The following is a 144179-nucleotide window of genomic DNA, read 5'->3' on the forward strand; positions in this document are numbered from 1 at the left end:
CTCACCCCCACCCCCACCCAACATAATGAAAAAAGGAGCACTGACACATAAATGAATGTGGATTACACTCTAAACCAGCTTTTGGAAGAAAAGGCTCCTAAGGGGCACTCCTCATCCCATCTAATGCAATTTCTTAGATGTTCAAGAGATAAATAAATAAGTAAACTCCTCTCTGTATGTGGCGTAATTAATTTAGAACAGTGGAAATGAAATTAAGGAGGGATCGCAGGCGTCACCGAGGAGGTGCACTTTACATTGAGATGATGAAAAAAGACGGGAGGTGTTCAGAGGAGTGTCATGTTCACAAGCATGTGATGATGTCGCTGTCAGGCCACATGTGAGAGGTCCGGGTCTAATTGCTGGCTCTGGGGACTAACTAAAGGACTCGCCTATGATTGGCTGACTCAATCCAAGCAATCATCACTGGTGCTACCAGTGGAACACACGTCAGAATGACCCCACTGAGGGGAATTTATTATAGTTTCATACTTTTAGGGCTCTATTTAAATAATCTACAGGCCGCGGTCTAAGACCCAAGGTGCAAGTGCCTTTGCGGCAAGAACAATCCTTTCAAATTAGTTAAACAGTGAATATTCTGGCTGTCCGGTGCAAGGTCTTGTCATTAATCTCTAAATTAGTCATAAATGTGTTCTGGGCGTAGCACGAATGTAACCAATCAAGGTGTCAGCTCCTATTCTCCAAGCCAGGTGCACCTGCGCCTCGGCGTGTTCACACTGAGGTGGTGTATTAGGCCAGTTTGAGAAACAAATGACTTTCTGCTGAGGAAGCAACTTGTTTCTTTCTTGCTCATCTGTTTAAAAATAACCCAGAAGCTCGGAGTTTAACCCTTTCTCTTCCAGAGTCCCCCCCCCCCCCCCCCCCCCGTCCTGTCCGGGTTTATAAATGCGTAAGCATTTTTTGCAGATTTGCTTTTTAAATGTCCCATGATATTTAGTGCGTGTGGGAATGTAACTGCACACATGAAAAAGGTACAACCGCGCCACTTCAAACTACAATGCTTCAATACAAAAACACAACAAAGGAGTCACCTGACAACTGTCAAATGAAATCATGCTGCTGTGTGCGGCGCATAAATGCTCACGGCATCTCCCGAGATTCCACCAAAGCTCTCTGGGGTGACATAGACGTGATGTTAAAAATAATCATCTTCATATCCTTGTTGTTGTTGTGATCTTCTGCCAGTTAGTTTGTTTGTTTGTGTTGCTGCCCATCCTATTTAGTGTGTTACTGTCTGAACGTCCTTTAACAGCAGGAAAAAAATCCTGTCACAAGTACTTTTTTATTTCAATGCTAGATTTTATTCTGACGCAAAAACACTGCTTAGTTTAAAGGTCACGCGTGGGGTCGCACAACCGATGCAGTCGCTGCGAGCATCTTGTAGCGTCGTGAGATGAGACGAGACGACGCGAGAGCCGTAGAAAGCGTGGGATGAGAGATGACTCATTACACTTTGGCAGCCATGACGGATTTCCACATGTGCTCAGCACCAACTGTTTCATAATCTGTCTGTGCATTCATTGTTCAAATGTACATTTTCTTCCACTTTTTTGTCTTAATTCTTGTGTTTTCAACCTGAATCCACCAAAGTAGGGCTGTGTGGTTGTCAAGTTGCGGCAGCAGCTATTATTGGTGATTTGATTTTTCACTGTCACATTTTCATTTCCTGAGACATTCCCAGCTGGCAGTCACAGAGCTGGAACTAAGCTAATTTTCACTTGCTTATTAGAATGCTTCCTTACTGCTGTTTAATAAAAGCAATGAGCTTCAAGGCCATGTTTTACAGTGTTGTTGCTTAGCACTTAATTCTCCACATGATGTCTGCTTGCCTTTCATACAAGAGTGCGTATAAACGTCAGCATTATGCAGAGAGCCCCTCATCGATGATTTTCCATTTGATTTACCACAGCTGATTGATGGCGGCGCCACAAATGAGAAGAAAATGAAAAATGCGATTTTTCTTTTACCATCAGGAAAAGAGAGACAAGCTCATCCGCAGACACCGACAAACACGCCATCACCTCTGTATGTCATGAAGGCATTCACCCAAACACACACACACACACACACATAAAAATCTGTCTTCCTCTTTGTATCAAACACACACCCACATATGTTGCTGCTGTCTTAATGGATGGAGTGAAAGGAGGGTCTCATTTGCCAAAGTGTCTGTGCTGGACTGATTGCGGCGATGTGATGAATGGCTGATCGAGGCTCGGCTGGGGTGCAGAGGAAACAATTAGTGCCATGTTGATCTCTCCTCTTCTCCTCCGCCCTCCATCCATCCTTCATCCCCCTGTTCTCTCCCTCTGATTCTGTCTCATGTTCTCCAAGTCAATCATTTTCTATATGAGTCCCATCAGCTGGACCAGTTCACAGTTTGCCCCCTTCTCTCTCGCTCTCTCTCTCTCTCTCTCTCTCTCAGTGAATTTGCACCTTAGTGCCATTAGTATTAATATGCATCTTGAGGCGAGAGAGAGGAGCAGGCATAAATGAATAAAGATGGAAATAGGGAACAGGAGGGTGGGCGAGAGAAGACAATGAAGTGTCTTATTCCCGTGATGCCAGCATTGTTAATGTTGGCTGCTGGTGGAGTCACAGCAAGAGAAAAGCGTGAGGGGAAGAATAAATGAATTGTTAAAAAAGCATCGATGAACAGGTGAGATGCTTCTAGAGGAAGAGGCATGTTTCACAAGTTCTGATGCGTGTAGCTCTGTGATGCCGTCATTTCCTCTGGGTTGTGGGGGAATTATGACCCTTTTACTTCTAGCCCCCACGAGTTGAGTTGAGTCACCTTCAGGTAACACCTTGTACTTCAGCGGAGGAGGAGGAGGGACGCTTCCACCTTATTCACTGGATGACTTCATGAAATTGTATCTCTCTCTCTCATCATCATCATCAGCAGCAGCAGCCTTACTTCATTTACAAGACGTTTACACAATTACAAACCTATAAAACTGTAACTATCATCCTAGTTCACCTGTCATCGCTCTACCACATCAGAGTAGCACATTGATCAGAGTTGGGTCTGAGAGTCTAAATCGCATCCAGTGAGGAGCCGTGGCTCTAACGTCAACTAAATTAGGGTCCTTGACACAAAAAGGGCTCAGAACCACAAATCTGGAGGGAGTCCAGACCAGAGGAATGACATTGAAAACTGGTGTTATAAATCCTGACAGTACATCTGTGCTAATAGGTGAGATGTTTCATGTTTCTATTTCCGAGATTTGAGAAAATCTTCAGGAATGATATTGTAATTTCTTCAGCCCTATTTTCAGCCATCCTCTAAATCAATCAATCAATCAATCAATCAATCAATCGTAGCAGCTTTTATACAACTGTGTTGTAGCGCAAAGTGCTTCACAAGATTCAAGCAGAAAGGTAAAATGTCAAACCCAAGATAATAAAAGCCACATGTACACAAGTCACCACTGAGTCAGAGGAAGTTGGGACAGTGCAAGCGCAAGTGAGAAACTGCACGAGGCAACGCCAGAGGTAGGAACTAAAATAACTTGATCCAATAATAAAATAATGAATAAAAATAATAGATCACCTGATAAAACATCTGAAATAGTGCCGATGTAAAATTTATCAAATATATGTGTAGATAGATAGAGGTAGATAGATAGATACCTATATTAACATATATACATACATATATGTACATATGTATGTATATATGTAAAATCATGTATGTATGTGTATATATATATACACACACATATATATACTGTATATATACATACATACATTTATACACAAACACACACACACACAAATATATATAAATAAAATGAAATTAATAGAGAAATGTAGATAGAAAACTACATAACTTCAGTTAAATTACAAGCCAGATTAAAGAAACAGGTCTTAAGTTGAAATATGTGCACGCTGGCGGCTCCCCTCAGGTCTGCAGGCCGGCTGCTCCACAAACGTGGGCTTTAGTAGATGAAAGGTGCCTCATCGTTGGTTTTTGGTTCGGACTTTTGGGACGGTTCCAGGGGCACTGCTAGAAGATCTGAGGTTTTGAAAGGGTTCATGTGATAAAAGCAAATCCAATAAATAGGGGAGACCGAGACCATTAAGAGCTTTAAAAACCTGTAACAGAATCTTTAAATCAATTCAAAAACTAACAGGAAGCCAGTGAAGAGACTTTAAATTTGACGTTCTGTGAGCTCTCCTTCTGGTCCTCCCCAGCATGCGAGCAGCTGTGTTTTGAAGTATTTCTAATTTTTAACATTTTTAACATTTGTAATTTCATAATAATTACATCCAACCCCAAACCACCAGACCCCTAATTGGGGGCCTCTGGGGTTTAACAGTGAATGGATTCCTGACAGCTGGAAAAAAAAAAAACCCATACAAAACAACAACAACTTCACCCTTGCAAGTGAAATGTTGGTAAATGGTCCTTTTTAGAAATGCTTGCAGTATATGATGTCATTCACTGGAACAGTTTGCACCACTTCCCTCTGAAAAACCTGCATCCAGTGGGACACTGCAACACTCGCGCACTCAGCTACTCAGCAGTAAACCCGTTTCTAACGTCGGCCCTAAACAGTGCAGCCGAAACCACTCTGTTTTAATAAGAATTATTTGATCTATGATTTCATTGTGCTAAAAACGAGCATCAGTCAAAGAGATGAACATTTTCTGTCAAAGTATTCAGGTTCTATCAAGAAAAGGAGCCATCTTAGTCTACCTATTTATATCTTGTAGCATTTTTGTTTTCAGTTTTCTTCTCATAAAAAAAAACAGCCGTGAAAACTAATTTCTGTGTGTGAGCACTGTTGTGTGAGTGTGTGAGTGTGTGTGTGTGTGTGTGTACACAAACATACACACACTTTACTGACATCCACTGAGTGGTCGGGTGACATAAACGGATCGGTCCTGCCTCGCACTTAAGGGAAGAGTAGCCATTCATCAACTTGACCTCATTGTGTGACAGACATATTTTATACAGTGTGTCCTGTACAGGGGGTTGAGGAACACACACACACACACACACACACACACACACACACACACACACACATTGCGTGCGCACACTGTTAATGTGTGTAGTGTCGGGCTTACATGCACGTTCACCCATGTGCTTATTGCAAGTGTGAATGCATGTGAATGTTCTGTGCGTGTGTGTGTGTTCATGCGCGGACAACCGTCACAGCAGGTGTCAGTGTGATGTAGTTACAGAGGAGAACAGGCAGAAAAATCGCTCTGACTGAGTCACTGATCATCACTCCAAATAGGTCAGGACATAAACAGGGTAAAGAGGGAGGGTTGGAAGCAGCGGAGGCCGTCCCGTAACTGCAAAAATTAAAGTCTGATCCCAGCAGGAGAAATCAGTGGCTGCTTGAGTCGGTGTGCACTTTTAAAGTCCTTTTAGGCAAGACAGAGAAACCAATTCACGCTACATGATGCTAATTTGTGACTCCACTGGGGAACTCTTTGTGCTATTTTCACAACAGAGTACAAACAAATGCTCTTGTAACTGAATTTCCTGTATATTTATGCTGGTAATAAACAGCTCGCTCGTCCGTGACCATTTATGTCCCTCTAAAGTGTCCTTGAGGTTAAACACTGACTCACTGTAAATTGCCCTAAATAAGATCCTCTCAAGTCGAAAACAGTTTGGTGAAATGAGCATGAAACACAGATTATCTTGACCTCTACATCATTTCCAACACTAGACGTCTGCTCGTTCATTTTTTTTCAGACTACTTGTGCTGTAAAATGTGTCTGCAGCAGGCATCTAATGAGTCGATAAAAAGCTTGTAAACCTTCTGAGTGGAACAACACATTATACAGGACTATACATTTCTAGTACGTCTGAGAAAAAAAAAAGAAGAGCACAGAAAACAATTTGCATCCTTTATGACACTAATTGTTGCGTGATTCCTTAATCGTTGATTAAATAAATGACTGTTCAAGACGTTTTCTTCTTTTTAATGGAGATTTATTTCCTCTGCCACCTCCGTTGCCTGTTAACAGGATAACTTAAAAAGTTGAGGATGGATTTTTATGAAAGGATGACAAAACTAATGTCCAGTATGGAGGACCTCCATGTACAGCACAGTACCAGCCTAATGTGAGACATAGATTTATGCATGGCACCTGATCCACAGCTGGAATCACACAGGAACTGACAACAAAAGGTGTGCATCAGTAAACATTGTCCTTCCCGCAACAGCATCAGTACGGAACTAAACTGAGAGAAAGAGGAACAGAGAATCATCTTAACGAAGTATACGCCCCTATTCATTTCACTCAAATGTTCATACAGTTCTCATAAAATCTAATTCCACTTCCAAAATGAAAACTGAATAATGGAGACAAAAAGGACAGAGACGAGAGGTCTGAGCAGACCACAAAAAAGTTTTAAAAAAAATCAGAGATGTCGAGGCAGAGTATAATTTCAACCCTTTGAAAAGTAATTTGTGTAATAAGAAGACCATTTTCATTCCGTCTCACTTTTAGATTGTAGGCATCAGAGTCTTTCATAGAAATCAGAGCAGATGTGTGAATGTGACCGTACAGCCATTAGTCATCAGTGCGTCCAGCTGCACACAACAAAGACAAGCTGGTTTTAAGAAATCTGGACTAGGAATTACTCACTTTGCCATTTTAACAGCTACAAATCTCCCCAATTCTCTACCTTCAAATTGTTTCAAAACCTAACGAAACGGTTTCGATGTAGTACGTTGTTGTAGCAGCTACATGACCATTTCTAACCCGAATCACCATTTTCTTTGTTCAAACTGCTTTAATAATGAGAAAATGACATTTCATACTCCACTTTTTCTTCCTTCCTCAAGGTTGTTTTAAAAATGATCGGTTAATGTGTTTTTTCTAAACACCTTTATTCATCTGTAATTGTACTTCAGTTGTTTCATTTTATGCCAGCCACATGGTGCAAATGTTTTCCAGTGCCTCCGGCTAATCCCAGGCGGCTTCATTTCCCCTCACAGTGGAGAATACTTAAAGAATCTGTTTGTCTATAAAAATCTATAAAATCTTTCTTTTTTTTGTTTTTTTTGGAGTCTTGGGAAACAAATGTAAGCAGGTGAAAATGGTACTCCTTATCAATTGGTGTATACTATGCTCATTTTTAACTTTTAAACTGCTAGTTGCATTTCATCCCTGAGGCCCAGTGAGCTTCTGACCTTCTTGTTGTAACTCAGAGAAGCTGCACCAAACATTTCTGTACATGCTCTGCAGTTTGCAGGAAAAAAAAAGGGGGGGGGGGCATTTTTACATATATTTCAGTGCTTGTAGCTACCAAACAGAGTAGAGCCTAAAGTAGGGCTTGAATGTAAAAACTGTGAATTTTAGCTTTTAAAATGAAAGGGAGTTACGTGTTCATTAGTGAAAGAGCTGCAGAAGTGGCTTTGGAGAAGCTCTCCAGGCTTATGCAGCCATTACAGCGAGCCCTCCTGCAAATGTAGAGAGGGAGAGGGGCTTGAATGAGGTCTCGTCAAGGTAGTGTGTGTGGGTGTGTTGCATGTGTGCGTGTGTCTGTCTGTCTGTATTTGTGCAGCGAATGAGTGACTGAGCATCAGACAGCAGGGTGTAATCTGTGAGTAATCTTCATTACAGTGCTGACGGAGGTCCCGAATGCGCGTAAGCATGTGGGTCTGTTGTAGGATGACTTTATATATCTGACTCATCTTCGTCACTAGATTCTATTTTGCAAATGTGTAGCCAACATGCATATGTTTCCTACTGACCATGTTATCACTGTGTTTCTATCTAATCTGGTTCTACTGTGTGTGTGTGTGTGTGTGTGTGTGTGCGTGTGTGCGTGTGTGTGTGTGTGTGTGTGTGTGTGTGTGTGGTACACGTGCCCAGAGTGGGTGCTCGATATGGGTTGCTGACAGTGACAGAGAAGCAGGACAGTGGGTAATGGAGTTTGTACCAGTTGAGAGTGCATCACACTGACAGATGCTTGTCCCCTCGGACACTGTGGGGGACGAAGTGCTCATTCACTCTCATTGCCACCTCGTGGGAGGGCCTGGAGTACTGCCACGCATGCACACACACACACACACACACACATATAAAGAGAGACAGTGATATGTTACACACACAGGGTCAAGGGAGGAAAGAAAGAGGCGAGATGAACCATTGAGTTTATGAAAGAAGTGGACGGAGCCTCCGGGCGTAGAATGAAGTTGATGCTAAAGTGACTCATTCTTCTTCGCTGGTTGCGAAAAGGAAGTCCCATCCTATGAAAATATGACAGTAGCATGTTTCTATAAAATGGCAAGCAAATTTCTGAAATGGTGCATAAACAGGAAATGCAAATCAAAGCTGTTTCCATCAGGTGGCTGTGAAGCAAATGAACTGAGCTACATGGAGTTTATTCCTATCAGCAGCGTTACGATGGGTAACAGGCAGAAGAAGACCCGCACACACCCCTCAGCCAAATGTTTCAACAATCTGCAGCCATTTACCGGCACGGAAAAATGGAGCGAGATCTTGAGGATGTACCTTGATGTGGATGCGTTTTAACTGTTTTTTTGGTGCCGGCAACTGTCGGACATTTTATTGCTTCTCCAGAGAAAAAAGTTACAGGAACTATCCGGGAGGGTGAAAGTAGGAGAAACAGCTGCTCAGTCACGTGAGTGAAATTTTCACTTCACCTGAGTTTAAAAGAATCGGGTGCTTCCATTTCTCGTTTTGCACATTTACCCTTGTTTCTAGAAAAGGCAAACAAAAAAAAAAAAAAAAAGCAAAATGGCCAGACAAAAGTCAAAAATACTTTATGGAGGGTGTGTGTTGCATGGTTTCTCTTTTTTTGGTCATTTTGGTTTGAGTGGTGGTAAGTTTTTATTAACCGCCCCTCCCATATCTCTCTCTCTCTCTCTCTCTCTCTCTCTCAACACACCTGTTCCTCATCAATAATCAGCACACCTGTCTACTATCAAGCCAGCTCTACACTTCCAGAACCCTTCCTCCTGCTGCAACCGTTGTTCCGTACACGATGCGTCTCTTATCTTCCAGCTCCTGTTTCTTGCTTCACTTGTCTACTTGATTTACCCGTCTGTCAGTTTGCAAACTAGAAGATTTACTCCTTTTCTTCGTGTCTCCAGGAACACCTGGTGGAGTTTTTCCAAAGGCCAAAAGCTTTCCTCAACCTCCCATCTCCAGTTATTGTCCAGTAAAAGACCTGCATACCTGACAAATTACACTTTTTGATTTATGGCCTGGAAACTTTATGGTACAAGTATGATGCTCATTTTGTGAATTATAGGTAAATATCTACACATCATCAAAAACATGAACGCAAGGACATTTCCTGTAAAACAGAACCACAGGACGACACTGATGAAATGATCAAATCAAGACCTTGCCTAAGCTGAGTCTCAACCCCAGGTTCCTCTGAGCCTCAGGAACTGCTGCAGGACCCGCAATCATCCCTCTCCTCCTGGTCTTGTTTGTTGTTGTTTATGGAAGTCCATCTGTCTCTCTCTCTCTCTCTCTCTGTCCGTCTATCTGTTAATCTACCTCCCTTTCTGTCTTTGTCTTTCTCACTCTTTTCTATCCCTCTCTATCTTTGTCTCTTTTTCTTGCTCTCTTTCACCCTGTCTACAGATACACATAGAGCCTGGGTCTGCTCGACATTCGCCTGTTAAAGGTGCTCGTCAAAGGGAAGACACGGTTTCAAGTCAATTCCACCTATCAAAGTTCAATTTTTTTCAACTTGTGCAAAACTGCCGGGAGGTGAAAACATCTCATTCACCTTGCAAATGTAGCGTCTTCGCCCCGAGCTCCTCATGCTGCCTCAAACTGTATATCTGTTAGCATGTCAAACTATTCTGTTCAGAAACAAGATATTCAGTAAAATTCACTCACCTGTCAAAGCTCCTAAATACTCACTCACTCACACACACACACACACACACACACACACACACACACAGAAAGACTCATTATCACAAACAGTAACTCTGACAAGTACACTCTACAAGCGCTCTTCCTCTCTCAGCCTGCCAGTTGCCCTTTTTTTTTACTCAAACAGATGCTCATAGCACTCTCCAGACCATTTACACACACAAACACACACACACACACATTATGGCAGGTGCATTGCAGGAAACATTCACTGAAGTTGCCCTCAGGAGTATACGAGAGGACGTTGTAGAGACGGATGATGTTGAGGACGATGCAAACGACCTTGTATTTATCACACTGCATTTTAGGGAGTTTTAACACCTTTAGCTAGTGTGAGTAAGTAGATGAGTTTATAAAGGTGGAGTGGAGTTTATTTTCAAGATCCAAATAAACTACGTAAAAATGTTCACTTATATTATTGATTCGATGTGTCTGGGGGTGAGAAAGCAAACGCGGGAGGGTGCAGAAATGTTCCTGACTAGTTCCATTAATTTTCTACCACTTATCCTGTTAAGGGTCGCAGGGGGGCTGGAGCCAATACCAGCAGCCTTCAGGCGAGAGGCGGGGTTCACCCTGGACAGGTCTCCAGTCCATCATAGGACCAACACATAGAGACAGACAACCATTCACACTCACAGCCACACCTACGGTCAATTTAGAGTATCAATCAGCCTCGTCCCCTCTTGATGTCTTTGGACTGTGGGAGGAAGCTGGAGTACCAGAGAGAACCCACACAGGAACAGGGAGAACATGGAGACTCCACACAGAAAGATCCTGTGCTGGAGTCGGGACTCGAACCTGGAACCTTCCTGCTGTGAGGCGACAGCGCTGACCACTGCACCACCGTGCCGCCTGACTAGATCATTTTTCTTAATATTTATTCTCTTTTTTCTCAACTTGTTAGAGAATTTCACCCCTGAAACATCCCTGAAATGTCTACCAGAGCTCAAACTTGCTGAGGATACTCATTTGTCATTTAGAGGTCAAAACACATTCCCACCACAGAAGAAGTCTGTTCAGGACCAGAACAAGACCATCTCCTCTCAATGGTGTGTTTATTTTGCACCACAGATTAGTGTTAATACTATGTTCACACCTGCACAAATAAAAAACTATCAAAAAAAAGAAAAAAAAACAACCATAGGTGTGAAAACACCCTTAGAATACAGTGCTGGCTTGATGTTTGTCCTTTGTGTCAGTTTTTTCCCTCTTCTACATAGTCTCCTCTTTCTTTATGCTATCCATTGAGTCTATTATTATAAGTTCCCAAAGTCATTCAAGAGACTTTCTACAAAGGCTGTACAAGAGATGAGTAACCGTATTAGTGAGCATGTATTAAATATGGTCATCTCTGGGGCACTACTTAATTTTTTATTTTTTTTGTTTTCTTGTTTTTATTTTTTATCAACTCAATTTTATAGGAGAACTGTATCACAAAATTAATCTCACATATCTGCTGTCGGGGATTAAAGCTGTTTTTCCAATTACAAACGTATGCAGCCCACACCTCTGAAGATGCCCCCCCACCACCGCCACAAAAAAGGAGGTCATTCACTCTTTCTACCTCGTTCTCATTTTCTTCTTACATACAGATGCTATCTATGCTTTAAATAGACAGACAGAGAGAGAGAGAGAGAGAGAGAGAGAGAGCAACTGACATCTTCAATCACAACAAGGGCCATGTATTCTCTCCTCATACCTCCTTCATTTGGGACAAAAGGTCTGTTATTAAGAACAGCACGCATGCAGACGGAGGATAGCATTGACAGTCCCAGCACTCAAGTCGGGACGAATCACGGCAATCTCTCTGTCCTCATTTGACTTCTTTTCCGTCTCATTTTTAGAGAACAAAGATACAGTAACGCATACAAAGTGAATGAGCCGAGAAGATAAGCGTGACACCTTTGGAGCCCCCTCACAACTCTTACCTGGCAGGAGGACCCCTTGTTGTAGCCGTCATCTATCTTAATCTGTCCTTTTCAGCGCAGAGATGAATCTGTGTTTTACACCATGATAGGAGGCAGACGACATCTTCGGAGTTATCACAGCCAAACTATCCCCAACAGCAGGACATGATGCAAGTTATTTTTCCTGTCCCTCTTTCAAAACAAGGAGGTTAAACTATGAGCTACCGGCTTTATGCGAGACGAAAGATAAAGAGAAGGGGTGTTTTTGGGTTGTTATGGAGACAAATACATCTATAGAGTCAGTGTTTGTTGCTAGAAGGCAGTGTGTCAGTCCTTGAGGCCTGATAAACATGGTGGAGGCATTTGTGTCCTTGTAAAACATTCAAACTTCTCGTCACCTAAAGCTCTCGCCGAGACGGTTTTTTGAGACGCTATGCACCGATACTGGCTGCATCTATCTCTCCTGAGTGAGCGGCTCCACCTGGGGCGTGTACTATGAAGCAGGATTAGAGGGTTAGCAAGGTAAAATTCGGGGTCAACCTGAAGTTTTCTATAAGATGAAGCCGGTTGAGTTTTTCAGCAGAGTTTGGAGCAGGTTAAGAGGTGAAAACGTATAAAAGTACCGCCTACAGATCAATCAACGTCTCACGACAAATGTCTTCATCATTACCTGAGGATCACATTGACCCAGGGGCCCGGATCATGGAAGGGTCTCTCAGGGGTTTGACAGACTAAACCCTTGATCTTTCCTCATGAGCACCTCTACATTCCATGGAGGGATTACTGCTATTTTCCAACAGCCCCTAAGAAAGCTCATATTGACCTCCACCTTGTGTGTGTGAAGGATTACAGTTTGTTCCTCTTGAGTGAAATATGCAGCTCTCCATTTTGGATTTAGCTGTTAGCCTTGGCCCTCTGCTGCTCATTCCAGCATTTTGGCTCATTGAGTGGCAGTTTGGGAAACAGGAAAAAATACCGCCAGAAAAATACCTCGTATCGGAGTTGCATTTATCCCACGTACGTCATTTAACTGTTTCTTTTTGTTCTACTGCTAAAATGAAATAAAATCATATGTAAGTCAAGATTACTAACACTCATCTATGGCAGTCTGAGTTCAGGATGTCTGGGTGTGTCTTGTTGCAGCCAAGAACCGTGATTGTCTCGTCATGCATCTGTGGGCGGGGTTTAGTGACAGGTGAGCTGCTCATCACGTGATGTCCCTTATATTTAAATGCACTTACAGCCAAGTGAAGAAACGCTGGGTTGATTTCCTGTGTGATTTCAGCTTTCAGGATCCATCAACCCAGTAAACTTTAAGATATTAGAAAAGCTGAACTTTTAACTTTTCACGTTTGGTAATACGGATCCGAAGAGAATTTGAGATAATAAACACAGCATTCTTTATCGAACTCATCTTTATACAAACTACTGTTAGAGAAATGCACCCACATGTGGACAAATTCAAAAACAGAGGAGTAACAGAAAATCTAGAGATACTGCAGTGAGGGGGGTTACGTGATCAAGAAAAGAAAAGAAATGGGTTTCTTCTTCTGATCAACTTGGTGATATTGATGTCTCCTGGCTTACAAGCATAAGAGTGATTACTGGGACCTCTCATCTCTCTCTCCTTCAATCCTCCATTCTCTCTCGTTCCCTTTCCATCTGTCTCCAGACGGCCTTTCTGTTCACTCCCTGGGTTGTTATTGAATAGTGGAGGATGCTGGATCAGACGAGATAGGCAGCAGGCAGCACACATCTCTCTCTCTCTCTCTCTCTCTCTCTCTCTCTCTCTCTCTCTCTCTCTCTCTCTCTCTCTCTCTCTCTCTCTCTCTCTCTCTCTCTCTCTCTCTCTCTCTCTCTCTCTCTCTCTCTCTCTCTCTCTCTCTCTCTCTCTCTCTCTCTCTCTCTCTCTCTCTCTCTCTCTCTCTCTCTCACACACACACACACATACCAAAAAAATCACAAACAAAAATGTTTGTTCTGTAGAAGAACAGACAGACAGGGCATAAAATGAGTGACGTGCAAATTCATCTGTGTTGCCAAAACAGACACGGAAAGAAATAAAGCTTTGAATATCATAATAGACTGAATATTGTTCATCCATCTATTGCGCACAAACAAAAGAAGGCCATTTAGGTATAGAACAACCCAGGCCACCATTTGCTGGTAGACACAACCAAACACAAAAATAAAAAGTGTTAAAACACACACATGGACAAACACACACACACACACACACACACACACACACTAGCAGACCAGCAGGAACAGGAGCCCACACCGTAATGTGATTTTGTCTCGATTAAAATGGTGGGAATTGGATCTGAGGTAAAAGGCCATGTCAAGAGAGAACAAATGGGAGCGCTGGCTCACGGCGGAAGATGAACGACTGTCTGGGAGATGGAGAGATGAGATGGAGGGAGGGGAAGAGAAATGATAGGAGGTGAGAGAGAAGAGTGGGAGGGGGGGTGTTGGATTGGAGGGAGGGGGGTACTATGGCTCTATATTAATCCATTATGGAGAGCTGCAATCTTCCAGTCGTCCACATATGATGGCAGTGGCACTGACCTCCTTTGTGGAGAGCGGATGTCATGAGCGTCCAGAGTAGATGGCCATACATCATCTTCTCCTTCTGGGTGGAATTTTCACCAGGTATTATTTTATCTATTTTTTCCCCTATTTATCTCTTTATTTGTATGTCCTCTTCATTATCCTTTCAACTTTGAGTCTGTAATATTTGTCTTTCACGTATATGCTGTTTCAAATACTGTAAAACAGAATATACATATATATAATATAAAATAAATATATAAAATTCTTTTAGATAAAAAGGAGATGACAATGCCAGTCAGGTTCAAAAATTTATAGTTTTTCAGCGTTCTACTAATATAGATGCAACGTAAAAGCAGTTTTATTGGCCTTTTACTTTTAAAATATCAAACCGTGTGGACATTTAACCAAATGACCTGACATTTCACTGAGCCAAAGACCTAGAGCACGCAGGGAAGACCAACTCAGCCCTCATTATCTCTGATTTTTTTCATATCAAAGTGCTTTGAAATTTGTCTTGCCTCCCCAGAGGTGCTTCATAAACTTAAGGTATCATTATATCATTATATCATTATATCATATATATACATATATACATATATACATATATATATATATATATATATATATATATATATATATATATATATATATGTGTGTGTGTGTGTGTGTGTGTGTGTGTATATATGTATATGTATATATATATATATATATGTATATGTATATATGTATATGTGTATATATATATATGTGTGTATATATATATATATACACACACACATACATACATACATACACACACACACACACACACACACACACACACACACACACACACACACACCTCATCAATTGGGATACAACTGATGCTAGAGTAGCATCGACACGAACTAGGAGCCCGATGGCTTCAGCTGGCTCTCAAGGTCACTCAACTATGCGTCCAAAGGGCCATTTTAGCCTGATCACTTCCAACAATAAATACTCCTCCTTTTAGTTACTGCATGAAATGTTCAGCAGTTTAAATCAGTTCAGTCTCAGATTCTGGGTTCACTCTGACTGAGTTTAGAAGCTACGGTTAATTAGCTAAGTGTTTTTAATTTAGAGGAGCTTACATATCTTCTGCATTTATTCGGTGGCGGAGGCTCATGGGTATTTAAGTATTTAGAGCCATCTGGCACAACAAACTGACATAGAAAACATGATTTCTCAGCAACTAAGTTTAAATAATAAAACTGATAGCCAAACCCATAGCGCTGTTACATCATCTGGGAGATTCTATCCTCCACTTGAGAACACTGAATCCTCAGAAAAAAAGGCAACCTGCTAATTTCCCCATGTTCCCTCTAATAACCCAGCTTCCTCCTGTCAAACTTCCCCTCTGCTTCCTCCCTCAGGTGTTCCAAGATCTCCCTTTAATTTAAATTTCCTCTCATCTGCCTACATTTACTGCGAGATTAACAAGCCTGTATTTGTTCCTGAGTTATTTCCCCTCCTTACACAAATGGCTTTGACCTGGCTGTCATTGATCCGATTAGATCATGTACCAACAAAACAAGGAGATAAACACCATCCCAGCATGTAGAATTCATGTATTCTGCAATAAACCTCCTGACAGAGTGTATCTACAAGCTTCCAGGGATGAACATGGCGACACTGATAAGACCGCCTGGCGCGCAGAACGTTTACATACTGCGTGTTGACCCCGAGTCTATATGACAGTAGACACATGTAGTGTCATGACAAACATAGGCTCTGCATCTATGGGTGTATCATCTACTCAGCCTGTGTGGAGTCGCAACAATCCATCTGCAGCACTTAAGATACAGCCTCAGCTCCGACGTGTCAGTGTGTATTACTCTGATATGTCAAGTTTGCAACGGGATGATGATGATCTCATCATCTGAAGCACGGATGTGAAAGGAGGATTCTTGTTGGAACAGTTTGGATCAGCTGACAAGAGAGACAATTATGACAGCTGCGACACGTTTAAGAATCCTTCCTTGAGGGAATCTTGTAGTCCTACTGGTCTCCACACACCAATACCATCTAACATCTTATTTTTCACTTTTTTTTTTTTTTTCCCCACAGTCTGTCCCACCCTAAATCCACCAGATGTAGTTGTCTCGAGAGGCTCAAGTATGTTCTAAAAAAATGCCACCAGGATCCCGACGAGAGTGACATAACACTGCCACATCGCACGCCCATCCTACACTCGCGCTCCTCGTCTCTGACAGGATTGAATATAAGAGACTTCTCCTGCTTGACCAGCGCATGCTTTAGGGAACTGTCGAGTCCTCAAACTTCCATCCACTGTCCAAGGTCCAGCCTGCTCTGCACCTCCGTGTCTCTGAGATCAAACTCCACAATATCGAACCTCCTCGCTCAGAGTGACGTCCCGGAGGTCACAGCAGAACACTGAGGTTTTTCGTTTTTTTTTTCTTTAAAAGGCCAAAAAAACATTGGAACATTACATGGGCAGCCATGACAGTTGTTAGCCGTTGGCAGGAAACGCATGTTCAAAGCCCCTCACATCATTCCAACATGCACATTATTTTGCGGCGGGTGATCTATTGACTCCAGTCTGAGTTCCGTTTGAAGCACTGCATTACACAACTCATAATTTTCACACAAAAATCGGCTGTTGCTCATGTTGCTGAACCCGGAAAAAGGGCATGTGGGCAGGTTGTGGTCATTTCACATGTTTCTTTGCTATTTTTTTTCGTTCATATTGTTGGCTGGGTTCAATCGTGTATCTTTGAGCATCAAGTGCATCTACTGCATCTGTTTTGCATAGAAACTGACAAAACAAATCAAAACTGATATCAACTCTAGGCTTCAGAGAGGATGTCTCAAAGCCACTGTTTTCTGTTGGCGTGATATCTTATCAGGACGGTAAAATACATGTACCACCAGGTGTATTGTGATAAAAATATGATCTGCTAGATAAGTTGAGAGAGAGCTGGCTCACACTGCGATGGGCTCCAAGCCAGTGAGCCGGCTACAAATGCAATTTTACTGCAGCTCACTGTGCTTTGTATGTGTGAGGAGCTACCACCTATAGCACAGTAATCACTCACATGTTAAATTCCTTCACCTCGTCCGTGTAGCGAAAATGATAATGTAATAACATCCGCAGATGCTGTAAACAAGCCGGGGGCTAAACCCAGATGCAGGATTGCGACTATCGTGTCCTGTTAGGAGACAATCAAAGACTAAACGCGCTCAAACGGCAGGTGAGATTTACAGTGACAAAGCCGTGTTTTATTTGACGTCGGCCAGACGCGCCGTAATCACGGTGTGAGGCATGATCAGAGAGCTGCATTGCAGAGCGATCCCCTGGGTGACTCTGGGCAGAGGAAAAGTGATCTGTGATGAATCTCTTGTTAAAAGGTCAATAGAAAATATCAGCTGGCCAAATTGCCTGCATTGATTTGTACCAGAATGTTTTGGGGTGACTCATGTGGCGACGGCCAAAAGAACAGCATGGGTGATGAAATACTCGGGTGAAAGGCCACCTCGACAACAATAAAGATTTGAAACATTAGTAAATTAATCTTTCTAGCACAGAGTCTCCTCACGGCTCCTTGTTACAGGTTCTATTTTACTCTGATAACTATGTCACAATAAACTGATAAAATTATATTCAACCCCTTTTTTGTCCTTCTCCATGTAAGTACAAGAAATGATGTATTTTCTCACATAAACAGAAAAACCAAGCTTCAAAATAACCTCACAAAGGCAAGGGTTGGACGTGACATAAGCCTCTTCATAAGTCTTTTTTGAGTGTTATTGAGGAATATATTTCATTTTATTTCTTTTTTTTAATACCTCTGCGTCAACCGCGAGCCGAAGGTGTCATATTTTCGATGTTGTCCTGCGAGATCCAAACAGGGGCCACTCCATTCTCACATTTTAGTGACGCCTTCAAATCCCTCTTAAAGTTTATACCAAATATCCACTGGGATTCAAGGATGAACTTCAAAAACGTTGGCGGTCAAAGGTCAAGGTCAGCGTCACCTCACATGCTGAAGATATCTCAGTGATGTCTTGAGGGAAATTTGCCACAAACATCCACTGGGACTCATAAGATTTCTGTGGTCGAAGGTCATATTCACGGCAAACTGAGGTCTAAAGCTGTAGCGCCGCATTTCCGGTGTATACTTTTGTTATTTTCTCTTTTCACACAAATGAAATGCATAAAAATACAGTTATTGAAAAAGTAATAAATGTGGTTTAAGAAGCAGAATAAAACAAAAACAACTATAACTGAATGAGAAGAGCGGGAGCAAACTAAGTGAACATACTGAACCTTCACAAAGACGGAAGACGCAACTCTTTTATTTCTCTGAGCTTTGATAGATTTTAATATCTTAGACTTGAATAGAAGCGTGAGTATTCAGTATTCAAATAAAGGTTATAGAAAAGTCTAAAAAGTGAAGATAGTTTCCACTTTTTCCTCCGAGAACTTTTCCAAGATAATATACAGTATATTCTTTTAAAAGCTAGTAGACAAATTAAACCTCTCATCATTAGTCATGTTTTGCCTGAATGCTACTGCACGTCTAATGTTTTTTTTCTCTTATTTTTATTTTGAAATCTCTGTATGGTTTTACGTTGTTTTCATTTTACAGATTTTTGTTTAGGGTTCAGTATTTATACTGCTTGTCTGGCCATGCAGGAATACTCTGTAATCATTGAAAATACAGTAGGTGTTAAATGTTTAATTTGAAACTTAACCCAAAAAAATAATGATAACTCCATGTGTGAAAAGCTGCGATACATGGATCAGCTGGATGAGTTGAATACACACTTGAATTCCATTAACCTCCAAAATAAGCATCACATTCATACTCAGATTAATTAGTTATTGATTGAATGCTACACACTTTTTAATGTACTTTTTTTTCCATTTAAACATTTCTGTGCAAGTTGAAAATTACTGCTAATGTACTGCCTTTCAAAATATGATAATGTGAAGTACCTGGTGTGTAGAATAGTACAGACCATTAAAAACACACTGCCTTTATTGCTGATGACTAATGGCTTGAGCAGTTAATATATAACAGTAATGCACGGGCGGAACATTCATTTCAAGGTGTCTGCATGCATTAACGCCGGAGTGAAAATGAGAATGATGGAGTAAAACTAGCGACGGACCACAGAGCGGCTGATGAAATCACACCGCCGCCCAACATTGTTTAGAACAGAGCCAACTGTGAGATGGCTTCAAGACACACATGGCGGAGCTGCAGGCGCTCCCACGCAAACACACGCGCACACACCTTTCAGTGCCACTTACAGAGCATATTTGTGAAAGTAAATGCCCAATCTCACATGGGTGGAGAGTGTGGAGGATTGTTGGCTAGAAATGAGAAATTGAGGAAGAAGAGGGAAATGGAAGAGGTGGAAGGAGGGAAGGAGGGAGAAAGAGCACCTGAAGGGGTAAAGAGAGGAAAGAGATATGTATATGAAGAAGGAAAATGAAACAGACATCTAAAATGAAAAGAGGCAAGGACATGCGGTGAAGAGGGTGAAATGGAGTGCAGCCTATTTGAATGGCTCTCAGATTCACTCTTTGACTCTCGCTCTCCTTGTTCCGCTTTGACTGTGCCTGAGCCTACTAATGTAGCGACCTGGGACAGCGACTGACTGACTGAAGAGAGTCTGGAGTCATTTAAAGTTTAGTCTGACTTCCTGTCACTCTCAAAAAGACAAGTTAGACAGGATGGCTCCCAGTTAGCAGTTCTGTCCCCGTCTCCGGTTGTGTCCCCTCCTCCTTTATTTTCCTCTCTCCGTTTCATGTGGTTTGATTGTTGCTACCCGGTTATCTGACATTATGAGACCACGCATTTGAGGATCCTGTTTTGGCCTGAAAATGTCTGTTATTAATCACTTGAGGCTATGTTTGTTTTCAGTTTATAGCAGCTTCCTACATTTCCTCCCTCCGTCTTTCCGCGGCTCAGGTGTGGTTGTACGTTCATGGTCCCGTTCTGCTAATTAGCCCATCTGCTAGCCTCTAACAGCACCACAAAACGCACCTTCAGATGTTCCTATAGAATCACATGATTTCATGTTTTCCTCAGTGTAAACATGGAGCAACTGCTTATTATCTGAATGGTGAATCAACATAAAAAGAATTATTCTATTTTGATAATTATTAATCATAGTTAACCTACCAAAGTGAAGGAGTTCTGGAATTTGCACTGTTCAAAATTTGTCAATTTGAGAAATTAATCGCAAGTATCGATAAAAGAAATTACTGCTTTATGAAGTCACTGCTGTAATACACAGGGTCACTACATCGTTTGTCTTTTGGTTTCTGCATTCGATGCTAAACACCATCCCTGGCAAATGTCAGTTCTTATCGTTTTAAAGTGAAAAATTTGTTGCGGTTTCTTTGTTCAGTGTGGGCCCTCCTAACGTGGAGAGGGAAGTGAGTGATGGAAATAAACATTTTCAAAATTGCTGGCATGCAGAGCTGCCTGCAGCTCCAGAGCTGGCTATAATGTAATCCAATGGGGCAACTGGCAACTGTCAAATACATACGGCCACTAGAAATGTGTGTGTGTCGTGTTGCGCGCTGATATGCTCAGATTATAATTTTCTCACAACGTAATGGAAGTGTCTTTCTGTGTCTCAGGCAGATCCCACCATCTTTGTTTGTGTCCTGCTCTCACTTTAGCCCCCAGTTACTATTTAGATATTTCAAACACTCATCCCCAGTCCCCAGTCCGTTTCTTGTGTCCCCAGCCTGTTTCTTGTGTCCGACGAATTCTTTCGTCACATAAAATTCCTCCACACTTACGGAGCAATTACTTTAACCATCATCCTACCTTACATTGCTGTGCACTGATGATACCAGGTCAGCTGAAGAACGTAAGCTACTAACATTAACTCCACTCTGCCTCCAGCAGATCAAGCGCCTCTTGGAAGAGGAATTTCACTTCAGGAAAAGGAGTTTAGGATTTGTTCTCTTTGACTGGTGGTAGATGTCTCGATCAAAATGGTGACTGCAAACCTAATCAGCAAGGCCTTGTGTAGCCACAGGACTGCTTGGGGCCGCAGGCAGCATTGACCCTTTCTCCAAAATAGTTCTTAATGTCACTCACTTATACAAAAATAAAGAAACTCAGTGTTAGAGTACTTAAGAAGGGGCCGTTATTGCCGTCTGAAAGAAAATACATTCATCTTAATCATCTTGTCTTCTAACCTGATGTGTAAGATGGTTTGTGTCACTATCTGAAGATCCTTAGATGAGAGGATGACCCCCCTCCCAATCTATCTATTGGCGTCTATCACCGGCGAACTGCAACCAATCAGATCAAGGAACTGACGATCGAGAAAAAGCCTCAGTGTTGTTCTTTGTGCTTCTCTCCCGTTCTCTATACAGAGAGTGACGCTATAGTAGCATCTAAGCTAACCTCTTCAGGAACCTGGGCTGATATTTTGAACAGTTGGTTTCTGTTATTACACCTAAACCACTAGTATTTTAGTCACAACACTTGAAATGATGTTAACACAACACACACACACACACACACACACACACACACACACACACACACACAGGTAATATTCTCCATGCAACCCAGAGCTCTGCCTGCTCGCCTGCCAAGGGATGAGAAATGCTTTACTGCCTCTCCATGTTGTGGGAACATTAAGGGAACATGACAGAGACAATGGAAACCATGACAGGGAATCATCATCATGTGTTTGGATGCTATCATAGTGAACAATGAAGCCCTCCCCCCCATCCCTACCCCCCCTTCCCACCTCCCCCCTCCTGAGGCTGCGTGAAGAGATGCTGAGAGAAACTGCAGGACTCAAGCTAGGAACGTCCCCAGAGGAAGGGGAGGAACGCATCAGTCTGTTCATGGTGACAGAACACACACACACACACACACACACACACACACACACGTCAGACATTTGGAAAAGCTGAACCAAATCCTTCCAATTCCTTGACAAACGGTTGCACGACTACGCATAAAAACACACATTTGCATATTAATATTCAGCCTTCATTCAATCAAGGAATGCCATTATGAAATTGAGATGAATTATGATAAGAATGTCCTGTCATTCCTGGTATGATGTGTTCTTCATGTGCCTGCAGTAACAACATCCTTTCACTGTGAACGGTGCGTTTCTCTTCTTCCTCCCGTGTGTCTCTGGCTGGCAGGAGATAAAGTGGAAGTGACACTTGTGTGGGTTAGATGATATTTATGTAGCACGCCGAGGTCATTTATTAAAAGAGAAATGGCTTATTACTGGCCACGCATGAAAACCCGATTTATTCTCTCCTTCGCAGCTGTCCTCCTCCTGTAAAATAACCGGGATTATGCTTTGTTTTCGCTTCTTCCACTTTCCTCTTCCTTCTTCCTTGCTTTCCCCAACTCTCTCTCTCTCACTCCCTCCCGCTCAGGGCTGATTAACTCAGAGGACAAATTACAGCTTTGTATCTATTAGTGCCGTCCAGGTGCTCTGGCCTATTGAGCGATCAGAACTAAAAAGGTCTGCAAAATACGTACTGCTGCCAAGCCCCTCCGATTTAGATGAAGTCTCTTTGTGCACCCAAGGACAAAGGAACATGACGTTTAGGGAGATTACATCATGTCACACTGGCTATCTCTTCTACAGTCAGCTGGAGTGGCAGATTTACGATCTGGTCAGATTAATCTCACTCTCCGTCCTTCTGGATTGTAGCATCAACACGTGGGAGCTGATTTAGTTTGTGACATGAGGAGTCCCCAGTGAAATTAGAGAAATGAGTATCTGAAGGGTAAATGGACCCAACCCAAAAGGTCTGGTGTCAAATGAAGATCAAGAGGAAGAGTATTAAAATGATGGAAGCCGTGGCATAAACTCTGTGGTCACTTGTCTTCCTTAGCAGGATATCTCTGGTTTTTATCAAATTTAGCAATAACTTTTGGTAGTGATCTGGATTAAGTTGTAAATCCTGGATTCTGAAGACTGTTTAGGGCCTCTGGTAGGATATATGGAGCTATTAAGGGTATATTTTTGGATATGTCAGACAAATATTTGATCAAGCCCATGTCAATCTCTCAAAAAAGGAACTTCCAGAAATCAGCTTGGGCGATTTCTAGATCTGTGAAACAGATGACCAATTTTTAGTATGATGGTCGATATCTTAAGATCTTAACATATTCAGATGGATGTAGTGATGTGTTTTAATGAGAGAGATAAGCATTAAGGGAGGTATGGATCAAGTTCCGGAAACCTTTTTAATGCCTTGACCTCAGATGAATAATGGCCTTTTAGCCAATTCTGGCATTTCTTAAATTGTTTTATTAATCGTTGTTGGATGACAAAAAAAAAAACAACATTTAGCTTGATAATAATAGATTCTTGCTTTGTATCCATGCAGCTTCCTGCTGCACTGCTCCAGATACATCTGAGGAGACTTTTCTATCAGAATAAGAGTCATGGACTACCGTACATATATTCATATCAAGACCATGACATTTACACACAGGCCTCTCTACCCCTCTCTCTCTCTTTCCCTGCCCCCCCCCCACACACACACACACACGGGATTAGACATGGAGACACGTTCACACACCTGAATATCACATGAACACATCACAGAGACAGAGTATAAAATCCAATTAGATGGATGATAATCAGAGTAAATCACACACCTGAAGCTACACACTCACATACATTGAAGATAATATGCATAAGATAACATTAATCAAAACACACTGACATGCATGTATGCATCCGCTAAGCCTGCCCCGCTGGTCCTTCATTACTTATTAATGCTCTCAGACAACCTTTCTAACTGCGTAGCTATTTCGGGGGGCAGAATGATCTTCAAATCATCTGCCAGTGAGCCATTCTCTCCCTCTGCTCATCACTCTCCTGCCCAACTCTCATCACTTTTTCTCCCACTGCTCATCACTCCTTTCCATGCTGGCTACGGCCAGGGCATGGCAGGTTGGAGGGTGTGTGTGTATGTGTGTGTGTGCGTGAGTGTGTGTGTGCGTGAGTGTGAATGAAAGAGGGAGAGAGAGTGCAACTACAGTGCATCGTGTTGCGATAGTGCCAGGTCATGCTTGTCTGACACAGTGCAGTCAAAGGGCGCCCTCTATGGGTCGCTGACGACACTACAACATCTGCAAAGGGTCAGGAAGGTTACAGCGGAAACCTAATAGTATCCTGTTTGCTTTCAATCCAGCAAATCTGCAAAACATGAATTCAGCATGATTGGACGTCATGGCTAAATGATTCATACTCCTTCAACACAAGACCGATTTTGGAGAAATGAGCTAAAAAGTATATCACCATCTTTTAGCAAAGTTTTGTTTGGAGCAATAAAATTACACACCATGTGCAACACAGGAGAAGATCCCTTACATTAGCTTGGTTTAGTCACAGCTTCAGCTTTCAAACCTACAGAGGTGTTCTAAAGGAAGAAGAATGAGTTCAAAAGAGGCACCGAATGGTTTACAGGCAAAAATGTAGTACCTACTTAAAGCCAGTCATCAACAGAACATTCCAGTAGATTCTAAACTTTTTCTTGTCTCTGCATATGTCTGACTAATTCCATATTGTATCGTTCTCTCTTCTCTTTCTCTCTCTCTCTATACATATACATATATATGTACACATGTGCTCTAGAGAAGTGTTTGGATCAAAAACCCTAATGCTGACAAAATGCCACAAACAACTAACTGGAACATTTCAGTCTTATTCTACACCAACAAACTTTTGATTCTTTAAGTTTTAGAGAAGTATTGTGTTTATTTGTGTGTTTATGTGTGTGTGTTTGTGTGAAAGAGTGTGTCACCCACACGTGTGAGAGAACACGGTTCCCTTTAGTTCCTGTCAAGGCTCCCTGCAGGTATCGCTGCTCTCCGATTTCACTTCAGAAACACCCTGCATCATCACTCCCATCACCCTCTCTCTCACTCACACACACACACACACACACACACACACACACACACACACACACACACTTACTCATGACTGTTAAGCTGCCTACCTACTGAAGCCTCCACAATGAGAAACTTCAGTGCTGTGCAGCATAAAAACAATAACACCAAAGAGTGTGTGATCTCATCTCGTCCTGCGTTAACTCACTTTACCCTCCTTTGATTTGTGAAATAGAGTTTGCCCGGCTTTAAATGGCAGTAGAGCTCTCTCTTGCATGGCACTGGTTAATATTAACAGTGACAGCTCATGATGCTGTCCTCTCACTTGTATATAACATTTTGCTGAAGGAGACACATATTGATTTAAACCAAGAGGACAAATAATCAGTTTTCGGGCTGGTAAAGCTCTAAATTTCTTGCACAAGTATAATAGTGTACGTTATAAATAACAACTTAACAGGTGAAAGGCGAGTGGTTGGGTGCCCCACACTTTAACTGATACCTTGCATCAGTACTGTACTCCCAAAACATTGTAATCTAAAGTCTATCCGATTGAAATATATCAAGACTGCACCGCAGTGTCTTGTCTGTCTGTGATGTGTCATGTGAACTGGTCTAAATAAAGATTGTTTGAATGCCTCTGCACATGTGCAAAAATGTGTTGTTTTTTTTTTAAGTATGACAATAAAGCGGTTTCTTGTCAGAAAACCGCAGACGTTTGAGCTAAAATATGTTAGGGAAGGGCGTCTTTGTACCTCCTTTTTTTCTCCCTTGTAACTTGCAGTAAAATCAGTGTTATTCTGTTAGTACAAAAACAAGTACAGAGTTCAGTTCCCAGCCAAAGTAAAAAATTGGGAAGGAAGGCGGCGTTCTCCTCCAGCTGAAGCTCCCGCCTGGGCCCACCCGCTTTTGGGAGCAGCTTGTTATGTTCAAACCAGTGCAGAAAGAGCTGAAGTAAACTATTGCACTGAATTAGTCTCGAAGCTCATCATATGAAGTGGCAGCTGCACTCCTCGGTGAGGAAGAAAGCTCCACCATCTTCGAGATCGCCTCAATCCAGGCCAAACGTACGAGATAACTGCCAGCTAACATGAGGATGACCTGCCAGCGATTCTGAGATGAAAGCTCAAGCGACTCTGATGAAGACCCTCCTCACACACACCTGCTTTGGTTCTCAGCATTCAAAGAGCAGCCTTTCCTGGGGAAAAGGGCAGAGACCGTGAGAGTGAATGAAGAACTCACAATTATTTTTAACACCTTGGTGGTGGTGGCAGCTGTTCCTTGGGGCATTACATTTTCCGGTTTGTCCATCTGTCTACAGAAATTTGGAACACACGTCCACTTGAGGATGAACATACTAACATCTTGTTGTCAACATTCAAGGTCAGTGTGACCACAAAAAACATGTTTTTGGCCAAGAATGACATCATTTCACATCTCTTACATGTAATAAACACTCCTATCCATGGGGGTCAAAGGTCAACCTCATTGTAACATCTGTATGTTCTGCATAAGCACTTTTCTGTCCCTTGTTCAAAAACCTTAACCCAGGACCAGAAGAGAAGAGTGTGACAATATTTCACATTTAGTCAGATATTGACATTAATCTTCAGTGCCGACCTCGAACCCGCTGACTGAATAGATCTTTCCCGCTGCCTGGATGAAGATGTGCGTGAAATATGTACATTTTATGAGTAGCTTCTTGAAAGTAACATCCACATTTGAAGTGTCTACTGTACAGTCTCCCCCAGAAGAACAGTCAGCTCTGTCTTTTCAGTTTTTATTGATTTAGATGCCAAACTACATCCTCCATGTGCTTACCCCCCCCCCCCCCCCCCCAAAGTGACAACTAAGAAGCGGAGGGGTGGAGGGCACCACCACTGATACTGAGCTTCAAGTGACAGTTGCTACTCTATGTGAAGACATTTAGTGAAGACAGCATGTTTTCACTGGAAATTAATCACTGGAATCATGCACATCATAATAGTGACAACTTCCGTTTTACCTAAAAATCCTTTTATTAAATTCACAAAATACATATTTGGACTCATAGATGTAAACTGCAACTTGACTGGTTGGCAAAGGAGTGTAACCGCGAGGCAGTAATTCTACTGCATCTTATTTACATCACTTTTATTGGTTTTTATTATATTTTCATCATTTTTATTTCTCATGTGCATTAGCCTCATATTGCTAACATTTGTGCTGTCTTATTATTAACCTGACAGTGAAAAGCACATTGAGTTGCACTAACCGGTATGAAAGATGCTCTAAAATTTGAGCTGAGAGGGTGAAACTGATTTATCGACAGGCAAAATCACAGCGAGAAAAAAAAAGACACCGTTTGTAATTTGATGTAATTTGGTTCCTCAATTTAGTTCTGAAACACTTGTTCTCTCAATTTAAAGAATTTGTAATCACAAAGCATAATTTTTGAAATCACGTTAGTTATTTTGAGGCCAAAAGATAGAATATCCCTAAATGTAGTGATTTGGAGACTTTGAGGCCACAAGATATGGTTTGTTCCCTCAATTTAGTAATTTTGAGGACATCAGTTATAACTCGTCCTCTCACTTTAATGAATTCGTTGCCACAGACTGCAGCTTGTTCCTTCATGTTAGTAATTTTCGGACCATAAGATAGAGCAAGGGTCTTCACTGTAGTTATTTTGAGGTCATAATGTATAACCTGTTCCCACAAGCAGTGTTGGGCACATTACTTTGAAATAGTAATTAGTTACAGTTACTTGTTACTTCTCCCAAAAAGTAACTGAGTTAGTAACTGAGTTACTCCACTACGAAAGTAACTAGTTACCAGGGAAAGTAACTTTTGCGTTACTCTTTTTTCTTTTAAGTTTAAAATGTCAAAGAATTTAGAGGTTTTTTTGGGGGGGGGTGCCTATGAGGGCTCTGAAGGAGTCTGAATCACCTGCTGACAACGGCAGCCTGTTTTCAACATAAAGGCCTATCAGTTCGTTAAGTTCTGTCTGTGTCACAAGTTTTTGTGGAGGAGGGGCAGAAAAATCCTGCTGTGGCTGCTGGGACACGTGGCTCCTGTCCTTCTCTGTTAGCGGAGCTCACCTGAACAGCACCTGCTTGCTATCACCACTAGCGGTGTCAACGCAGTTTCTGGCCACTAGTTTAGTAGACGAAGAGTAGGGCCGTCAAGAGGCGCTTCATTGAATTGGAGTTGCTGACATTGGACGTTGACAGCCTCTTCACTCTCCCTCTGGGACGACGTAACGCCCCCTCAATATGTACGTTTTTACCTTTGACCGCCACGAAGTTAAAGTAGTGCCTCTATTTCCATCTAGAAAACGATGTCTTTCCCCCAGACTCGCCATCTCTGATAGTTTGCGTGAGTGCTGCTCTGTGCTGGGTTCCTGAGTAAACACCCGCCCACCTGATGTCTCTGGTTGGCTCAACGTGAAATCTTTACTCTATCTTAGCCAATCAGCATTAGGCGCTTATCTCGCCCCGCCCCTCCCCCGCACCAAAGGAGTAAAACAAAAAAACACGCATTTGCGGCTCCTGTGTCTGTGTGAGCCGAGCCGGATGGCAGCTTCAATGAGTCGCTTCAGTAACGCGGAGTAACGACGTGTTGGTAACGGTAACAGCGTTGTAACGATAGACAAAGTAATTAGTTAGAGTACACGTTACTGAAAAAAAGTAATGCCGTTTATTTTAACGCCGTTATTCCCATCATTGCCTACAAGTTAATCAAAATGTGGCAGTAAGCTTATCTCATTATCTTGTGGCCATAGGTTACTTGAATTTGAGGGGGTAATTTGTATTCCATGGCGTTGAAGTCTTTCTTTCTCTCTGTCCATACCCACAGAGTATTCATCTCTCCATGGCCACACCGGGGATCCGTAAATAAGTGGATTTTTGTCTTCTTTTTCCTTCAAACAGATATTATTGTACAGTTGAAAGTCCCACTGGAAAAATAGACCTACATATTGAATTAGAAGATGAGAAATCTGCATTAGGAATGTCTCTTACAATACACTGAATATATTAAGTTGACAGATCTTCCTCTATTTGCTGAGCAACACACAATACAGTATAATAAATGCCATTGCAAATAGTATCTGAAGGAGCCCATTTGAATTTTCCTCTCGTTTAACTGCGTTTTGTTGATTTATGTTTACCGCATTTTTTCTTCTTTTTTTTTTATTTCTTGAAACCAGTGTAAAAACACAGCAGAATTAAAATGGAATCGCTCGTGCTCTATTGAATCATATCACATCATTTCACATTATGTCGCACCACAAATTGAAAACCATGCAATATAAAATCCCTGCCGCTCAAAATGTATCAGTCTCAGAAGGAAAGGTACTCGTCTGTAATCTGTAACAAGAAGCAGGCATCGGCTGAGTGCTGCTGCTTGTACGAGGCCTGCAGCTCAAACACATACACACACACATACTGAAGTCACAACCACAGTCATGAATAATGTAAGGAGATGAGCATACTGTAGAGGCTGTCCATTGCAAGTCAACCATAAAAGTCATTTAAAAGTCTGCAGCAGGGTAGCAGAGCTAAAATACTTTTGTTTGCGTGAGGCGTATTAATAAGGGGTTAACTTATTGCGGTTTCATGAAAACTCCCTTTCGTGTAGAAGTTTGAAAGTCATCGAAGCAGGTGGAAACCATCGCCTGCCTCCTTCTAAATGCCACTCACAGGCGGTCACAATCAATTTTACAGCTTGCTGGCGGTGTGATACAAGAACAACCTGTCGCTTCCCTCCTTCTCCGTCCTCCTCCACCTCTGGACTTCCACCGTCATCAAACCTGACTCATAGGAAATTGCACATTCGGGGGTAACCCATTGAAGCCTGTGATTAGTGAGCCATTAGGCCTCCGGACAGAGTGTGAGAAGAAGACAAGGGCAAAGACAAAAATACTACAGAGACTGCAGCTGTATGCCCGCCCATAGCTCTTTTTTTTAGTCTCTATAGAATGACCCCCTCATAGCCTCACGAGGACATGTAGAGATGTAGCTTTGCTTGCCACGAGGTTACTTCACAGCCAGATCTAAAAAGGCACTGCAGGGCAACAATAAAACAAAGCAAAAGGAAGATGTGCTGGGGGGTGGGGGGGGGCAAGCAAAATGAAAAACAACAGCAAGGTCCTCAAAAGACAGGGACAAAAGAGCTTTCCCCATGCTGCCTGTTCCTCAGACATGACTAATAAATCACCTTTGCACCATCAATCAGGAAGCATCAAGTGAGAGACTCGCACCATCGATCCAGATGCCTTTGCACCTGAGGAAAAACACCCGAGTAGATACAGAGGCCAAGCTGTGTCATGTATGTACGGGAGCACAGGGAGGGAAATCCCACAGCAGCACCGACAAGATATCTACACCATTCCTACAGAAATCTCTGTAGCTCTCCTGCTACCCACCTCCCCCTATTATGAAGCCATTACAGTAGTCAATGAAAACACGCTGCACACATTCTATTCTTGTAATTTAGACATTAACTATTCAGTCAAGATCTCTCTAAAGGGAATATTCACCTACAGTCATACACTGACAGGACAAAAGAAAAAAAAAAAAAAGCATGACCAACAGCTAGAACGGACAAAAATATGGTAGGTTTACTTTTAAAACAACACTTCAATGTTTTGTGCCATATGAAAATAACCAATGGTTGCCAGAGCCAGATAAGAAGATATATGCCATTCTCTCCTCTGTGTGTGCTGTAAACAGCTGACACCCGAAGCAGACAGCTCGTTAGCTTAGCACAATGAATGGCAGTGGGTGGTAAATGTTGGCCTGCCTCATTCAAGTCATCAGTTCAGGATCTTGATTTGTCCAGAAGCAATCCTCCTTGCCCTCTCTGGTGAAGTGTCCCATGATAGCAGCACTTGCTCTCCCGGTCATCCACAAACGTTTTGGTTTGTTGACTCAAAGTTACGATGGGGCTTCTTTTCAGATGCAGCATCAAAATCACTACGCCCGGTAAGGAATGTAGTTCCAATTACCTAAAATAAAAAAAAGTCTCAGAATTCAAGATTTTTTCAAAATAAATGCCCAACCCTACTTATATCAATGCAGGCAGAGACAGTTTTGGAGAATAGTACGACTTTTCCCATCCATTACCATTCACTGCACTGAGCTAATTAGCCGCCTTTCAGTCTCTATGGGTCTCAGCTGGCTATTGCCCACACATGGGAGAGAAAGGTATCAGCTGTATTGTCTGAATTTGGAGAAGATGAAAATATTTTGTATTTCAAAAAGATTTGACTTGAAACCTGAACTGAATTTGTTACTTTAAGCCTTGAAAAAAGGACAGTTTGAAAAAGTAACCCTGTACAGTACAAATATTTAGCACTGGAAAACAGCAGATACATTCCACCAAGGGATTGAACATAAATAGAGAGGAAGGACACTGTATCAACAACATACCAGTCACAGGTTTTCTTTGGCATAAACAACTACAACAGGACTATTTATAATCCAACATCTACATTTGATTCAGATCCTCTCCAAAAGTCCAACATTTGTTCTTTGTAATATTCCCCCTTTCCAACCAAACTTCATCAGGCCGCATATTTTCAGAGATATCCTGCTAAAAACCAAACCAACAGCCACACGTCGGTGATCATATTACCTCCTTAATAAGGAGACATTAATCAGACTCGGTTTAGTAAATCGACTTAAACAGAGACCAGATACCCACTTATACACATCAGGGTGACAAGAAACAAAAAGGAAAATATGTCACGGACAGTGTTTCTCCCTTTGGAGGCTGGATGCTTTCTGAAACCTTTTCTGTCGACTGTACATCCTCACTTCACAACTTCCCAGAAAAGTGGGGACTTTTTGAACTCTGACCTGTGGTTTCCCTAAGGACGCCAACCAGAAGATTCTCTGTGAAATGAAGTTCCTCTTCAGTGCCATTCTCCCTGCAGCAAGGGGAGCAGCGAGAGGGGAGCAGGAGGAGAGGAGAGCGCAGAATCGATGGATGTGGCCTTCAAACGCCTCGTACCCATCAAGGAAAAAGGGCTGAGGAACATGAGAGACTGTTATTTTTAACACAGTCTTCCCTAATCTAATTACTGAAGCAATTAGAGTGTGGTGACATTAGAATGAACTCAGAGAAGTCCATCCTGGAGTTGTCACCAGCTCTGTTTGCCTTGGCTAGTGCAAAGACAAACCCCTGTGGCAAGAGTTTGGCAGAATCAGCTTGTGTGTTTACAAGAGATCCATAAATACATTCACGTGTGTCTGTACATGAATTCCACCTCCACTGATATTCAACTAAAACCAGCTGAAATGCGTCTTTCATGCGGTGTTATTGACAGCTCCAGCTCCAGATCACAGCTTGTCACTGTCTCCTTTTTCTGAGAGACACAATCACTTCATGTGATCTAATACAGGGCTTTCAGGATCACGTCCATTGCTCCTTAGTGCTGCAAGTCACGTGTTTGGACACGAGCCTGAACTTGTTGGCAAAAGGTAAAGACACACACACACACACACACACACACACACACACAGATAAAGAGACAGAGAGATGAGAGGCAGCTTGGTTTGACTACAAACAAGAATCAGGCTGAGCAGAGTGAGGAGACATGAGAACCAACCTGGACTCCCACCAAAGTCCATGTAATGTTTCCTGAGAAATCACTTACAGCATCCAGAGACGTGTTTATTTTTATGAAAATCAACACGATGTCACCCACTGTTTGACTGGCATATCTACACTCATCAGCCACAACAGTCTGTTCACCTGCCTAACACTGTGTAGCTCAAACCTCTTAAGACCTCTGAGGGTTTGCTGTCAGTTGGATGGTGGGTCCACTACCGATATATTCTAACTATTTGGTTCATTCTCTTCACATTTAGCTCATTTTCCACATGTTTAAGATATCAATTATTAGGGCCTGAGCCTGAAGGTACTTCCTATTATGTTTGCTCGTTGTAAGTATTTTCACATGTTGAAGTACATTGTTAAATGTAAAATCTTCATCAAAATGCTGGGTGTTAAATCTTAGCGTTGTATCTAAATCTAAAATTTCAAATATAGATAATGTTAAATCAAATTCTAAATATATCCAGGTTAAAAATATAAACTTAAATAAATAATAAAACTAACTGCTACGCTCAAAATTGTATGTCCTTTCACATATGAAATATTTTCAATACCTTATGCCTTAAATGTCATGAAAATAGCTAAAAGTGAAGAAAATGTCATAAATAATAACAAGATATCAGTTTGAAAAGTGTAATGAGGTTTTTACATTCAGCACCCCATACTCCAGGCATTCGCAATGACAGAATCTCCATGGAAACGGCTGTGCTCACGCTGCAGGCAGCCAGAACCACAGACATGTTTATATATCTTAGAGGATATATGTCTATGGCCGGAACAAACAGGCCCTTCTCTCCTTTCCGCTGACAGAACGCAATGGTGTGATTCAGACGTAACTGCTTAGTTTCTCCAGAGCAACACAAGGATGTTCAGCTGAGAGACATCTCTTGAATTTGAACTCAAGGATTTATGGGAAAGACAGTCAAGTTTTAAAAGTGTCCTATTTTCATTTCCCTCCTGAAAAATCCTGTTTAAGGGTGGAGACTATGAGGCATTTGGAGGTTACTCCTGTCACTTAGAGGCTCATGGAGCAAAATGCGAGAGTCTTCCAATTTAGATGGTGCCTTTGTGTGAAAGAAGACAAATATGCCTACATTCTGGCAAAAATAAATAAAAAATAACAAGGTGTGAAAAGTGAAACTCAGGCACTCGCCCACTCTAGCATCTGAACATCCCACTGATTAAATGGCCTGTCTTGCAATGCAAAGTTAACAAAAGCAACAAAATAAAATCCTCAGTGTTTCTGCCCTATGACTTGGGTTTGCCCCCAAATGTAATTAGGTCCCCTTTGAGCCAATACGCCACCCTCTCCCTGTGACACTTCCATAATCCAGACAGACAAACGGATGGACACATGACCTTCCCGACAGAGGGATAAAATACTTCAGTCATTTGTTGTTCTCTCAACCAGACCCCATGTGTGTACTTGTGTGTGTGACTTTACTTCTCAGTCTCCCAAACATTGTGTATTGCTACAAAGTCAAACCGAAGCCGATTTTATTATGCATTTCCCTTGACGGGATATTATAGCTGTTGATTAGCGTACTGGTGAGTCGTGTATATGGAACACACACACATTTACTGTCCGCAAACACACACACAAGTACAGTCAACTGGGATTACAAATCTAGTATCAGCTGAGCTACAACAGACAGATGCAATTATAATATGCAACGCATACAGCAGACACAAAAGGAAAAAGGCCTCATTATTGTTGTTTGTGTATGTATCAGCTCTTACATCTGTTCAGCGTTTCTGTTTCCCATGACACTCTTCAGAAATATTCACATCTGCAATATAATAAGCACACCAATATCAACCACACATATAAACAAACACACACTCTTCTGTGTTCTGTCTCTAGTCTTTGCTGTCAGTCGGAGCTGCAGTAACAGCGGCGGAAAGACGGAGTCAGGTGAGGTGAAGTCGGGCTGAGTGAGCTGGAGGTGAGGCAACAGTCTGACTGTCATCAAAAATGGATTAAAAAGAGAGAATATATGCTCTAGATCAGTTTTAATTTAGATGTTCTGAGCTGATGATTCTGCACTGAATATAAAAAAACAAAAAGAAAGAAAACCAAATCAAATAATGGGTTGTTGGAAGTCCCCCCCCCCCCCCCATGCCATTTAGTTAAACTGTAACCTAAAATGTTGTTTATTTCACAGATTCTTAAAATGTATTTATTCTATGGCGCTAGTGATTTTTGGGGGGGGGGCCCTGTAACGGTCCATCGTCAATTGATTTTACCCATGTCGAAGTTGCGGTGGGGGGTGGAGCCTCTCCCAGCAGTCATCAGGCGAAAGGCAGGGTGCATCCTGGACAGGTTACTGGTCCATTGCAGGACCACATACGAAAACAGACAACCAGTAACACCTGAGGGCAATTTAGAGTCTCCACTTAAGCTGACAAGCATGTTTTTGGCATGTGGGAGGAACCCGGAGCACCCGGAGAGAGAACCCATGAAGACACAAGGAGAACACGGTGTGAGCCCGGAGCCTAAGAACTGTCAAGTGTGAGCACCTTCTCTCTCTTACAAACTCTGTGTATGTGTGGCCTGTGACTGTGACTGTAGCCCCAGACCCAGCAGACCTCCCCGTCTAGAAGGAACCGCTTGTGTTCTGTGTACGTATAAAGGCGTTAAATCAACCTTGTGTTCATTGGGTGTGTTTTGCTTCATTTATGACTTCAACCACGACTTCATCACCTGTTGAGGTCCAGTTTCAGACTCTTATTAGCCAGCAGTTCACCATGAATGACATAATAAGTGGCCCCCAAGTGTTCATGGCGGGCTTTGAGGCCTGGCTCCAAACTACCCAATGTTGTCAATGTTCCTCTGATGATTCAGCATTGGGAACCCATCCCTCAACCCCTCATAATTAAGGAGATCCATCCCTATCATGACAAAAAAAGGAGAAGGAGCCTACAAGAGAGTGACTCCATCACCTGAAACAGATGTTTCTATGTTATAAACACACACACTCTTATATATTTTATGTATGCACCAAAAGGGCCCTTAAATGAACAACCATGCAAACCCTCCATATCAGCTGCACACTTGCAAATATATTCATCTGGAGTAAGAATTGTTAGTTATCAGAGCACATTTAACACAGCTTGAGCTCACTTAAGTGTTCCACTAACATAACGAAAGCAATCTAGTTGTATTTTTCTTTGATTAGAGCTGAGTTAGGTCTCTGCAACACTCCCCCCCCCCCCCCCCCCCCCCAATCATGGTGACAGATATCCAATTTTCTCCTCTGAACATTGGGCTGTTTGGTAGCATTAATGTTTCACCGGCGCCGGATCTTACTGGCCTGACTGTGCAGTGATAAAAGGATGTTAAATGTGGATTCCCCGTTGGTCTCTGCCATCAAACATGAGCGTACACAAAAAAAAAAACAGATTAGAGATCATAACTTATATCCCAGCAATAAATCAATAAGAAACTCCTGTACCCGAAGACAACAATGTCAGTGTTTCGCCACAACATACCCCCCCTTTTCATCGTGTTGGTGTAAGACGGCGCTCTGAAATGTATTCCTTCACCTCATTCCCTGCTTTCCATCTCTTAATTAAATCAATCTCCCTCCCTCTCTTTCATTCCATCTCTCTTCCTGTCTTGCTCTCAATCTCTTTCGTCGGCTGTCTGCCCTGTGTGACTCTCCGCTGCCGTTGATTGATGATGAGACAAATCTCTCAAGGACAGCCACCTTGTTAAAGACAGGCCAGCGTGTCCTGTCACTGGGTGCAAACACAGATATTTGGGGGGGGGGGGGGGGTTCAGTTATCCTCCTGAAACACCTCAGTTTGCTTTCCCTCTATGAACTTCCTGTTTCATATTTTCTTACGGTTGGTTTTTTCGACTCTCAACCTCAAACACTCCACTAGCTGGCCCTTTTTTTTTTTAGCATCCCTGCTGAAGGAAGTCTTGCCACCAGAGGGACTGCAGGATGGGGGGTGGTAACTGTCAGGAGTAGGAGGAGGAAAGAGGGGACTCTTTGGTCTCTGATGAGCATCCCCCCCCTCTCTTTCTCTCTCAGGCCCCTCTTGGGAGGGGGTGGCCGTACTGTTTTGGACAGGGGACCATCCCAGAGAGAGATTCGCCACGGTCTGATTAATGACACGGAAGCCATGGTATTCATCACTGCCTGGCATCAGCCCTGAGAGAAGAAGCACGGTGTGTTGCCAAGACTGGTGGCTCCTCTGGTCCCATATAGAGTTTTGAGTTTTAGGGAAATGACAGATGAGACAAGCAGAGGACTAAACTGAGGTAAATATTTGACCAACACAGACGAAGAGAAAGATAACAGTAGAATAACAGATTAAATGACTGAGCATGAAAAGCAAAGCAAAGTTAAATTTTAAACTGGCTTGCTGCCTTGTTACACATGTTCAAGTACACGCCAATAACTTGGCTACCAATTCCACTTTTCTTGTTTTTAATTGAAATAAACCCATTTAGTTCCTCAATTATCAGTAACTACTAATCATTTTATCTATATTTAGTGCAATGTAGCTGCAGCCGCAGGTTTGCAGCTCCGTGAGAGTTGGTTGGGTGTCAGATTTCACTTCTACAGCAGGAATAAAAAGCTGTTTATATGAGTCCCAGAGCCAGAATGGAGGAGCAGATTGCTCTGCCTTTGAGCCAGCAGCTGAGGTAGTAACAGTGTCAAATCGATGTCTGTGTAAAAAGGGCTTTGGTTGGTTCTGTGTAAACAAGCAAGGTATAATAATGGTGCGGCCATTTTTACGGCACTTCCTGCAGAATCTGTATAAAAGGTTCCGCTGAGTTTGACAGAGGATTTGGTGTCCAAGAGAGAAGCAGCAGTGCTGCTGTAGCAATATTTCAGTATAAGCTCAATGCTAAGAGAGAAAACTTGATGAGCAGTATCCAGGGAGAAGACACACACACACACACACACACACACACACACACACACACACACACACACACACACACACCTTCACCTACAATTGATAGTAGAACTTTGTGGTTAAATTATAAAGCAGTGTTGGGGAACAAGGCTGCAGCAGCCCAGTGCAGATCCATTTTCAACATGATCCGTCTTATTTTTCTAATAAATTTATTTAATATAGGAGTTTGACATTGCAGTGGTTTATTGTTTTCATTACAAAATCCCATTGAACCAACTTTTCACACACACACACACACACACACACACACACACACTGGCACATGAGCTAAGAATTGCTCATTACAGCAGTCCAACGCTGATCAGAATTAAAACTCCTTTGATTCAGTGAGAGACATTTTATGACTCTGATATCTGAGATGCTTCTAAACATTCCAGTAATGAGAGCAAGATTTTTTATGAACTGGAGCCAACATCATCAAGTAGTCTTTTAATCCCAAAGCAATACGCATTGCTGGCACTTACTTATGCAGCCATGTACACGCAAAAACAAACATATTAAAGATTTTTAAACTGCATTCAGAGACATCCTGACCTTCAATCTGTTCAGATGAGTTTCTTGTCTCTTCATTGCAACAACCAACCATGGAGTCACTTCTGTTCCCCTCCTCCTCATGCTCACTTTCTCTCCCTCTTACTATTCTGTCCTCCTTTTTCTCTACTTCCTCTCCTCTCCTCCTTTCCTTCCCTCTCCTCTCCCCAGGCCTTCCACAGACTCATACAACATTTATGACTGTCTGGAACATGCGCTTGCAGCAGGAAACTGAAGGGCATATATTCTTATCCTAACACTGTCTAACAGCTTATTTGGTATCTGACTGGGTGAATCTTGGGTACGTTTCTCTTTACACCAAACAGTATTACATCAAGCCCGTGGTGGCTTCGCCTTGCTGAAAACTTTTTACTGGAGCAAACAGTGTCTGGAGTCCAAGAATAATCCCCCCACAGGGGTATTCACCTAATCTCAGCCATTTTACTTGCTGTGGGAATGTAAATCAGAAAAAAAATCCTCATCTGTTGTGTATCTTATACACAGCAGTGGTGGGATGGAGGATGCAGCACCGGTGTGATTGGCTTGCAAATTGGGTCACCTTTGCACATACAATTCCTTTTCATATATTTACTCCCTTTTTTTGTTTTTAACCAGGAGCAGAAGACATTCCAGTCACTCAACTGTTGGGCTGCAGATTTCTATGATTTTATTCTCAGCTTGATATTGTTGACGGCCGGCCAGCGCCTCTAAAGGTAGTTGTTGAGTTTTGGGGGGTAGTACCAGACATAAATTTAACATCAGAAAAACAGGATGTAAAACAGTTAGAAATGAAAAAAATTTGTTTGTGTCACATTGGAGGGAAGAACGCTGCGGGTGTAGCTTTGCCACTGAGCAACTATTCAGCTGGCATTGACTGCTTCCTCTTCCAACTCTAACTGTTGGGTTATTTCATCCAAGTTTGAAAGATTTGAAGTAAATATGAATACATAAACAAGTTTCCTGTATAGAACATGCTTTACCCCCCAATGTTTAGTTGCAAAGGCCCCGGAGCTGCGTGCTGGGCTTAGCACTGCCCACAAGATTCTGATTGGCTCTCAGAAACAAGTTGCAATTTTTTTTTCCCAACTACAGCATCATGGCACCTCTTACATCTAATTAGTGGGAAAGTTGTCCTGATTTTGAGGTTGTTTTTTTTTCCAACCCAACCTCACAACCTACATTATGAATCAATAACACAACCTGTCGATTAAAATAATAGCTTATGAAGAGTTATGCACAATCCTACGTATAACCAGCAACACACACCTGCAGTGATTCCTTCTTCTCAGTGGAAAATACATACTTCACTATAGTTGTGAGAATTCTCTGTCTGCTGGGTTCAAATATAAATAACTATAAATGGCTGTAAATGTCTTGATGTCTTGTCGCCTTGCTCCTGGCTACTGGTTACGTGGGTTAATTATTGCATGGCTTTAAGAGTGAATGAGTACAGTCTGAAAGACGTTGGTGGCCAGCAGGGGAGATTAGCATGAAAACAGCCACCCAGACACCAGCCATTTCTCTGCAATGGAGTCTATTCCTGTGCCACTTGCATATCTCTCAGTCGCAGAGTGGTACATGGCTTTAGGGCAACATTTCAGTCTAAGTGTAAGTTCTGTGAGGTTTATTACTGAGATTCATTGGAAAGGTAATCAATTAGCGCCGTGCTTTTAAGCTAAAAAGTGCCGAGATTAAGTACAATCAGAGGGAAATATCAGTGGTTAGAGGGTATAATTGTATATGTGTTGAAGCACACTTCTAATGTACGAGCGTAGAATTAAATCTAATGCAGGGGAACTGTGGAGCTATATACACTAAACACGAGCTGATGTAAGGTATGTAAGTTTTGTGTGATTAAAGGACATAAATACCTGAATGTTAAAAGCAACTAGAAATACTTCATTGCAGTTGTATCCCTCCACAATGTGCTCCCGTCCGTCACCTTTGACCACCAAAATGTTCATCCTTGAGTACTGGGAGACATGTTTGCCAAATTTGAGGCTAGCTAGCTAACTAGCTAACTTGCTAACAAGCTTGAGATTGTTATACCGTCACCTGCCATGGAAAGTCCCTTGGCTAGTGTTTCGAAATAGTTTCAAAAACAGAACAATTCCACAGTCTCAAGACAGGAGTCCATTATATAGACTGAGAAAGTGTGTGGAGATTAACTAGCAATGATGAGCTTCTACGAGTTTGTCAAGCGCTTGAACTTATTCATGTTCATTCATAAGGAAAAGTTAAGTCCTACTGTTTTAACTATTCACTTGACAGTAACTGCAAATATGTTTTGGTCGTACAGGTCAGGTACAGAATTCAGTTCAAAATGATACTTCATAAAAATGTACACAATTGGGAAAATTCAGTTGCTACTGCTGAAATAATCAAAGGGAAATATGTAAGAATTTGAAATTACAGTATCTAAAGAAATCACAACAGAAGATCATGTGAGAAGAAAAAGCCACTTCATGAGCATCCGGTTGTGAGAGAGACTAGAAGGTGTTCAGAGCAGCATGGGGGAAGTTTGAAGTAAGTAGCCGCAATGTGGGGGGGGGGGGGGGGGGGGGGGGTTGGTTTTTTTTTTTTTTTACAGCAGCCACTTTACTGGACCTCACACTCTTTTTATGTGGTGCAGAGTCTTAATAGACTGCCACTGAAGTCCCAAGCAAGCGCGCTGGTGGAAAAAGAGTTTAAGGAGATTTCACCAGTTCATATTTCAGGGGTTCTTTGATTTCACGCTTTTACTCCGGCCATTACCTTCAATCATCTACGTTAATAATGAAATAGGTGGTTTTCTTTTGTTGCTAATCTATCTTATTTGCTATTCAGCCACTTAAGGCAATTTCACTAGAACTCATATTAGAATACTAGGCCCAGTGGGCATTAATACTGAATGAAATGAGAATATAATAATGTGGGTTCCCTCAAAGGAGGGAGCTTTTCTCTGGGGCTCTGCAGCAATAAGTATAAGGGAATATTAATTACTGTCAAAGTGTTATGGTTATTATTATGAGTTCGTATTATGCAGCTACCTGGGGCAATCAGAGGTGGGATACTAAACAAGTACGATCCATTTAAAATCAGGAGGAAAAAGAAATGAGGACCTTTCTGGTTGTCTTAATCTTTAACTTTCTCAGTCCTGAGTGGATATATTATGGAAGCTGATTTTCCCACTTGTGCTTTCCTGCTTTTGGGTAACTTTTTCTTTCCTCCTTCAACGTCTCTCTACCTCCCACTCTCTGTCTCTCCCTCCCACCGGCGCAGTGGATCAGAGGGTTTTAGGTGATAAATACCTTGGACCAAGGGCTCACCAGCCACCGATTCCTGCCACTTTACTGTGTCACATTGTGGCCGAGGCCTCATTAAAAAGGCATTAGCCTCCTCTTGGTCCCATGATGGCCGTGTCTGGCTCAGTCCCTGCCGCAGGGATTTATTTAAAAGTGGCGGCAGAGTGGATAAGGATGGGTGAGATAGGAGACGAGCAGGAAACAAAAAGGGACAGAGAGAGAATGAGAGACAGAGAGAGACAGAGCGAGAGAGAGAGGTATAGCCATGTAATCAAAGGGAAGATTTGGTTTAAGAGGGGGGGGGGGAGAGAGAGAGAGAGAGAGAGAGAGATGCATCAGTTCCATGTCTGATGATGAACCCAGGTCCAGGAGTCCAAGGAGGCGAGGGAAGAGGAAGCAGAGATAACTGAAGTATAGTCCCTCGTGAGTTCATCCGCTTTCAGAATTTAATTGATACCGGCCAATTAGAGCCACTCAGGATTCTCCTTGAGGGGGTCAGGAGATTTGGAGTCAGGGGTTGGTAACGGGATGAAGGGGGTGCTGCGGGTGGGGGGGGGGGGGATGAGGAGATGGAGAGGGCCGAGGTGAAGAGGCGCGCTGGATAGTGTAGCATGAAAACATGAGAGTAAGCGTTTGCTGCACATCATTAGTAAATAAGTAGTCTGGAGGGGAAGAAAGAGTGAAGAACCAAGTGAAGGAAGGAGACAGTAGGGAGAGAGGAGGTGGACGGGGTTGACAGATAGGAGGAATAATGTTTGTCGGTGGGATAAAGGATGCAGCCAGCACTATCAAGCAAGTACCATACAAGAGAACACATTATAAATATCTGTGCTGACTCTCTGGAGCTGTTCTGCAAGGAAAATCAATACAGTTCCTCAATGCAGAAGTACTCTGACCTTGTACCCCCCCCCCAAAAAAAAACCTTTTGAATAGCAATATTGTGTAACACTTTGAAATAAGGATACATTAAGAAGTTAATGCCTAGTTTACAGCTACTAATGCTTAGTAAACCACTATCAATGCTTAGCTAACAGTTCGTAACTCTTAGTTAATCGTTAGTAATGTTTGGTTAATCATTAGTAATGTGTACTGTAATTAATGAGTCCAGATGGATGGAAAACTTGGGTTAAGGGGTATGCGTAGTTTGAGGTATTCACATTCCCCACTTTATAAGAAGGGTCACAAAGAGCATTTATTAGTGGTTTATTACGCTTAAGTTGTACTTATTCAGCCAAACTAAACATTAACTATTGTCATTGTACCCTTATTGTAAAGTGTTCTTCCATGGTCTAAAATTTCAGCTAAAGTAAAATAATTAAAGAAACCATGCACATTACGTGTGCGGCATTTCAGGAAACCCTCGCCCAATGGGAGCCTCACATCACAAAGTAAGTTGTACAGATCCTGGCTCAGTGAGCTCACAAACCCAAACAACAGCCAGTTTGGATTCTTGTCATAGGAGCACTTTGGATATTAGCCAGATGTTGATGGTGTGTATCGTAACTTCCTCAGCAATGAACGAGCAGAGAGGCAGGATTTTAACTGAATGCGTGAACTAGTTTTATCTCTGTAGTGTCAAATTCAAATGAAAGGAAGATCAAAACCCATTTTGGGGTTAAATTTCACCTGAAGGAAGATGAAATGATGACTTCCTTAAAAATCCCTGTCATCAAGTGATAATTGAATCCATCGCAAACCATCTATTTTCAGATGCTTCTATAATATACTTGAATTGCCCCTCGGGGATAAATAAAGTCATCTGCATCTGAATCTGAATAAGATAATAATTCTGTTACAACAGCCAATTCAAAACTAGTTGTGAATAATGACTTACTAAAAAAGAAAGAAAGTGGCGCCGTGGTTTACAGTTGTGACCACGATCTTACCCAACCTCTCAAAGTCCTGAATAAACATTAAGTGTGAAAGATAGACAAGAAAAGGATGAAATACTGCGACGGAGAGACGAGTAGATGTACTGTATGTAGCAGACTTGCTGAGGTACAAGCAGACAAACTATTTATCTCCAGCACCGATTCAAATGCAGCTGCCCTCTGCTCTCCTCACTCTGATGGATGGATGGAAACTAAATGTGCGGATAGCTGTCACCACCACCGTGTGTGTGTGTGTGTGTGTGTGTGTGTGTGTGTGTGTGTGTGTGTGTGTGTGTGTGTGTTCATGCATTGACAGGCTGCGGAAATAAATTGCATGTGTGCGTGTTTGTGTGTAGGCAGCTGGAGGATGAGGTCAAGGCAGGCAAGCGTTACTCAGGTGCTGAAGAATTACCTAACAAGGATTTCTAGACAAAATAACCACAGATAGACAGTTGAAAGTCAAAGCACAGGTGTCTAGTAGGCAGACAGACCTCACGCGGCCGGCGCTTCAGAGAGGAGACAAGAAGCACTGAGGTAGAGGGAAGCTCTTCTACCCGTGCAGATCAAAAGGACAAGGTCAGACAGACAGGCGGGACGCAGGTGGAAGGAAGCGGCTTAGTTAATATACGATTTTTTTTTTCCCCGTACAGTTTTCTTCCTTTTTTGTACAGTAACAGACAGACAGCAGGCTGTCAGAGGTTATTTCAGAAAAAAATTACCTTTTTGAGGTTAGGAAAGAAAGGAAGTGAAGTTTGACAAGCTGAGCGGTATATGCTGTGGATGTGAAGACAAACAGAATAACACCACACAGACAGGCAGGATGCAACAATGTAAGTCAACACATTTGACAAACAACTTATTCTATTGAGTAGACTCAGACCACTTAATGATACACAGGGTGCCTTTTGCCATTTTTTTCCCCCTATTTTGGTCCTAAATGAGGCCAACTAAGAGGTGAAATTCTCAAATGAAACCTCTATAGAAACATTTCCAACAAATAGCAACTGTTGTTTATTGAGCAGCAAATGAAAAAAATGTTTCTTTTAGTTGTAAAAGTGGAGCTACAGCAAGACGAAACTTCACGCTTGAGCTGCAATTTTTCACAGAACTCCCACAATCTGACTCATCCTCCAGAACAACTTCCACCACTCATCATCACACTATAGACAAATACATTGTGTTCAAATGTTTGACATCTAATTTTTGCGTGTGTGTGTTTCTGATATCACACTTCAGGTTATCGTCAGGTTTTTCTTCAGGCGGAATGGCGTATTCATAATCACAGCAAGGAGTTTTTCTGTGTGAGAGAATCTCTTCCTGCCGAGCAGAGAAACTGCCAGTGGTAACTAACAAATGTTCTCATGATCCATTCAATGGCGAAAATATTTGTGTTTATTTAAGATGGAAAAAAGTTTATCATCACCACTTTCAAAAGGCCAAATTACTCGCTGTCCAACCTCAACTACAAAACCTTAACATGAGTCCAATTTAGGTAAAAAAAAAAAAAAAAAAAGGTAAATGGTAAAAAAATTTTATGATTGCTGATTTGGATACATAATATTGACCCCACAAAGACAAGCAATGTCTAATATTATATCATAATGTTGAGCTGAAGGAAAAAGTTCCAAAATCACGTTCTCAATTCCCGTGGAACTCAGAATATCCCTCTAAAGTGGGAATTTCCTTACAAGATAGATATACGGTTCGATTAAAACGGTTTTACGATACAAATGAGTTTCTCAACAACAGAATTACAAGCCAAGAAATAAAAGTGGTTGCGTGAATGAGATTTGAGGAAGAAAAAAAAAAGCAGCTGATTTCAGAGTTTGGGGGCTACGATGATATCAGATGAAATAAAATATAAATTGTTGTTATGGGAATGTTCTTTATAGGGAAGTGGGACCTTTTCTACCTTCATCATATAGACCAGTGGTTCTCAAACTCTTTAAACAAATATCGCTTCAGATAAGATAAGCGAAAAAACCACCATGATGACCAAAGTTGAAAATACAGCGACTCCTTTCAGCTACAGGAGGAGTGGACAACATAGACTCATACACGCAGTACACATACACGCAGTACACATACACGCAGTACACATACACGCAGTACAGACTCCTCCCCGCGCCGGCCTCGCACTGCGAGCGGTTGCTGTGCGACCGAGACGCGAACCAGAAAGTTTTATTAGGGCCTGAGCCTGAAGGTACTTCAGGCAAAGACCCTATTATGTTTTTTCAGAATGTATCTTACCGTCAGTCAGAGGAAAGCGCTGGCTCTGGTTGCTCTGTAGAGAAGAGAAGTGTGAGTTCACCCTCAGGACAGCGCAGGAGGGGTTGAGAGAGTTTCGTCTGCTCGGGGAGATTTCCCTCTGATCTCCACCTGAGTCGAGATCCACCATTCCCTCCGCCAGATCACTTGCTATTAAGCTAGTGGTTTAGCTCATGTTTGAATCGTGGACCCGAACTGTTTCAGTGTCCATTGTCTCTGTTTTAGGTTCAAAGGTTCCGTCTGAGGTGGTTGCACGGTTTCTGCTGAGAACTTCACCACATACACACGCAGGGGCCTCGACTTCCCCAGTCAAACTGAACTATATCGGGATAACTGGAATTATCGCTCTTCCGGTTTTGTTGCTAACATTAGCAGCAGCAGGTGTCGCTGCGACTGCGCGCTCCGACCTCATGCACGTGACGTAAATGAACGTGACCACTTGGCCGTCCGACAAAAATATCGAAAGAATGTCAATACGTCTTGGGAATTACAATGCGGTTTCTGAAATTTAATCAAAAATAATTTACTATTTTTGTAGTATTCTTTGTTTTAAAAGATTTTTGATTTGTTTAATTAAAAAAAAAATCAGGGTTCCTCTCCTTCCATACCACTGGAGGGAGCTCACGTGCCACCCGTTTGATGATCACCGTTATGGAATACGGAATTAAAGAGCAACCGTTTGTTTACTGCGACTTTGTATGCTTCGACAATAGGTGTGGTCCCAACTATTATGAACTAAGTTCTACATTTTCATGTAGATTTTCTGGCACTAAGTTTTATCTCTTTTTAGCAACCTAGCACTTTACTGTCCACATTCCCACGTTCATCCCATCACTTCAGATTGTTGAGCTGATCACCTCAACATACAAATTTAGCAATTCAAACTGACACAAAGCTCATTTAAACCAAATGAAGAATCAATTAAGTTAATTGTCACAAAAAAAAGTTTTAATCAGCATGAGGTCTCGCACCTGTATTCATCAACATGAAATAAAAGTGCAAATTTGACATAACTTATTCTTGTCTAGGTGAGACATCTTTTTAATCTTCCCCTCATAAACTTTAGACTGTTAGTGAGCAGGATGGGAGCATCTGGAGGATGTTGCTGAAATAGCTGGACAGTAATGAGACGACAGGAACGAAGACATTTTGCTGACGCCTGTAGAACTCTCCGATCCAATTAATAATAAAATTCCCCACACATATCCCCACTCCCTCTTATTATTTAATTCATGCTCAGAGGGCGTAACGTGTTCCCTTGAGAACGCTCTTGTAACACCCTCCAAAAAAAGGTCGAAGAAAGTTGAAAGGCAATCAGTCCCTAACCTTATTCGCTCACAGATGATTTACTTCCTGTGTTTGCATGCAGGCAGCACTCCAGGGATTTTTTGAGAGGTTAGATGGGACAGGGGGGACGTTACTATGACAACAGGGTCAGGTTGCTTGTTTATTAGAATAATAAATGGCCTAGGGTCCGTGAAAAAGAGACCCTCATATCAGGGTTAATGATATGAGGACTTGATAACTACAGTAACAGAACTAGAGCTACGCTGGATTGCAATGCATTTTAGGCGAGGCAGCATCATGAGGTTGATGTTGACAGCTTTCTAGATAACATGTTCATTACAAATATAACTCATACATCCCCTTCTTCTTGAGTGCAGACCCCTTGAGGGACCCCTATACTTCAGAGAAACATGAGGCGGCAGGGTCAGGACTGACGTCACCTTCAGGGGTGGAGGTGGCACTAATTCATGAGTCACCAGGAGATTTTGTTTGACTGGAAACGCCACAAGGAAGACACCAAAGGCAGGACACTACAGAGACAGAGAGACCCTCTCACTCCACCGCCAACTGTCACTGGGCACGCACTCTTGAACCGATCACACCACATCAAGACTGGCAGACCGCACCAATGGTATTTCACCCAAGCGGTATCCAGAGGGGTGAGTGAGCTGCTCATTAACCTACACTTTGGCTTGGTGGTGAGTTAACCACTCTTCTACCCCTGCCCTCCCCCCACAGATAGGAAGGTTACACTCACCCAGGGGTGAGAGGAGGCTCAGGGTTACAGGTTTACTCAATCTGAGATTACCACTAGTCTGGTTTAGTTTAACAATTTTAGAGATGCTGAGCTGATACTGATATTGGCCCGATTTTGACTCAAATAGCTTGATTGGATGAAACTCCAACCGATCCAATAAATCAAGTAGATTTAGTTGTATCTTACTGGACTATGTTGAAGACTATGACAGCAGTTGGACGGAGAATTGTATGCTACATTTTGCTTGAAGGTGAGCTGATAACAGTATGGAGGGATTTAAACAGAAATGGTTTGCAGTTTTGATAATTTTGTGATTTCTCGTTTATTATTTTTATTTGATACTAATAATAATATGAATTCTGTACATTTATCCATCCATCCATCCATTTTCTACCGCTTATCCTATTAAGGGTTCCGGGGGGCTGGAGCCTATCCCAGCAGCCTTCAGGTGAGAGGCGGGGTTCACCCTGGACAGGTCTCCAGTCCATCACAGGACCAACACATAGAGACAGACAACCATTCACACTCACAGTCACACCTACAGTCAATTTAGAGTATCAATCAGCCTCGTCCCCTCTTGATGTCTTTGGACTGTGGGAGGAAGCTGGAGTACCAGAGAGAACCCACACAGGAACAGGGAGAACATGGAGACTCCACACAGCAAGATCCTGTGCTGGAGCCGGGACTCAAACCTGGAACCTTCTTGCTGTGAGGCCACAGTGCTGACCACTGCACCACCGTGCCGCTCCCCTGTACATTTCTATTCACAAATTTATTTATCACATTTTATTTTGAAGTGTGAGGCGAGCAGTGAAGATTGATGGTTTCATCCACACAGTGACACATACAGAATATCGATTAAACATTGGTGTCAAATCAGCGTCAGTATTGGTGTCTGTTTCAGGATCAGGACTAAAATCACCCGACTTGTGCTCCCCTCAGTCACGTACCACAAGAAGTCATCTCTCATATGAATTAATTTACATGCATCATACAATCAAAAATATATACTGTTAACATATCTGATGTAGCACAACACTTTTTGAAGGTTTTGTTTATGTCCCCCGTACGTTCTTGCTGAATTGTCTCAATGTTAAACTCAGAAGGGGTTTGGGAATCATGAAGCTTCACCCTGAAACTTCTGCTTCACTTGCTTCCCATTGGAGTACGTTTCCCAGGTTCCACCCCTGTTGAATCCCTAATGCGCGTTGCATCTTCACGAGTCACCCTGGTGAGTTCAAAGGACCATCGGCTTGTCCTGTGACAGCTACCTTTCATGTAGTTTTGTCCAATGAAAGATAAAGTTTAAGTCTAACCATTCGTGCAGTACACTCCGTCAGGTCAAGCTGATGAAAATCCATCAAGAACTGCGGCTTCCAGATGAGCAAGCAAGCAAGCAAACACACATACATTCAAACACAGCACAGTATAGGTTAAAGTGATGTCTGTCAGCCCACAAAACAAATTTTGGTTATTTAATAATGTGACTTTCTACGGTTCACAGTTGGAGAAGTAATAACCTGTGCAGCGTCCTTGCACGCTCAGTATGGGAAGCTATTTCTTTTATATTGGCTTGTGTTGTAGCCCACCTTTCACTAGGTGTTCATTGTACAGTCTACACTGATGTTGCACTCAAGTTTATTAGATCCATGTCATAGCGTGGCTTGCAATAAACTTACAAAAATTGCTGAAATCTCTATAGGAAGCTTAATGAGATCTGAGCCCCTGCTTCTGCTCCTCTTCTAGCATTCTTTGTTGTTGTTTTTTTTCCTTCTATATTTTGTTAATTTTTCCATATTCTCTCAAAGGGCACTTCAAAACAAAATAAACTTAGAGAAGAACTGCAGCTCCAAAAATACCTTTATTTACAACTCCACAGACACCTCAGTGTAATGGGTATCACTCAATCAAATACAGAGATATTTGTCATGATGATATTTAAAACTACATAGGTAGCATGTGGTAGCCAAGCTGTTATACATTGTTGTTTGTGCATCAAACGCTGCAAATCTCATCTGCCTCCTGCTACAGAGAAGCTGAACCATCACGCCAATCCTCAATCCCGACTACTTCCTGAGTTGCCCAGCGTAACAGCAGAGCGTACTCAGACATGGAGGTCAGTGAGTTGTGTGTGTGTGTTTGTGTGTGTGTGTGTGTGTGTGTGTGTCTAACTAGTGTGTGTGAAGGGCACAAAGGTATTGCTGAAAGGAGTTTTTAACACTAGAGGTGAGGGGAGGTTGTATAGCCTTGCGAGCAGGAGTTTTGAGTAATAGACAGTGAACTGGGTTAGGTCAAAGGTTACCAGCTCTGGGCAAAGTAACCTCTGACCTGCTCTTTGGCAGATTTGAAGAGCTGTAAAAAGCCCAGCACCACAAACCTTTAATACCTACTCAGAGCTATGATGGATTGGGGCAGTGCTGAGGTGCTGGGTGCCATCTGGGAGAGTGTGATACAGCGGCGAGTGATTGACTGGGATTTAGTGTAAACTGTGTGGCCTGACAGGGACTGATAGCCTTACTAGCATCGTTGTGGGTCACAGTGGTGGTGGTCTACCCTGTCTGGGAGGTCAGGGTGGGAGGATGACACTAGTTGGGGTGACTTTTTAGATTAATACTGTACATGTTGATGTATTGCTTTTTCTTTTTTCTTTTTTTTTTACATGTTTAATACATGTGCTCTCAGTTTTACCTCATGTCTGCTCTCAGTTTCAGGGCTCCCTATTATCTTCAAGTGACACCAAAATTGTAACTCTTTCTGCAAAACAAATTAAGGCTCAAGGCTCGAGCTGCCACCCGTAGCCCCACCTGTTCACGTCCCCATCTGTCCGTCAGTCTCTCTCTCTCTTTTTCTCTGTCCCTCTCTTTCCTTCTGTATATCTATTGTCCTCCATTATCTGTCTTTGTCTCTGCCCTGCTCTCCTGCTCTCTTCCCCCCCAACCGGTCAAAGCAGAGGGCCGTCCCCATTGAGCCTGGATCTGCTCAACGTTCCTGTCTGTTAAAAGGAAGGTTTTCGTTGCCGCTGTTGCAGGATGTGCTTGCTCATGAAAAATTGTTGGGTGTAAATTCAATGAAAGAGTGAGGTACTAGACCTGCTCTACTTGTAAAGTGTCTTGAGATAACTTTTGTTGGGATTTGGCACTATATAAATAAAATTGACTTGACTTGACTTAAAAAAATATCGCCAGGCAGCTGATTTGTGTCCTAACGTGACTGCAGCAAGAAAACAAATGAAACTAAACAGGTTAGCATATATGCTGCTATAGCATCGAGTATATCAGAGCAGATGGTTTCTGCTTTAAAAGAACGCCGCTGATTGTTTTCTCCACAAAGAGGATCGTTTGCTAGCTTCGGCTTCTTCATTGCTTTGGTGATCGGATTGGTTGAACAGCCATGATGGACAGTGATAGACAGCTGGTTCATCCACATGCCTGGCAGTTTTTTTTTTTTAAGCGTCGAGCCTTTTTTTCCCCAGTTTTTATATGAATATAATTACCTGTGTCCAGGATTCTGCAGCACCCTCACCTTGTGTCTCCACATCCATCCAGGCCGTCTCAACCTGATCTACTTCTCTTACTCTGGTTTCTGGAACTGGTTAGACTACTTACATTTTCCTAAATAATTTGAGGTCCCCAGTTAACACTGATCTCAAACAAAAAGGACTTGCCTCTCTCTCTCTCCCTCTCTCTCTCTCTCTCTCTCTCTCTCTCCCTCTATCTTTTTACTTTCCATCTACCTCCACACTCACACTGCTACTCCTACATCTCTCCAACACTCCACCCCCTCTGTGTAAAGCCTATAAATCATATGGTGATAGATTAGCCCCGTTGGGAATGTCCCAACCCGAGGCTCGGTGCCAGGATAGCTCACCAGATATGGCTCTTCTTTGTTCTGAAACCAAGTCACAGGGGGATATTTACATGAAGGGCACAGATCCCAGTCATCCTGGCTTGAAGGAGGGAACGAAAGGGTTATACTCACAGAAACAGTCCAAGGACAATAAAAGACCACGATAACGGATATTTCCAAGGGACTAAATTTCAGGTTATATCCGGACTCAGACCTCTGGAGGGACTGAATACTACGATTGTCTCTATTTATATTGCAGCTTTGTGACTTTAGCGTGAATGGGTCATCAAGCTAAAGAGTGTGTTTGAGTTCAAGAGGCGTAACCTAGAAAGTGAAGCATGTTGCTGTGCTTAGGAACATCAGCCCGGGGTGTTATTACCATCCTGTGGCATGGATCTGGGATAAGTGGTTTATACCGCAGGCCTCCGAGCTCTACACATTTTTCATCTTGTCATTGCTATGTTGACAAGAGTTCAGTTTAACTCGTGTTTAACACAGTAAATTAGACACTTCAGCTCGGAATGACCTTCATCCCTACATGCGGCCTCTCAGCGGTGAGCCGCCATGAAAGCTCGCGAAGAAGACACTCTGCAAGGGGCTCGCACCATCCATCACACCTCACAGCAAACGCAGAGGTGGCTGTCACACAATTCTAGATGCACGGTTTACTTTTAATGTATTTACAGGAACGCCAAAAGCAACAAGGTCACCCTGCGTCATCACAATCTGCCGAGGGCCCCCTCCACCATAAGTCAGTCATCTCAGAATTTGAACCACAGGCATCTCTTACAGTTGGAATAAATATTTATACAACACAGTGAGGTTTCATCCTTATGACAGCAGGGGTAACACACTTTCACACACTGTCAGGCAAAGTTATCACCTTATTGTTAATGACAATGGATATTATATTCTCCGGGCTAAACAGGTGCTTGTAGTGCAACAATCTGCACAGTTGTCTTTTGTTAAAAACTCGCTACGTTTGTGTATCTTAGCTGACTACCGACTCACAAACACTCAAGTAAGATTTAAAACCTTATTAGTTTGTTTTGGGCTTTGTAGATCAGCGGTCAGGACCCCCCACAGGGATTACAAAATCCGTTTGGGTTGTTGCCAAATGGTTGTGTGACCAAAAAAATGTGCCAGGAAACTGTTTCTTTTTTTCACATTCTACAACCTGTAATTTGTCTTTGTTTAGATTTTTATTGAATGTGTGAGAGTAAAAGTCTGCCTGCCTGAGTTCAAACTATGAAGTAGAAACAACATAGAAAAGCGCCTGAACCACAACCTGTAAGACTAAACTTTACCTTTAAAGACTTACCTTTAAATATATATATTGAATATCCAGTTCTGTCAGTGAACGTGTCTTTTTTTGCCATTATTGTTCTCTTTTCCCTTAAAGGACAAACTTTGACAGCGATGTTGAAATAATCTAAATAAATCTAAAAAGCTGAAGCCAAACTGAACCTGATTATTGTGGGAGATCAAAACTCAAAAAGGTTGCAAACCACAGTCTTGGATCAGAATCGCAAACGTTGGAACCGCCAGTAAAATGTCAAAGGGAGTGAAGTACAGAAAATCCTTTGGCTGCACAGATGAGGACATCCCCATCGACTCTATTATTTATGTCAGTGGTGCTGGAAGTGGACTTTTAGATTATTTTGATATTGCCACAACACTTTTAGGCGCCCTCTGAAAACACTTCTCCAGTTGTTGAAGGTGCAGTGTTATTCTGAGTTTTTCAATAGGGAATAAATGTCCTTTTGTGTATTTTCTTATACCGACAGAATGAATGTAAAAATATCGTGCAGCCCTTGCAAGGTGACATTTTTGTTTTGCATGTTCTCATCTCTGTCACAGATCTCTTGTGTTTCCCCTGTTTTACCTTGAGTGGGCGAGAGGAAGAGAATCTAATGTTCTCCGGTAGCTCTAGAGTACACAAACCCGCCACGGTTCCAGCCATGGTGCATCTGCTCGCTGGATGCTGTGACCAGGCACACAGCTGGATACTCCACCTCCTCAGGAGATGGTAATGCCTCCAAAAACAGGATTTTCCGCGGTCTTGTGTGCACTATCGAAGGTGGTCAGCTTTTCAGCGTTGGTGTGTAGAGAGGCCTGGATCATGCACCTCCTCTGCCTCTCATATTACCTTATCTCCAGGTGCCGGGAGATAATGTCTTGGCTCCGTATGCTGCGTATGCTGCAGTCTTTTTAATCTTGCCTTCATTTACACCTCAAGTTTTAACAACTCTTTTTAGGTGAAAGTTTTTACCCTCAAGGGATTTTTTTTTTTCCTCGCATCTCACAGAAACAGAGCAGGAGTCTGATCATCTCTGCTCCTACTTAGTATGTGTGCACTGCAAACATCAATGAGGCATTGCAGAGGTCTCTCGCAGGGTGGAGGGGACATCAGAACAGCACCTACGCCTGTGATGTCATCATGCATTTAGATGCTTACGTCACGTCAAATCCAGAGGGATACATTCAGTGGGCTTACAGATACAGTTGACTCGTAGCGTATAGCATGATTAGGCCTTTTAATTGGACTGCTGAATCTTCCTAGAATACATGAACGGGAGGGAATGGATTTATTGAGAGGACAGAAGGGTCAGAGGCAGTTTGCCTCCTTGCAGCTGCTCCCGATCCGTCTCTCCTCCAGTCCAAAACAGGTTCAACAGTAGTAAGTGGTGTCCCCGTCAAACAGTGGATCTAAATGAGAAAACTTTTAAAAATTGTATTCTCGATCATGTTATTCAGGTATGATTGTAATATTCCAGTCGGATTAATGTGTTACTTGATGCCAAAAGAAGAAAAGAAAGAATGAACTGTTTAATAAATGTTGGGAGTTTGTGGTACAAAAAGACCAAACTCATTTTCAACAGGGTCAACAGAACACTATTCTGATTCCATCCCAAGTCACCTTCCTACAATCAATGTAAAAAAAAAACCCAAGAAACAGTTTATGTAAAAGCACATGTGAAGATTTGGTGAACACAATCCATTATATTGTCTCTTATAGACTGGAATTTGCATGTGCGTGTCCATTTAAGATAACATTACTGACAAATGAACAGACAGGCCTTACACCAGGAAAAAAACATCATCCCTGCACAAAAATGCTTTGAATGAAACCAAAACCAAAAACCAAAAACCCATACATGTACGTCTGAACAAATATATACTTGACAATATGCATTAGGTATCCAAGACTTCGGGAGTTCTTTGATAAATAAAACGAGAGAGGGAGAAAAACCTCCCCTGCTAGTTCTGCCTGTAATTGCTTTTCATTATTAAATGTTCAAAAGCAAAACCTTACATTTAGCAACCTGAGGTTTCATTCTCCCACTTCTCAGCGCCTTCCTACCATTAGCTTCACCTGCTCAAGGGAAATGACTCCCTCAAAGCAGTCTGGTGCAATAATGTACAATGTTCAGTGACAAGGAATACGACTTTTTAATAAATGAAAATAAGACAAAAATCCTGCCAGGAGACAGGACTGGGAACCTTTTGCGAACTGCCTGTTAAAAGTATCTCTGTCTGTATTATACTGTGGAATTTTTGGAGGTCTGCTCTAGATAAGGGTAAATAAAGCCTTTTATTGCCTTGATTCCTTCAAAGATAGACCCAGCTGTGTAATATAGCCGCCAAGATATCAGGGGATTGGTGACAAACAAGCATAGAAGAAGGAATATATCATGAGAATTTTTTTTTTTCCTCTGGTGATGAAGCATATGCTACTAAAAGCGGCAATATGAAAAAATAGCTTAAAAAACATTAGAAATTATACCAGTCCGTCTGTTTAATTTAAAGTACAGCTAGTTCCTCCCCATGGGAAATATTTTATCATTGTACTGCAATAAATATGCATTTCATGTAATAATGTCTTATTATCTGTTCTCTGCAGGTTGTGCTGCCATTATTGGCTGCAAATTACCTCGTGACCTGCGGACATGCTGACTGACCTATCTCCACTCCAGCTGGTTATAAGGTCATTTCTGACAGTAAACCGTTTCCTTTCATTACCTCCATCTGACACTTAATGTGGCTGCTCACATACAGTAGTCCTGACACATATCGATCCAGTTTGAAAACTGCTGTGGGCTCAGCCTCTAATCAATGCACAAATACTTTACCAGCTCTCAGAAAATTCCTTTCCCATAATGTCAAGTCCTCAAGTGGTTTAAATAATTTTTGTCGACACAGCTGAATGCTCCCTGAAATTACTTTTTTTATTTTTGTCTTATTACCATGATAATGTGTCAGTGACTTATTTCTCCATTTAACTGATGTTGCACTTTCATATCTATCTAGCTATCTACCTACCTACCTACCTATCTGTCTATCTATCTATCTATCTATCTATCTATCTATCTATCTGTCTGTCTATCTATCTATCTATCTATCTGTCTATCTATCTATCTATCTATCTGTCTGTCTATCTATCTATCTAGAAACCTTTCTACAAGTTTCTACTTTAGCATCTTTATCGATGACAACATAAAAAAAAACAATGGGATGTAATGACTCCACATCAAAAGTTCCATGAAATAAAAAAATCAATTTTCCCAGTTATAATCCATGGTCGTCCACTTAAAATACTTTCTCAGATTTTTATGTCCCGCCCTCAATCATTACAATGTGGTTCCAAAAGAATTTTACCCAAACTTACATTTAAAAAAAAATTGATTCATGATGAATAAATTTGTTCGAGTGTCACGCAAACTCAGAAAAATGACTCTTTTTAGTATTCGGTCTGATAACTTTTGGAATGTTTAGAAGAGCCACACATTCAAGGTAGCGGAGGGCTAACCAGAATTAGCTTAGCTGCTCCATAGCTACAGATGGTTGCAGCTAAAAGAAAGTAAATACATTGTTTAAAGCACGACACAGTCCCCACGAAATGACTCTCTGTCACTATGTAATGTATTCTTTCTGAGATCTTCTGATCAGTTTGAAAGGGCTCTCGGTAAAATTAATAATTCAAATTCAAGTTAGCGGAGGGCTAAGCTGGTAGCTTGCTCCGCCAGGAACTAACTATGATTTTGCCTGAAAATCTGGATAATTGTTTTGAGCGTCACACAACCCCTACAAAATGTCTCATTTGACAATTATAATGGGATTTATTTGGTTTGATAACATTTGGGAAGTCTGACGGGGGACACGATTGAATTATTTGCATATTTGTTAGCAGATAGCTAACCAGAAATATAGGGATGCACAGGGGCTAAAATAAACATCGCTATCCACAACATCCTCCCTCCCAGACATTGATTTTCTGCTGAATGACGCATAAACATGCAGAAATAAATGGCATTGACTCATGTTTCACTGAGCCTTTAACACTGAAATGAAAACATGAAATTTAGGGCTGCGGTTTTTGTCGCGTTTCCACAGAGACGCCACAGAGATGAGCTTGTTCTCATCTTTCTCCAGCATGTTTATGCCAATCAAAACAAACAAGCTACAGCTTCACATATATTATATAAATGTAAAGAGTGGATGAGGGTCATATAAACCTTCTCATCTCACTCTCAGCAAGAAATTGAAGCAGCATATTTCCCAAAATGTCAAATGATTCCCTTAAAACCGCTTGGTTTTCAAAACTAGTAGTTTTAATTACTGCAAAGCAGCAAACCAATAAAAATATCAAGTATTTCAGAGAGTAGACAGAGAGATGCTGATTTTAATGTGATAGCTACGTGGTTTCCTGTTGTGTGTAAGCTGAAAGAAGGAGCTACATGAGGATTTTTGATTTATAAGCTTGAACATATTCATTCATTTTCTAATCACATACCTGTTAATTAACCCAAAACCACACTTTTTTTTGTCACCAGGACAACAACTGCAAGATGTTGCTTCCAGTTGAAAATGGAAGCTAAAACGTTCAGAGTGATTCCAAAAAAACAAACACAAAAAAAAAAAGCATATAAGGAATCAAATGCTTGTATTTTCCAGTGAGAGCTCAGTGTCATCGTGAAAGTAGAATAACACGTAGGATGTACAGAAGACACGTATCCAAGCTTGGCTGCCATACTGGGAAAAAAAACAACATCTTGAATATTTTGACTAGTATACATCTCACACAAGGACAAAACAACTTTTCATTTAGCTAGCGTTTGCCAATTCGCTGACACAATAGCTGTGTTTTGAAGCGTGAATGAAATGTTTTTTGAGGAGTCACCTACTTTCTGTAGACGTGCAATATAGTTGTGACATCCCGCAGTTCGGTTTTGACAGTTGCACGTACAGTTTAGTGAAAGTACGTGTCAAAAAAAAAAAGAGCCAAAGAGATTGAAAATAACTGTAATTCATGGCTGGATAGACGCTTGGGAAAAAAACAACACACACTATCCTCACTTCGGTGAAACCCAATCAGTGGTGTACAGAGCCTAACGTCCCAAACACTAACTTTCTTTAGGGTTGGACTGAAAGTACATGAAACTTGTATATGTATATGTAGCACACCATCGTGCAAAATCTGCACTGTTACTGCTTTACTGTAAGGAGAAAGATGAATTCAACACTGCAGTTTAGAGACACATTTTGGATACAGAAAGAAACAATAAGAGTACAACGTAAAAGAAGATTAATCAATAACAGACAGCAGTAGACAACAATAACATAATTTGAAGAGTTATTAGATGTGTGAGAGGCTGCTACGTTCTCTATATAAGCCCAAACGAGCTCAGATGGTCAACATAATACATTAGGGCATGGTACAAATTTATTTTAAATAGCCTTGGAAACAGTTTTAAATTAGACAAGTTTGGGTTTTCTTTTTTCCCCAACTAGGCATTTCAAATTGAAAGGCATAATATCTACCACAACAATGTATGGGGGATAAATAAAAGGTGAAAGATAAAATGAAAAGAGATGGATTGAACAGAAGAATAAACAGATACAGATGAATCCACTCAAATTACATTTGGGGAAAGGCAGTGGTCAACAGAAGAGTCTCCGGCCCTGATTTAAGAGGGTTAGATCAAACTCTAGTTTACCGAGAGGTTGGTTCTGAATTTGATGGCTAAAATCTGAAAACAACACAATTTTCTCAGTAACCTCTGAACCGTACGTCATACAAACAAAATTGTTTTGTTTTTACGTCTATTCCCTGTGTTCAGGTCATAAATTGTCTAAGAAGCAAATGTGACATCATAAGTTTGCCGGCGTCTTGTCAACCAGAGGCAACCGCATGTTGGCGAGACTAAGTTGCTATGGACGAGTAAATCACCGGGTCGCCGCGCCCTGAAGCGTACGCCCTCAAACCTCACTATCAGCTCGACAGCAAAGCGAGCTGATGCGGCGTTGTTTTGCTACAAACGTGGAGGAGGATAGTGAGCAGAGGCGTCTTCAGTGGACGTACAAGGCACTGAGAGCAGTTTGTTGAAGTATTTTGGGTTTGGCTCTACGGATGTTTAAGGCACAGCATCTGTGGTGATATTGTGAAAGGCAGCAGCGAGGCTACAGCCCCGTTTGAGCAGCACAATGTCTTCCACACTCGGCCCCAGGTGGCCCCTCACCTGAGCCGTTATCGGTATCTTTCACAGGTAACCAGCTGCTCTTCATGTACCGTATTGATTATAACGTCATCATTATTTTAACAACAGGATCGTGGATGCACAGAGACATGATTTATCTATTTTGCTGTGTGATGGGGAAAAAAAGCAACCCTCACTATATCTCTGCTGCCTCTGATACAATGAGGTATTTAACATTTTGTTAGTTTTCTACACAGTTCGGTGTAGTTTTTCTCATTTTTGCATGCCTGGAGGAAAACATCGCCTGCTTCTTGCCTGAGAGACATCCGCCTGCGCTTTAGATGGCTTGTGGGTGCGACCGAGTCCCAGGAGCACATTCACACATTGTACATGGATGGATTCATGGCATTTACTTTGCAAGCTTGTAAAAAAATGTGTGTGTGTGTGTGTGGGGGGCATCCTGCTACCTGCTTTTACTACTTTTCTAGTCATCATAGCAGTAGCTGCTCTAAGGCCATCACGCTTGCATAATTCTAAAGGTGTTTTAACAATTTTAATACGTTCCTGCGTTCTTCCTATGTATTCAAATCCCAGTCATTTAGAATATTCAGGAGGGTTAAAACTGAATATCAGCAAAAGAATGCAAGGAGGTTAGTGATTGCACTTCAAGAAAGCAGGAAGTAAGTCGTATAAAAGATATTTCACACACAAAAGAGCTAAAAAAGGTGGTTTGAAGCAGGCTTTGATGTATTTTTTGTTTCATTTATTCCATTGGGTTTCTAATAACGTGTTCCATCAGCAGTGGTTATCCTTGTCTACAGGCCGCACACAAGAAAAACTCCAATTATTGCACCTAAAACAGCACAGTTAATGCGATACACACTGATGATTCACCCTCGCAACAATCAGGATTTAAGCAACTTAATAGGAATGATGTGCTTTCCGGGGTCTTTAATGTTTTCAGTTGTAACTCTGAAAGAACAAGGAAATGGGCATCTGCTACAAGCAACTTGAGGCCTGAGCACTTATAAACACTTTCCACGTTTTTGCGGCTGACCTGGCAGGCTATGAAGGTCGACAGCTCTGTGATGCATGACAGCGGAAAGTGTTTTTTGTTAACATTACGCCGGTGTTGCTTACAGCGAGGTCAGCATTTTACACACACACACATACACACACACACACACACACACACACACACACACACACACACACACATGCACGCACGCATGCATGCACGTACGCACATTCGAAAGTGAAAGTAGTTGTCTCATCATTCTGTTGATGGTTATATGTGCTCTTGGGGCAGAAATCCAGAGCTAAAATGTGTGTGTGTGTGTGTGTGTGTGTGTGTGTGTGTGTGTGTGTGTGTGTGTGTGTGTGTGTGTGTGTGTGTGTGACTTTCATTATGAGGCCATGGTGGTTTGTGAATATGGTTTATGGACACAGAACTGAGTGCAGTTATTAAGGTACTTCAGGCTCAGGCCCAATTATTAATCTTAATGTTTTTTCTGCACAGAAAACATTACAGGTTTCCAAATAAAGCTTCATGGGAGGCCAAACTAATTTAATTTAATTTAATTTAACTTTGGAGACTGAGCCACAGATAAAAGAACAATAAGAATTAGACCTACAAAACAAACATGACACAGAAGCCAAACTTTTCATCTCTGGACAAACCAGTGGCCTCGAAGCTGAATCACAACTATCACAAGCTGCTTCAGACACCTTTTGTTGCTTTTTATCTTGTGTTATTTCTCGAATAAAAGCATAAATCACCGCAAAAATACCTTGCATTTCAAGGCTTTTAGCTCTCTGATACCAAAAGACACACACTAACTCTACTTTTTGTTAAGGTTGAGGTATAAAAGTATAAACCTATAGCAGAACTTTGGCATATGAAACCAGTGCTGCATGGTCAGCTTTAATAGATAACATAAGGACTAAATGAGAAAATGTCTGTTTTTAAGTGAGCCAATCCTTTATTTATTCTGACACCCTCCAAGTGTGTCTCAGCTGTTATAAAGTGAGAGACTGAATCGATAAGTGCATCTATTCAGCTGAAACATCCGATGTTAAGAAGTCAAACATCTACAGCCGTCATGGGGAGAGATTTATTGACACAAGACTTACACCTTAAAACTATCTTCAAAAGGTCGAAAAGAAGTTTTCAAAGTTGCCTGATTCAGTCCTTCATCCGTGCTTTACTTTACATTAATCGATTTTCTGCAGTTTAAAATGTTCCAGAGTGACTGAAATTATAAATGTACTCTCTACTGTATGATATAAATGCTGCGCCCTGTGCAGTCCACCATTCAGGGAACAACTGAACACAACTACTGTATAATCCTGTTTACCTTTCTTTCGGTAGCTATGTTGTATCCTTTTACATTCTTTTTTGTTTCCTCTCCTCTTGTACTTCTGACTCTGGACTGTTTTGAATTTTTCTGCATGCCTTTGTTCGTTTGTATTTGTTTACCCATGCTCCTGTGTTTAATGGGCTTTTCTGCTCCGCCACTGTTGCTACCGTTCACCTATAAACTCTCAGGTTTGTGCAATAAAGATTTCTTACAACAACCAATCATTTCCTGTTTGATCCCTGCACCTGAGTGCTTTTGGTGGACGACCAATGTTGCTAGAGTTTTTTAGGGGGGAGAAAACATTTGTAATACAAACAGGGTCATTGCATCCTATAGGGAGCAAGCCACTTAAAGCCCCTACACCAGGCTCTCAGTTGCCATCAGTCAATGTTGGGCCATGTGTCCAAGTGAGAATAAGGTGGGCAAATGCAACTTTATTTCTATTCACAGTCCAGGATGTTCTGATTTCCCTTTTTATGCAACAAATACAGACTACTGCTGTGCGCCAATATGGGCAGAGAGTTCCATAAAGACAAGGAAAACACAAAAGTTTGATATTCAGCCTTTTGTCCGTGGTATTTCAAGCCTTTTCGAAGAATTATATCAAATAAAATGAGCTCAACCTTCAGTTCAGAAGCAAAGAATGTTTTGAAATAGTGTGTGCTGTCACTTGGATCAAATGAGGGAATATTAATTACAGACATCCTGTTCTCTTCTGTAGAGACTACTGGATCGTGTTTTGTGTGTGTGTGTGTGTGTGTGTGTGTGTGTGTGTGTGTGTGTGTGTGTGGGTAGGTGCGGTAAAGCCCATTGTGCTGCAGCAACTCTTGAAGCAAGGCGCCCTAATCATATCACTCACCACTGCATCTAATAAAAAGAGAGGCAGGAAATGAAGATAAATTGATCCCTCAACTTATTACATCATAGGGCTGCCGCCGTGAATCCAAGAGAGGCCGGTGTTTCTCAAATGATCCAAGACTCCGTGTGCGTGTTTATGTGTAATCAGTGTCTCACTGCACTAATATAATCATCACTAACTTCATTTTCCCATTGTTCTGCGTCCAGAATCACACCTGGACAGGAGCTGCTGTGTGTCTGACATTTTCCTTTTGAATGGAACGGTCCTTGTAGCGTGTGACGGACACACACGTGCCACATACGCAGCTCGTGAAATAGGAACATACAACCAGAAAATTCCTGCAAAAAGATATTCAAGACCCAGTGAATTTTGCACCCAGTGGACTTTGAATCTAAAGGACAGCTCTACTTCTTTTAGCAACCAAGGGATGTAAAGAGAACATATTTATCAACTGGTGTTAGCAAAAGTTAGAACGTGACAGAGAGCTTGGCGTACGCTACAGGATGAGGCCACAGTAACAGTCACGATGTCATGTTTTGCAGCTGTTGTCAGCTTAAAAAAAAAAAAAAATCAAGTAAATTAACAATAAACTGCCACAGAGATGAAGTGTCAACCCGGAGGTTAACACCACGCGTGGCAGGATCCTCTCAGTGTGTCACCATTACTAATTCAATCCACCTGCCTAGCGAGGTGGAATTCCTGACAGCTTCCGTGTGGGGTGTCTGGTACCTGCTTGGAGGGAAGGGGCGGTTCAGCTCATGGGGAGGTAGCGTCGTTGTGAGTCCTCTCCCCCTGATGGAGAAAAACGGTTCCCTTGTAATATAAATATCTATCTATCTATCTATCGATATAAATATCTATCTATCTATATGTATATATATACTGTGTGTGTATATATATATATATATATATATATATAGATATATAGATAGATAGATAGATAGATATAGATATATATAGATAGATAGATAGATAGATAGATATAGATGTGTGTGTATGTATTGATCACTGATGAGAAACACCAAATTATAGTATAAATACATGAATATATGAAAAGTAACTGGCCGATGTATTTGATATCAGTGCTCTCATCCACCATGATGGAAAAATATGTGAAATCAGCAAACAGCTGGAAACTCTGTTAGGATCATGTTTATAGCAGTACACCCTTAGTACACGCTCAGTATAGACTCAGTACACGCTCAGTATAGACTCAGTACACGCTCAGTATAGACTCAGTACACGCTCAGTACTGGCTCTTACACAAAACGTAGTGGGCGCACTTTTCAAAATTGTCATGTATTTTCATAATTTTGATTGTATTCTTTACTTTTAAATATTTTTGAATTATTTCCATCCATGCATCCATTGTCTACTGTTTATCCCATTAAAGGGCCCGGGGGCTGGAGCCTATCCCAGCAGCCTTCAGGCGAGAGGCGGGGTTCACCCTGGACAGGTCTCCAGTCCATCACAGGACCAACAAATAGAGACAGACAACCATTCACACTCACAGTCACACCTACAGTCAATTTAGAGTATCAATCAGCCTCGTCCCCTCTTGATGTCTTTGGACTGTGGGAGGAAGCTGGAGTACCAGAGAGAACCCACACAGGAACAGGAGAAAACGGAGCCTCACACAGGCAACTGGTCCACGCAGGTGACAGAGATTCTCACCATAGAAACCAAACATTCCTAAATGTGATGACTTAGTTTCGTGTTTCCCTCAGCAGGGACAACACATGGACACTGGGTCACCACTTCAGTTGTCTATAATCTAAAATATTTCAAACATTACAAGCCAACTGTGTTTACACTCCTCCAATGTGATGTGATTAACTAGAAAAAAGTTTGCATGAACCAAGAAAGTACAGTTCTCCTTCCGTCCCGATGTATCAATTATTTTATCGCATATGATGAATAATACATAACAGGATCAGCCTCCGAAATACAGTCTGTGACAAGGTGAATAGTAAGGCATCAGAACTTAAAAAGGGATTATTTTGTTCAAGGACAGAAACAGACCCTTTGTCTCCTTCCCAGCCTCCTAATGAATTGGTTTTAGCCTGTTTCGGAGCAAATTATCCTTCCCTCCCTTCCTAATTTTCCAATTTGCTGTATCATTTATACCTAACTGGGGGCCACACTGGGCTGCATTACTCTCGCAAATAGGGTGATATAGTTTATTGAAGGTCTGCTTTATACAGAGGAGTGGTAAACCAAACATCAATTGTAGACTGCACACAAGATGGGGATTTTCCCCAGAGGCTTAAGAGCATTGCAAAGAGGCTTTAATTATTTCTCAAAGGCAATCCTGCCCATTGCTTCACTGCTCATTTTATGGCCACTTTTCTCTCTCTGATGGAGTTAATTAATGGGGTGAGAATTCACTTCACACCGTCGCTACGCCGTCGCCCTTCCTGGTATTTGCATTTCAGTTGTTCTGCTAACTAAATAAGAGAAGCTTGTGTTCAACCTGACCAGGTCCAGGGCGGGACTGGACATGAGCTGGGGTCTGTGGCTTCACTATTAGTTCCTTCCGTATTAAAACCCCATGTGTCAGTCAAGTCGCTCACTCTGACTGACGAGAAAAAAGGCTGACAAGATCAAAAACTCTGAAACGCTGCTTCCTACATGGAACCCTGAGTCGTTATTACAGAAGAACATTGTCTAAACATCACGTTCCGTTTCTGTACGTTACAGATAAGAAAGCTGCACGACGGCAATTTGAATCTGCGAATCTTTCAGACTTTACTGACCTGCAGGCGACAAGCTGAGTGAGTAAACTAGCAGCTACAGGAGGAGAAAATAACATGTTTCTTAACCCACTACAAAGTCTCATACTGAGAAACAAAAGCAACACACACGCACGTGCTCAAACACAACAGTAAATCCATTTCTGAGGAGAATGTTTCTTCCCAGTTATTATTTGATATCAGACTACCCTGCGTGCAGCTAGCAAGGCTTCAACCCGAACCTTTTAGATTCACAAACAAAACATTTTGCAAAGGTTTTGGACCCACAAACCAAACGATTTTGATCGAAAACAAAACTTCAGTAACAATCAAAATGATCTCGCATCCATTCGACTTGCTTTTTAGGAATGATTGCAACGTGGAAAGACTTGGTCTCAAAACGACTTTGTTTGAATAACAAAAGACAAAATGAAGCTCTGTGGTGTCCCTGAGTGTCAGGTAACCTCCAATTAAATCTGTGCAGTCATTTCTAAGTCAAATACCTCATCAATTATTCATTTTGTTTTCATATGTGGTGTTATAATTCCATGATTCTCTAAAAAACACTTTCGTGAGGAACGTTTGTGACCTTGACCGTGTGATTCTATTTCCGTCAATTTGGCGCTTTCATCTTGTTAATATATGTTATCAATTTCACTTGGTGGGCTAAATGTTTGTACGGCATATTAGTTCCTTTTTGATCTCGCTTATTTCGTGTAAAAACTGTATCCTGGTCTTTGCCTCTTTATAAAACACAACCCACACACACACACGCACGCACACACACGCTGACTGATTGCCTATTCAGAATGTTGATGTTGGAAATACCTAAACTGACGGACTTTATGATGAACAAAAACATTTTCTTTTTATTCCTGAGACAGGAATTCGTTCACCTAACAATACTGACTGCTGGGTCACTGCACAGTCAACACACGACTTTTCTCTGACATGCAAATAAACTTTTCACATTTTCTTGGCAAATCCACCCGATTTCAACCTCCAACACTTCAACTGACCTTCAATTCTTAACACTTGATTAAACCCTATAAAAAGTTGACTTGATTGCAGTGTTTGCAAATACTTTTTTGAGGGGGGAGGGGGCATAAACTTAATTTTTTTTCAACCTCCACTCCCCCCCCCCCCCCCACACACACACACGTAAGCACTTGTAAAAGTTATGTTTCTACAATCCATGCCAAAAATGCAAAAAAATCAAATGCTGCCATGTCTGTAGCTTACAAATGTCAAAGCCACTCAGGGGTCTCTCAAGCAAGTTAGTCTCAAATGGCATTAACCTCCCGCGTCTCCTCAGAGCAGGCCGTTATTTTCAGAACCTGATTTCCATGGGATTTTTTTTTTTTTTTTTTTTTTTAATGGCAGCAGATGTTCGTTTCCTGGCCGTCCGTCATCAGGGACCGCCCATCAAAACACCATCAGGACCCTGCTGGCCACCAGACGAACACATGCCTGGAATGCTTCATATGTGGTCCGTTCAGTCCCATTTACCTCTTTCTCCTGTCTGCCACCTCACTTTATCATCAGCCTCCTCGTCAAGTAACTTTTTTTTTGGGGTGGGGGGGGGTGGGGGGGGTGTTTGTGCTGACAAACCAACTTAGTAAAAGATGAGCGTCGACCCCTGGCTGGCTTGGTATGAATTGAGTGAGAGACGGCGGCAGATGGAGGTGTAAGCACGTGAATAAATCGATTAGCGGAGCACTTGACGGATGGGATTTAAAGGAGGCCTCGACACACTGGAGAATTAATTTCGCTGGGAGAACATGCCGTCGCCAGGTTCATTCGTCTTGGCAGGAAATTTGGCAGTTTCCCCAAGTCTGGGGGCTCAATTAACCAATGGCTGGAGCAGTTTGGGAAGGCGACAGCTTTATTGCGGAATATACCGCGTTTGTGTGTGCGCGTGTGCTAATGGTAGCAGATTTGGGGGATCCAAAGTGGGAGAGAATAGGATTTAACGAAAGACGAATCAGCAGGTCAAATACGGTTGAGGGAGACTTGAGGACAATGAAAAACAAAAAAAAGCGTGTATGCTAACTTATCGTTTCTGTAAAATGTTGTGGTGAAGGTGTCCTGCATTTATGACACGTCAGATCGTTATTCCAGTTTTACAGATGCACAGTGTGACCGCACCACAACGCATCAAACACCTCTGGAGTTTCACGGGAATAAACGTTTTGACTTTCGCCAACATGTCGTCAGTGATATTTTTCAAACCAATTCAGCACGCTGAGACCTCAGGACGCTTGGTTACATCGGACGAGCAGCGTGGAGGGATTTTGTAGCTTTACTTTAGTTTTTTCCTTCATGTTTTAAACAATTGGTCTCCATTCACTTCAACTGTTTGGGAGATTACTGCAATACTTTTTCCTGCCGAACTCCTCAGCAGTGTTTTTAGGACTCATATCCCGATCTGACCTTCCATCAGCACGAGGGTGAGACGATGAAGATGGAATTTTGATTTTCCAGCAAATTTTATCTCAAGTTGTACACACAGTACCGTTCATCCTCTCTGCAACGTTTGCGTGTGTAAAATGCCATATAGAGTGTTGTTCTTTGCTGGTATTGGACTAGAAAGGTTGAGATACAGTATCCATCTAGCTCACTCCTCTTTCATAGCTCTGGCTTGAGCTCCACCAAACCTGGAGGGAGACGTCTTTGCCCCTTTGTGGTTAAATTCCTCTCTGTCATAATCAGTGACTCTATCTACAAACTGATGCCAGACCAGAAGTATAGAGTGCGTCACAGCTGCGCGCTGCATCTAGAAAGTCTTGTTAACTGCGGTGTGAGAACCAAAGCAGTTTATCTTTTAAACTGTAAATTCAAAACAATTAGCTAAAAGACGGTACTTCCACCGGGATTATTGATAGCGTCGCACAAATTAACGGCGAAGCTTTCAGGGCTTACGGGAAATATATTGTTGCATTTCATTTAATTCTTTTTCACTGCGATCTTTGGGTGCAGGTGAATGTGAAATTGCTGAGTTTACTTTGCGAGAGTGTTGAAGCATCTCTGTAGCGTCTCCCCCTCCTCTCACTATCCGGGGTTCTACTCCCTCATCCTGAGCATCTCAGTGGATGATTTATGTAGCAGTGTTGCTCTGTGACCTCAGAATCCGCCCCATCCATACCGCACCTGTCACTGCACCACTGCCTGTGTGCTTACTGAAAACCAAGCCATCCGTGCAAAATGGCAATTTTCCACTCACCTAGAGAATAAAAAAAAAAGATCCAATCCATTCAGAAGCAAAACTAGGGAAAATTCGGATATGTAGAGCAGGTGCGCGAGGACTTGGTGCTCTGCTAACGAGGGAGCTGAACTGCATGCACCACTGACCACAACATCTGTCGTTTAGGGAAGCAGAGTTTGGTTTGTACCTCTGCAGCACAGTTTGCTTGGTGAGAGACGGCAGATGATAAAGCGCTTAAGAAGGATGCAGATGGAAGGGACTGGGCCTGGTTTCAGCTGGGGGCAGAGTTCTCATGCTGCGGCTTGGTAGCATATGATGCATGAGAATCCGGCGGGAAAAGGCAGAGTTATGCTCGTCTGTCGGGGGCCCAAGGTGAGGCCCGGTCTGACCCGTTTCACCATCCCAGGTGGAAAACCCTAACGAGCTCATCAGGCTCTGCAAAGCTTAACGAGCTTCTAATTGGCAGCGTTATGATGTCCCTGAAGGTCAGAGTGCAGGTTCCTGTGCCAGCAGCAGGACAGGCTGCCACTTCCTGCCAACAGCACATCACGCGACTCACTAACATCCCTCAGTGCAAACAAAGTCATGAAAGGACAAGGGAACTTCTGACATCAGCAGAAAACAAGAGGCTGCAGCTCCAGTGGTTGAAGTGGAGCTTCCACTTCTAGGATAGTATATTTATAACAGTATCCCTCTCGGCCGTAGTAGCAGTAGTAGTAATAATAATAGTAGCAGTCGTAGTAGTAGCTGTGAGGAAGTCAAAACAGCTTTTTCCAGTAATTTCTGGATCTGGACAGGGCGCCTTTGGTAACTATGACTGCTGAATAGTGACAACAAGTACAATACTGCAAACGCGCTGGGACACTGAATATCTATGATAAAATGCTGCCCCCTAGTGGATTTTGGGTAACATTACAGATTAATTAAAAAAACTGACCCGATCAATAAATTCTGTGTTCCGTTAGAGCAAAGCTTACATAAAACACTAGACTTCTTGTCAAGCTTTTCATTGGCACTAGAATAGAAAAAAAAAAACTCACTGCTCATAGTTTGGGGTCACGATCTTTTATGATTTTTGCAGGCGTGGCAGCCTCTGTACAGGAAGTATTCAGCATCAGGGTGGATTGTTGAGTCAAACAGGACGATACGAGACAGAGAGGGTTCTAGAACTCTTTAAACAATCAAAGAAAGACGAAGAAATCCCAGAGTATGCGCAGAGTACATAGAGTGAAGTCTTACAGACACCGAGCCGCGCAGACCAGCTACAATCAAGAATGAACAAGTCTGACGGTCCAACGGGAAAATGAAAAGCTGCAATGGCACAATGTCCACGAAGACAAGCTGGTGGTGTGAGGCCGACAAAGATAAAGATGAAGTCAGGCATTTAAACTACACGGTCGTATCCAGTAACTAAAACAGTCAAATTCCCAGCGGTCACTGAATGGATTCCAGTGAATGTGTCGGTCTAAAGAAGCCCACATCGAGTAAAACAAAATACTGACTGGTTTCTAAAGAACCTTGTTTTTCAAGATCCACTTTTGAGAAGAATACAAAATTTTTAAAAATATTTTAAAAAAAAAAACTCCATACCAAGCCACAGAAGGACGCAAAGCTGTGATATAAAGACCAAATAAAGATAAAGTTTTCTCAGAGATATTTTACAAAATCAACAGCAGCCGGTTCCATCACTCCGACCCTTCACACAGGGACGTGAGGCGATTCTGGCAGGAAAAAAAAGAAAAGAAAAAAAGAAGACGAGTTATTTTCTGCATCTACGAATACATGATGTATGATTACATGATTGTAATGCATTATGTATGATGCAGATGTGTCAAAGATAACATGTTTCTTCTCCAGCAGTGAATCAATATACCTGCAGCAGCCGAATGCTCTTCAGGGCGGTTTCGTCCAGCAGGGACAGATCCACTGTGTCCATCTGACTGGCCAGCAGCTGAATGCTCTGCATCGACAAGTTAAAGGACAGGAACTGAACCCACGTCATCCCGAATGCTAACTTAGGAATGATGCGCTGGGTGCAGGACTTGGCTGCTGGGTTCAAACTTAACCCGGGCCGACCCAGACGTCTCTCACCTCTCCGTTGCCGACGGGGACGTTGATGACGATGTCCTCGTTGCCTGCTGCTATGGGAGAGCCATTGACAGAAATGCTATAAACCCTCTCTTTGTGGCGAGGAACTCTCACAGCGGGGGTCTTGGGGAGCCTGAGGAAAACAAGGTTCCAATGGTGAAAAGTGCATAAAACACAGCAATGGGAATCAATAACAGGTCAATCATTCTCGGCCACGTTTTAAAATAGCAGTAGCTGCAAAAATGAAGAAAGAAAGAAAAAAAGGATCAAAATTGAGTTCTTTGTCAACCTCAGCGTGCTCTCCAGTCAAAAAGCTACTGTGTGAACACTTTGTTCCTGCATAGCTGGGAACATTTGGGAAGAATTAATTGGGAGCCCTGGTGGGAGTCTGTCTGACTTGTGACTTGCAGCTCGGAGAAATGTATGGACTCACTTGAGTCAAAACCTTCTTTTTCCTACCGGCAAAGAACAGTGACATCAGCGCTGCGCCAGTTTTAATCAGATTATTTCTTTGTGCACAAGTTACCACTTGGTGTTTACAGGAAATCTTGATTAAAGAAAATTACTGCGGGGCATTGAGGATATGTTGCTCTGCAGGTTTCTACTGGAAATGGTCTGTTTCTCGGTCATGTAAATACATAACTGGCTCTGCAATCTGCTTTTAACATGCACACTGGTGCAAAATCAAGATTTTAGACTGAAGACTATCAAGAAAGATAAGTGATACACGCTTGAACTAAGAATAATTGAATCAAAGGTCTGGCAAGATTGGAAAATTACACAAACCAGACTCATGTTCACACAGATGTACAATGATCTGCTTATCACATACGTTGCCTGATTTCCTGCATTAACCCAATTTCACAGAGTGAGATCATTTCTTTCTTCCTTTTTTTTTTTCTTCCCTTCACTGTGCATCGAGGTGGTTACAGGACCAGTGTTGGGACATGAACTCAGAAGTAAAGCAAAAAACAAACAGAAAAACAAAGTTTGTAAAATAAATAAATAAATAAAATTTTAGATAGATATATACATATAATTACTGGCGACCTGTCCAGGGTGTACCCCGCCTCTCGCCCGGAGATGCTGGGATAGGCTCCAGCCCCCCCCGCAACCCTTACTCGTAAGGAATAAGCGGAAGATGACGATGGATGGATATATATAATTTTTTTTTTTTCCAAACTTTGTTGTTTGTTTGTTTTTTGCTTTACTTCTGGGTTCATGTCCCAACACTATCTCTATCTATACACACACACACACACACACACACACGATAAAAAGAGGAATAAAGTCCAACTCAAGATGAGGAGTTTGAGTTAAAGAGTGATCTATGACGTGTGTAATGTATGACTGATAAAGAAGTGTATACAAACAACCTATCAGATAAATATTACACGTAATAGTGGACATGTTCAGGTATGAAACAATTGCTTATGGACAAGAAGTTCTGCTAATTTTGTGAGGGTAGGAAATCTAAAACTGGGATAAGACTGACTGAGCATTTGCTTCTTCTTATTCCATTTAAGATTTCTGTTCCTGTTTGTTTTCTTTGAAGTCTTATGTTAGAGCACAATATTTTTTGTTCTACATTATTTTAAATTTCATTAACGCTGCTTTATCTGTTCACTAGTAGAAACAAGTGGTAGACTGGGCTTTGACAATAAGGTCTACGAGTTAACTCTCACCTTGGGTCAAAACGTGGGGTAACCAGGGGAGTCGGGCCCATCATCAAAGAAGAATCCAGCATGGTCCTGGCAGGAGTGACCAGGGGCTTCCTAGTCGACCTGAAATCAGAGAGGAAATCATCACTTTATCACAGTACTGGACATTTCCATCATGTAAATCACTGCAACTAATGTCAGTAATCCACAAGTGTGTCAGTAAGGAGGAGACGTCCATGTCTTACCTTCTGATGGAGGAGTTCTGCATGCTGACTGACAAGGCCTTTGCTCTTTTTGAGGTAGTTGGGGGCTTCCTCGTTGCTCTGCCCTAAATTTAGAACAAACAGTCCATACCACCACAAACGTATCATGAAAGTATTCAATGGTTTCCTTTTTTAATGTGCTTGAATCAGCCACTACCTTCCTGGCAGTGCTGGGGGTGTTTTCATCCTCTGAACTGGATTTAGCTGCAGCCTTTTTCTTCGACGCTGTGGGCAAGAGACAAGATGCCGCCATTAACCAAGTTAATTACTGCATTCATTGTTGCCATTTTTGAATGGGAATTTGCTAAACAGAGTGTAACATTGCGCTGTAATGTCTAGATCTGTTAACAGTCACTTACAAATAGAGAAGTGAGTTTTCTCTAGTTAGTTGGTCACTAAATCCAAAACATTATTCCTTTACAAAAGTTTTGACAGGAGGCAAAGTTATCAACATACTTTTCTTGACTGATTTTAGAAGAACTGCGTGGTCCTCAGCCACCACACTCTCGACGATCGCTGCCTCTGCCTCTCTCTGTAAATAGACATGAGTGAGGGAAGCAGAGGTAATAGTCAAAAGTGACATGAATGCATCACAGGCTGAGCGAAAGCCAACGGGAACAAAAAAACCTGAGACAGAGGATATCAGGATACATAAGAGACAGATATACCAGCTCACCTTCGTATTATCCACCTCTGGGGATTTTGGTTTCTCGGATTCTGCACAAAGGGAGTGGAAAATGTTGACATGTAGACCAATGTACACGTTTCTCATTTTCCAAGCACGAACCTCGTCGTGCAGATACTAGTTTTAAGCTTTATTCATGTTACAGGGGAATGGTTATAGTATGTACACATAAGCGCGACGGACAGTGCAACTTTAAGTGTTTATACCACGTTGCATGAATCATAACACTGAGAAAGAGAAATGATTGTGAAAGAAATACAACGCAGCAGAAGCTATATTACAACAAGACAACTTATGTGTTAAAGAAATAGTAATGGCAGGGAATTCTAAAAAAGGAATCACAACAGCAAAAAAAAGTTTTTAAAAAAAAATCTAGAAAGTTTGGGTTTCATGTGGACAAGGATTTGTTTTAACTTACTGCAATGTTCCAACCAGCTCATCTGCCTGATAGCCTTCGGGAGCTTGATCAGCGCCATGTTGTAGCTGTTGTCAACATCTTTCAATAGCTGGTTGATCTTCTCTCTCAGTTGTCCAACTCTTGTCTTAACTGTGAGAAAAGAAGTAGCGATGACGTAATGCACCGCAGTAGATAAAAGAAGCTACAACCTCAAACAACAACTAATTATTTTCCTCAAGGAGAATATAATCGTAACTATGTCGCATCTGCAGGGAAACACATTTGTATTTGCTCTCTGTAGAAATGCTGATGTGTGTTAACAAATGCAGCACAGAAATACAAAGGCTGCATTTGAATTAAAGAGTAAATAATAAGGGCCCATAGCATACCAATAACAACTAACGCTCCAATACAACCGATTTTTAAATGGATACATAAAAGTACTGCCGGAGCTCGGTAATAGAAGTTTTCGTAACCAACATTCAAACATAGAATTATTCACCTTCGCTGTCGAAATCCTCCAGAAAAGCCTCCAACTTGGCCGTTTTGGGATTGTTTTTTCGTCGGGTGGTTCTTTTCCGGGGAGCCATGTCTGTCTGGAAAGGCAGCCAAAACAGATAAATTCACCTACATTTGATAACACAAAAATAACTCATGGATGTCATTTGAAGGAAACTGCGGACATGCAGCAGGCTGGTAACGTTACTTTAGCTAACGTCGGGGAGCTAACAGCTAATGCTATTATTTTCCAGCTAACGTTAGCAACAACACATACTTTGCCTACATTCTGTCGGGGTGCTCATGCAGCGCACTTTTCTTACCCTTCTAATAGACACTTTAAGGAAAAATTAATACCTGTAAATGCCTTCCCTTCGTTGGACCCTCGACTCTTTCTTCCTTCTCTCACAAAGACGTTTTCAAATCTCCGCGCGGGGAGGAGCAAATATCCAAAGTTAGCCAATTACATCACATGCTTGCTACTCGACCAATCATAGTGCTATACGTCATTGTGTACATCACGGGGACGGAAATTGTCTTCAAGCAACATGGTGGCGATTTGATACAAGCAACGAAGGTAGCCACGATAAAACGGTACCGATATCTCATTCAAAAGAGGCAATCGCTTTTAAGTATATTTTAGAGCAGTCGGATTCCAGGAGTTATTAGTATACGCACTCCTCTCGCAATGTGAGATTAACCGATGTTTAAAATCGACACCTGAAATGTCGAAATCTGCTCTACTCACCCTACATCAAGCGCTGAGGAGGAGCTTCCAGAGTTTGGAAAACAAACAGAAAGAATGGAAGAGCGCGTTGTCTGAGTGTACCCCTCTGATGGGGTCTCTGGGAAATTTGGCTGAGCAGTTGAGAGCGCTTTCCAACGTCCAGATTTCCAACACGCCGCTCAGAGACTTCCCAGACCTGGAGGAGAAGCTGCGGTTCAAACTCTTACATGCCGCGGACACAGTGCTGGGCAAACTCAATGAGAAGATGTAGGTACACTAAGTTACAATATATGAGAAACGCCATATAATAGGAGTTGACTAATATGCCTGTTTCATTGTTCACATCATATTCAGACTGACAACCATAAAGCAATAGAAAATAAATAGACAGTGAATAAACATTTACTTGACAGCAGATCTGTCTGTCCATCTTGTTCCCTAGGACCTTTCTCCAGTCTGTCAGAGATGCTGTCAGTAACCAGGTTGCTGGAGTCATCCAGCTCTATGAGCAGAATAAAGACAGCCTAGATCTCCTCACTGTTATCGAGCGCTCAGCCACCATCCCATCAGTCGCCGATATGCTGGAGTGGCTCCAGGATGCCGATCGTCACTATCGACAACAGTATCCTCACTCATTTGGTTTGGTTTAGGTTGGATTTGCAAGGTTGTTTTGTTCTTTTCCCTCAACTCGTGTGTTCAGATTCCTGAGGAGGAAGACCCTGATGCAGACACTCAGAGGAGATGACCTGTCCCTTCTGGAATCTGCTCCCAAGAGATGGAAATCCCTGGAGACCGCCGGCGCAGATGACCACATCACAGGTACATACTCTTTATTTTGCTGTTGTTTTATCTCTAATGTCTGCTTAAGAAACATGATGTAACTTCTACCTTAAAACAGCAGCTTCACGCTCATTTTGATGTTAAACTGACGTGTAATAAACAGAGTGGTGCCTCCTTCAACCCCAAAACACCCCCTGGCGTAGTTTGAGTTCTAGCTGTTAGTCACCCTGAAGAAATGCGTGAATGAATGAGTGACCCAAGGTATTGCTGTTTGGATAATGTAATACTTTCACCGTTCCGATATGATCAGAGGATTACAATGTTATGTACCTGCAGTCCCTCAATTACCACCTCTGGGAGAAGAGATAACTGTTGCCTCTCTATCCATAGAGCAAAAGTTCAATTCTGTTGTATTAAAAGTCTAGAGTCTAGTCTAGATATAAAAATGTAATTTTGAAAAAGGGAAACATGGAAAGAAAAGTGCTATGTTTTTCCTTATAACTTGTATATTATGCTGGTATAAACTTAAAACTAGGCCAAATTCATTAGCTATGAGTGACCATAGTGTGGGTGAAGTATAATTTATGCTGCTTGAAATTTGAATTTCCAATTACATCTTTGTCCAATTTCAGATGCACTTTGCAAAGTGTCCTTCTTCATGGTGTCGGGTTGAAGAGTGAGTCGGACAGCATTTTCGTGAAGGGGCTCGGCAAGAACAGCGGAATCGCTGAAGAATCTCAGGTGGAATCTTTTCACTTTGGACTGTAGGATGAGGACAGGATGTCCTCTTCTTCATCATCAGCTGACCAGCTATTGACTGTTTATAACAATTCCAAATGAAGATGATAGCTTTCATATGGAGATGATTTTCTCTCTGTATCACTTTGTTGTCCGTTCGAGTCAAAATGGCCCAAACCAAATGTATTTTGGTGTAGAATTAATCACACACAATGATGAAGACAGTTCCAATAATATACTTCAACAAACTGGTTTTATTCGCATTTTATTCATGTGACAAACCACCCTGGCCAGAGAATAAATGGTTTAAAAATAAATCACTGCAATCTTCAGAACACAAGCCATCATTGAAGCCATTGTGCTTTTTTGTGACCACTGTCAAGTGTTTGTGCTGATTCAATAATAAAGACAACAGGCTTTCTTCAGGCAGTTCTGTACTTTATATCATGGCGCTAACACCCATCTAGTTCACAGGACAAGTTTAAGATAACACACCATCTTTTTGGGAAATACGCTCTTCGGCCGTTAAGACAAGAAAATTGATATGTTTCTCTCTATGTGTCTGCGTTGGGGAGCTCAGACCCTCAGAGGCCAGCTGAATGCTAATTAGCTTAGCACAATAAATGGAGAGAATGGCAGGTTAGTGTTGGTCCTTCAGAAGTCATCAAACTCCTTTTTGTCTAAAATGGTCCCTGGCTGCTGAGTTGTGTATGACATTCATTATGAAGCAACAGATACATAGTCAGGACTACTCTCTTGTGCCGGGGCACAGTGATTCGATGTAGCACCACACAAGGCTGCAACTGCTGCTACTAATTATGGAGAGAGGATGAGGAGGATTACGTAAGGTCAAATCAAGATCCTGAGCCTGATCTATTAAAACTGGAATACACAGAGGATGAACTACATGTTTTAGAAGCTGAGCGGGAAAGGTGGAAGAATGCTAACACTTACCATCCACTACCATTAATTGTGCTAAGCTAACTAGCAGTTACCTGGTCTCTGGGTTTCTGCTCTCTTGTCTTGTGCAGGGGAGGACAGCAAATAAGCCCATTACCCAAAATGTTAGCATGGCTCTTTAACATTACAAAGAGATTTACAAAATTAGTAAAATATAGATTGAATGAAATAAGAAGGATATAATTCAAAGACCTATAAGTCAGAAGGGATTGGAAAAACTCTGCTCTCTACACGTACTCCTTCAATGGTAGACTATTCGATGTTATGGGTTTTGGTGGATCCGGTGCTGAAGCAGGTGAATTAGCAAAGCTGCGGCCTATGTAGCCCCGGCGGTACCTGCCCCCTCTCTCCATGAAGGGGCAGGTGCTGCTGAGCACAGCTCCACTGAGCATAAGAATAACTGCAGCTGCCCAACCCAGGTAGATGGCCTGGCCCAGCTCTCGCTTGTGCATCAGAGGGACGTTGGGATTGTAGAAGTCCTGGATGACAGTGTTGGCGGTCCAGGAGACGGGAATCAGAACACACAGGCCTGTCAGAATGAAAAGAACCCCGCCAGAAAGCGCGATACCTGCCTTGGCCCGCCGGTCATCCCCTGCGCAGGTGGTGCACTTCATGCCACAGCAGGACACGGTGCAGGAGAGCCAGCCCATGAAGATGGCCAGGCACATGAGGGCACGGGCTGCCTGGATGTCTGGAGGCAGGGCCAGCATGGAGTCATAGGTCTTACACTGCATGTGACCAGTGGTCTGGTAGATACAGTTCATCCAGATGCCTTCCCACTTGACCTCTGAGGTCAGGATATTGCTGCCAATGAAGGCAGACACCTTCCACTGTGGCAAAGCTGTGACCGCGATCGCCATGATCCAACCTGTTACCGCACAGGTGAAGCTAATCAGCTGCATGCCAGTGTTCACCATGGCGACAGCTTAATACCACTTTTAATAACAGTTCTTGGGTGAATACAACTTCCCTTTCTTTTGTCTTCAGCAGTTGCTTTCCTGGTGTTTAAAGTCTGTTTTTTTGTGTCTTTCCTGCCCGACTCAGACTCCTTACTGTCTGTGCCAAAATGTCACATCATTAGCCAACATTTTCTTCTCTTTTTCTGACATCTCGCTGATTTCACTTCCACCTGACCCACTCCATCCGCTGTGTTAACCAGCTGTAATCGTCTCTCGCTTTCTCCCGGTAAAAGTCATCTAGCGTTTGAAAGGATCACACTTTCTCCTCCTTTTCATTCCTGAGTTTGACTCAATGAATTATTGAGTGGCTGATAGCTGTGCAGCCACCTGTGGCAGCGTACAGATTCAGGATCGATCAGGCTTCAGAGCCAGCACGAGCCAGGTCTTGTGGATGAAATTGATCTCTCTCAATTTTTCTTTTTTTTGTATGGAAGTAGTTCAATGCTTTTTCAGGCCCAAGAGACTGGTTGTTGCTGCTGTGTATTTCAGTGTCACAATGACACCCTTTGGTGTAGCTTACCCAGGTAGATCAGACTTATATAACCTGATACTGAGATCCGAGGCCGCCGTGTCTCCTGTCCCAGCTCGCTTGAAAATAGTGATGCTCGAATACACAAAATGAAAACTGGCATCACTTTTCACCTCCTAGTTGAGTGAAATCCAATGGTAAGTCCTCGTGAAGTCAATGAAGAACGTGTCTTGTCGAGATGAGCAGCAACAATCAGATCTTTCAGTCATTAAAAGAGTTAATTCCAGGCCTTTATTTGGAAAAACGAATCAAACTTCCTGTACGAATCCAGCAGACTCAGGATTTTAAATGTATCTTCAAAAGTGAATGAAACAGCGGGCAGAACTCGTCATCAAACACCGCATCTGCTGCCGGCTGAAGTGTCTCCTTGTTGACGATAAGCGCGCAGGGATCCAAGCCTTGATGAAGCCACTTCAGCTGCTGCTCGGCTTTTACCTCCCCCCTCCCCAAAACACTTCCTATGTTAGCAACGAAGCCCAAACGGGTCAGTCTGGTCCAGTCAATCAGGACAAGTCAGACATGTCAATTGATTCCTTCCCATTTTCTGTTGACCATCAAACCTGAGAGAGAGAGAGAGATGGGGAGCAATGAACCCCTGGAGGAAAAAAATGCTGCAAGGAGAAAGAGAGAGAGGGAGGGAGAGAGAGAGAGAGACAGAGAGAGAGAGAGATGGGGCAAAAGAGGGGGAGACAACAAAGGGAGGGACAGGGATGGAGTAGCGTCTGTAGGTGGATCAGTTAACACAAAGACAACATGGGGGGCCTCTACAATGGGGATTACTCTCTATTTCACCTCGTTCCACACATGTATTTTTAAAGGGTGCTTTTCGCAAAAATGCTTTTTGCATTCCCGAGGTTATGAAAGGGTTGTATTCCCTTGAACAATCACTGGTGAAAACGCTGAAGAGCCACAGGTGAGAGGTAAAAAGTTGCACCTATTATGTTGTGACAATGAGAAACAGACAAACCGAACAATTCTGACACAGAAAATGTGGTTGATTATAATAAGGTTGATTTTATTTATACCAGAAAAACAGCCAGGAGGACAAAATCAGACCCTGTGTGTGTGTAACAGCAGGGTCTGACAGCAGCTCTTTGTCTCCCGAGTCTGAAATGCCTCCTCAGACTAAGGACTGCTGTCACTCACTCATCTGCATCACACCGCACAATGAATTAAATATCACGGCATCAAGATCTACGGTTCAGGTTTCCATTCTTCTGTAGCCTCAGCTCACCTTGGTAACCGTGGTCATGACAACAAGCCGGGACACCGGAAGTGGGGTAAGAGAAGGGAAGGCACACAAAGAGAGGTAGAGGAAGGAGACACATACCAATAACAGTGACGCAGTGTGATGAAACAAAGAGAAAGATGTGTAAAAGAGATGTTACAGGAAGGTTTGACCCCCAAAAAAGCTTCTATTTCAGTGGGCTGGAGTTAATAAGAACACGCTACCACTTTTGAACCACTCACAGGGTGTAAAGACAAAAAAAAAAAAAAAAAAAAAAACTTGTTTTCTTTGTTTTGTTTTTTTTTACTCATTTCTTTGGTCAAAATTAGTCTATTACAACAGAAAGTTGTCTGTCAAAAAGGTTCCCAACTGAATAATAGCATTGTTGTGACATTACATCATATAGCCTTAAAAGCACTGTTTTAAAATTATCTTAAGAAATCGCATTGCCTTGTCCATCCACATTATCCTTTTTCTTTGATAAATGCACAAAAAAGTTAATTTAGAATCACTTCAAGGTCAAGGAAGACACCATTGCATTGTTCATTTCTGAGGAAATCGTACAAAATGCATGAATCCGGGGGGGGGGGGGGATCTATTTATCTGCAAGATTTATTGTGAATCCTAATCAATTCAGATGTGGATTTACCGAGCAGCTATTGGCCTTCGCAGTCTGCCTCCTCCAAATGTAATTCAGGGGTCCGGTGTACAACATATCATAGATTCTGTTTTGTTTTGTTTTTTAAATCAATCTAGAGCTGAGGCATCAGTGAAAAGTGGGCCTACAGACAATTTCAGGGAAGGAGTAGTGAATGGAGATGGAGATGGAAAAAAGTAAATAAATAAATGTAGTACAGATACAGTGCTTCTGTGGGGATTTCACAGTTTTTCCGAGTTTCTAAGAGTCAGAAACTAATAAACGGCTCAGGAAAGAACACGTTCATGTATTTTGTACACTGAAAAGTTAAAACAGCATTAATAGGCTACCTCTCAAAAAAAGTTCTCAGCGCATGAGTTGAGTGACACAATATTGATGTCATCCAGAAATTAAACTGAGTAATGTGATGAGAGGGGCATCTTCTTCCAGGATTAATCCAAGGGGAGGCCCACCATCTCAGGCCTTGAAAACTCCTGGTCTACAGGACAAGATCAGTGGGGGAAAACCATTATTTCTGATTATTAAACACAACAGTGGCCATAATATGTTTGTGATCAGTTACTACAGATTAATAAACTCATCTTATACCTGTCAGATACTGGGAGACCAGAAATAATAGTAGTAATATTAGTATTTTCATGCAGCCAATCAGGATTATCCGAGGAGAAGTAGCGGCTGTATTGATCACATCAAGTGTGCGTGGTTCACTCTTTGGTAAAGAGTGCCCTCTAGTGACGACATGTGTATATAAAAAGGTCAACAACATCAGTCAATGATCAGAACACCAAATCTGTGTATGTGGCATAAAATACCAATTTATTACTTTGCACATTAACACAAGAATTCCCTGCAGGCTAAAAAAAAAAAAAAAAAATATTTGAACATGTCACATAATAGCAATAACAGCATGTGAATGGCCCACTGCAGGGGGGGCGGGACCCCCTTTACAACTGGTCAGAAAGTGTTCCGTCCAATCAGAATCGGAACATTCCATTCACAGAATTGGAGTGTTCCAAATCTGTGATTCTATTGCTATTAGACAATCACGCACAGCTTCAGAGACCACTAGAGGACAAAAAAAGAAATAGAGCAGAGCGAAAACACCCCCCCACCCCCAGAAATGAACCCAAAAGAATAATAAAATTAAAATACACAATACAGATTACAAATCCATTAAGATAATGATATATCAAAGTGAGAGGAATTTTAAAATAATTCATGCTCTCTCTATTGGGACACAGAAAGAAGTATGGATCTTTTTTAAAAAGGTTAAAAAGAGGTAATCCTGCTCCGTAGGTACAATAAGGACCCCTTCACAAAGAGGAAGTGCATTTGTGAGGGGTCAACAGAGTTGCCATGGAGACAGGAGAGCCCCCTCAAGAGGCGTGGCCACAGGTACAAGCCAGGAACAAGGAGACCTAATGGATGCTCACTACTGTCACCTGGCGCCGAGGAGAGGGGTCTGGCCTTTAACAGGTCCGTGTTTGAAGAAAGTACCTCGTTTGAATTTGAACAGGACGCAAAGAGCAGACCCCCCTCACGTCAGAAAACAGCTTGTACCTCTAAAATTACTGACATTTGTGTAGGAATCTTTAAAACACACCTTGACTGGACAGATATTGCTAGCCTAAAACAGTCCCACCAGATTGATAAACATTTACGCCCCCTCCAAAAAAAAAAAAAAAAAAAAAAAAGCATTTATATTTTTTTCTTTGTCATAATAAATATGATTCAAAATTTTTTCCTTTTTTTTTCCTTTTTTTTTTTTTTTAAATAGGACAATACTCCAGCATGCAGGCGAGCAAAGTCTACAGTTGGTTACTTCAAAGAAAATTGTCTAGACGAGCCTACGTTACTACTCTACCCAATGCACATTCCCACTGATTGATACAAGCAAATGAAATTAACAACAAAAAAAAGTGAAAATAAAAGACACAACAGCAAGTAGACCAACAACCACAACTGTTAGAATTATAGCTTTGATTTTCTGTTTGAAAACTAGAACTGGGTTCATATATTGCTTTGTAATGTCATGGTATAAACAGTAAAATCATTTATCTGACCGGAGTTTCATGATCAAATAATTGTACTCGATTTAAAAATATCCCCCCCATCAGAGATGCCAGATGAATATTTCATCACAGCCCACTTGGCTTCTAGTGCACGTGATCTGCCCCCTTGAATCAAAGAGTAAAACTTATTGCATGCAATGCCTGGAGAGCACCCTCCCGATCCCCCGCCAACCCCCGTTGCCGTCTTGTTCCTCCGCTCCTGTCCTGCGCCAACGCCCACGCCTTCAACAGGCAGGTGCTCAAACTCATTCATAGTAAACCTGCTGCTTTACGGGTGGTTTATTACAAAAGGGTTTTCGCTGAGCTGCCCCTTCCCTGATGAGGCGTGAACGTCGACTGTTCCCCCAAACCCTCTGTCCTACCACTATTCAACACCAGGGGGCGCCACTTGTGTGTGTCACCACAGTCGATGAGTTGCTGCCTGTGTTTTTAGAGGGGTGGGTCCCAGGGCAGTGGTCATGCTTGATGTCAATTCATTGTATCCAGTGTTAAAATGCATAAAAATATGAAACAAACACTGTTAATAGTTGAGACTTTAAGAGGGATATACTTCAAATACACACAGAGTAATAGAAACCATTTTTAAAAAGTCTAAAAATTCATCTCATTGCCTATCGCAAACCGCTTTTAGCAAATCCCTTAATCTAGGCTCACTCCGATTACAATCCCTGATTGTCTCCATCTAACCGATCAGAACTGCCAGCTGAGCGAGGCGCAGCAGCAGATCTGATTGCTACACTAAACCTCACATCTGCCGCCGGGCTTCAGCTCATCTCGGAACCTACCAAGGAAGCATGAACTGGTCCATCCTGGGGCCTACGTCTTCTCCTCACCGTTAGCCAGAATGCTACAAAAGTTTTTCCAAGCCAAAGCGCTACCAACCCCTTCACCTATTCCTGAAGTCGCACTATTAACTATATAACTGGCTTCGCAGCCAGCCGTAAAATTTCATCACAATAGTAACAACATTGACAACAACGATAACAACAACATCAATGGTAAACTACTAATTCTAAACAACAGGTTTTTAAGATAACCACAAAACATCTTATATTAAACTTTTACAAATCTGCTTTGTTGATTCGTATGTATAAATGCATAAAGGTAAGAGATTGAGAGTGCCCTCTGTTGCTTGCCTAGCGTCCCGGGTCAGTGCAATAAAAATGGCCAGTATTCACAAAAAGAGAGAAACACAACTGCGCTGGTTTCCGGCCTTTGAAACTACTTAAAAAAAAAAAAAAAAAAAATTAATGTCCAACAACAGTGTCATTATATAATCTGTTAAAGAATCAGGTCCAAAGAAAAATAAGATCCTGCTTTTCTCACACACGCGCACACACACACACACACACACACACACAAAGCAAAGCTGATAAGACCAAACTCTGTTTAATGCCATCAGCCCTACAACAGGTCCCAATACTGAGCCAGTCACAGGCAGAGACTGCTACACGTCAGACCTGGCTTCACTTACTGCTGGAGATGGATCGAGTTACCTTTTTTTTTTATCTCTAACTTCAAATCTGAGATTCGATCCGCCACAGGGAGCAGCTGCCTCCTCGAGGTGCAAATCCCACCCACCAAATGTAACTGAAATGATTGCTTAATAAGTGACCCAGGACTGCTAGAAATACCCACGCCGGCATCGGTGAAGCCCGTTTAAGTCATATGTCTCTAAGTTGCTCTATAGATGTAAATATATGTTTATATGTACTGTATGTGTGAATATAAAAACAACAAATCTGAGGCATTTACAGCAGTTATCTCCTTGATTTCCCTTTACAATTCAGTGGCCTGCCATGAAACACACACACACACTCACAAACAGCAGTACATGTATTTACAAAGATGCGCACACACGCACACACACACACACGCACACACAGACATAATCTTTGCCAAGATGGGAGGAAAGTAGTAATGGGTATGGACACCCAGGTCACCTCGCTTGTAAAAGATTGAAGGAGAAAAGTTAAAACACATGCTCATAAAAAGGAAAAAAATATATCATATTCTCAAAAGGTCGACTCCTCGCCATCTCTTCATGTAGAGTTCCCTCCCCACCACCCAATAAACCCAAGACCTTGTGACAGATTTTGCCCAAAGGGGCTTTGAGGTAAGAGTAGATCAGAGTCCTGCTTAGCTGGGAGAGCTAAAGAGCTGCGCCGACACCGATCGTGCCAATCCACTCCCTTGCTCAGTGTATCTTAAAAACACAAGAGTGCAGACATTCGAATAGAAAAAACAAAAACAAACACAAAATAATGGCTCAACTTGTATGTGTGTATGGTTTGTTTTTGTTTTTTCATGGTTTTTTTCTTTTTCTTCTGTGCATTGGAAACCCTTTGGGTTCGCAGTGCTGGATTGCTGGTTAGAAAGACGGCTCGACTGGGAACGCTGGTTGGTGCGTGTTCCGTGAAGAGCTGCTGGACATCAGGACATAGCGAAGTCCCCTGTCCGAGAGCCGTGGTGGTACAGATTCAAATAACGTACAGTGAATATGAGGAGAAAGAGACAGACTACAAGGAGAGAGAGATGTGGGAGGAGACAGAGAAAGAGAGACAGGCGAATAAAAAATTCAAAGACAGAAAGGAAGGAAGGAAGTCTACAGGTGGACTGGCTGATGTGCTCGCTAGTTCAGGCGAAGTACATGGTGTGCTGGGTATCATAGTGTATCTGAACAGCCTTCGCCAGCGCCTGAGGGTCCCGGCCATTACTCTGGCCTGACACGTGGCTGCCTTCAGCACTGCAAGACAAAGGAAGATCAGAGACGATGTCAGCACAACACAAAAACAAGAAATACATGACGTAGTAAGGAAATGGTCTGTCCTTCTTAATTAACCACTGTGTTTGATACACAACTAAAGATATGTCAGCTCATTGTCTTTCAAAAACTGGACCCACACATTTCCAGGTTGTCCTCACCTGTCATGGTCTTTGTCCACCAGGTGGTATCGCGCCCGGAAAGCCACCAACCTGGCGTAGTAGGCTGGTGCTGGGATGGACACGGAGCGCGTGCAGCGGACGTAGGTGTGGCACAGCTGGTAGGTGAGGAGCTGCAGTTCATCGGCCGTGAAACAGTTGTCATCCCACAGGACGTGGTAGTGGGAGGGACGACTGGTTCCCTGAGCGAGGACGGACACAGAAGTTACACATAACATGTCAGCACCGTATGAATCAAGTACAAATACTATGATAACTCATTTTCTGGCAACAGAAAATGTCAAAAATGGACAAGATTGCATCAAGTATGGAAGTGGCACTTCATCCTTTTCCGTTTAAGTCATGTGACAAAACACCGTTTGACCTGACAGAGCTACACTCGCTCGCCTGACCGCTTCGTTGGTCATAAAGATCAACAGGTGGGGACCACAGTCATGGCCCTTATAAAGACATGTATGACAACCTTCTTTTGAAAATACAGAGGGAAACAGTTGCATCCAGAAACTACTGATTGTTAGCAGTGAATTCCACAACCGGCCACTCTCTGCTGATCAATCTGAAGATGCATTCCACACGAGCAGTTTCTCATTAAGTAGCTTAAAGTGTTACTTCAACAAAAGACTATCAAGCACTCCCCCTACATGACTTCTTACTGACTCATACATGCAAAACTGTCCAAAATGTCAGTTGAAAAACTCCTACACTCATTGTTCACTTTATTCCAAACATTCTTTATCCAGTCGTATGCTCACTAATCCATCAACACTTTAATATGAAATAAATACTAGCAAACCAGAATATTTCAGGTTTGGTGCAACTGCGAACGAGCAATCAATTCCAGGAGTGACGTTCAATTCAAAATATTCCCATGAAAACGTGGCCATTGCAAATTTGAGTCGCAAGTCTGACTCTAGTACATCAAACTGTGTGGAATCCACGCGGCGTTTAAGAGACCTTCATCAGTGAACTCAGATGCTGAGCGTCAGTCCCTCACCTGAATCCCAGCATGGCTGCACAGATAAAAGTCAAACTCGGACGGATGTGTGATGGTGCTGTCCACTGTGGTACCAGCCGGGACGTTACCACTCTTCCCGACCTGCAGAGGGCGATAGACGGATGACCCTGACGCCTCCCACAACAGACACATCATCATTCTACATTTTGCTTGAGTGAACTTCTACTGACCCTTTCAGCTTTATCAGAGCAGAAGAGACGAGTGTGGTGGCGTTTCTGGACCACAATGTAGGTGATGCCAGGCCTGTAATCCTCCTCCAGACTGATACACGCCTTCCTGATGGCTATCAGCTCCGGCCACGCCACCTGGAACCACGCATACAAGGCATGAATACATGAATCTTTTTAAATGTGTAGATTATTTGCAAAACACAGTGTTCACATCCCTTTTTACCAATTAATTCCCAAACTTTTCCACACGTGAGGAAGTTTTCATACAACTAAAATTTACCCCCAAAAAAACTATGTGGTTTCATGGGGCATAGTAATGAATTAAAGCTCTAAATTAAGAGATTTTCCTTCATCTATACTCATATTCATGTCCTTGTGAATCATGACTTTTCCAGCATTTTCTGCCCTTTTTTTTTTTTTTTTAGTTTTCAAACAATTTTCCAGGCCAGGAATTTGTCATATTCCACTGTCATGACATGTCCAAGTTTTTCCCTGACTGTCAGAATTGACATCTTACGCATGTAAACAACTGACACGCTCTTTGAACAGTTTGCTATCAGCGTTGTTTTATCATCAAATATCGATAAATAATTTGATGATGGATTTTCACAAGAATGCACATCTATGAATGATGGGTGTGTGAAGAAAATTCAAGTGTCAAAAGACAACGTCAAAATTTAATGTTGCGCTGATATTTGTGTTGGACTGAAATCTAGTTGAATCTAAAACCAAAACCCTGGCTTAACATCTTGAAATTATGTTCAAGATTACGCTCAAGATTGTTGTAGAGCTCAGTCCACTCAGAACAAAAATCCCTCACCTGCTTCATCTGTCCCTCGGACACGCCGCCACGGTAGTAGATGATACGCGTGGGTTTGAAACGCGTGGACTTGTAGAACTGGATGAGCAGCTCCCGCACCATGTTTGTCAGATCTTGAATGACCTCCTGACTGAAGAGCTGCTCCTGAAGACACAAGAAAATGTGATGTTGAAATAGGAAAAAAAAATAAAAAAAATGGAGGGATGAACTGTCGACAAAATCTTAGAAAGTTAAAAGGAGGGAAGGGCGGGTCGGTAAAATCCTGCATCAAACTTAGTTCTACTCTAATTACACAGCTGTGATCAAAAGGAGAAAATGGCTCAATTTTTTTTTCCAAATACTGGTGACCTCATTCTTCAAAATCTAAAGCAATATTTGCTGCTTTCAAAATAATTCAAGGCATTTCATTTTTCATATCTTGTTGGTAACAGCCACAATTTTCATATTTCGCATTGATGACATTTATTGTGATAGACATTTTTTAAATTTTGAAATGAACTACATCCTTTCTATTCATGTTGGGGTCATCTGATGAACAGTGACTTGTAGGAAAATCTAAATTGCGAGAAAATCCAAGTTGTTAAAACTTCTGTTTACAACAGAGATCAAAATCATAAAACAATTGTTAAAAAAAACTACACTTGACGTCATATAAAGTGTTGTTTTCTCCTCTAAGTACAGTAACTAAGGATTAGCTTACCTGGGACATATCTTGCCGAGACGTTTGCACTCGCACCGTAGCGCAGTAGCGGCTGGGATGGCCGTCCATGCTGCCCACCACAGCTGCGATGGACGGCTTCTTTCCATCCCCTGCTGGAGGATGTGTGACATCAGCACCCAGGAAGATCACCGGCTGCTGGAACACAGAGGGCCTGGAGAGACAAGGAATAAGACACTTCGTATCATGCCTGAAACACTTACATGATGCAAACACAGGGGAGCCATGAAAAAGAGATCCTAGTATTGTTATCAGAAGCTAGAAACTGACACTATTTGTTCCTACAGATCTTCAGAGTTTAAATACTTGACTAGACGGACGTCAAGGATCGTGAAGTTGAAAGTTATACATATTACTACTACTATATTACTATGGCGTCAGATAGCTGTCAAAATCATGAGAGCGCAAATACAAACTGAAGGAGCACAGGATCAGGAATTGAGGGCATAAAAAAACATAACATTGAGAGGTCAAAAATAATCTTGTGGCAATTAAAGTTTTGTCTCGAGCGTGTAAATTGTGACAGAGAGCAGTTGTGAGACGGTGATGCTGCTCGCTCGCTTCGGGATGTTTTTTCGCTCTCGATATTTTTTCCTACCAGAAATACGTCACGGGGGTAAGGCTCGACAAGACGGTTGCCGATCGAAGTTCGTCGGAAGAATACGCCTGTTAACGGTCAGCTGCTTAAATCAATTTTCTTATGTGGCTCCATACCTTCCCGAGATAGTCGCTGTGTTAAGACTGTTTGCTACCAACTGTTGATCTAAATAGGACTTCACAATAATACTTAAAATAAGAATCAAATCATGGAGCTGGCTACTTTTGGTGCCGCTGACCATTAACAGGAGTACTTCGGCGAACTTCTTCTTCTACTCCTTTCTTCTTCTATGTGGTTTAATGGCATGTTCGTTGCATGACCACCACCTACCGCCGAAGAAAAATCGATTTAAGCAGCTGACCGTTAACAGGCGTATTCTGCCGACGAACTTCGATCGGCAACCGTCTTGTTGAGCCTTACCCCCGTGACGTATTTCTGGTAGGAAAAAATATCGAGAGCGAAAAAACATCCCGAAGCGAGCGAGCGTGTAAGTTAGAAGAGAGAGCGAGCAGCGCCACCATCTCGCAACTGTTCTCTGTCACAGTTTACACGCTCGAGACAAAACTTTAATTGCCACAAGATTATTTTTGACCTCTCAATGTCATGTTTTTTTATGCCCTCAATTCCTGATCCTGTGCTCCTTTAGTTTGTATTTGCGCTCTCATGATTTTGACAGCTATCTGACGCCATATATTACGTATCATTACTAAAACTTGTAGAAATCATAATTCATGCTGACCTCTGATGAGGCACCAGGACGTTGTTGATGCCTCCTAGTTTGGCGTTGATCTTGAGGCAGAGGTTGGAGAGGGTCTGAGGGGACGTCTTAACTACATTCTTCACCTGGACACACTGGGTGGCCATGCCAAGGAGGGTGTCTCCCACCCGCTTCACCTCAGCTGTAGAGAACAATGCACAAAAATCACAAAATCAATTTGAAAAACTGACTAAAAACCAAAAATTTCACAGATGAATTTTGAAACTCTGCATAGGACAACACGACACATTTCCTTAGACTCCACATCTAAGAGACTTGGACTGTGTGTCACGATTTCTTACCATAAACGGGAGTCTTCCCAGGAAGGATGACCACAATGAGCTGTAGACCAACATAAGACATCTTGAGGTGTTTGAACATGGGCTCCACACTGTCAGCTCCTTGGGCGTATTTACAGAAACATGGCTGGCCTTGTATGGGCATCCCAGCATCCTTTGAGATCTTTCGTAGCTGGTCAGTGAAGCTCCTGCCAAAAAATTATTACAAGCTCATCAGAAATCAACAATTAAGATACTCAACAGAGCAGGGCAACTGCAGCTGAGCTGTCTTTGTAAAAATCTACATCCAGAAGTAAAGTCCATGACTCACTTGAGCAGGTCCTCTCGACACTGTTTCTGTGGAGCAAAGCAGGCCACGGCCCAAACCTTGATCTCGATGCCAGCGTAGAATTGCTTCCCTCTCATGTCCCACACACCCTGATTGGGCGTGGCAACAGTTTTATTCTGCGGAGAGAGTCCCTACTCTCTTAGTCAACCCCCCAGTTGGATGAGCCAGTACAATAGGTGCTAGAACCAAGGTGCAAACTTAACCACCAGCCAAATGACTACCGAGCCTTCAATTTTTACCGGCCACTTCAAAAGATGACCATACCCTTATCTACTAGCCACTAGCATATTCTAACAACATTTGGCTGGTGTCAGTTTGGTACCCTGGTAACAACAACAGTTTTTTTTTGTCAATATGCAGAGAATGATTATGCATTAAATGTCAAGCAGCTGTAGCTCCAAGATGTGCACCGTTGAGTTGGGCGATGTATCAAAAGATGTGGACCAGCCCGACAACCAGCACCTGCTGATATACGGACATGTGTTCCAACACTGGCTCACTTTTGAGCAGTTCTGGTTATAAACTCTAAACACTGCTACAAAATGGGGTGCAGGGCTTTACCAATTAAAAGGAGGTTAAAAACAGAAAAATCACTCAGTATTTGGAATCATTTTGGGTTTAAATCAAATGTAAAAACAGTCAAGCTTAAGAACTTACATGACGCAACTGTTCATTTTGGCAAACGTATTGCCAGATGAACGACTGTTTGACACCCATTTCAGCACCAATAGATTAGACAACGGTAAATAGAAAAAGCTCAGTTTTCATCATGTTACAGCCGCCGATGGCCAAACACTGATTACAACATTCATCTCATCGCCCAACCAAGTACTCCAGAAATGCTATTCACACATTAAATGGCTTCATGCTAGTTCACTGAGATCTGATTTTGTAAGCTACATTTACTTGGCTCAAGTATACCAGTGCAGTTGCCTCAATGTGACACAGTACATTATTGTCTACAAGTGGCATAATCTGCACAAGTAATCCACATTCTATGTATTACAACTGTAGGAAACAAATGACTTCATACATATTTAGTTTTTTTTATATCATGTACCACACAAAGTACAGTATCTCTTGCAAGAGACATCTTGGATGAGTGCTCCCACATCAAGTGTGGTTGTGAATACAAATTTAAACAGGAGCAGCTTTAAATTAAGTTAACAAGATTTGCCAAAGACCGTTAATAGCCTCTTATTCTACAAAGTAGGTGACCATAATTAAGTGGAGTCAGATGCCAACTAAAGTTAAGGCATTCTTCATTTCTTTATAAAAGCTACCACCAAATTCTTTATTAAAAAGGTTTAGATATGTGCAACGTCAATTATTCCAGGTTGCTGTTAGAACCACAAAAATAATCGGTGCATTTTACAGGTGAATAACACTGCAGCTTCTCCCATCTCGAGCTTTACATGCAGTCCCTTCAGGGAGCTCTCATATTGTTCCTGAGAATACTCTGACGAGACTGCATGTAAAGCAACATCAGCATGCAGCTTTGAAATAAGAGTGTGTGTTTCATTCATACCAAGTGAGCACAGAAATGGGAAAAGCTGTCAGTCTACATTTAAGGGAATTTCACTGGAAGCCGATTAGACTCAATTTCCCGGCAGGCAAGTGGCCAAGCCATTTAGAGAAAGAGACAGTGCTGCAATAGGATCTTTGGAAAATGTACGAACGTATAGTTCAGGCAGCCAAGAGTGGGATTTAAGCTTGGCACTGGCACAAAAGAGCATTTTTTTCAAATCAAATATCTCCTTTAAATCTGTGAAAGTACAACTGCAAATGAAGTCTAGAATAATAAAAAGGGGATATGTGCCCAAATTACAAACCAAGCTTAGTGAGGGATCATTAAAGTTTCATGTCGCCTTTGCAGAATCACTGAGCGCCGAACTACAGCCCCTGTAATATTTATATTGATTCATTATCAGTTTGAAGAGAAAGCCAAAATTCACACTCCACTAGCTTTGAAAGATTTTTCCTTCTATAACTGTTATGCTTTAACGGCAAGTGAGTCTCATTGTCTTCCTGGTGACAGCACATTCACACCCCTCCTTACTCACAATTCTCCAATTTCAATTCAGCTTCTCAAACCTGCCAGGATGAGAATGTCTGTTCCATAACTCACTATGAACACAGGCTAATTTCCTGTCCGTATAGAACATCTCATGTGTCTATCATGAATTAAAGATCCAACGTGGGTTGTGAAAACATTACATGCCGAATCAACTGTCCATTCTTCTTAGTTCCTTCGGTAGTGAAGCTGATTTGAGATTCAATGGGCGATTCTCAGCAGTCTACGATGGAAAGTAGCTCATCTCCCTCCAATTCAGAAACTTCATAAATGCAACCTGTAAATCTCCAGGCTCGTGTCTACAAAAATGATATTAACATACTTGGAAGCTGTGCCAGTGAAGGAAGGGAGGATAGGCCCTCTCTAGAGACTGCTGAGCAGCACCACAGGACTTAAACATGGGGCTACTTCCAGGTCCGCTCAATCAAAGCTGAATGCCATATTGATTTAGTTCAGTTGTGATTGCACGCCACTTTAAAATGGTACCCCCCTTTAAAAAGAAGCCTAATATTAAACTTGTAATCCATTGTTAAACGCTTTTTACATGAAAGCATTACAGATATGATTTTGTCCTGCAAACCTGGAAATACACCCATGTCCCAACATTCACTCTGTGATGCCCCCCACCCTGTGCATTGTCTGTTAGGTTTATGCCCCCAGAGTGCAGCCCTTGCCCAGTACTCACCCTGCCACAGTCCCTCCCTGTGTCTGTACTCACCCGGCCCCCATACTGAAGCATGGGCGCTGGGAGGACACGCCCTGTCACCTCTGTCATGTCATTGTGCACCACAATGCCAAATTCCTTCAGGTAAGGGTCTGGTCCCCCGACCATGCTGTTGCTTTTGACCTGGGAAGAGTGGAGAGCAGTTTAGAAAGATTCCAAAACTGTTTATTCTGGATAGAATGAACAGCAATTGAAATCATCAAGAATATCAAAACAATGGCACCAAATTAACTATGGAAGAATACAGTGAAAACCAGCTGAAGGGAGGGAATAAACACTCACCAGTCTGCTGATCTCCTCTTGTCTGTCGGGGGCTGAGCGAGCTGTAGCTTTGATCATGGTGGATGTCTGGTTGTCTGTTAGCTTCTTGATACAGCGCTGGCCTGCTACTATGTTACAGACCTAGTCGAGAGGAAAAAAAAAACAACATTAAACAAAGATCAGAGTATAACTGCATGATATAAAAAACAAAGGAGAAGCAGTTGCTATTTGAGATTACAAGCAAAATGATGATCATATTTGAGCGAAAACTGCCTCTTTCTCACCTCCAAGGGAAGGTAGGTGTGCTTCTGTTCCTGCCCCACTTGCAGACAGGGTAAATGTGGATACTTGAGCTGCAGATTATACTTCTGCTTGAAATACTGAGCTACTGTGCACTCCATGGCTTGGCCATTCTCAAGCTGTAAGGGGAACCTGTGAATACGTGAAGATGTGAGCGAACAGCAACAAAGAAGCCAATATCTTTTCAGTGGATATGTGAGGGTGAACAAAGGACTAACACCTACGTTTGGTGGCTGGCAGGTCGGCGGGTGACATTGCACACACGATACTTTCTCTTCATCTGACCACAGTGTGTAACCTCAACCTTCAATCCTGTTAAAAACAGCCAGGAAACCATAGTTACAGAAGAGTGTGAAGAGCCGGTATTCTTTTCAGTTCATCACTCTGAAAACTTTTCTGGTTATAAGTGCAGCCTGGGGTTCTTCCATTTCAGTCATAAGGAAGATAAATACTGACAGACTATTGGTTTGATGTAGTTTCTATCTCAACAATATCATAACTCAGCTTTAAATGTCAGCTTAAATTCCAAAAATTTCAATTATGTGGTTCAGAGTTCTAGCAAATCTAAAATGTCAGTAGCTCATGCAGATTTAGTGGCTTTTTTTGTGCAGCTGACATGAATCAAGATGAAAAAAATTGAACTGCTGCCTATTCTGTGAATTATGGATGGAGCATTTGTATTCAGTAGATCATTGGGAATAATGATTATAGACCCGTTTTTGATTTGTCTGTTTAATAAGGAAAAAAATAAAATCTATTTAGTTGAGGATGGTTATTTAATGATGATTTTCACTTTAACTTAATTACTGCAAGGAACCACCATGATTTCCCTGAGCTGGGTGTGCTCCTGTTGTTCATAAACCTTACTGCCAAGACAGTTCCTACGAAAAAAAAAAAGGAAAACTAGGCCGTAAAAGTGTCAACATGGCAATAAGTGCCAATAATGATGGCTTTGTTCCTCCTCAGTTGTCTGCAACTGGTGAGAGTCCAATGTCAAGCAAAGTGCAGCCCACTGAAAACTTAGTCTGTAGACTCTGGCAAGCAGAGATTCGAGCACAATTAATTTACAAACTAAGGTAAAAAGTCGAAAGGGGAACGTGCGTGGGGCTGAGAGAAGCACAAGACAGCAACACACCTGCCAATTACCCTAGTGTCTCTCTTCAATTCTATAACCAACACTTTAAAAAAAAATCCTGAAAAGAATTATAAATTGTAAATCAAGTGTGGAAAAGGGGCAGCTGTTATTTTCAGGTCAGGTACACAGTGTTGTTGTTTACCTCACAATAAGGGTCAATATGGGTGCGGTTGGTTGTGAATCAAACATGCAAATGTTCCTTGCAGGGCTGCACCTACTTGTTATCTCATGACTTTGATCCACACTGAACAATGAATATGTTCTGAGCGGAACCATTTTTAAAGCAGTTCAAGTCACTGGATATGAGTATTTTGTGATGGCTCACCTCTTATTTCCTTTGTGAATTTGACACGCTGCGAGTCAGTCAGCGGTTTGGTCTGCTCGTTGATGTTCTGGATATCGAGCACCTCACACATGAACTCTATCACAGGTTGAGCACGGTAGAAAGCGGTGGCGGACACTGTCGGGTAGAGGAACCACATAATTCATTTTGACAATCCAGTGTATTCATATCATGCCCACCAGGAAAACTATTTAATGCATGACATATCACAGGATGTGTCTGGGCAAACTCTGAACATGGAAGAGGTAACTGATGTATACAAGGGCTTTCCTCTTAATAACCCTTGCAGCAATGCTGGAGGTCCTGAACAGTAAGACTTAGTCTCTTCAATTAACCATAACAAACCACTGGTTCAATTCACAAGTAACAGCCTGCTCCTTCATTACTTTTATTTTTATGAAAACAAATTTGCATCAACTAGGAAGATTTGTTTTGGAACCAAGCTGACCTCTAAACTAAGACATCATCTCCAAAGTTTTCACATATTTGGGAAGTATCTCAAAATTCCTTTCATTAATAAAAAAACATTTGAGTGAGGGAACTAGGACAGACTCAGTAGAAATGTCTTTTACTGAATCAGCGACACTGGCTGTACAATATTTCATGGATCCTGCTTCAGATAAGCAGATAAGATGTCTTACAGAGGGTCTACAAGTGCATTCAAGATGCCTGAAGATGAATGAAGATTACAGTTCTCAAGTGTTTGATTCCAAACTCTTAAAATTAACCATTGCACTTTGACCTCTGTTCAGATCCAGTTGAGTAAATGCAACTGTTAGTCTTTAAGTCTATAGTCTTGATGGTAGAATGCAAGTGGAGGGGGTTTTTGTTTACACAATATGTTGCAAATTATAGGTGATAGTAGTGACAGTGACCCGACATTCGACATGATGTGGATGATCATTTTTAACAGCCAATACAGAATAAAGCACATACATTTAGACACCAACTCCCAGATTTATTACAAATCATTTACTACATTAACACCCTGAGAACACACACACACACGTAAAGCCTTACCATCGATGTTAAGCATCATGTTCCACATGGCAGGACGGACAGACTGATGGAAACCAAACCACACCTCCCTGCCCCCACCCAGAGGATGGTAGTAGCCCTCCGGAGGGGAGAAAAATGAACGCCCCACTGGAGTGTACCTGTGCACACAAACACCAAAGACACTGACTGATCCAATCACCACAGACTCAAACCATCTTCATTCATGAAAAACACATGGGGGATTTTTTTCACTCAGCAACCAGAGTAAGATCCAGTTATCCGTCGAGTTCATTACATCTGCCAAGGAGGTGATCCGATTGGTGCCATTTGTGGGATTTCATAAAAAGTGTGAGGCTGATTTTCACCAAACATTGTGGAAGGGTGTAATGAGAAATGATGAACCCATTACATAAAAACAAAAACATATTTACACATTGGGTTGAACTGAAGGTCTTTAGTTTGCAAGCGAGATATTACTAATCCTCCCCTTCATTGTTCAACATCGCATCATGAAGCATTGATGAGGTCATATCCCTTTAGCAAAGATATGCACTCTTCAAGCGCCCTCAGACTCTTGGAGATGTTGGAGTTTTGATTCAAAACTAACTCTAATTTCTGAATCAGATATTCAGCAATAATGCTTGCAAAAGCTCTCAATAACTACACGATATCCAATCTAACAAATGAAAATGTTCCCAGTGAAATAGAGTGGGGTTTGTTTTCTCTCATAATGCGGGCATGTCACATGTTTGCTGTGATGTCAGCAGTTTCTAAATTAAAGACTTGAAAATCAATTTTTAGATGGATAAATATATCAGGAATGTGGTGCTGCAAAAGCTGCTCCTCGGAAAATTCCTCCGGAGTAAAGCACCAAACACATCCATTATAGGGAGTAATGTCATTCGATCAGATGACAAGACAGCAGGAAATTCAGTAATACAGACCAATAGAGTCTGAAAAGCAATAATCCAGATGCAGATGTGAGAAGGCGGACGGGAAGGGAGTGTGAAAAAGGAACACATGGATGAATATCAGTACCTCATGGAAGGCAGATGCCGTGTGATGACATCCAGAGCCTGAACAGAGTCCTCAGGGACCTCATTCAGGTGACCGGACAAGGCTTCTAGCAGCATCTGAAGACTGACCACAGACACCCACTGCAAGGACACCTTGAATGTCTGATCCTTCCCCTCCCCAGGCAGGGTCACCTCCAGATCCACCTGGGACAAAGACAGACAGCAACAATGATTGATGGGAAATTGTTGGAAGATACAGGCCGCACTCAAGAGCAGCGCATTGAAAGACAACAGCAAAAAAAGGGAAAGAAACCTTCAAATGAGTCACAAACATTACATTCAACTTCATTACACCTAAACAGAACAAACAGATATATACAAAGTGCCAAAAACCATAAATAACATGTTCAATTGTGTGGACAACCATGAAGTTTATCATTCAAGATACAATATGACCCATTAGTCTCTCTTATCTTTTAAATTAATTATACCCAAAAGGCAGTGCTACACAAAGAAGAAAGACTGTAAAGTCTAAGTTCAAGGCTAAAAATTGTTAAGGAGTATGCCAAAGAGTTACAGTGTATCCATCAGGTCAGCTGTTCACAAACATAAATCACCATCGATCTAGCCAAGGTGAAGCACCCAAATGGGTTTCTTTGGCTCTCCTTAGCACCTTAAGAACCAAACAACCAAAAAAAACAAAAACAACAACCTTATGTCGAGGGAAAGGTCACTCGCTTCACGAAGGAAAAAAAATCCTGCAGCACACGCTCCTTCTGCACCAGGGCCATGGCTGGTAAAGGTAGCCTCGGCGCCAGAGTTCTAATCTGTTGACCTTCTGTTTTTTTCCTTTGTCATTGTTAAAAAAAACAAATAAGTCAGTTCATGACATAATATTCACTTCAATGAAAGGAGTCACAGGTCTGTTGCAGAATCATAGCTGTGACAACCCTCTCCCCCTGTTTAAGGCTTGGTGGGCTCAACCAAATATTTACCATCACACTTGTCACTGGATGGAAAAAAAAATACTGCCAAGTAGGCTAAAATATACTGCGCGTTACCAAACTGCTGACATCAAACATCAACCCTTTTATACCAAAGAGATCTATTTGTGATAACTGACACTAGTCTACAAGTCAAAAATATAATTCCTTGCATGAAAATTAAATAAATAATGATGCCTGACCAATATTAACTGGGACAATATTGTTAAAATAAGCACGACATTATCACCACAACAGAGATTTTATCACACTGCGTGTCAAGAAAAAATATGATATTTGATAATCTAGATAAGTTAGTCACAGAAACCCAGCGTAATGGAAACCGAAAAAGCCTGCAATGTTATGTGGTCACCAATAAACCTGTAACCCGTGGGCTTTTCTAATTAACATGGTCGTTCTCTTAGTTTAACATGAACCTAAAGACAGTGACAGCGGTTATTAAACTACCGGACCCTTTTAACGATTACAGCTAACAAGTGTAGCGAGCAAATGCTTGTCTTTTCAGGGATTTTAACAAAGAGGACCTAATCAGGTTAAACTTCCCTTGTTACAAAGCTAGTAAGAAGCTTTAGACGTTAAGATACCTGAAGCTGAGCTTAAAATGTTTGCCAACCATCCATGGACAATGTTCACTTTCCCCGTAGCAGGTGACAGAGCAACCTGGGTGTGTGTTCATGCCATTGTGTTGTCAATGCAGCAGATGTTGCACTTAGGAACTCTTGTTCGTGTCGTGTGTTTCATTCTCACGGTTAAAGGTTAGGCCTCGTCATGCTTTTGCACCTGCCATGTTGTTGTTGTTGCTGATACTTCTAGCCATCCCAGGCTGCTTGCGTTTGGTTGCATATGCTAATGAGGGGAGGGAATGGCATTTATCCCATCAGATGTGCCCTTAAGTGTTACTGCATTAAAATTAAGGGTTCATGAGTCCCAAATCTTGAGTCAGAGTCAAGCTTCAAGTCTCACTGTGCGTGGATCCAAGCAAACCTGTGTCCTCATCTGTGACATCCATCGGAAGCACACAAAAATACATGGTATTTAATATGTCTACTCTACAGATGCAATTAAATATTTGGGACATGGCTCTACCAGCTCAGTCTAATCCACTAAATGATTTTAGATGCCTGTGTCACCCCCTCCCGTTCCTAAAAATAGGGACATAGGTACTTAGCGTTAAGATATTTGGAGATTCGTCCCAATATTAACACGCATATCATTTTATTAGGTCACTCAAAGTTATCTGTCCATGAGACCAAGGCCAAACTAAGACACTAACCCTGTCTCTTCCTATCGGCAGTGGGTGTGCTGTGTACATGTTTCTCTTCCCGTCATAGCCAGGTTGTCGGTCTCCAAAGATTTGCATCTTGAAGTGCCGGACCATGGTGTCGACCACCTCCCTAAAAGACAGGGGCAATGAGGGGTTTAGGTGAAAACACAGTCAAAGCAGCAGCTTCAAAATCACTGGCAGAGTCAATATTCCTGTTGATAAAACACAAAAAAAATGGCAATTCAGCTTCACACACGAAAGTCATTTTTTCCCCTCTCCTTACATATTTCACTCCAAATAAAAATCAGTAAAAGGGGAATAAAAAAAAACAAACATGAGCCTTTTCTGCTCAACCCTTGTCTGTGGATTTACCTGTTGACCCTCCGTGGCCGTTTCTCAGGCTTGATGTCAATATCATAGTGATAGACATCAATCTTGGGAATCTGCACCTGGAAATGGTTGGCAAGGAGCCGGATGGGTTTCCCCACCGTGCCGAGGCCGGGACGCCTTGGAGGCTGGAAGAGAGAGGTAGGGGCAGGCGGGCCTGGGAAGAACAGAGAGCCAACAGTGATCACTCTGAAAAGAATTATTTACTGATATTATTGATGATCTACAAGAAGGTTAGAACCATCTCAGGGTTCATATGAATACCTGACATTGTACATCTGTATAAATCCCATTTTTGACCACAATACGTTCTTTCCTACATTACAAGTCACAGCAGCTTACCAACAGACTCCAAAGGAACTGAAAAATGATCCAGCTTTAAAGAAAAAAGAAAAAAAGACTAGCATTTGATATGAATGTGAACAGAAGTGGCGACAATGAGTGAGTACCATTCTCTTTTCTGTAAATGTCAAATTCTAATGATGAATATGTGTGTGGTGTAACGCCACGCTTGTTGCTAACCATCTCATCAGTGTCACCTGCTTGAATGCACAAATTCACAGGGGCATACAAACGCATGCATTGATTGATCCGCAACTCTGGCCCCTGACCCACATGGGTCAACCAGGGGCTGATGAAACAATGACCTCCAATTATCCTTCATCCCGCCCCCAGCTCCACCCAGACATACAGGACGCCCACCCCACACGCCGAGACAAAGACCAAGCTCCTCTCAGACAGACAGCAGCAGGGCCATATGGAGGAGTCTGGGATTACCGTTATACACAGTACATACCACACACTAACATCTCACTCATAAATACAGTATGTTTCGATATATGGACGCAACCCACTTAAGTGCTCTACCTTGAGTGTGAAATTGCTTCATAAACGCATACATGAACAGCAATGGAGGCATGCAGGCTGCCTTTACAAAGGGCAACCGCTATACCACGGTAAAAAGAAACCCCAAACTCCACCAGCTTGTTTTTTTAATACTGAACCAAACAATACGGCCATAAAGCGTGTGATTTTACAAAGCGTGGTGGCCTTCCGGTAGGCATGACGTGTAAAGCAACAGTGTCTGGTGGGAGGATATGCTGCCATGTTGGGTCTCGCTTTTACATTGGTAATCTGTTAAAACAACACATTTGAGAGCCGACAGTCTCAGTTCTGCTGATACTGACTCATCAGTAGCATTTTGAGGCTATCCCTAAATTTTCACCGCTTCTTCAATTTTAGCTTGCCACATGTCATTCTGTCTTTCCTCCCGAATGGAAAGAAAATTACCCAAAAGAGAGAAGCAAAGTTAAAATAATACAGGGTTGATGGTACTGAAGGAGGTCGGAGGAGACTGCTTATTGCTTTTGTCAACTGACAGCTAAGGGACTGCGGGGGTCCTTCTGAACTCCATGCACCCACACGCTCCAGTTAGCAAGTGAAGCGCGAGAGCACAGACAATCGAGACCCTCCCCATCGCTTCCTGAAAACACGTATCCCTACATGCCCCCATCTAGCCTGGGCCCCAAATCATCTCCCCTTCTCACCAGAACCTTTCAGCCAATCCTCTTCCTCCATCACACACACACAAACCAGTAGCTGGATTTTAACTTCATTCAGCTTTACTTAATGATAAAACCACAAATAAAAGGCTATTTGTTACACAGCTGCTATTCTTTGTTACCACTTGGATTAATATCGTTGGATGATTCACTCCACTTTGTCCCACTGGCCTTATTACTGATAGCAACAGGAGGCGCACTATACTGCAAACCCAGTGTTGTGGTCCCCACAGCACCATGAGTCAAAGGGGAAATACAAAATTTCAAGCGTATTTCAATTCAGTTGTTGTTCGAGTGCATTCATTTAAACTTCTTTTTTGATGCTACAAGTTGTTTGTTTACGTAGAATGTCTTAAAATGTAGCGTGGGACATTTTGTTCTTTATCATGTAGATGAGACAGGGTGGACTTTTGCAAAGAATTGACTATTTAGTCATATTTAGTCAATAATCATTCTTCCCATGTTCACATTTGAGCATTCACCATGTTGAAAAGTATCATAGTGCCTGTGGAATCAATAGTGTGAGAATGAATTCATATTTTCTAAAAATCTTTCAGCAGTTGCATGCACAAACACTACAGAAAGGGTTTTAGTGTACGTGCATTAAGCACGGTGAGCTCTAGGTCCTCTTCCACTTTTGCCGAAAACAGAGCTGTTCCTATGTATAGCCTCCTCAGCTGCCATGCTACTACACTCAGAAATGCGCACGAGTGTCACAACTTGAAATGCCTGAACACATCCTTCCTCCACAACCTGTCTGCTCATCACCATCAACCCTCCATTTCTCTACTTTCGGTTCTGTCTTAGGTTAGCGAATAAACATAAACTGTGCAGGTGAGAAAAGAACTAAAAGAAATGACAATATACCATCTTCCAAAATGGCATCTTTTCTCTTTATCGGTCTAATTCAAATCTATAGAAACCGTATAAAAAAAAAAACCTGAAAACAACCTTCCTGCTCATGTGCTTTCATGATTGCTAAATTATTAGGAGCACATAGATCAAACTAACCCTGTACAACATTCCAGCCCTACATGAGGACAATAGTATTAAGTTTTCCTGCATCTATTTTTTGTTTGTTTGTTTCTGTGATTTTGGAGGCTGTAAGAATTTGAGCTGCTAAATTATTCCAACTTATACTGAAAGGTATTACTAGTATTTTGTTACCACCTTTTTAAACAAATGGCATGTGTGACAACATGCATGTAGTGATTCTGGTCTTGATGTAGATTCTTGTGCATGTATTGTTTTATTCATCCCATTCGGAGCCTTGTCATGCATGTTGAAAAAAAAACCCAGCAACTTTGAGATGAGGGACTGACCAGGTCTAAAAAGTGCATCTTACATGTCATAGTGATCAATATATAAACAGAGAAAATATGGCATTTAATTCTCAAATTAACAGCCAATCAAACATGAGTCCTTCGAGATTTTGAACCTAAGCCTCAAGTGAGAGCGCGCTACATCTTAAGAGTCACAGGGGAAGTGAAAATAGGCTTTTCCTCTTCACACATTGGAGGCAAACAAGTCTCTTTTCATGTCGTCAGTTTCAGTTATGAGTCAAGTTCAAAACAAAGAGCATTATAACACAGTGCAAAACATTACTCAATGTCTGTGATGATTTTTTTCTCTTCATGGATCTTTTGATTATAAGCCATTAGATCGTGTGCAGTGTACTCACATTTGCTGAGCGGGGTGTGCTACTCATGCACTGTAGAGCCTACTAATGTTATACGTGTCCTTGGTAACCACAGTGTGATCAAGAACGGAGACAGCTGGGCTTAAGCCGAGCATGAGGATGATGGCTCGGCCCTGAGATGAGTCAGAGACTAACAGCACTGCGCAGGGAACGCACTGTCACCCACACCTGCAAATCACCTGGATTAAGGTACTACACTGACTGAAGTACTGCATATATAGACCGACAATTCATAAAATACAATTACCTGCTCGTTAGGACAATCAAGCATGGCTCAAACATTTTTTCACTCTCTAGTACTTGTGGATTGAGATAAAGCAATCATTTTATCTTGCATTATTTGCATAAATGTCAACATTGGCTGCTTGCATCACTAACAGACAATGGACTGCTTGCAGCACCAATGTTTGCACAAGAAAAGTATTGCATACACAGCCTGTGACACCTCACACACCATTCCAACCATTGTTGTATCTTCCTAGAAACTTTTTGTTTTGCAAACATCTTTGTATTCCCCCTTATGAACATCGATAATGTATTGCTTTTGCCACAATTTATGTTCATTTTTTGCCTCTGTTTATATCTTTCTAACAACAATATAAGCAAACTTCAATATTGTTTTCCAGTTAGGATTGAAACACACCTCTACCCCCTCATCTTCAATTTAAAATGCATCTTAGAGCCATTTAAAATTAATCCCACCACCTGCTGTACAATGACAGTCTGGGTCAATGCAATCATTTATGTAGCGTTTGGGGCCCTGCTGAAAGAATTCAAGCTGGAGCCAAAGGCCAAGGAGTGTTTCTGAAGAAACCCCAACAACTGAAGCAGAAGAGGCTCCATTGTTAAGCCATAGCACGACAGGACATCCCACTGTGATGCAAGTTTGCAGCACAGCCATATCATCAATTTTCCAGCAAAAATCTAAGTGATAGGTACAAATTTTTCTGCACCTAATGACAATGCACATATAGAAACCAGGGCTGAAAAGACCAGTTGTTATCAGATGCAAAATAGATAATACAACATCTAATTTTTTTAACAAAGTAATTTGTGTCTGATTTTTTTTAAAGAATCTATAGAGTTGAACAATAATTAAATCCTACAAAAACTTGCTTTGAGAAGGTGTGACAATGAGGTGCTCAGTGCTCACACCTGTGGATGGTCTTCCATTAAGATTTTTTCTCCACACACATTCCTTTGTCAAACACGTTGCAAAAAGCTAATTTCCAGCATAAATTACACCTTTTAATGCCACCCCCCAGCCGTTATGAGCGATGAGTCTTGTCATACAGTAAGTCTTAAAATATAAACCTTTTTCTTCAAGGTGGCAAAATGTGATTATTTCCCCCTTTGCTGAGTTAAATTCCCTCTAATCTTACTGCCCATTCTTCAAGTACGATTAGAAGCAATTTACCGATGTATAACAAATACTTTGCAGGTGTGTGGCTGCCTTTCCACGGCACACCAAACCATTAGACTGCACGGTTTGGAAGTAAGTGCCTTTGTTATCATATAGGAGCTGGATAATAATATGGAGCTGGCCTGCAGATCTGGTCGCTCAAAGCGCCATCCATCCCTGCTGTGCCCTCACATGCTGGCCGAGTGCGGGCGGGTAATTCAATGACAGACCCCTACCAGTAAATTGTGAGTCATAAAACACACACGTTTGCTCACTTTACGCCAGCAACATGTGTTTTATTGGCATTCATTTTGTTTTTCCATCCTTCGCTGTCATCTTGGACGGGGGCAGACCGAGGAGACACGCTGTTCCTGATTGCGATCGTTCACAATTATAGCAAAGAGAGGTTTAACATAAAACGGATATTTCAGCAAATTTAGACGATACATATTCGTTTAGCCGAAGAGAAAAAGATTGTCGAGTCCAGAAAAGAAACCACGCCGTACACGAACATCAACATAAACACACCACGACGCGGAAGGAAGGAGGAAGGAAGGTCCTAGTTAAATCCCCGCTCACACAATACAAGCTCCGCCACGACGAGCTGTGCGTGCTTCAGATAAATAACACCACACGCACATTGCTGGATAACCAATTACAAACACACACATCGCTCCGATACGCAAACAACGTGGCTTCTCCTCGATGTAAATACTGTCACACACAAACACACACACACAAACACATTGGAGCTGGGCCTCGGTTTGTTTTCCCGTCAGCGCGTCGAGGCCTCGCAGCAGCCGCGGCCCCCAGTGAAGACACGCATTCGACCACACGAGCCCCACACACGGCTTGCGCTCTCCGCTCTTCCCTCGCTTCTCATTTTTTTCCTCTTTTCTTACCGGGTCCGAGCGCTTCCATGGCCGAGGCCTCTCTCTCCGTCTCTGTCCCGGCCTGCCGGCTCCGTACCGACGCTGAAATTGGGGGCGGTATCGCGAAGCTTAAAGTGGCTAATTTAAGAAAAGGGAATACAGATAGACGAGGATGACTGCCGACTGGGCTGGCTGACCTGAACTACTGCTGCTGCTGGCGCTGGGGATTTGTAACTGCGCATGCGTTAGGAAGAAGCCTTGGAACCAGCTGTGCGCATGCGTAATTTGGGGCGCCGCACTGGCAGATGAAATTTTAATGATCCTCGTCAGTCGAGGGGGAGAACCAGGCTGTAGATAACAAGAGTAAGAAGCAATACTACCACTGAATACGCGTATATATAATTGTATAATAGAACCAGCTGAGATGCAGATCCTTACAAAAATATCAATACACCAAGAAAACGCAAAAAAAAAAAAAATACTCGTCACCTACAACGAAATCTCACTTCAGCAGCTGGCAACAGGCAGAAAACAGTGACATTGTGAATCTTGCTTTTTTATGCCATATAGACAAACATGAGATATGAGACAGAAACATATAATCAGGGATGGACAGTTACCAACTCCTGGCAGCACTATGCTGCTATAGGAGTTAAGGTTTGTGAATTAAAGCGAATTTGATGATGCCTCCCTGTAATTAAATGTTTCTATAATTGTCAGTAAATTGAATGTTGATTATAATCTCAAATTTTATTTTTTGTCTAAGTTATAAGCAAAATTTTACTTTTAAAATTTGACTCGAATTTTTCTATTGAAAAAATCTGATTTGAAGTAAATTCTGGAAACTCAAAGCTGAGTCTCTCTGTAACAAGGAAACTACACCTTCACCTATGTATTGCAGTTCAGTTTATAAATTCGGAAAAGCTCCAACTTCTCAACAATGTTTTTGTAAGCTCAATAATGTTAGACGTGACTTGCTCAAAAACATTAACTCTGACTTCCTCCGCGGCCGTGGAACTCTGTTTTGTGTCATAAAACTGATCACACGAATGCTTCACGTGTGGAATACCGTTTGCACACCAAAGGATTACCAGCACCCCGCCCGCTCGGGCAGTCCCGATGTTTAAATTTGGCAACGCAGTGTCGTCAAAAGGGGCGGACACAAATTCCTCAACGGACCAATGGGAAAGTGAGAACGGGGCGATTGACACCCCGGTGACGAAAAACTGCGGGCCAGCTGTCACGGCGCGCGAAAGATCAAAATTTCTATTCGGTGTGCGGGGAACAGGCGGGAGTAAGAGTGGAAGCCGAGCTAAACGCTACTTAAATGCGTTTTAAAGGATTAGAATAGACATCGTCCCGTAGACATCTACTCTTGAGCCTCTTCTGTGGCTGCTGCGATTCGATGAGACGTTGGTTTCTTCCACTTAAGAGCGTGAACTAGCCGGCAGACAAAGATGAGCCTGGTTCTTTCTGAACAACAGGTGAGGAAACGCTCTCGGGGTTACCTCGTTTTGGACATTTACCTGCCGTTAAATTACCTGATATGTTTCTCTCCATTCGTGTTGAATAGTGTGCCAAGGCTGGCAAGGTCTGGAAAATTAGGGATATTTCTGTTATTGTTACCTGTGGCCTGTTAGCATACCGGCTAACTTAGGTTGACTATAGAGTTCGTTAGCCTGTGGAAATGGTGGTGCTTGAAGCGGCCTGGTCGCATTGTCTGACATTTCTACGTGTTCACTTCAAATGCCATATATGCGTAAATTTCTAACTCATACGGGAGTTTCTGGCAGACATGTTAAGGTTTTGTCCCCATTGTTTGGGTCACTGCTAGGCGCTAAGGTCCTTTACCTTTCATTTAACTACGGTACCACACCGACCTCCGGGATTCACATGAACTTTGCACACATTTCCTTCTTTTTCTTTATTTCGAGAAATGCAAATACACACTGAATACCTGACAAGTAGCATGTCGATGGAAGTTACCCTAAGTTACACAGCTAGGTTTTCTAATGTTGGCCAGCTACTACGCTTGAATTTCATGCATCTACTTTTCACAGTGTGCCTTGAGTAGTTATATCTAACAGGAATACTACAAACCTTAGGAAATATAGTGGTGTCTCTGAGTTCAGAAGAAAATATTTGGTTGAATTTGATTTTGTTTTCGTACCCAGGCTGAGGAGCTTCCAGCTGTGGCCCGGACAGCTCCAGAGAGCGATTCAGACAGCGGAATGGGTTCTCCTGCTGAGGAGATGGTGCCAGAAGTGGCTAATAATAGAGACGAGCATACAGGTGATGTTACACAACAATAGATTATTCAACATCAGACACTTTGGGCTGTGAAAATGAAGGCCCAGTTTGAGTCAATGTTAAGGGTGTTAATGGACACTTAAACACAAAGCTTTGAAGCAAGTCAGCAGTCACACTAGTATTTGTATCCCAAATAAATAAAAGATACCGAAGCACTTTACAGCTTTGCTTCAAGATAAATTGTGTAGCTGAATCGCATTTCTTTCAAGGAACCAAATAAACAGGGATGAAAATGAAATAACGATGTCACTCTTTTTTTTTTTAAGAAAAAGTGAGCAATTAAGCAAATTATACAGGAAAACAAAGAGTTCAGTCTAGGCTCAGATTTATGCTTTTTCTGGTTTCTTAATAATGAATTGTTTTCAGATTCTGAGGATGACGAAGACATCACAGCTCACAGAAAGCCTCGCTGTAACGCCATCAGAGATAGTGACAGTGAGGAGGAGGAGGAAGCTGTTCAGTCCAGCGTCTCAATGGCTGAGGCGCTGGTGTTGTCTGCTTCCAGCGGTGATGAGATGGACACTGGAGGGCCAGAAGAGACACAAGACAAAAGGGTGCATAAGAGCAAGAGGATAATCCGTGGGCCGGTGGACAGTGATGACAGTGAGCCGGAGCAAGAGAAATGGAATGAAGAGGAGGAGAACAAGAGAGTGGAAACAGCTCAAGAGAAGAAGAGAGAGAAGAGCCAGAGGCACAGAGAGAAAAAGGAGAAACACAACAAAGTGGTGGAAAAGCTGAAGAAAAAGAGTTTTTCTGAATCGAATGAGGTGAGTGCGTAGTTTAACCTGGAGAGTAGATGGGTTACTTTACAGACAAATGAAACGCTTGAACAAATGTGTGGGAGAAACGCCTGCAGCGAGAGGATCAGGCAGCTCGCTAGTGATGTGTGGAGCATTGACTCAGTTGCATAGTTTGGGTCCACTTGTCTCCTGCAAATCCATTCAAGGTTCTTCTGGGGGATCACGAGTCATCCTTGATGACCGTGCCCCCATTCGCAGGGCCCAAAAAGGGTCGCTTAATGATCACTTGCAGACATCATCATCAGAACGTAGTGGGTTTTCCTTGGTGACATGTGGGACAACAGACCTAAGCCAAATCCTGTGTAAAAGAAAAAGGCCATTTTGCTATGTCAAACTAATCCACCCCCAAATTTATAGATTCTTCTGAAACCCTTCCACCAAGTTTGGGGAAATTCACCTTCTCAGTTTTTATATAATCCTGCTGGCAAACGAAATTAATAGCGCTGATCAAGGAGGATGTGAGGCAGAATTGAGTATGGTAGAAAAACGACTGCAGGCCGTTACGGCTTATATTAATCAGAGACTGATCCGTTCCCAGGATGCTCCTCTTCCTCGGGTTCTGAATGACAGCGGGTGTCTGCTGGGCGACACAGATCTGTTTGACACAGGTCTCGACGAGGAGCAGGAGGAGGAAGAGTCTCTGGATTCCATCCGTGCCGCAATCAAACAGAAGATGAAAAAACATAAGGTAAAATAATGTCTCTTTATAGATGGTATTATTAAATCAATAGGTCTTTTGTTCTGTTGTCTCTTTCGGCCTCTATGTGATCAGTTTCAAATGTTGGTGCAGGAACCTCTCCTGAATGAGGAAGATGAAGATGGACCAGAAAAACCCGCACGTGTGGTATGTACTGTCAGATGCTTTAACATTAATACTGAGCACCCTCATTCAAAGAGAGAAAAAATGGACAACTTCTTGTTATCAGGAGAGAAAAGCTGCACGAGCCAGCAAAGAGGCGATGAGGCAGCTCCACAGTGAGTCTCAGAGGCTCGTCAGAGGTCAGTTTTCTTGACACGCTTTCATTCTTTTATCATTGAAATGTCTTCATGTTTGAAAGGGAGAAGTGTATTGGATTACATCTTCAACTTGTTCTTCTCCCCCTAGAGTCAGAACTTGGCCTTCCCTACCACGTCCCTGAGCCAAAGAGCATTTACGAGTTTTTTAAGAAGAGAGCCAGACCCGAGGGTTCTGCCATGGCACTGTTGAAGTAAACACAAACAACGTCATTAATGCGCTGACTAAAGGTTTTTCAACAGATTCATGTCCATGTATGACCCACAGAAATTAATGAATATATCCTAATCTTCCCGTTAAGATCCACGAGGTATTCAGCCATGATGTTGAAGACGTCGTCAGCGCCACCCCCGCCTCCTGTAAACCCTCCCACTGATCCGCAGCAGCAGCCGTCCACAGAGCCGGACTCCTCTACCTCTCAAAACCCCCCTTGCACTCACCTCCAGCCCTTGCCCGAGCCTGCCGCCACCTCGTCCCCACAGCAGAAGAGCCTCAGCGAGGCTAAAGAAGCTACCGAGCCCTCAGATCCCAACCAGGAATTGGGCCCAATGCTTTATCTCTCGGAGAGTTTGCAGGAGTCTGTCACAACAGATTTTGGACTTAAACCTGTGTCTACCTCTGGACAAGAATCTTCTGCTGCCCCCCAGGATCAGAACCAAACTGAGGCCTTGTCTGGTTCTGAAGCCCAGCAAGAACAGGTTGACTCCGAAGATTTATTTGAACCTCGAGCCACCCAGCCTGGGAGCACTGATCCAGCTGCAGCAGAGCCCTCAGTGCAGCAACCCACCAAGCCCAAGAAGGACAAACTGGCAAGACTGAAGGAGCTCGGATTGAACCCCCCACCCGTCATTAAACTCTGTGCTAATGACGGAGCTTTTGTTCAGCTGGAGCCTGAACAGCTCCACCCGGGTAAGTCATGACGCTTATTTAGAGTTACTCCGTGAAGCCCCCTGCCACCGCGCTGTCTTTTTAAAGGAATTTTTTTTATCCTTTTTCCTCCATCAGGTGTTGAGGCCCTGAAGGAACGTTACCTTCGCCACATCCAAGCACCCGCTCGTCCCCAAGGAGAACGTACAATGCAGCTCAACATCATCCGCAAAGACACCACATCATCTGGCCAGGAAGAGCTGCACTCTGAGTCAGTCACTGTCACTGTTAAAGAGGGTGCAGAGGAACCAGTGGTCACCAAACCAGGTATGGTTTTCATCTGGTCGGGTTATATTGATAAGAGTGTTTTAGGATTGGGGATTTTCTTCTTTTTCATTTCACACCGCTTGTCCTATTCATGTAGGTGAGCGATTGTTGACTCTGAAGCAACGACTGCAGCTCGCCATGGCCCAGCGGAGAAAAGAGGAGAGGGCACGCAAGGCAGAGCTGAATCGTCTTGACAATGAAGACTGTGGAGAGGAAGAGGAGGAGGAAGAAATGACAGACGAGTCTGATGAAGAAGTATGTTTTTTTTTTTTTTTTTTTTTTAATATTACATTCACAATGTTATATTTGCCCCATAGTATTTTCATCCCCTCTGCTCTTCTTTGTCTCAGGATGTAGATGACTTATTGGGTGGAGATGATGGTGAAGATGAGGAGGAGGAGGAAGGTAGTGTGGTCCAGAGTGTCAGGAGTCCATCTTCTGTGGTACTGAACGGACCATCGCTAACCCCTGACCTCGTTAACACAGACGGAACCCTCCTGCTGTTCCCCGGCAACTCCTGCTCTCGCACCGGGTAAACAGATCTCAGCAAAATATCACTCTGCAGATGAAGACCTTGTGTGTCTGTGCATATCTGCATGTTCAGATCTGTTTGTATGTATTGTGTGTTTATCGAGTAAGTGAAGCTTCATATGAGTTCTTTGTTTTTCAGTGATAGTGGAAGGAGGTCTGGTCCTTCTGGACAAGATAGCAGTAATAAGATGGGTAAGTTCACTCCCAGAACCAACGCGTAATTAAAATGTGCTGTTGTCTTGTGTATTTGACCAAAACTAACTAACATAGTGACAGTAGTTCCCATTCTGACAGCACATAAAAGAGTTCTCTCCATATTATATCCTTTTCTCCAGAAGAGGACGACTCCCTGTCCCTGGTGAAGGACAACAGCCACAATAGCAGCTTTGAGCTGGCGGGCTCCATGATCACCTCCTACCAACCTGTCAATCATCAGCGTGCAGGAAGAGGCGTCTCCAGCTCCGCCATGTTCCGCTCCCCTTCCCCCTGCCTCTTCAGGCCCAGCTTCCTCGGCTCTGCTTCAAAGGTGAGAGCTCATATTCAATCTCTCTGTTTGATCGTGAAAACTCCATCAAAGAGGTTGGGATTTGACTGTGTGCTGTGTGTATTTGTTGATATAATGAAGGGCTTTAACAGTAAAATAGTTTCAGTAATGTCTCCTCTCCGTCCAACAGAGCTCAGGCAAACTCTCCGAGCCTTCTCTCTGCCTCCCAGTTGAAGACTCCCAAGATTTGTATGCACCTACGTCCCCAGGTGCAGACTCTGGGCCCTTGGGTGGAGCAGCAACCGGCCCCAGTCTAGGAGGAGATTCTCAAGGTCGCTTTTCCCTGGAGGATGATGCCCATTCGCAGTTACTCGATGCAGATGGCTTCCTTAACGTGGGGCCCCGCCCCGGTGTGCCCCGCTCCCACAAGAGACAACTCGTCCTGGACAGCCTGGATGAAAATGCGATGGATGCCAACATGGGGGAACTTTTAGGCTTGTGTTCAGGGAGTTTTGGGACAATGGAAGGAAGCTCCAGTGGAGGAACAGCAGGAGATGCCAGGATAACGCAGGTGGACGAGCTGCTTGGACTGTGCTCGGGGGCGTTTCCACCCACGCAGACCGAAGAGGAGCAGGCGGGAACTGAGAAGTCTAAGGAGGAGGATCAGGATGAGGATACTGACAATACCATGGATCAGCTTTTAGGGCTGTGTTCTGGCAAATTCCCCAGTCCAGGTAGAGGAGTGTGTGCCAAATTATTTATTTGAATAAATTATGTGTTTATTTTTGTATAGTTTCTGTGCTGTCAGCATGTGCTTTAAATATCCTTCACAATGTTAATATTTGACATCTTTATCTGACAATTTTAGGTCCTGCACATAAAGCCTCACCAGCACAAGACCGGTAACGTACAAATACCTGATGCAGTCTTTCATTTCCCATTGTTGTTAAAGTTGATCACATTTTGTAATTCTGTCAAATTAGTAATCCTATGAACAAATTTCCCCCCTTTACTCAAAACCCCAGTTCCATTTTTGACAATAGGATGAATCGTGGAGATTTTCATTGTGATTTCTCTCTCTGAAGTAAAACGAAACCAGAAGAAAAAGAGGAGGAAGAAGGGGAGGAGGAGGAGGACTGTGAGTTCCGCCTGTTGTCAGATGTGGTAAGTAAATATGTGCAGGGAACAAACTCCATCATCTCTGTTGTGTTTTGGTGGGAATAACAAACCCAGTCACTTGTGGCTTTACAGGAGGATGACGAGGATGACGCAGAAGCTGGTGAAGAGGAGGATGATGATGTCGACGAGGAGAACAATGAAGGAGAGGAGGAAGACGACGAAAGGGAAGAGGAAGACAATGAGATAGAAGAGGAGGAGATGAACAGTGTGTTTGCACCCGGACTGGAAAGAAAGAAAAAGAAGAAAATGTAAGTGATGATGGATCAAATCAACCTTTTTCATGTAGCAGATATGACAATGAACACAATAACTGACAACTGCTGCTACTTACGTTATTAGTCACGTGTGACTTCCGGTGCTGAATCCACCGTCTAGCCAGCAGCACAAGTCTGACTCTCCTCCCGTTCACAGGCGTTTGACCGACTACTTGGACTCAGAGGCCGAGTTGTCCGGCAGTGACCTGGGTAGCGACGATGAAGATGGTGACAGAGGGAGCGAGTATGAGGAAGAAGAGCTCCTTGAAGATCTTCCCTCCGATGAAGAGCTGCAGGATCAGGTTAACAAGATCCACATGTGAGTGGTAGATGGGTTCTCACCATCCTCTGAGCAAGTCTGTTCAGCATTGCCATGATACTCTCAACTATAACAATGTGTTTTATTACAAGTACGGGCTGATTCCGTGGAGAAGAGCTACTTCTTCTACTGTTTGATTTTTAATAACAACCTGTTGCAGCAATAAACAAAGACAACGCTTTTAATACCCATCTTTGCTCTTAAAGGAAGCAGGTATTGGACGACGACAAGCGGCGTCTGAGGCTCTACCAGGAGCGCTACTTAGCGGATGGAGATCTGCACTCTGATGGCCCGGGACGTGCTCGCCACTTCCGCTGGAAAAACATCGGCAAGTTCACCCTTTAAAAATATATTTTAGGGGAAATTGTACAATTTTGTTGGATAATGTTTTAGTTGTTTTGCATTTTTCTCAGTCAGTTTCAGAATGTAGATTTTATGATGTTGTTTGTTTTTTGATGAATACACAAATCTCCTTTTTCTATGAAATTAATCTTTTTCTCATGTTATAATACCATGAGAATATTGGCAAGAAATTATCTGAAATCGAGCAAGAAACTGTTAAAAAAAAACGAACAAAATGACCCACACATGAGAAAATTATGAGAACATGCACAACAATATTTTTAATGATGGGGAAAAAATGTTTATTTAGTGGTCCGTGTCAAAAACTTTCCACAAACATTTAAACAATAATGAGAGTAAATTATTCCCCACTTGTCTGCAGACCCTCAAGGACCCATAGGGGTTCCTGGACCACTGAAGACTTGGATGAGAAATTATTTTTCATAAGTTTCTGGAGGCTCAGTGATGAATGTAAAATATTTCACCAAGCCAGAAACATCTGAGATTCATTGATATTGTATTTTTTCATATATATTTGTAACGTGACGTTGACAAGCCATCAAATATTCAAATTCAATTTCAAAATCTGTAAAGATGTCTTTGGAACCGATCACTCATGGAGAGCTTCCTTGTCATCCTCCCTCCAGATGCTGGTTTCAACATGGATATGACAGGAGCTGAGGAAGAGGAGGAAGATGAAGACATGGACCAGACTGAGGTCCAGAGGAAGAAGGAGAGATTGGAAAGAGAACAGTGGCTCAGGGAACAGGTAGATGAAACGTGAAGAACCCAGAGAGCTGAGTTAAGCCCCCCCCACCCCTCTGATATGTTATTTTTACTCTTCACAGTCAGAACAGAAGGCCAAGAAGGGGGATGATTTGGATGATGATGATGATAAGATTGGAGAGGAAGACAGCCGGTTTATGAAGCTGGCCAAGAAAGTGACTGCCAAGACTCTACAGAGGAAAGGTTGGTTTGATAGGAGGCCACACAAGAAATCCCATGACCCATAAACCCTCCCAGGCAAATTTACAATCAAGCAAACAGTACACTGGAGCCCCGTTTGGTAACTTCAGTTATAAATAAAATAGATTGTACATTTAAAAGTCAAGTTTTCAGTTTTGCTCATATGCAAATGTTGAGAGGGTTAGAGATTCGAGAGGTGATCGCACCTTTTGAAAGAAATTTTGCGCTCTTTGATCACCTGATGTGCTTTAACAAACACACACACACACACACACACAAAACACAAAGCTTGCACCAAACATGGCACATGTCCCAGAAAACTCAGCATAACCAGCCACAGACGGGAAACTGCTGTCAACCTTCATCTCCCAAGTTGCTCCGGCGTTCATTTCCCAGCAGTTGTGGCATTTGTGTGATTCTGGGAAAAAGAAAACCCTCAGATCTTATCGAATCAAATTAAACGCTACAGTATTTAACTATTTGACAGCTTTAATGCACAGCCTCGAAGTAGATTAATAATAATAATAATAATAATGATGATTACAGAAAAGATTTCTGAATTATCAAAATTCTGAGACAAATGTTCTTGAACATTCTTGAATCTTAAACAGCACACATGTATTTTACACAAGCAAGAAAGCACATGAAGAAATTAATTTTTTTTTTGAACAAAAAACATTTTGGATGGAAAAAATATCTTGTTTTCATGGAAATAGACAGTTGTTTCCTCTGTGCTTAATGTGTCTCCAAACACATACAAGCACGCGTGAAGAAACTTCTGAAACGTTTTATGGTATCAGAAATATTGAGGCTTATCGCACTTCTTCCCGATCTTTAATGCAGAGCTCCCAACGGCTCCGCAACCAGAAAAGATGACAGCCCTCAACCCCTTCCAGAGACCCTCAAAACCTATACAGGCATGTATGCAGTTGAGCTGCCGTCTGATTGCTTTTTCCAGAGAGGAGATGTTTGTCTGCACTAGAGAAAAGAAATACTTTGTATTTACATCCGAACCACCAGAAACTGTCGTGGTGAGAGTGATGGTGCGGGATGACAGGCGTGACTGAATACGTTTAACAAAGAGTTCCTAATAATCTCTGATGTGAACAATGACAGACGCGTGTTTGACTTCCTGCAGGCGCGAAGAGGCTCGCTGCTGAGTCAGCCCCCCTCCGTCCTGCAGAAGCTGGCCTCCATATCGGGGGGGAATCCTCTGGCACCCAGAAACAGCCGCGGCTTCCTGTTTCAAACGTTGTCTCCTGAGAAGGACGTCTCCTCAGACGCTCCTCGGAAGCCGGTGAGTGAAAGCAGTGGTGTTGAGTGAATGGCATCCCGTAGGTGCAGATGTCAACGCCGATAGTCAGACCTCGACAGCCGCCTCGATTTGTTCACCACGGAGGAACAAGCAGGTTTAAGAAGGGGAAAAAAAGAAACAAATACAAAAGGTATTCAGAGCCGCATGGCTGGAAGCTCAGATGTGAGCTAAAATCACTCACCTTCCTGAAATGACTACCAACATGAAAGCAATGTCCAAGGCCACTGGAACCATGTGCTTTTAAAAATCTTTTACTTAATAGAATGCAGGTCTTATCGGCTTGAATGGTGGAGTGAAGAGGAACTGGGTCGATTACAGCCACAAGTTGTACCTTTCTAGATCTCCAAAGCCTGTCTCTTCATGACTCTGGCGGGACTTGGTAGGGCCTCATTAGTGAAATGATCTTGTGTGCAAATTGGCTCTTACACTTGGGATTTATTTTTTAACCGACAGTTTAGTCTAGCAGGCAGGAAGCTAATTCCTTTCTCCTGACATCTTTTGTGTTCCTCCTGTCACATTCTATTACCCAGGATTTCAGAGAGATGCACAATAGATGTCAGGAGCAAGGACTTACAAATGCAGGTCAGGCTCGCTTCCTGCCTGTAAGACTAAAATGAGGGTTAAAGAGAGTTTCAAGAATGAAATTAGGAAATGGGGGCCCATTCCTCTCAGATAAACATAAAACATGTGTTTGGAAAAAAAGTGACTGGTGTAGTTGTAAAATTGTGCCACTAGGTGGAGCTAAAGCCCACAACGAACAAATTCAGTCCTGTTAACAGGCAATGTGTTGCTCAAGATGTGAACGTGAGCGCTACATGTCAACAGCTGCACATTTACCAAGGTAACGTCTTCTTCAAGAAGAGCCTCTGTGATGAGTGCAGACTTTGGATGTGTGTGATCCTCAGACGATGAAGAAGAGGAGCCACGAGGAGGCCATGAACCCAGCAGCCAAGAGGGTCTGCAAGGAGAACACGACTACGGGACAGACGAAAGGCCTCCAGAGAAGCATTTTCAACTTCCTAAATCACTGACTGAACATCCACTGACGGGATCCTTGAGATGTGATTCTGTCCGTTCCGCTTGCACCATCAGAGATGACCACCTGTCTCCAGTCACTCCTGATCTGGACATCGCGTTTTATTTGTCCATTTAAAAATGTTTTATCTTGTAAATAGGATTCATTTGGATTTAAATGGTTAGGATTTTTTTTGTATAAGGATTTTAAATGTATTTCTTTTACATTGTAAATAAAAGTGTATTTTAAGACGCTCCTGTAATTGGATTTGTTCTCAAACGGGATGCAGTGTGCGGATGTGTGGCAGGTGTGTGTTTATTTGACTTTTAACTGTTAACCCACAGTCTTCCCGCCACATGCTGTATTTCCGTTCTTTTGTTCCAATCTTGTGGAAACTAGTTGTTTCACTGCTAATTCTGCTATGAACGGACTCGAGTGAACATGTATGTAATCACTTCTTGACAGCAGAGGGCGCTGCTGCTCAGCTAAACTACATCATGCTACTCTGAGCTAACACTCAGTTAGCAGTTAAGCTAAATATGGAATAATAATAGTATTCATATGTCCTGAAGGTCAGTGTTGGGATGCTTGGCTGTTAAGCACTAAATGTTTAAACATGAATGTATCTAAACATTCAAAAAAAAAAACCTCCTGTTCAGTGACACCATGCTTTAACATCAGAGCTTATTTTGAATGCTTTCTTGTGAAGATGAAAGCACAATTTATTGTCACTGGAATTCTGTTATGCCTTTGCCTCCGTGAACTATTAGAGCATTTTGCTAATGTCAAGCTTGCTGAAAGTAGTTGCACACTGAAGAAATGGGGCCGTCAACAAAGCGCAGGTTAAAACAAATTGGTTGCGCGATACAGAGTGAAAAGTATTCTGCAATTCTCGTCGCTCTTTTGAAGGGTTGCATTATGTATTAGTTGTTAAAAATGTCTCTAAAGGTGTACAAGTATCAGAGATATTCTTTACGTGTGTATGCGTTAATATGGGTTTTAACTAAGCTAATGCTTTACATTTATAATGATTGATTAATCCTTAGTTAGCTGTAATCTAATGTGTCTAGTAATAATTTAGTAATGATCATGTTAACTCTGGGATTACTGATGTTAGGGTTATTTAAGGAACAATTTCCTCGCTTTACAATGAGGGTCTACAGCATGTTTAGAGCGTTAATAAATGGTTCGTTATGCTTAAGTAATGCTTATTCAGCGCTCTTGTATAATTTAAGCATTAAACAACCGTCATTAATGCACCCTTATAGTAAAGTATTACAGAATCTTTTTATTCTTTTCTTTAAAAAAAAAAAAAAAAAAAAAGCATCCTGACACAAAAAGCCCCTTTCATTCGCCTTGTTCAGCTTGTTTCCTTCCATTTCCAAACTACAAAATCTTTCTATTTTCTGCTCCCAGGACAGTCACAACTTTGTGGAGAGGTGATCTCCACAAACATTTGTTTGTCAGGCCTCTTGTCGTTCCCCAGGAGACGACACCGCAGGCTTGAAGAGGGATGGCGTTAAATGTCTTCCTAAAGGTTCCTGCAAGGTGTTTTGGTGATCAGAAGGCACAATTCTAGCAGAGCGGTGTAGATTTTTGTGTTAATCCACCTCATGCATGCTTCCCCCACCTTCCACCTGCCCTTGATTGAAAATCTCCACTTTTTACAGGCTCTTGTTCAACTCGCTTTCAAGCATAATCGCAGTTTTAGAGCTAATGATTTGGTAAGTAGCTAATAATAGGCCGGAGTTACAGAGCGAGGAGCCCTTTCATCTCTCTCCATCTCATTAGCAACCACGGTGATTAGGAGGAGGTCCTGGGGTTAGGATGGGACACAGGAGGCCCCATTACACATCATTAGGGGCCAATGCCAGGAGGGTCTGGAATGAACCCCGTGGAGGGGCCTGTTCAGAGCCAGCTGCTGAATCCTGCTGTCGTTTATTTTTACCTGGCTAAACTTTCTATTTCCACCTGTTGTGTTTGTCAGAAGTCCCGTAAAATATCTAAAGGAGCTTAAGGACAAAAGGGTATTTTGGCATGAGCTGCTCGTATCATTATTATCGTGCTATTATTATGCAATTAATGGAGCTAAACATGATTCCAGATCCTAAGGGTCTGTTTGCGGGGTCAGTAAATCAGATCTAATTAGATTTGTTAATGTCTTGAGAGCAATTCGGCTTTTGCTATTTATTCCTTAATTATTTTTCCTCCGCTTTGTCCTCGCTCATCCTCAACATCAACACCACACGCGCTCGTCCTCAACTCACAACTTCATTTAAACCCCACCACCACGACCACCCCCCCCCCCGCCCTTTGCCCTGAGAGGGAATTACGAGGTCAATGCAGTAGAGCTAAAAACCCCTGAACTCCCAATTCACACCAGACTTAAAAAAGGAGGAAGGTTACACGTTTTGGCATCAATGCCCGGCTTCTAAATATCTAGAGGACACGGATCTGGTTTTATTCCGATTATGAAGATGAAAGAGGGCAGAGAGTGGAATAATTGAAGAAAACAAGAGCTGTAGCACCGAGGGGTGTGTTGTTGGTGCACTTGTGCCACGATGTATTCACTCAACGAGTGTGTGTCGACTCACATCTAAAGCTTGAAATGAAAAGGGTATAATTATCGTGCAAAGCCACCGATGCTGGATTGCTGTCTCAATTTAGCACGTCCTGGATGATTTTTAAGAGTGTTGGCTGTGAGCTCAGGGTCCGGCAGGCCTCTATTTACAGTGTCTGTGCATGTCTTTGCACCGGTGATCTGACAGTGTAGCCCATGGGTGCTGCTGGATGCCCTCGGCCCCTGTCACAGCCGAGACTGGTGCTGGAGCAGATGTGGAGCTGAACTGAGGGAAATGGGTCAGGCTGCTGCAGGCTGTGTACAATTCAAACAAGGTCTGATTATGCACAAGGTAAGTCATGCTCCTTTTTTACTCTTTCTATATGTGTGTGTGTGTGTGTGTGTGTGTGTGTGTGTGTGTGTGTGTGTGTGTGTGTGTGTGTGTCAAAAGGGATGGGGGGGTTAGTGTTAACATTACACTAATCTTTTTTTTCCCCAGGAGGCCTTACAGATGACCCTCAACCCTCCAAGTTCAGTCTATCTCTCTTTCTATCAGTGTCCTCTGCAGTTGTCTTTTGTAACTTGGGGTTTTTTTTCAGAGAGAGATGGAGGGAGTGATGATTTTGCGTGTGACGAGGCCTTGGGCGGACGGCTGTGTTTGATGTATTTTTTATGTGCTTAGGCTACTGGTGAACGATGGGGAGGGAAGGAGGGAGGGAGGATGCCTGGAGCTGATGCAGTTGAATGGGGATGTTGTTGAAGGAGAAAAAAGGGTGGAGGGGGAGGGGGGAGGATGAGGAGCAGTAAGGATGGAAGAGTGTGTGTGTGTGTGTGTACGCATGGAGAAGAAGGGGCGACAAGTTATTCTGCCGGCAGCGACGATATGTCAGGGGGATGGGAGCAGAGAGGAGAGAGACAGTGAACACTTGTTAAGTCTGTCTGATGTAGCCTCCCGATACCACACACACACACGCACCTCTAGAAAACACTAGCATGCACACACACTCACACACATCTGAGACTGACAATCATAGAAGCAGTCAGTTTAGAGACACTGTAACTAATCCTGCATTGCTCCCTCTGCAAGTACTGGAGATACAATGTTACCCACAATGCAACAGTGACAGGTAACATTTTAGATATGTGAAACACATCTGAGATTGTTGTATTATTTTGAAGACAGCTTTAAAAATCCATCCTACAACATGTTTTAAGCTTCTACTGTCACAGTGATGAAATATGCAATGCCGGCTGGAAATATGGTGATTTACTGCATTTCCCAGAATGCTTCTCAGCAACTTTCACAGGCTGGGCATGATCAGGCTGGAGAGAAACAATGATAACAAGCACCTTGAAAAAGCCACTAATAAAGTATAAAGTCCTATTAATGCTCTGGAGATTTAATCGCGGAATTTTGTTTGCTATTCATCAGGAATAAATCATCCTCAACTGACGTCATTCAAATTCTGTTTATTTTATGCTAGCAAAGGTTTAAAAACATTGAGTTTGCAAAAGTTCAAAAATGTTTCAGTTCACCAAAAAAAAAAGGAAGTGGACCCTTGAAAGACAAGGGTGTGTGGTTTCTTTTTCGTCTCCGATGTCTCTGGAGCAGCCAGGAATCCAACTAGGAATCCTCTGATTATTTGACAGCCCATCCTACCTCGTGAGCTAAATATATAAATGCTGTAACTAGAAGTGACACAGCATCTACTGGCAAAAACACACTTAAAAATGAGTACCCCTGCTCTGGAGCCATTTGGGGATCTTTTTTTTGTCCTGTCCTGTTAACTGCGCATCTCAGGAAAACGTCTTCAAACTAGGCACAAACGTGATGAATCTATCCTATCAAAACACGCAAATACTAATTTAAGGTTGTTGTTGTTGTTTTTTTTATTAGTTAAAGGTATTTTATCAGATTCATTTTAAGGAAGGGTTAAGAGTTCAACCAAAAATGAAACTTCATCCATTATATATAAGCTTTCACGCTGATTGAAGTTTTTTTAACCCACAAACCACGGCTGGAGTTTCACAGCAAAAGGAACTGCAGTAATCTGCCCAACAACTGCAGTGAATGGAGACCGAGTAGAAATAAAGTACACAGAGGAAGTAAAAATTACCATCGGACGACCGATACTATCACTTTAATGGTCTTACAACTACCACGTCTCCAGAATTGACTGGGAGCAATCAATCCTATCCTGTTTATGAGCCTCTTCTCCCTCTTTATCTTCATGAATGATGGTTTTGAGGCACTTCATAAGTCGCTGAGCTGATCCAGAACCAGTTAGTCACACCAGTGCTGAATGAAGTGAAGGTTCTCATGAGGAACCATGACATAGAGTTAGCGGTGTGCCATCATGAGACCGAGGAGGCCTGCTGCTGCGTTCACGCTCCCCAACTCTCGCCGGCACTGTATGTTCCCACACCACCGTGATCTCATCTCATCATCCATTGTTCCCTTTTCCTGTTGTTCCAGCCCAGTTTAGGAAACGGTATTAGTCAGCCAGAGGATTTTTTTCTTTCTTTCCCGGAACGTGTGTGTGTGTGTGTGTGTGTGTGTGTGGGGGGGGGGGGGGTATGGGACGGGATGGGAGGAGGATAAACACAGGAGCGTCTGAGGAGGAGGAGGAGGAGGGATAGAATTGGGAGGGGGCAGTGGCCAGCCTCTCCAGCGACCAACGAACCAGCAAAAAGGTAAGAATAAATCACCACCTAATCCGAGAAGATGCTCCGAAAGATAATTGTCAGTCACTGGACTTATGTAAGCGAACGAATAGGAGAGGGAAGGAAGGGTCTGGGTTGGTTTTTACTGACGAGGGACAGAGAGGAGACAGCACAGAGATGGGGTGAGCGTTACATAACGCGCGGCAAATACATGCGTTTTTATTCCCGTTATTTTTTTTGTCTAATTCGAGTAAATATCTATTCGTTTTTATGCATTCGTTGACGTAATTTAGCCTTGTGTGCCTTTTAAATCTACGCTAAAGCCGTAAATATGTCGTCTGTGAGCGCCATTTGTCGCATGTTTTATTCTCTCGTTCGTCGTCCGTCCAAAACCTGGCGTCCTCTATTACAGATTAGACACCTCGACTCTGCAGCAGGATTATCGTGGTAGTATTTCTCCTTCTTTTAAAAAAAAAAAAAAGAATTTATCGCAATGTGTTGATGCACGATGGATGAACAAATCTCTCTTTTTATGATTATTGTAATAATTATTATTTAATAACCATTTGACTGCTTCTAGCCGGTTAACCGGCTCTTAATCCGGGTCTGGATGGCCAAGCATCATTGCGCGTGCTCCTGAGAGGGATGTCGCTGTCCTTCAGCAGCGCGTGAACGCGCATGCACAGGGGAGGAGAGGATTGATTGACAGCAGCCCCAAGTCAGGATTAGAGAAATTTCCATTCTGAGGAGACATGTAAATATTTGATGCTAATGGAAGCGGAGTGCGCAGACTAGCCTGTAGTTATTATCAACAAGGAATTTGGTGTGAGCCAGAGGAGGGTTTGGGGTGAGACGGGGTGTGTTTGTGAGTGTGCAATTGTTATTTTTGTCCGTCCTTAATCAAGCTAATTCAACAGGGACATTGCATGTACAGTAATTCCTCTTGATATTTCCAGGGCCGGTGCTTTCTAATGAACCTGCAGAAGCAGGAAGATGGTTTCAACAACATTTTTTTCTGAAGTCACTTGAACGTCACCTGATAATGTCGCTGGTGGTGACGGTCTGTTTGATTCAGCAGGTTGTTTCCAGTAGAACTGGAGACTTTGAATGACGGTGTTGATATATTTTCAAGATGTACTGATCCAATACCAGAGCCTATTTTCTTGAACATTATCGTTACTGCTCTTGTTGTTGTTGGTCGTGGTGGTGGTGTAACGTTTAGACCGATATCACGAGGTTGTTATTAAACACAAAACGCTAAAAAAGAGCCAAAAATATAAGCAAATACTTTTATATTTAAATGTCTCATGTTATCTTACAGTAAATTCATGATCCAGCTCAAGCTATGGACTGGAATCTGGGACAGTTCCTAGTTTAGCACACTCTGATATCCAATCAGCAAAGAACGTTGGTACCGGCCCTCATTTGCATATCTTAACCCCCCCCCCCCCCCAGCATTATTGGCTGCATAGATGATGTAAAAGCAAGAAAGATGTTTTCATCCCTGCTGTTGTGTAATGTTGTGTGTTTTTATGTCATTCCAGTGAAGCTCAGTCAAGGTCACCGATGCTGCACCATCAGGACCAATTTATGAACTACGGAGGAGGGGCCAACAATGGCTCCCCCTCCTCGCTCCGAAACAGGAAGTGTGACAAGGATGGCAACTTTATCTTCCTTTCTGGCAAAGATGATTACACAATGACGGGAGGAGGAGGAGGAGGTGGAGGAGGTGGTGATGTAAACCGAAACCAAATGCGCCCTCGTAACTTGGGTCCAATGGGTCGGGACCCTCCGAACTCGCAGCACAACAGTCCATCGCTTGTGTCACCACGCCCCCGCATGCCCTGCTGGAGCCCCCTGGAGCCCCTGCCCGAAATTGAGTGTGGGGATGATGGGTTTGGGCGAGTGCCTCCTGATGGAGCGGAGGAAAGGAGAATGGAGGAAGAAGGAGGACGGGTGATGATGAACCTGCATGAGGAGAAGCAGAAGAAGAGGGAGGTGCAGAGGAGGAAGGGCAGCTTTGGTTTCAGAGGAAAGGAGGAAGAGGAGGAAATGGCCCAGCTGGAAGATGATGACGAATGGGGAGACAGCGACTCTGAGTCCGAACTCAGCCTTCGCTCAGGAGGCAGCATGTCCTCCATCAACATGGAGAGTGGAGGCGAAGGGATGCTCATGGGGGGCTGGGACCGTGTTGGCGTGGGGGAACCAAGATTCACCCACCAGGAAAATGAGCAGAGCAGAAACGGCACCAGAGAACCGGTGGGGCAACCTCGCCGCTTCAGCCGCAGATCCCTGACAGGGAGCACCCTGGAGAACCTTCTAGAGGAAGGAAAAGAGGAGCAAGATGAAGATCAGTCCTCGGACTCAGACGCTGAGCTGCCAGAGCTGATGGATGCCGTCTGGACCCTGCGAGACCGTGAGCGCTTCAAGGCCCAGGAGATGGAGAAACATCAGGTGCAGCTGACCATGTACCGCCGGCTGGCGCTGATCCGCTGGGTACGCACCTTACAAGGCCGTGTCCTGGAGCAGCAGAACCGCCTCCAGTCAAGCTTTGATGTCATCCTCACAAACAGGAAGGAACTGCTGCGAATGGGCGCCGCCGTAGCCAACGCCACGCCCACTGCCACTGTGGCACAGTCATAGGAGCTTCTGTTTGGACATGTCCTCTGAAAATAAGACAATCCATTCATCTGATGTTTTAAAGAACTTTTATTTTTGTGTTTTTTTTTTTCCTTTTCTGCTGTCAGCTCATAGTTGCTGGACCCAGAAGAGGTCAAAGCGATGAGACGAACCACTCATGGGATCAATATATTTATGTGCTGATTGTTTGTCTTGACATGTGAATAGAAAACATTCGCCAAACCAAATAAGTGTTAAAAATGTAACTTTGGAGAGGATTTATACTCTGAGATGAGGCTGTATATAGAGACGATAAATTAAAACAATAAATATGAATTATCTGAGCTTGTTTTTTGTCTCCAGTGTGTTCACTGATTCATGCGGCCAAATGAGAGGTAACTTCTGTGTTAATCTGAGGGGAAATCCGCTGATATCATGACTTCAGGAGCCCCGAGTCTTCATTTCATCGCACATCAGCATCTTATTTGAGGTTTATCAAAGCTCCCTCAGTGCAGATATGACTAAAGAAGGCCAGTTGTTATCTTCTTGAGCTGTACTTGCTGTATTCAGCCGCAGGGCAAGTGACCTTTTAGCTAACAATTGCCTCTTTGTCAGCTGAACAAAGTTGGTTTGTATCGGCTCATCACACGGGGCTGGGCAGTGTGTGTGTTCCGTGGGGTGTGTGATAGCCGTGTGAGGCTCGAGCGTCGATCTATACGGGCACAACTGCTGCCGCGGGCGCTTCTAGATCACCTCACCTCTTCCCATGTGGATGTGTGTGTGTTCATGGAGATACCGGTCCTCATTGCCACCCTATAATCTGCAGCTTTCACAAGTTGTGCACGCAGGAAGCCCCGGGGGAGCCTGTCAGTCTGCGCCCCGGGGCCCTGCAGGCCCCTAGTAAGGCCCCGGTGAACAGACGCCGGTCCGGTTGTGCGCATGAAGAGCCAAACCCCGGGGCAAGTTTGGGGATAATCCTCGGCTATGCCTCCTAACTTACCCAGCCCCCACCACCACCACCACCACCTCAGCTTATCGCCTCTCTTGGACGCAGCCATGGCAGAGTGCATTTCCATATTGATCCCTGTTCGCTGGCTGGATAACATGTTTACACCGGGATAGGGATTGTAAGCAACGTGCAAGCAGCCACCTCTAAAAAGGGACACCATGGAAGAACAAACATGGCTTTGATGGTGATTTTTTACGGTGATTTCAAGGTAGTTAGCATGAGTTATAAACAAAGCTTATGAAACAGAGAGATACCAGAGGCTAAACTCTTTAAACGGCTACATGAAGGCGTGTGTCTGTAGTTCCACATCATATGTTGGTGGGTTACAATACAGCAACCCCCCCTCCACCCCCATCAGAGAGAATCAAACAATGAAAACATGGCACCATGAAGGTCTTACAAAGAGTTAAACTACATTATTAGTTTCATTATTCGTTTTTAATGTTCTATATTTAACTTCTAACATTTGGACTTCCATTTTACCACAATAGAAAGCAAACTGAGTATAGATGATAAAATAGATTTCTGTCGCTCCTCTCAAAACCAAAGGTCCAAGCTGCGTCATTAAATAAAGCAGCAGTGAAACAAGACAAAAATTAAAAAGGACAGCATGAAATTTTGAAAGCAACGCAATTAAAACAGTGGTCAAACAAATGTGCAATAAAATGTAAAACACAAATTCCACTAAGTGTCTCATTGCAAAATCTGAAAAGTTGAACTTACTTTTTTTTTTTAAATGGAAATGGAGTGCCTTGAAAAAGTGATGTAAATACAGGATGTTAATCTTAAATTCAGTTTACAGAAACTACTATTACCACATGTCATAGTAACAGTTTTATTTACCAAACACTTTAAAATACGGGTACATTGATAACAGTTAGGAAACACTTGTCTATAGATATGAGGGCTGAGGATTTAACGATTCATCAATGCTATTTATGGCCTTTATGGTTGTTAACTAACAGTTACCAAAGCATGACTAGGAGCTGAATAAGTCAACTAACTGTTACTTACTTACTCTTCAGTATTACTTAAAGATCAGCTGAGCCTTTGCAGTGACCAAAGCTGCAGCTGTAAACGACAGGTACTCTCACCTTCTCCTGCAGCAAAAGGTAACAGGTCGTCTAGTGATATGACATCGATTGATAAGGGATGGACTTGAACAGGAAATTGCACGAGTTTAACGTGTATTTTATTCTGTAAATCTTTTCCAAAAGAATTGAAGGATGAGATGTTGACCAAACAACCCAAAAAAGGAATTCTTAATGTCTTTTAAATAAAGCGGTGGTTAATTAATTAGCTCTACATGTGTTGTTGCAGATTACACACCCATTACAAAAAGCAGCTGATAAACATTTCCGAGACGATATTTATAGCCGCTTAATGCTTCCCACATCCTGAAAGACACATTTATGATCGACAGGCTCACTGATGCAGCGCGCTAAACAAAAAATGTAGAAAAATAAAAGGAAAACTCATAAAAAAAAGAAAGGTAGAGGATTATATGTGTTGCTAACAATGAGCAGGCAGGTGAACGTGGTGGCTCCGCCATGGCTCATCTGGATTTATGTCCTGTTTTGTCGCATTTTCACAGTCCTTAACAACAGTAAGAAACACCATACCTCTCTCATCTTGTGTTTTTTCACATGACACATCTGTAATCTTCATGCTGCAGTTGCTGTTTTTAATCCCAAGGAGCACAAAATAAACCACATGATAGTTTGTTTTCCTCGTGGCCCTCCGGCGCACAACAAAAAGCTCAACACCACAGTTAACTTCATTCATCCATTTTAGCAAAAAGCTTCAATCCGCAAGTATTAAAAATCAGACATGAAATAGAATATTCAAAGAATCCCTAATTAGCTTCTCTTTTTACACTGGTACAACAAAAACATATGTAGCGGAGTCTGAAGGGACTGATGACTTCAACTCACACACATATTTCACACACATTTTCTACAGCACGTTTAAAGAGGTGTGTGACCTCCCACCCCCACCCCCACCCCCAAAAATGTCATGGCTGCACAAACACACACTTCGTTGTTTGACCCCGAAGACACGTCAGGATTTGTCTCTGAGTCAACAGTGTCCACTAGGGGGAGACACTCCATCACAGACCCGCCCGGATCAGTCTGACACCTGCTGGTGTTTCCGTGTTATAACGCCAGGGGGCAGCACTGCGTAGACGGAGATAGAGATGTGCTTCTACCAGGGGACCGTCCATGAAAGGGTCCTTTTGAGTGTACAGAACTATATCATATTAAACTCATGGCTACTCTTTTATTTGCTGAATAAATTCACTAAAACCATAGAAAAGGATTTTTTTTCTTTTCTATTGAGCTGTTTGGCATATTCAGTCACGAGAGGTCTCAAGTGTACAGGACTCAAGTTTCTAAGAAAGACTGTTCATTTACATCAACAATTTAAAAACTAATAGAAATTGAATGTTTCATGTTGCAGTCCCTAAAACAACCCCCTTCACCTGCAGATGTCTCTTTTTTGTGTTAACAGTCTTCTCCCGCAGAGTTGGACGACATAATTTTGGAACAGTATTGTTGTCCTGTGCATCATTTTATACACATTTACCCCAAACTCACAAACACATCTTAAAAAAGAGTTGAACTAAAGCTCTGAGGTGTTCAGAATTATTTGTCACCGGTGAAACTTCAACGTTCAGTTTCTGTACAAGTGTCTCGTTTCCTATTTTTCAATGCGCGCAGACAGAAAACCAGTCAAAGATCACGTCTTTGCCTCGACTGCTCTCATCTCTGCACCTCATGAGGTCACTGAGTGATACTTCAAACCTTCCTGGCTGTGAGAGGCTTTCATTCTTCATGCTGTCAGATTTACCTCCTCGTCCTCGGCAGCTGTGGACAGTTACATCATTCTGTCCCTTCAAAGTTCTTTGGGACAACATCTGGGCTCTTATATTCATGTGCCCTTGACATGAGAAAGTTTGGGAATCCCAGCGTTAGCTGAGGCTTGAGCTGTTGTGTCGAGCTTTTTGAATAGAGAAATACATATATACCCCATCGTGCTCTCTCTCTCTCTCTTTCTCTCCCTCTCTCTCTCTCTCTCTCTCTCTCTCCTTCTTCCCTCTGCCTGATGTAGTGTGACAGTGTGTTAGCCCGCAGCACTCTGCTGGCGTGGAAACAATCAGCTTTGACAGAAAGGGGGTGGTGGTGGGGATAGAGGGAGGTAGAGGAGTAGGGAGGGGTGAGGAGGGGTGAGGGAGGGTGAGGGGGAGCAAGTAGGTCCGGGGGCCTGTGTACGATGAACTGGATAGAAAGACTTGTCATCAGAGAAGACAGATAGAGAGATAGATAGATAGATAGAGAGATAGATAGAGAGATAGATAGATAGACAGATAGATAGATAGATAGATAGAGAGATAGATAGATTGATAGAGAGATAGATAGAGAGATAGATTGATTGATAGATGATAGATAGATAGATAGATAGATAGAGAGATAGATAGATAGATAGATAGAGAGATAGATAGATAGATAGATAGAGAGATAGATAGATAGATAGAGAGATAGATAGATAGATTGATTGATTGATAGATAGATGATAGATAGATAGAGAGATAGATAGATGATAGATAGATAGATGATAGATAGACAGATAAATAGATAGATAGATAAATAGATAGATAGATAGATGGATAGATAGATAGATGATAGATAGATAGATGATAGATAGATAGATAGATAGATAGATAGATAGACAGATAGATAAATAGATAGATAGATAGATGGATAGATAGATAGAAGGATAGATAGAAGGATTGATTGATCTAGAGGGATAAAAAAGCAACACGAACAAATTTGTGCATAAGAACATTCCATGAAAGCCCAAAATCTTTTTTTAATCTAATTTCAAGTTAAAAAGATTTCCTTGTATGTAACACTTGAGATTTTTTTTGTAATAAATGGAAGTATCTGCCATTTGATTAAAACAAATATATTAAAACAAGACAATATTGTGTTTGAAAAAAAAAGACAAGAAATGAGATAAATATGCAAGACTGTCTATAAAATTGAAAAGAATATTATTAATCTTTGAAAAAAGAATATTTTGGAACAGAAGAGACGCAGTTGTTTAATCAAAAACAACAATATTTCGTTCGTAAAAATCAATGATTATTTGTGCTATATATTGTTCATCTGTTCTTTCAGTCGGCCTGACGCCCATTTCTGTGTCTTAATTAACTTGACTTCAGTCAAATTGAAACGGCAGACAAACTAAAGATCATTTAATTGACAAAAGCGGGACAAAAAAAAAAAAACAGGTCACACTTTCCTTCCGTATGTGTAATATTATTAACTGAAACATAATGTGTAACAACCTGTTGACTGGAACAGAAAACTAATCTACATTCAGGCCTTTATGACCCCCGTGTCACTCACCCACTTGACTCTTTCCACTAATTCAGTTAAAGCAATCAAGTCCATTATGAGGGTTCCCTCTCTACTCCAGGCAGCATCTAGTCAGTCTCTGATTCCAGGACTTGGTGTGTGTGTGTGTGTGCGTGTGTGCGTGCGTGCGTGCGTGCGTGCATGCGTGCGTGTGTGTGTGTGTCTGCCTGTCTGTTGGTGCTTCAGCTGCCTCGTCTGCTATAACCAGCTAATAAATATGAAAACAGCAGGTTAAACTTTTTTATTCGTCCCATGCCTGACAGGATTATACCCTTCAATAGAGTCCCGTGAAAAATCTCCCAAACCTCATAATGCCCAATGTTGTCCCATAAAACTGTGTTGGACAAAAGAAGAAGAAAGGGGGCTTTTTCACGCATAAGGGGTTTTCTCAAGAGCACATTGAGGGGGCGCCTCGACCGGGACCCGCCCATAGATTATCTAGCTGTGGGTGAAAGCACGGCTGGGAGCGGCAGGTGCGTGTGCCAGGCACGGGGGGTCACGGGGGCTCGGTGACCATGCATAGGCATAGGATGGAGGTGGTGTGTGTGTGTGTGTGTGTGTGTGTGTGTGTGTGTGTGTGTGTGTGTGTTAGAGTACGGGGGGGGGGGGGTGGACTACAGAGAATGCTCCGCAGCTGCAGGCAGGAATGTTTGCAGATTGTCACTTTCATTTAACTTGCTCTTTTTCTTTCTCACCCCTCCCTCCCAACCCAACCTAGAGATGGAGCGGGGGACCCCACCAACCCCCCACCAACCCCCCCTCCACAGATAGGACTAAACGGTGACACTCCGTCCACAAAAGCATTGAGGAGCACAGGTCATCCCAACCTCGTTGCTGTGAAATTGAGGATTAAACTGATAAGCACCAAAAATGAGACAGATAGGACGATTCTTAGAGAGTTTATAGGACCCAAGCGAGAGCCAGACGGGGTTAACACACTCTTTAACTTGTCTCACTTTAGTCCCCAGGGGTGTCTTTCATGCAGGTTATTGGATTTCAGAGTTCTGAAGCTCCAACATCAACATATGGTGGCCTGTAGATGAAGATGAGGCCGTTTAATAATGAAGCTCATGAATTTATCTCAGCAGCTTTGCCAAAAATTAATCAAACAACACAAAGAATGCAAATTGCAGCTATTCACATTGTCTAAATTCACCCTAATCTCATGTCATGTGGTCTCTTATGGAGGCATCAACTCTTATCTTAATTTTCATGCTTTCATCAGAAAGTCTGCATGTTATTATTACAATGCGTCTACTATAGAAGATAGCCCTTACCCACCCTGACCCGTGCATGCCGCGTCTTGGACTGAAATGGTCCTATTTGTACCGTACCTCGCTGTCTAATCTCTACCGTCCAAACTGTCCCATTCCAAACTGTGGCCTGAGGCTACATGTGGGTCCTCACATAATCCCCCCAAAACTCCGCAGTCCCTCTTATTCCACTGGGGTTTGGCAAAAGTGTTACATGTCAGAGGCGAGCGGCTGCTTTTTCACGCCATCTTCTAGCAAAAAGGGATTAATGTCTCCGCCATTATGTATAATGAGAATGAATAACAAACAGCCGTCTGTTTATCCCGCACAATCCAGTAAAGTGTTGTTTTTTTTTTATTGAACTGTCTTTGGGGTGTTTGTTGAGGTCACACACACACACACACACACACACACACACACACACACACACACAAACACACTGGCAACAGAATCGGTTGATATCAAAGAGTAAAGTCACCATCCGATTATTCCAATTCTTTCTACATTCAAGTGTGAAAGAGTTTGTGTGTGTTACTGGATTGTAAAAGTGTAAAAAAAAAAAAGAAGTCAGTTACACCACATGAGTGTGTATCCCTGTTCATGAAAATTCATCCACAGAGCCATAGACACCAGTAATGGCACCTCTCACTCATGTCTATTTGGGGTCTTTTGTTTACCTATCAAAATATGTATTTTTAATTTATCCTAATACTTTTGAGAGCTTTTTTTTTGGGGGGGGGGGGGTCTTTTGCATTTAATTTGACCAGCCTTTCAGCCCAGAGATAAATCCTTCAGTCCTATGAAGTGACGAAGATAATGACATTGCACTGAATTTGTATACAAATGGAAGAACTTCTGGAAGAATAAAATGCTTAAATTATTTTAAAGAATGATAAATGTCACTTTTCCATTTAAAAAATTTTATGAAGTTCAAACTAATTAATTTTTTTTCCCAAAAAACTTTTCTTCATAAAAACAAGCTGAATATTTGCGTGATGTCATGACAGACTTGTTGGAGTTGATCTCAGTTTGATCTTAATCCCGAAAACGATAAGGATGCTAGCTTGTCCTTTCATGGAAAGCTTCCCAAAGCTTTCGAAGTTCTTGGAGACTGCTGTGAAACTCAGCAGGATGTGTGTGTGTGTGTGTGTGTGTGTGTGTGTGTGTGCGCGCGCGTGTGTGTTGCATTGTTAGCGTAAATCACTTTTCACATCAGTTTCATCATTTTAGCAGCCTCAGGAGGATTTTATAGATGCAGACATGCCAGTAATTATTATGTCAATGTCAATGATGAAAAGAAATGCCCAAATAAAAAGGAATCTCTAAGAAGAGCTTCTTTTGGGAAAAATTTCACGATTAACGCAGATTTGCACGTTCGTTCTGAAATGTCTCAAAGTAGATCCTAAGCCTCCACTTACAAAAAAAAAAAAAGATTTGCTCCAAATTTAAATTCATATAATAAATTCAAATAATAATCTCAACTTTTATAAAGTCGGTAGAGGGTACAAGGGGTCTCATGTCTTGAATTTCCTGAAAGTCCTGGCTACAACCCTGTCAAAACGACAGCAACAGTGCCATTAATGAAGCACTCATTCAAAGATAAAAGGTCCATGATTCCACTTTTTTTCCTTTCATTTCAAAGACTTACGCAGTGACACAGAGGACATTCTACAACTTTGTTTAACAGGCTTCTCGTGATTGAAGCCAGTAATGGTGTGGAACACGAATCAGTCCTGGAACCAGGAGATAACTTGACGTTGTTGACAGTCCCTTGTCTTAAAGTTTGGTGTTTGCGAATAGCATAACGTTAGCTTTGCGCTTCTGACAACTGTATTTACACTCCAAAAACAGCACAAGAGTGGCAGAGTTAATTTGTAAAGATTATTTTGCTGAACAAAACACGGAAATCTCATAAACATATGAGAACTTATTTTCAACAATAAATCGAATGAAAAAAAATTCCTGTCGGCTTTTGGTTGAGAGAACCCGTGGTTATGCTGACATCAGGGCTGGCCTACAAAACCACATCCTCCCCGCAGCGCTCCATGTGAAAAATGACAGCGTGTCCCTTTAAGGGAAGTCATGGTGGGTATAACCAAATCAATCACAAAGAAGGGAAAAGTGTGAAATAAAGAGAGTCTTGGTCCTACAGGTTGACCACTCTGCATTTTAAGCATCTCCTCTAAATCATGGCCTTGACCTTTCTCTTGTTGGCATCTTTTTCCTTTTTGTGCAGGAAAAAGCCAAGTCGGATGAATATGAAACTAGACTCAAAAGTCACTGGCACACACATTTCTCCAACCGGAAAAAAAAGGTAATTATTTGACCAAATAAATCAAAATACCCAGATATTATATGGACACATGTGGCCCTAAATGTTGACAAAGTGTCTCCTCTGTATTATTTCCTCTTCTTTGCGTTGTTTCCCCCAGTTTTTGCTCCAGCACATCGTAACTCCATAATCCACAGCTGCCACAACCAACTATGCAGCTCAGAAGGAGAATATGAAAATGAAATATGAAACAGTGGTGTGATAAACTGGTAGATAATCATCTTTTCATTAAAACTTTCATCCCCAGTGACTTAAATATTCAAGAGCCCAATTACAGCGCTTGTATCTCTTTCTCTCACACTCTCGCTTTCTTAACAAGAGCAGTCAGGGAGTGTGTGTGTGTGTGTGTGTGTGTGTGTGTGTGTGTGTGTGTGTGTGTGTGTGTGCGTGTGTGTGTGGCTTAAGGGTTGAATGAGAGCATCATTATGGAGTAGTAGGGTGTATGTGTGTGTGGATGTGGGTTGGAGGTTGGTGTGTGCAAGGGGGGGTGTGGGTGGTGACCCGTCGTTCTTCATCGGGGGATGAGACGGGAGGTGGACAGGGAGCAGCAGGCCTGATGCGAGCCTGTCCAAATAGCGGGATGAAGAAGAAGAGGAAGAGATGGAGAGACAGGAAGCAGAGTTTGTGCAACCATGCAGGTCTGACGGATGGAGGGATGGTGGGAGACAGACGAGCTGAGAGGAGTATAGATTTTCCAGGCAGATAGTGGAAAGATGTGTGCATCCTGATGAGTGCCACAAACAGGGCACACAATTCTCTTGTCTGCTTGTGTGTGTGTGTGTGTGTGTGTGTGTGTCTGTGTGTGTGTGTGCGTGTGTGCGCACGCGCATGTGTGTCAGTGTATTAGCAGTCAGAGCACTGAAGCCCACAGGCGATTCCTGTGTGTGCTTGCGATAAAGGGAAAAAGGGAGGAAGTATAATGGGGGAAGCGGGTGTGTGGAGGAGGAGTGAGGGGTGGGTGTGTGGGTGAGAGGAGAGATGAGGAAGTTGGTTGGTTGGGAGGGGAGGTAGGGAGGGAGGAGGGGGTGTAGAGTGAGAGAAAGAGAGAAAAGAGGGAGGAAAGAGCATCCAGCAGAGCAGGGAGCTTCCTATGTGCTGTCAAAGCCTCTGGATCATGTCCCCATTGGTCTTTCTCTCTCTCTCTCTCTCTCTCTCACACACACACACAAACACACGCACACACACACACACACATACATACACATACACATACACATACACACGCATACAGACACACATGCTCCCTCACCCAATTGCTCTCTTCTCCCTCAAACCAACTCCTCCCCCCTCCCCTCCCCTCCCTCCCTCCCTCTCATGAAAAGAGTGTCTTGGCAGGGTAATTAAGAATGGCCTCTAAACACAGGAGTATGGCAGGAACGCTCCAGATGAAAGTAAATGATTAAAATAATTACAGGCTGAGAGATGACGAGCCGGAGTGTGGGGTGGCCGCCGGACATTTGTCAGTAATTAGATAATTAATCTGAATGCAAATGATGAGCCCTAACGAAGCAGTCAAGCTGAACCAGCGACAACTGCCGTGAGTGAAATCGGAGGGGGGGGGGGGGAGTAAAGAAAAGAGAGGGAAAGGCAAGGGAGTGAGAGAGAGAGGAAGAGCAAGAGAGAGAGAGAAGGGAAAAACACATCAATATGAGTGTAAAATATCCCAGCTTCCCCAAAATCAGCATGAAGAGACTCAAAGGCAGCACCAGCAGAAACAGCAGCAGCAGCAGCTGAAAATCATGTCTGGCAGTGACAGCTCACAAACACACTTGGTTCTGTCTGTAACTTTAGTGACAAGTAGACATGAATACCTTGTTAAAAATATACAAAAAGGCCTCGTGTGTTACGCCCTGCAAAAGAAAAAAAATACAAAAAAAAACAACATTGAAAAAAAAAAAGTGCCTCTCCTTGGGAGCTGAAATACCAAATGAAGGGTATGAACATGAAGTGGCACCTGAGGAGGAAAACAGAGCGCGCTTTTGCACGCCCTAAAATGCATGAGCAAATTGTTGATTTACTCTGCTGGCTCCAGCAACGCTCAAACACACACACTCATTATTTCTCCACGTCTCTCGTTCTCGTACACACTCACAACTGATTTGTGCGTGCGCTCTCAGCAGGTGAAAAACATCCAACTTCACAGCAGATCCAGAGATGTTGTTTTAGAACAGGTGGAGGTGTACGTGTCAACACCCTCAGCTTCTCACTTCTTTACATTTAAACGAAGAATATTCGGGGCTTCGTTATTACTATTCTGGTAACACTCGGCTTTTAACTCCCCCACTTAGCATGGAGGAGCAAAGTGTAAACACGCTAAATATTCATAGCCAATTTTAATCTAGTGTCAAGTATTATAACTCCTCATATGAAGCATCAATAAGCGATTGACAACTGTAACTGTAATTGTGTAAAATGGCGGGATCATTGCACACGGGTACAGTTTGTAGTGTTTCGTAACTATCTATACACGCTCAGATGTCACAGATGTGTTCATCATCAGCAACACATGTAGTGAGTTCCTCCACGTACTTTATTGGCTCCGGTAGTATTCACTAAATTAATACAAAATGCTGCAGAGATGAAATATTTTTGTCGATCCACTTGGACGTTAGCGTCACTGCAAGTTTCCAAAATGAAAAGCAAACAGTATTTTCCGTTTGTTTTTTTGCGGAATATAAGCTCTGTAGAAAACAAAAGTTTGAGGCCTACATTTATGGATGAAAATCATCACCGATTAACACCACTTTTATTATTTTTGAAGCTTAAATTAAAATTCATAAGCGCAAAGCTAATATGCTGTTTTTTTGGAAAAAAAACAAACAAACTACACCATTGATGCAAAAATTCAATATGGCTACAGATTCTTCTGTTGTCAGTGGGAGGATGTGACCCTCGCAGCCCCGTTCAGCCACTTGTTAGCAACTGCCGTTTTTAAGATGCATAAAAGCTTCAGCATTCCTGAGTGCAGACATATTTTATGTAGCGTAAAACTCTCAGATATTAACTTTTGTTAACCAAAGATTTTATTTTAGGTATTTCACTGAAAACCTGTTCACCTCAAGAAAAGGGAGCAGAATGTTTATCGACGCTAACTCACTGCATGGTTTTGGTTTGAGGACTAATTCTTGAGCCACACGGCTACAAAAACTGGCAACTACAGTTTTTATTCTGAGCCAGGTCATCATGACGTATCAGATCCATACAGAGGTAGTAGTAAATACACTTATGTATGGACACTCATAATAAATAAATGAGTGAATGGATGAATGAATCAATAAATAAATAGCGAGCATATACTGATAAAAATGTAAAATAATATAAAAAATATGGTGTTCATGCTTTTATTTTTATTGTGAAGAAAAAAACCTGCTCTTTAAATGTGTTGGAACCCTAGTAATTATTTTGTTGGCGATTTAATCAGATGGCAGATTGGTTACTTTGTGCCACACGTCAGATTTGCTCGAGTGAAATGAGAAAAATATTTGAAGAGGCACTTGAGACGACGGCAAACAAAAGACACTTTTACAACACGCTACGTGTCTGCCTTTGGCTCTGGGAACACCGTTTAGGAGTTTTGGCTCACGGAAGGAAAGATTCTGTGCACCCCTGCTTTAAACTAACAGTGAGAACCGGAGCCAACCTGTTGACAGGCCGTCAAGAAACATTCTACAAACTGCATTATACTCACCAGCTGCCCCTGAAGCTACGTCGAAGTATCATTTGAAGTATAAAAAAACAATCATGAGAAGCCCAAAGAGTCGATCTGGAGATGGTGGCTAAGGAGGCAGGTGTGGCAGATCACATGCCTCCTTGTTAGTGCAAATTATGCAACACATCCACTTACACCATTAAAAGGCTCTGGAGAGAAATGTTTTACGTGTCCACCGCTCTCATTAAATCTAGACAGATCGCTCACTCGCTCATTCAGTAATCACCAGGGACCACTGCTGCACACAAGAATGTCCTAGTCAACACTTGTTGTTACACAAGTCTCAGCTGGACACATTTAAGTTACATTTCCCAGCTCAGACCAGTACGAAACCCGGGAAGAGCCAAAGAGAGATTTGATTTTATATTCTGAAGCTGATATTAACTTGTTCTCTCAATTTAATTCGTTTGTGGCCACAAGATGTTGCTCAAAAATGTTTTAAAAAAATACATAAATTGAATTGTATGGTCAAGTTGCATCTCGTGGCCAAATTAAATTGATGGGGAAAATATATATCTTGTGGCCTCAACATACCTAAATTACAGGAACAAGCTGCACTGTACATTTGCATGGTTGTTAGAGCTTCAGTGATGCAGTTTGACATCCCAGGGTAAGAAATTCATCTAGTGAATTGTTTTTGCGGCAACCTTAATGGTATATGTATAAAAATTTCTGTGGTAAAATATCATAATATGGATACACCTTTGTTGTGTCGTGTATTATCCCAAACCCAGAGAAATATGCAACCTCTCTCAAAGTAACACCGAGTCTCCTTTGGTTGCCTATAAATGGTGTCATATCCCCTTTAGCCCTAAAGCTAACGTAATGCTAATGTTATGTTAACACTTGCACATTTTTTAGTATGAGCATTTTGACAGAAGTTAACAGCGCATGAAGCATAGAGAAATTCAATATGGATGAACTGGTTTGAACAGTTCGCTGCTGGTTGTGGTTGGTGACTACGGGAGCCATGGGCACCAAGCTAAATGTGTCTGGCTCTTCCTGCATTCTGGAATCACAAACTGATGCAGTGGTTAAAAAAAAAAAAAACAACTTCTTGAGCTCAAGACACCTATGAGGTTGAGTAACTGAAAGGCGAAATGCACTTTTTGGGCAAAGTATCGCTGAAAAACTGTAGCTGAACTGTGACATAATCACGGGTAACAGTATTTCTCTAAGACAATTTGGGATTTTAAACTTATATTGGCAACTTTGGGGTCAAGACTGTTGATGTAATTGGCTCAATATTTATTTACATGTACAGACAAGCAAAAAAAAAGGGGGGAAACAGGTGTAAGGTAACACATATTGTCAGATAGCCTCCCTGTTTCTTTGTGCCACTTGAACGGGGTCATAAACATGAGAGTAGAAAAAGAAGCTGCAAGGATTCCAAATGTCTGAATTTCTGCCAACATCTAATTTTTCCAGCGATTGATATGAAAGGATAATGGATTCCAGTTCATTGCTGTATCTACTGAAAAGGTCCCTCTGCTAATACAAGCCACGAAATCAAGTTTTAAAGTTTAAATAGTTATTTTGTACACATTTAAAAATGTAATATTTTCCTTCAATTCATTATGAAGTCAACTAGATGGTTACAAAACAGTGAAATTAAAGGGGATTTCAACAAATTTATGTAAGAAAGTTGTGTCATCCAAAGTCAAACATTAACATGCGAATAAAAATCAGAGAAGACAACAGTTGTATAAAACAAAATAAAAACTATGTCTTGACACTTGGGCCATTTCAGAGTGTACTCGTCATTGTACTACAGCTTTGAACAACCTAGGCTACTGAGAGCATTTAAACGATCGTGCATCTCCAAAGAAACACCATTGACAACACGATATCAAACACGATATATACAAAGAACTTGAACAATATGAAGCACGGATCCGAAGTGTGTCCTCCCAGAATCAATATCAGTGATCAAAACGATTCTTTCAGTGTGTCCAAGGTTTTCGGGGTCAATGTTTACTCCACGAGCAGCTCGAACTCCTCCGCCTCCTCAAACTCTGCGTTCATCTTAGCTGCTAGTTCATCCAGCTCTGTGTTGTTGATCTGCTGGATCTTCCTCCTCCTCCTCTTCTTCTTCACGACCGCCACCCCGGGGATGTTTGTGTCCGGTTCAGGGAAGACAGAACCACAGTCATCCCCCTCAAGCAAAGATGTGAATGAGTTCATTCCAGACAAGGAGCCAGAAAGCTCCAGACCTTCCTTGGCTAGCCCGGCTCTCCGTCCCACTTGGGGGGTCTTCAGCTTCTCAAAGCCGAACAGGGTGTCTCTGCAGTCGTGGCTGTTGAAAGAATTGTCGCTGAGCCTGGAGTAAGACCGGCGCACTTTCTGAGACCACACCGCGTCCTGTGGATCTGTCTCCGACTGCTGAGAACGAGACTGGGGCGGAGATGATGGGAGAATCGGTGAGGGCATAGCGGCCTTTTTCTTGACCGCTGAGGTGACGCCACGGTCCGTGACAGGAGAACCAGGAGTGGAAACCTTTTGCCTTTTCTGCGGGCTGACACCTGATCTTCTCGGCGTATTTTCCTTGTTATGTTCCGATGGTGCAGTTGTTTTTCTGGGTGCTATTTTCCTCACAGTGATGGAGCGTTTAACAGCAACGGCGGGCAACGCCATTTTGTTTTCGATCTTCACGTTAGCCGGGGATGAACTCAGCCTCGGTGACCGTCTTCGCTGTAAACCAGCGATGAGAGTAGACTCCGCCATTGTATTTCGATGCGTCCCTTCTTTCATACCGATTTCAACCGGGAAAATACTCGTACTTAGTAACCTGTGTGACCGATTTTATTATGACACTGGCTTCACAACTCTTGCAGTCCGTTCAAATTGCCCGCCCGTGTCGCATAGAATGGACGTATGGCTTTTCCGGTGACGTCAACAATCCTCGCCAACGATTTCCAACTTTTGCTGTGTAATCCGAACAAGCGGGGCTAAGAAGACGTTTGTGATTTCAGATTAGTATTTAAATAGTTTGGTTCCATCCTCATTATATAATGGAGTATTTAATTGGAATCCAGGGGCCGGATTATGTGCTCGTCGCCGCTGATAATGTCGCAGCGAGCAGCATCATTCAGATGAAACACGGTATGACAATGCGTTAGCTTCATGTTGACCGGCTAAGGAGGCTAAACCTGTTATAAGCCTTGTTTGTGTTAGAAATGAACGAAAGCCGCGTGTGTTATGAATACATTGATCATGAAATATATTTATTATATGTTGGAAATGTAAACGTGTTCTGCGAGTAACGTCATATCCTAAAAGCACATTCAGCTAACTGCTGCTAAGGTAAGTAGCACAGTCATTCGATTTTGAATAGCATCAGATTACTTCTTTCATACATGAATGAAAATCGTACGTATATAGTTATTCTAGTTATGTATCTGAATACACTCGTGCAACGTTGTGAATCACAATAGCTCTACAGCAGCGAAAGTGAAAGTGTAATATGTTTGACAGGTTGAAAATGGCGACATCGTCGAGTCCCAAACATGAATCTAAAAAAAAAGGCATTACGTGTTTGTTTCAGATTACGACAAAATGTTCAAACTAAGTGAGAAGATTTTGCTGCTGTGTGTCGGGGAGGCTGGAGACACAGTGCAGTTTGCAGAGTACATCCAGAAGAATGTTCAACTCTACAAAATGAGAAACGGTAAGCAGCTCAGATGTCGTGATTTGTGTTTCAACTCTTCCTCCTTTTTATTCAGATGCCTTCAGTTTTAGCTCAGAATCTCCGTTAATTTCACTGCAGGTATTTTTTTTAAAACCAAACTTGTGTTTAATATCACAAATATTTCTTTTTGTAGGCTACGAACTCAGTCCATCAGCAGCAGCAAACTTCACACGAAAGAATCTTGCAGACTATCTTCGGAGCAGGGTAAATATTCCCATGTTTAATGATTGTATGGTATTATTAAAGGGAATAGAGCCAAAAAAGAATTTAATAGTGGTTAAACCACAGTCATTCTCAACTGTAACATTATTTAAGATATTCTGAAGTGTCAGCTTCGTACAAACTGGCCTGGTGGGTTCACTGAAGACCTGTCCATGCTTACATGCAATTAAAAGTTGGATCTGTCTCACTCACTAACTGGTCCAAATGCTGAAAGCTTTTGGAAATAATAATTATGTTGAATTAAATTGTTGAAGAGATTATTAATAGTATAATAGCTATGTAAATTTCCCAGCTGTGGGACGATTAAAGGTTTATCTTATCTTAATGAAAGCTGGGTTGGAGCACCTAACTTCTAATATTAACCTGATGCTTATTTGTCACTAATGATCATTCTTATTCAGACAGTTTACTCATATTTACCAGTAAACATCACTTCATGTCGCCAAAATATAAGAAAATCACTATTTATTTCATCACCAGAAGAGTGTTTCACATTTTGTTTTACAGTTATTTCACACAGTGCCTCGATTTTGTGGAAATGGTCATTGTTTAAAAGCAAGATTGGTGTCATTTAATTCCTCGGGAGCACCTGGTATCCGCATTTTCTGAATAGAAGTGTGAAAAAAACCATCAATGACATCAAATGGCGGCATCATAAACGAAAGTTGTGAGCTGCAGATGTTGCTTATTTGTGACGTGACTCTGTCCTGACAGTTACCGGTGAGTACTTATCACTGTACAGCCCAGGTGGGAATTAGGTATCCCTGCTATTATACCAGTGTTTGTGTTGTTATCAGCTCGAGACGTCTAAGCTCAACCCGTAGATGTATTTTGACAGAGGCTAGTACATTTGTCAGCTTGTGGTGATTGGTGACGGAGGTCTCTCCCTTTGAGACTCAGAGGCAACACCTGAGCCTGCAGCACCGTCCCACAGCGCGGCTGCACCACTCCTGCGGGTATATTATCAAGGCATGGTGGTTTTGACCTTCTCTATTTCAAAACCGACTTGTAACCTGAATATAAATGTCTGAGTCTTTCTTTCACCATCGTTAACGTGAACCTTTACATCAGCACAAACAGACGTATTGATCATGCTGCTGATAGGGGCTCCTCTTGTACTCTCAACACCCTCCCACTATGTGATGCTTTTGATATAAAAAGTTTCTTCAGGAATGATGGTAATAACTGTGCGCCTGTCATACCAGTTGAATTAAATTCCTCAGAGGACCAAATGCTTTCATTGGTTGATAAAGAGTTTAAAAATCCCAAATGTTACAAGGTGCTGTACTTTTTTATGTGTAAAAGTACTTTAAAATTGAAGCTGTAAGAAAAGGGGGCCAGTAGTCAGGTTTCCATCTAAATATATCACAAATTTTATCCAGTTTTGTTAGAATTTCAGCAAAAGACAATGTGGCATTCAAAGAGGTGGCTGGAAGCCCACCTACAAACAGAAGTCTCCATTCGCCCCGACAGCATCATTCAAGAATTTTCACATCCAATATCATTTCTGTCTTTGCTAGTTTGCTACTCGAATCTTAAATCAATCCAAAATGACATCAGAGACAGAAACAGAAACAACATGCGCTTTCATTCCAGCCAACAGATAGAGGAGCCTTCGACTCTTAATGAAGTATTTGTTCCTGGATTTTATGAAGTATGAGATTTATGCTTCCTCTAAATGTTAGAGTCAAGTGCCCTGGTTCTGCAAATGTTTATCATCTAGTCTCAGCACCATAAACAACCAGTCCTTTTCTTTTTCCGCTTCAATACATTTTATGATTCCTAAAGACCTTTAATTATGTCACCCAAGACCAAGAAACACAGCAAATCTTCACGTTTGAGAGGTAAAGTTGGACATTTGTGTTTGAAACATGACAAACTGTTGTTGGCGTCGTCCTCCTCTCACCTCCATGCATTGTGTCTCTTGCATTAATTTGTTAAGAGTAGTGCAGCTGCTGCCTTTCACAATAGCAGAAGGGTGAAAATAATTACAAAAAACAATTAGTGTGGCAGAGAAGGGAATGTGGGACACATCGAACCGGGGATAGCAGCAGCAGGAGGAGGAGCAGTGGGGGTCCCAGAGGGGGGGTGGGACCCAGTAGACTTCACCGTGCAGACTGGAGTGTGAGAACGAGTTGGAGTCACTGTGCACTGAAGTTAAAGACTCCTAGCACGGCCGGGTGATGTTACCGAAAAATAAGTTGGATTGAATATTTATTTTCAGTAAATATTGATGATATATATTTTCAAAAAAGATCAGAGGAAAAACAGGAGGTTGAAATTACTTAAAAAAAAATGCATTTTCAAGGCAAACACGTAATACGTTTAATGTTAAGCCCACAAGAATGTAACTACTTTAGCTACTTTTAGCTTCTTTATGGCAGGGGTGTTGACCTGTCAACATGGAAAAAATAAAAGTAACTGATTATTTGCACACACAAAAAAAAAAAGTAGGTCATAAAGTTACCTGTTTTCATGTTAGTAAACGGCTCTCTGCAAGTGGTATCAGAACTACTCCAAAGATTGATTACAAAGGAAGAACCTCCACTCTGTTCCGCCGTGTAACGCCAGCATCTCCTGCAGCGCCGGCTCTCTCATGTTAGTTTCAGGAGTCTCATAGTTTATTTAAAATTTTTATTCTCCCATCAATAATTTAATTTCACAAACTCCAAATATTTTGGGAGCTTCACTATTTGGATTGAGCAGCACAAGAAAAAGAATTTGTCAGATTTAGCAAACGTCATATTGAATGAAGTCATC

General features: G+C 42.3%; 8 protein-coding genes across 14 annotated transcripts in view; 4 read left to right on the forward strand and 4 right to left on the reverse strand.

Moving 5' to 3' along the window:
• Nucleotides 1-69320: 69320 nt before the first annotated feature.
• On the reverse strand, nt 69321-74372 carry cdca8 (cell division cycle associated 8). Of its 2 annotated transcripts, XM_086192764.1 has the most exons (11): nt 74235-74372; nt 73882-73975; nt 73401-73529; nt 72974-73014; nt 72754-72829; nt 72455-72522; nt 72280-72362; nt 72059-72157; nt 70377-70506; nt 70159-70245; nt 69322-70006 (listed from the first exon to the last, which is right to left on the reverse strand). In XM_086192764.1, the coding sequence occupies exons 2-11, from the start codon at nt 73967-73969 to the stop codon at nt 69971-69973; spliced, it is 837 nt and encodes a 278-aa protein (XP_086048890.1). In that variant the 5' UTR covers nt 73970-73975; nt 74235-74372; the 3' UTR covers nt 69322-69970. The 2 variants fall into 2 exon arrangements, with proteins under 2 accessions (XP_086048891.1, XP_086048890.1); XM_086192765.1 differs by lacking the exon at nt 74235-74372 and having other exon boundaries at nt 69321-70006.
• A 21-nt stretch (nt 74373-74393) lies between these two features.
• On the forward strand, nt 74394-76544 carry airim (AFG2 interacting ribosome maturation factor). The gene is made up of 4 exons (XM_086192766.1): nt 74394-74871; nt 75047-75226; nt 75305-75423; nt 76017-76544. Exons 1-4 carry the CDS (start codon nt 74603-74605, stop codon nt 76055-76057), a joined length of 609 nt encoding a protein of 202 aa, XP_086048892.1. The 5' UTR covers nt 74394-74602; the 3' UTR covers nt 76058-76544.
• A 765-nt stretch (nt 76545-77309) lies between these two features.
• On the reverse strand, nt 77310-77999 carry cldn35 (claudin 35). Its single transcript, XM_086192464.1, has one exon. It carries the CDS (start codon nt 77997-77999, stop codon nt 77310-77312), a length of 690 nt encoding a protein of 229 aa, XP_086048590.1.
• Nucleotides 78000-81245: 3246 nt separating this feature from the next.
• On the reverse strand, nt 81246-105450 carry ago4 (argonaute RISC component 4). 2 transcript variants are annotated; one of them, XM_086192420.1, is made up of 19 exons: nt 105249-105450; nt 99669-99840; nt 99306-99426; nt 97051-97232; nt 96034-96170; nt 94996-95130; nt 93760-93847; nt 93520-93667; nt 93257-93376; nt 92969-93097; nt 90159-90292; nt 89852-90036; nt 89532-89691; nt 88177-88348; nt 87477-87620; nt 86657-86791; nt 86466-86567; nt 85454-85653; nt 81246-85274 (listed from the first exon to the last, which is right to left on the reverse strand). In XM_086192420.1, the coding sequence occupies exons 1-19, from the start codon at nt 105265-105267 to the stop codon at nt 85166-85168; spliced, it is 2592 nt and encodes an 863-aa protein (XP_086048546.1). In that variant the 5' UTR covers nt 105268-105450; the 3' UTR covers nt 81246-85165. The 2 variants fall into 2 exon arrangements, with proteins under 2 accessions (XP_086048546.1, XP_086048545.1); XM_086192419.1 differs by having other exon boundaries at nt 92936-93097; nt 105249-105449.
• A 969-nt stretch (nt 105451-106419) lies between these two features.
• On the forward strand, nt 106420-117211 carry clspn (claspin). Its single transcript, XM_086194054.1, has 24 exons — nt 106420-106702; nt 107393-107510; nt 107895-108295; nt 108867-109016; nt 109119-109172; nt 109255-109327; nt 109434-109536; nt 109645-110252; nt 110349-110537; nt 110635-110792; nt 110888-111069; nt 111208-111260; nt 111404-111594; nt 111743-112286; nt 112421-112454; nt 112638-112716; nt 112804-112979; nt 113143-113304; nt 113511-113632; nt 114294-114415; nt 114495-114615; nt 115456-115529; nt 115751-115909; nt 116833-117211. The coding sequence occupies exons 1-24, from the start codon at nt 106676-106678 to the stop codon at nt 116956-116958; spliced, it is 4026 nt and encodes a 1341-aa protein (XP_086050180.1). The 5' UTR covers nt 106420-106675; the 3' UTR covers nt 116959-117211.
• A 4989-nt stretch (nt 117212-122200) lies between these two features.
• Nucleotides 122201-125129, forward strand: c19h1orf216 (chromosome 19 C1orf216 homolog). Of its 4 annotated transcripts, none has more exons than XM_086193047.1 (2): nt 122201-122263; nt 123711-125129. In XM_086193047.1, the coding sequence occupies exon 2, from the start codon at nt 123733-123735 to the stop codon at nt 124807-124809; it is 1077 nt and encodes a 358-aa protein (XP_086049173.1). In that variant the 5' UTR covers nt 122201-122263; nt 123711-123732; the 3' UTR covers nt 124810-125129. The 4 variants fall into 4 exon arrangements, with proteins under 4 accessions (XP_086049173.1, XP_086049172.1, XP_086049170.1 ...); XM_086193046.1 differs by having other exon boundaries at nt 122226-122348; XM_086193044.1 differs by lacking the exon at nt 122201-122263 and adding an exon at nt 122367-122613.
• Nucleotides 125130-138463: 13334 nt separating this feature from the next.
• Nucleotides 138464-140433, reverse strand: cdca5 (cell division cycle associated 5). The gene has a single exon (XM_086193968.1). It carries the CDS (start codon nt 140258-140260, stop codon nt 139484-139486), a length of 777 nt encoding a protein of 258 aa, XP_086050094.1. The 5' UTR covers nt 140261-140433; the 3' UTR covers nt 138464-139483.
• psmb2 (proteasome 20S subunit beta 2) overlaps nt 140393-144179 on the forward strand; it is a 10550-nt gene continuing 6763 nt past the window's right edge. Inside the window, exons 1-3 of one of the 2 annotated variants that reach the window (XM_086193969.1) lie at nt 140393-140611; nt 141054-141176; nt 141331-141401. In XM_086193969.1, the coding sequence (XP_086050095.1) occupies nt 140521-140611; nt 141054-141176; nt 141331-141401 (285 nt within the window). In that variant the 5' untranslated portion in view covers nt 140393-140520. Of the gene's footprint in view, nt 140612-140648; nt 140813-141053; nt 141177-141330; nt 141402-144179 lie in introns of those variants that run through there. The other variant, XM_086193970.1, reaches the window with a different exon arrangement.

This window comes from Aulostomus chinensis, chromosome 22 (genome assembly GCF_037954235.1).
Source record: "Aulostomus chinensis isolate RoL2024-O1b breed Wild chromosome 22, RoL_Achi_v1.0, whole genome shotgun sequence".
Taxonomy (NCBI): domain Eukaryota; kingdom Metazoa; phylum Chordata; class Actinopteri; order Syngnathiformes; family Aulostomidae; genus Aulostomus; species Aulostomus chinensis.

Excerpts from the sequence above, each read along its gene's own strand:
- cdca8 (XM_086192765.1), bottom strand. The coding sequence starts at position 73,969 with ATGGCTCCCCGGAAAAGAACCACCCGACGAAAAAACAATCCCAAAACG. Across the intron at positions 72,830-72,973 it reads CAGAGGTGGATAATACGAAG|AGAGAGGCAGAGGCAGCGAT; the intron begins GTGAGCTGGTAT and ends GTCTATTTACAG. Across the intron at positions 72,523-72,753 it reads TCTAAAATCAGTCAAGAAAA|CGTCGAAGAAAAAGGCTGCA; the intron begins GTATGTTGATAA and ends TCTTGCCCACAG.
- airim (XM_086192766.1), top strand. The coding sequence starts at position 74,603 with ATGTCGAAATCTGCTCTACTCACCCTACATCAAGCGCTGAGGAGGAGC. Across the intron at positions 75,227-75,304 it reads GATCGTCACTATCGACAACA|ATTCCTGAGGAGGAAGACCC; the intron begins GTATCCTCACTC and ends TCGTGTGTTCAG. Across the intron at positions 75,424-76,016 it reads CGCAGATGACCACATCACAG|ATGCACTTTGCAAAGTGTCC; the intron begins GTACATACTCTT and ends GTCCAATTTCAG.
- cldn35 (XM_086192464.1), bottom strand. The coding sequence starts at position 77,999 with ATGGTGAACACTGGCATGCAGCTGATTAGCTTCACCTGTGCGGTAACA.
- ago4 (XM_086192419.1), bottom strand. Across the intron at positions 93,848-94,995 it reads ATTCACAAAGGAAATAAGAG|GATTGAAGGTTGAGGTTACA; the intron begins GTGAGCCATCAC and ends TGTTTTTAACAG. Across the intron at positions 85,275-85,453 it reads GTGGACAAAGACCATGACAG|TGCTGAAGGCAGCCACGTGT; the intron begins GTGAGGACAACC and ends TTTGTCTTGCAG.
- clspn (XM_086194054.1), top strand. The coding sequence starts at position 106,676 with ATGAGCCTGGTTCTTTCTGAACAACAG. Across the intron at positions 110,793-110,887 it reads CAGACGAGTCTGATGAAGAA|GATGTAGATGACTTATTGGG; the intron begins GTATGTTTTTTT and ends TCTTTGTCTCAG. Across the intron at positions 113,305-113,510 it reads CAGGTTAACAAGATCCACAT|GAAGCAGGTATTGGACGACG; the intron begins GTGAGTGGTAGA and ends TTGCTCTTAAAG.
- c19h1orf216 (XM_086193044.1), top strand. The coding sequence starts at position 122,498 with ATGTCGTCTGTGAGCGCCATTTGTCGCATGTTTTATTCTCTCGTTCGT. Across the intron at positions 122,614-123,710 it reads TCTGCAGCAGGATTATCGTG|TGAAGCTCAGTCAAGGTCAC; the intron begins GTAGTATTTCTC and ends ATGTCATTCCAG.
- cdca5 (XM_086193968.1), bottom strand. The coding sequence starts at position 140,260 with ATGAAAGAAGGGACGCATCGAAATACAATGGCGGAGTCTACTCTCATC.